This window comes from Leucoraja erinacea, chromosome 9 (assembly GCF_028641065.1).
Source record: "Leucoraja erinacea ecotype New England chromosome 9, Leri_hhj_1, whole genome shotgun sequence".
NCBI classification, from domain to species: Eukaryota; Metazoa; Chordata; class Chondrichthyes; order Rajiformes; family Rajidae; genus Leucoraja; species Leucoraja erinaceus.
The window spans coordinates 44,161,310-44,292,538 of NC_073385.1; the positions used below are offsets into that span (position 1 = coordinate 44,161,310).

At 41.8% G+C, this 131,229-nt stretch overlaps 2 protein-coding genes across 5 annotated transcripts in view; both read right to left on the bottom strand.

Moving 5' to 3' along the window:
* Window positions 1-1,569, bottom strand: part of LOC129700313 (actin, alpha cardiac muscle 1) — a 6,328-nt gene extending 4,759 nt beyond the window's left edge. The window contains exons 1-2 of the mRNA XM_055640689.1: window positions 1,412-1,569; window positions 327-468 (exon numbers count right to left, since the gene is read on the bottom strand). Of these exons, the coding sequence (XP_055496664.1) occupies window positions 327-455 (129 nt within the window). The 5' untranslated portion in view covers window positions 456-468; window positions 1,412-1,569. The remainder of the gene's footprint in view (window positions 1-326; window positions 469-1,411) is intronic.
* Window positions 1,570-34,479: 32,910 nt separating this feature from the next.
* On the bottom strand, window positions 34,480-104,350 carry aqr (aquarius intron-binding spliceosomal factor). Of its 4 annotated transcripts, none has more exons than XM_055640690.1 (36): window positions 104,254-104,350; window positions 98,343-98,453; window positions 97,101-97,157; window positions 96,000-96,040; window positions 95,315-95,350; window positions 94,510-94,630; window positions 93,347-93,484; window positions 91,627-91,695; window positions 91,033-91,133; window positions 89,416-89,492; window positions 87,866-87,930; window positions 87,207-87,323; window positions 84,916-85,029; window positions 83,870-83,973; window positions 74,484-74,586; window positions 73,644-73,764; window positions 73,393-73,534; window positions 71,366-71,544; window positions 70,475-70,642; window positions 69,418-69,587; window positions 63,173-63,414; window positions 62,783-62,926; window positions 61,450-61,519; window positions 61,225-61,335; window positions 55,696-55,805; window positions 50,104-50,239; window positions 49,263-49,472; window positions 45,954-46,091; window positions 44,410-44,481; window positions 43,877-44,064; window positions 42,779-42,950; window positions 41,854-42,024; window positions 40,676-40,761; window positions 38,584-38,758; window positions 37,716-37,829; window positions 34,480-35,237 (listed from the first exon to the last, which is right to left on the bottom strand). In XM_055640690.1, exons 2-36 carry the CDS (start codon window positions 98,415-98,417, stop codon window positions 34,905-34,907), a joined length of 4,470 nt encoding a protein of 1,489 aa, XP_055496665.1. In that variant the 5' UTR covers window positions 98,418-98,453; window positions 104,254-104,350; the 3' UTR covers window positions 34,480-34,904. The 4 variants fall into 4 exon arrangements, with proteins under 4 accessions (XP_055496665.1, XP_055496666.1, XP_055496667.1 ...); XM_055640691.1 differs by having other exon boundaries at window positions 98,343-98,456; window positions 104,254-104,274; XM_055640692.1 differs by lacking the exon at window positions 104,254-104,350 and adding an exon at window positions 101,549-101,573 and having other exon boundaries at window positions 98,343-98,456.
* Between the last annotated feature and the right edge of the window lie 26,879 nt (window positions 104,351-131,229).

Consider the following 131,229-nt stretch of genomic DNA (forward strand, 5'->3'; position numbering starts at 1 on the left):
GCTTAGTTTGTTGCCACCTGTACCGAGGTACAGTGAAAAGCTTTTGTTGGGTGCTAACTGGTCAGCAGAAAGACTATACATGATTACAGTGTACATTCACAGTGTACAGATACATGATAAAGGGAATAACGTTTAGTGAAGAGAAAGTCCAGTAAAGTCAGTAAAGAGGGTCTCCAATGATGTAAGCAACTTTTCAGGACTGCACCCATTCAATTAATACAATGTCTTCTTCCAATCAATATAATGCACCCACGTTCGGGTGAGTTTTATATTAGTCAGGGAAGTTTCAGAAGGCCAGGGAGTGTGGGGTGGGGAGAGCTCAGTACCTGATGGCGGGGACGGCCAACGATGGAGGGAAAGACGGCGCGGGGGGCATCATCTCCGGCGAATCCAGCCTTCACCAGACCCGAACCGTTGTCGCACACCAGGGCGGTTGTTTCCTCGTCGTCGCACATGGTGATTTGGGATCTAAGAGGAAAGGTAGATGTGATGAGATGCTGTCTCACGAATTGGCAATACTCTACATAATAAAACAGACCGGATCCACATGGAGTCTCAAAATCAACAGCAGCAATTATATACAATTTAGCTTTTCATCTGGATATTACTTATCTTATTGCTAGTTCATTGCTCAGCTAGTTTGGTTTCAAAGCCGTCTTTAAAAAAAAACTATCCGGTGCAATAAAGATGCTATTGAGTGACAATTAGGTTTCATCGACTCGCATGAGGCGTGTAGGAGGTGTATCTACTTGGCCTGGCATTCCTACTATTTAGGGCAGGTAACCGAATACAAACTGAAACAATCCAGAGCAAATATGAAACGTTTCTTAAATGATCATGTGGAACTTCAACTGGTTTAATATCCATACGCGTTAATCAGGCAGCTAAATATATAAACTCCTCAACTGAAATAGTGACCACGGGAATCCAGGCTGTTTTATTGTCATGGGTCCCGAACCGAACATTGACCACAGGTTCATTAAAGATCACATGTCCGTTAGTTGTGGATAACGTTATTGACAACGTCTAGGAAATCTGCCTTCTATGAATTCCCATCGATTTAAAGTTCTAGATATTGAATTTATACTTTATAAAATCTAATCAAATAATGCTAAGTTTTATGAAAAGCTCTGTAAATGGAAACCAAAACCGACATTAGAGGATAAATTGAAAACTTCAATGTTTCTTCTCTGTGGAAAAAAAAGCTCATTTAACGTAACAATCCAAGCGTTCTCTTAATTCATTTTGTTAAACTTCGAGAGTAGCAAAGACTCGTTTTTCTACACTCAAGTTCCGCTCAAGCAGGGTTTAAAGTTGACAGCGTGCTGTAGTAAGTCTGAGTAGATTCCACTTTAAGGAACTTCCCTCCCTCAGCCCAAACCCATGAATTGGATCGATTAGGAAAACTCACCAGATCAGGCACCTTCAACCACAAGGTCCTCTGCGATGCTGGGTCGAGACTAAGTATGAGCGAGGCATGGATTTATATTCCCCGATGTGTTGTTGTAACAGAAAGCCCCCTTGAGGGAGAGCCCGGCACCTTGTCCTTATTTGGTCGTTCTCACGCCACCGAGCGTGTGTGAAACCATTAATGGAGAGAGCACGGCTGCAGACGGGCGGGCAGCAGGCAGGGAGTGCTCGCAAACCCAGCCGCTCCCGGCTTAGCCCATGTAAGGAAACCGTCTTTGGCAGCTTGCAAATCTGAAGCGGCCTAGACAGAATCATCAAAGGGATGGCCAAATAGGGACTTGCAACTGAAAACATTTGTGACCGCCGAAAGGTGGGAATGTAAGGGCAGGGCAGGGCAAGAGACTGGACCGCAAAGACCAGCACCCTGTATGTACGCCCACAGCCCAGATCTCCCAGTCTAGTTATCCTTCTAGATTGTAATCGGATGTTTATCTGCTCTGTGTGTGTGTCTGTGTGTTTGAGTGCCCGTGTGTGCTTGTGTCTGTTTTTGTGTATATATCTATGTGTGTGGACTGTGCGTGTGTGTTTGTGTGTCTATGTGTGTGTGTGTGCGTATTTGTGTGGGTGCATGTGCGTGTTTGTGTCTGTGTGCGTGTGTGTCTGTGTGTGTGTGGCTGTGTCAGACTGTATGTGTGTGTATGAGTGTGTGTGCGTCGGTGTGCGTGTCTGTCTGTGTCTGTTTCTGTGTTTGTGTGTGTGTGAATTTTTGAATGATCCCAGCACGTTTCCGAGTCTGCCTTGGTACAACACCAGTGACAGTAGATCAGAGAGTGCCTGGGCTTACTCGCTCGCTGCCATTACGCCTGTACACATGGCCCCACACACACACACACACACACACACGCGTCTTTGTAAACGCATGAACAATTAGTTCAAATTAGGCAGGAATAATCGTCATTTTCAACCGTTTCGGCTTGATAAAACACTACATGATAGTCTATGGAAAGGGGAGTTGCAGCGGTCACAGGGTAACAGAGAGCCGACCCGAGACAACGCTGGGGTGACGGTATTGTGCTACTGTGGGAAGTGTAGTAAATAGTCATGTCCATGGTATGTCACTGAATAGTGCATTAATGGACTCGATTTATATGTAGTCTTCATGAAAGAAAGGTTGAATGCATGCATTTATGAGTGTGTGTGTGTGTGTGTGTGTGTGTGTGTGTGTGTGTGTGACATATTCTGAAGCGCCTCGATGTGTTGATTGTACTGATTTGATATGGTTACTAAAAATAGACAAAGTATAAGAGGACTTATGTGGGGCCACCGCGCCGCGCCGGCGGTAGGCTGCGAGCAGTTTAGCGAGAACTACTCGGCTTTGTTTAAATTTTCTTCAAGCACTAGACTGATCAATTAAATTATTCTTAATATCTGATTTGGAGTTTTAGTTTAGTTTAGAAATACAGCATGGATCTTCGGCTCACCAAGTCCACGCCGACCATAGATCACACTAGTTCCACCTGACATCAGTTTGAAGGGTCTCCACCCGAAACGTCACCCATTCCTTCTCTGCAAAGATGCTGCCTGTCCCGTTGAGATACTTCAGCATTTTGTGTCTACCTTCGATTTAAACCAGCATCTGCAGTCCTTTCCTACACACTAGTTCTATGTTATCCCACCTTCACATCCACTGTCTCCACAAAGGGCATTTTTTTTTTACAGTGGGCCAATTAACCTACAAACGCGCACGCCTTTGGGATGTGGGAGGAAACTGGAGCACCCGGAGGAAAACCATGCGGTCACTGGGAGAACGTACAAACTCCATACAGACAGCTCCCGTAGTCAGGATCGAACGCTGGTCTCTGGCATCTCGACCAGCTATACCTTGGATACCAGGAACATGCACTAATTGGGATCATTTTGTGCAATAAGGGTACATTTCATCTTTTTTTAGATTGGAAAACCTCCAGGCATGATTCACATAGGCGAACTCAATGTAACCAGGGGCGGAAATTGCTATCAAAACATGGAGGGGGGGGCACAATTTTGTGGTGCCCCCACGCGCATGCGCACACATACACGCGAGGCTTCAGCCATGGGCTGTGTGGACGATAACATCGGGAGCTGACCTGGTTGGTGACCGACTCCGAACACCAGCAACAGCAGCTTCGTCCGCCCTGAATCGTGGCGCTTCAATTGGTCCGTTCGCGGGGCCTTTCATCGCCTGGTGCGGCTTAAAATCGGCTGCGGGATCTTCCATCACCCAGCGGGGGCTTCAACATTGGGAGCCTCGATCGCCTCAATGCAGCAATTTGACCGCGGGCCGGTGGAAGATCCCTCGGCCGATTTTAAGCCTGCGCCAGGCGATGAAAGGCCCCGCGAACAGGCCGATTCTAGCTCCGCTCTATGACCTTTGTTCCACCAGGACGTCTCCTCCAATAACCGCACTCTATCCTCGGTCCCACCCCCTACTTCTGCCTCTGACCGACACCTCCCTCCTCCAATCATCGCGCTGAATCATCATGTCCCGCACTGCCTGCTGACCGACGTGTCTCTCGTCCAATCGGAACCCTCGATCATCAGTCCCACCCCCACTGTCTTGCGGAAAGCGGAGATTTTAATAGATTTTTTTTCACCGAATTAAAAAATCCGGATTACAAAACATGTGGGAGATTGTTCCCCCCAACTCTCAAAACATGTCCCCCTGTCCCCCCCTGAGATTTCCACCCATGAATGTAACATTGGTGCAACCCATCGACAGACTCTGGCCCGATTGATTATTCAATTGGTTATTCTGTTGTGTTAGTCATACAGCGTGGAAACAGGCCCTTCGGTCTAACTTGCCCACAAGGACCAACATGTCCAATCAACAGTACTCCCACCTGCCTGTGTTTGACTCACATCCCTCTAAACATGTCCTATCCATGTACTTATCTAAATGTTTATAAAACACTGCGATAGTCCCTACCTCATCTACCTCCTCCGGCAGCTCATTGCACACACCCACCACTCTTTGTGTAAAAAAGGTTACCCCTCAGGTTCCTATGAAATCTTTCCTCCCTCACCTTAAACCTATGTCTTCTGGTTCTGAACTTCGCTTCTCTGGGCGAGACTCTGTGTTTTTCTATACAAGTTGACTTGAGCATGGGGTCGTAGGAGTTTACAATTGAGTGAGTGGGGATGACAAGGGGATGTCACCCACATACATGGTGCTTTGACAACCAACCGTTTCGAGATGGAGCGAGGAGCCCCAGGGTTGGGGCAACTAGACGGATTAGGAACAATCAACGTGTACATTTCTTCACAGCGGCCACTGGGATTTTCATTATAAAATCATTTGATTAATATTTCGTCTTAATAAAGAAATAAAGTTGTAACCCAATCAAACATTATAAGAAATTTAAGACATCACGTAACTCTTCTTATATTTGAATAAGAGATCTTCACTCAGGTTTTCGAGTCTTTCTGCTGTGGGAGTGAGCTATCAGCTTAGATTGAAACAGAAAAATGCTGCTATTACTCTGCAGGTCAGGCAACATTTGCAGGACTGGGATTTCAGGTCACCGACCTATCACGTGCAGAGTGGATGACAGTACAAATGAAACATTGAATTTGATCCAAGGTGTTGTTTCAGCTGTCCCACGGACAGGCTGTTGAGCAATGTTACAATTTGCATGATTCAGTCTCTTTGGAATGCAGAAGATATTTAGACCTTTGTGTTTGTCCTGTGGAGTTTAATGATAACTGGATGATGCAGTTGGGGCAGACTTTGCTCTAACTTCCATTAAACACGCCTCCACTTGACCACGGACAATCTACAGTGTTTTGCAATGGACCTTTATTGTAACCAGGGAGCAAAACATGCAAACCCAATGGGATGCACGCAATGAGGAAAAACAACGAACCAAACTACTCCTTAATCAGGATTCTGAAGCACAGGATATTTCAAGTCAATGTCATATTAGATGTAGCTCATAAAGTGAAAGAAAGGATTAGTTTAAGTTAAGTTCTTGTCACATGTACCGAGGAACAGTGAAAAGCTTTTGCTGCATGCAAACTAGTCAGCGGAAAGACAATACAAGATTACAATTGAGGCAGGGAAGGGAAAGGTAAAATCTGAAGATATGGTGACTCCACACGTATAAAGGATAATTTTCAGTAACAGATGACCCATTTGGTAATAAGTAGCATTTGCTAGACAATTACTGTGCTGGAATGGAAGAGACCTGATGTTTTCTGGTGAGTTTAGCCCACATCTATCTGCCACATGCAACATCTGCATGGAGATGCATTGTATTCAGGACAACAACTCTTAGTTTTACGCTTTTAACTACACGTATGTGGATAAAGTTAGTCCAAGAGTTAGACTAATGCTGACTGTATTTACAGAAAAATGCTGTAAATACAATTAAGCTGATGTCTTAGAAGAATAAAGAAACAAAGAACTGCAGATGCTGGCTTACAAAAGAAGTCACAAAGTGCTGGAGTAACACAGAGGACCAGGCAGCATTTCAGGAGAACATGGAGAGGTGACGTTTTGTGTCGGGAACCTTCTTCACCACATTAAGCACATTAATCAGTAAGCACCACAGTGTACAGCTATAGGACAAAGGAAACATGCTTAGTGCAAGATAAAGTCCAATTAAAAATAGTCTGAGGGTCTCCAATGAGGTAGATGACAAGTATGGACTGCACACAAGTTGGTCATAGGATGGTTACAACTTGGATGGTCAGGACTGCACACAAGTTGGTTATAGGAGGGTTATAACCTGATAACAACTGGGAAGAAACTGTCCCTTAACTAAACTAAACTAGACTAGACTAGACTAGACTAAACTGCTCTCTGTTACACAGCATTTACAGTGTTAGTGTTATGGACAGGAACTATATATTAAACCCCCCCAACTATCTATGAGCAGTGGAAACACTTGCTGCTGCTAATTTAGGTCTCAAAGGAGCACTGTGATCATGTGAGGCCCAATTGGTGCCCAGACATTATCTTGCAGTCCACACCAGCTGTATTGACCACCTGTTATTGGCCTGGACTGAGGCACAGGCAATTCATTCAAGAAAGCACTTGGTGCAGTTGTTCAACAATTAATCCACCATTTGTTGCATCATCTTTTTGTAACTGAACTAAAACATTCAGACAAGTACATAAATAGGAAAGCTCTCCGACAGGGGATACTGCTTGGAAATTCAAAGATGTTTTTTTATAGGATTTAGACTTTAGAGAAACAGTGTGGAAACAGGCCTTTTGGCACACAAACTAGCTCTATCCCACGCATAAGGGACAATTTACAAAGCCAATTAATCTACAAACCTGCACATCTTTGCGATGTGGGAGGGAATCGGAGCACCCCGAGAAAACCCACGTGGTCACAGGGATAACGTACAATCCCCGTACAGACAGCACCTGTAGCCAGGATCGAACCCCGGTCTTCAACACTGTAAGGCAGCAATTCTACCGCTGCACCACTGTGCCACCATAATATAGTGGTATCTCAGATCTACATATACATCATGGTCCTGTCAGATTTCTAACTTTGAAATTAGTTTGCCAATTCCTCATCAGCTGTGTCCTTGCATAATCTGAGAAAATAATCATTCATTTGGACTTGTATTCCATAAGAATCCACAGGGACCAGACTTTCACTCAAGACCTCGTCTAACCATATGCCACAATTCAGCACATGTACAAGCAAGTGTGTAGGAGTGAACTGCAGATGCCGGTTTATACTGAAGCTAAACACAAAGTGCTAGAGTAACTCATCGAGTCAGGCAGCATCTCTGGAGAAAAAGGATGGGTGATTTTTCTTCTTCAGACTTCTTCAGAGTCCTGAACTATCCCCCACCCTTTTGCTCCAGAGATGCTGCCTGATCCACTGAGTTGCTCCAACACTTTGTGTCTATCACATGTATAACTAAGACATGTTTCCTACACAGTTACTAAATGTATCATTGTGACATTGACTGTTAGAATTCCTAGCACATTTTTCTCTATCTACGTTGAGATTTAACTGTCATGCTTAAAATTCTAATGGTCGGTGGGCTAAATTAATTTTTGAAGGAATATTGAAATTAATAAGTTTGTTGCTCTATGAGATTATGTTTTATAATTTCCTGCTTAATACAAGTTGCAATTTGCTGTCTTTTTTATTTGTTTTGTTGTTAGTTTGTTACCTTTTTCGCATCAACCAAATGGCATAAGTAACAGATAGACTTGATCTCGACCTGAAAAGTCCCCTATCCCTTTTCACCAGAGGTGGTGCCAGACCCACTGAATTACTCCAGCATTTTGTGCCTATCTTCAGCAAAAGTAACAGGCTCCACAAATTTATAGTCAGTTGCAAATAGACTCCACTTACCGTCCTTTAAGCTCCCTGTCAACCTCAGCTGGTCTCCTAGCTCATGATAAACCGTGCTGGCTTCTACAGGGGACAAAGGACCTTTGTGAACAGAGGAAGTAACAACATTTAATTTTTCTCTCAACAATCTGAACCTAGTCTGAGGGGTACAAGTTAAGGGGCTGTCCCACTGCGGCGACCTAATCTGCGAGTTTAGAAGAGTTTGCCCTCAACTCAAACTTGCAGCATGGTCGACACGTGGTCCTAGGAGGTCCTATGAGGTCACTGGAACTCTCCTTCATGCTCGAGGCAAGTTCCCACATACTCATGGCCTCAGTTTGGTCGAGGAAAAAGTTTCACCATGTTGAAAAATATTCCGTGAGAAAAAATTGGTCGGCATGGTTCTTTTGAACTCGTAGTGTAGTGGAGTGGGGTCGCTATGTAATCATAGGCAGATGAGGGCAGTTGAGGCCCGCTAAACATTATTATAAGTTGTCTGGCTTCTTAAAATGTCTCCACTCCTTCTCACCCCCTTCTCTCACCCCTCTCCTCTCTCTCCCCCCCCCCCCCCCCCCCCCCCGCTCTCTAAAGGACTTACCATACACTGTGCAGTCGTCTTTTACCTTCCTGTTCATCGCGGGTGTGAATTTCAGACAGCGCTCCCCCGCTTTCCCTGGCCCCCACCTTTATCATGCATCTGTACACTGTGGACGGCTGGATTGTAATCATGTATAGTCTTTCCGCTGTCTGGATCGCATGCAACAACAAAAAAAGATTATCACTCTTCCTTGATACACGTGACAATACTATAAACTAAACTAAACTAAACATCTCCTAATTAGTTGGTGTGCCCGGATGCTGCCCTTGGACCACTTATGAGCCTGTCCCACTTAGGCGACTTTTTAGGCGACTGCAGGAGACTATGCAGTTGCCACTTAGGCGCCACATGTTCGCGGGTGGTTGCTGGGGAGTCGCCTTCATGGTTGTGAGGGGTTCCCGTATTCTGGGAATTAGTCGCGGCCTCGTTATGGTCGCTGTGAATTTTTCGACATGTTGAAAAATTAGCGGTGACTAGAATGAAGCCGCCATGGAGATTAGCGATAATTCCCGAGCTGTAGGTGGGTCACCAGGAGATCCTAATGGGTTGCCAGGAGGTTCTCGTAGGTTGTAGCTGACTGATGAATTTCATTGGCTCATTGGGAAAAAAAAGTTAAGCAGTAGTTTTCAGAACCAAGTATAACCGACTGGTAACATTAAATGTCCACTGAGCTTCACAGCCGTGTATCTCTGGCTTCTTAAAAGTTGGCTCCATTCCTTGTCCCCCCTCTTTTAAAGGACACCGTACACTGTGCTATAGCCATCTTTTTACAGTGCCAACCATCCTGTTCATCGCAGCGTGTCTGTATCATCTTGGCTTTGCACCGTGTGAATTTTTTAGACAGGGCAAGGGGGGGGAACACTGCCTAAAAAATTCACACAGGCTGGTGAAGTAATAGATATGTTTGCGTATGTGTTCCACTTGACAGTCGCCGGAAGTCCGCTGAAAAATCGCCGAAGTGGGACAGGCCCATTAGTTACAAAGAAAACAACATTAGCCTCTGCAACATTTTCCTCATAGTGAGCATTTCCCTTATAAATCTTCTCTAAATTCACTCCATAGCAAGCACGGCTTTGCTGTAATGTGGTGACGACATTGCATGCAGTACTCAAGCTTTGGGCGGAATGGTGTTGCATCCTTTTCTAGCGTAACCTCTTTGTTCTCATTCTCTATGTCTTGGCTAATAAAGAGAAACAACTGTCTGCCCTTCAACCATCTTATTAACATGTGCTGATAACTTTAATGATTTATTGACATATATTTCAAAGTCCCCCAATCCCTGTACAAACTCTACTTATTGCAAAAAAAGCACAAAGTGCTGGAATAACTCAGCGTGTCAGGCAGCATCTCTGGAGAAAATGGGTAGTTGACGTTTTGGGTCGGGACCTTTCTTCAGACTCATAGGAGACTCAAGTCTACTTATTGCACCTACCTTGCATTTTAGTCCTCCTCGTATCTCTCCCAGCATTCAATTCTTGGACCACATTCTCCCTGTTTCTTTCTGGGCCCTTCATCATGCAACACCTCTCCCATGCTCGCCATCTCTTGCACAGATATCTCCAAGTCAAGAACTATGGAAGAGGAAGCCTTCTTCCAAGGCTAATTTGTCACTGCTGCAGCACTGGTTCCCAAAGCTGCACAATGACTCGATAGCAGAGTTTAGGTTCATCATCAATCAATGCCCAGGGTGTGAGAATTATGAAATTACCCTCCACTATTGTGCTACTTAAACACTGCAGTAATGATTGCAGATTTTGGGTGTGGTTGCACTGGCTTCAATCAGCATTGACCCTTCACTCATTGCTGTTCTTATACGTATTTTCCAAACTTACTTTCTAAAAGTTACTTAACTGTCGTCTTTCCCATGTTATTTTGGCCCTTTATTAGTCAAACTGTCCAGTGGCACAGCAGTAGAGTTGCTGCCTTACAGCGCCAGGGTTCAATCTTGACTCTGGGTGCTGTCTGTATGGAGATGGGCCGTGTAGGTTTTCTCCAGGTGCTCTGGCCCCCCCCACCCCCACCCACACACACACACACACACACACCAAAAATGAGCAGGTTTGTAGGATAATTGGCTTCTGTAAATTGTAACCCTAGTGTGTAGGATAACTAGTGTATGGGTGATCGCTGGTCAGTGCGGACTCGGTGGGGCGAAGGGCATGTTTCCACGCTGTATCTCTAAACTAAACTCAATTTCATCGGAAATTCCTGGCCATTTGTAACTCCTATCAGCTGCCATATATTTTAGTTCTTTCTCTGTCACATCAGGTCCCATTGTCCTCCTCTTGATAAAAGATCAAAGCTTGACCACTCCATCTTGGCAAATAATCACCCTGCCTCCAGCTTGACCTTGACTCCCCTGTGACTTCCCAAACTCACGCCATCGCCTCGGGAATTTCTCACGTAAACATCTCCAATCAGGTTCTCAGATAAACTTTGATGTCATCCAGCTTTGCCTTCTCACCACTTCCGTTCCCTTGATCCCTTCGCTGTCGTTAAATAGTTCAACGTCCAGCAGTGGATGAGCAGAAATTTTGTCTGAAATACTGGAGGAAAAGCAACCATCCTCTTCACTCCCAGTCACAAACTTGACCCCTCAGCCCAAGCCATTCCACAGTTCCCCTTAGCTTTTTAGTTCAGTTTATTTAGTTTAATTTAGAGATACAGCGCAGAAACAGGCCCTTCGGCACACTGGGTCTGCATCGACCAGCGATCCCTGCATGTTAACACCATCCTACACCCACTAGGGACAATTTTAAACAGACTAAACCCAGATGTTTCACACAAGACCAGAAAATGCTGGAGATCAGATGCTGGGGAAAATGGCAGGTCAGGCAGCATCTGTGGAGAGAAAAACAGTTGACATTTCATGTTCAAAATCCTTTGTCACAAGTGGGGGAAAAACAACTTATTTCATTTCATAATTTTCATTCTTGGTTTTGCAGTTCACCCCAGGGTGAGCTTTGAAGGGCAGCACAGTGGCGCAGCAGTAGAGCTACTGCCTCCCAGCACCAGAGACCCAGGTTCGATCCTGACCTTGCGTGTGGTCTGGATGGAGTTTGCACATCCCCCAGTGAATATGTGGGTTTCCTCCGGATGTTCCAGTCACCTCCCAAATCCCAAAGACATGCGGGTTTGTGAATTAAATGGCTTATGTAAATTGTCTCTAGTGTGTAGTGGAATGACTAGTGTGAATGGATGATCAATGGTTGGCATGGACTCAGCAGGCCGAAGGACCTGTTTTCATGCTGTACCTCAAAACAAAACTAAACATATATCCGCCCCATCGCTATTTCCATCTCCTTGACATCACAGACTCCAAACTTGTCTCAATTCATATACTGCTGAAGACCCCATAAAGTCTGTTATCCTTTGGTGATTATTTCTGAACATTGCAGGTCAGACTCTATTGTTACTATCCGTCAGGTCAGCCAAAACCTGGGGTGGAAGATTGCAACCTTCATGTGGTCCGCCCTGTTTCGACAAATACAATCAACTCGGTGTGCACAATCAAATAGAACAACTTGTCCTACAACTTTAGGCTGTGCACGCCATACGCAATATGAAGAAGCCAAAACCTGTGTCCCAATTTACACACAGTCCAATTCACCAAATAACCTGCTGCCTCCTGCCCTGTACTGCGGCGTCACGTGAAGCAACACCTCATTTTTAAATGTTCATCTTTGTTTTCAGATCCCTCCACGGATTGCTTCCCACCCCTTGGCATTATCTAGGTATGTTACAAAACTTACCTTCATCAGCCCTGTAATTCTGCCACTGGCCGTGTGCACGATTTTGGCGCGTTTGAGGGGGGGGGCGGGGTTAAAACGGGTTTTTTTCCCGACCTGGTCCTGAATTATATTTTGTTGGAGTGCAAGATTTTGCTAAAGAATCGTTCCTACGGCCGTTCTGTGTGTTTTTAAAAAAAATTCGCCCGACAAGTTAATCGCTGGAATGATTTTAAAAGCAGCTTCTGAAGCCGTCAATGCCGACAACTGGGTCGGATTTTATGGAGGACCAGGTAAAAAAAAGTAGTTTATTGTTATGTATAAAAGTGTTTCTTAAGATGTATTTAATTGACATTTTAAGTTGCGAAACGGTGATTCCCCCCCCCGAAGAACCGGCAGTATTTTAGCTGCAGATATGGGGGTTTAAATTCACCGCATCTGAACGTTCTAAATGGTCCCGTTCCAGAAAATCCCACTCGCAAGCTGATTTAAATGGCCATTAATTTACAGGTATTAAACATCAAATTCCTTCCATTTGGCCTATAAACCCATGACAATGAGATTTAAAAATGATGTTATATTCTGAATTCTTGTGTGAATGTTATTTGGACACTTAGGCTATTAAAAAATGTTAATCTATTCTTAAGAAATGGATAGATGTTTAGATCTAGTAATTGAATTTTGTAATTAGCTGCAATTAGGTAACTCACTAATTATATGCTTTAATTTCAAGTCATCTAAGTACGATTGTTTCATATTTGTTTCAGAATGCTTCAATCAATAATAACTGAAAATTTCTTTCAGTTCTCTTAAATTTTAAGAAAGTTATCGGCCTTTAAATGTTCTCGATCACAGCTTTTGTGTTGTCAATGAAAAAGCAATAGGGAACAAGATGCCAATTTCCGAGTATGAAAATGGCCATAACGTTTTTAATACTGAAGATATGAAAGTGAATTAGGTGTCAAATTAAACTTATTTTTATGCTTTATCTGATGGGATAAATTAAAGACTTGATTTTTTAAATCTCAACATTTTGTAACATTTCTACATTATTACCTTCAGTCCCAAAACACAGCCTGTGCCTTCAAATTCTGATTTCTTCTTTTCCCCTGCTCCATTATTAGCAGGCAAGTAATCATTCAACGAGGCACTAAATTCTCCCTAACCCTCTGACTTCTCTACCTCTTTGCCCACCTTATAACATACCTCTTTCACTGTGAACCTACCCTCATGTTGCTTGGCATCACATCTCATTTGATCATGCTTCCTTCCGATGCAAGGAACTGCAGACCAAAAAGTTGCTGGAGTAAGCAGCTCCATAGACCAGGCAGCATCTCTGGTGACGTTTTGTGTTGCGACCCTTCTTCAGACTGATTGCAGTAAAGGGGAGAATGCTGGAAGAGAGGTGGGGGCAGGGCAAGCATTGAATGCAGTAGATGAGGTTAGAGGAGGTGCTCGTGAACCTCTGTCTCACTAGGAAGGACTGCTGGGGTCCCTGGATGAATGTGATATAGGGACAGGTGTTACATCTCTTGCAGTTGCAGGAGAAAGTACCTGGGGAGGGGGTGATTTGGATGGGAAAGGGTGAGTGAACCAAGGAATTGTAGAGGGAGCGGTCTCTTTGGAAGGCGGAGAGTGGTGGGGATGGGAAGATGTGACTGGTGGTGGGATCATGTTGAATGTGGTGGAAATGTCAGAGAATGTTGTTGGATTATGCTATTTGTGTTGCATCTGTATTATATGAATATACATGTTTAAAATAAAATAAATGTTTGGAAGAAACCTCCAAAGGGGACCACAATTTGCAAGTTGTCAATTAATTAGTCCCTGTTGAATAAGGTTTTCAATTTCAATGATACAAAAAAGGAATCCCACGACACAAAAGGCTACATTTTGACAACACATTTTAATATTTATGCATTCACAATAAAGTTTATGATTAAGTCTATCTTTCTTCAGTTGCGATTAAGACTTTGTGACGGCCAGTAGGAGTGGTCGGGTTAACAGGGAGGTTTACTTTCTAATATATTTTTTGCACATTCTTTGCCCAAGTTTGCACCTTTGAGAAGTATATCAGCAAGTTCTTGAAGTCCTAAGCAGACAGTCAGAGGAATGAAATAACCATAGAACCCACCTAAAAAAATACTAAGTGGCCAGGCCCCAAATATCAGCACAATGAGCCATAGTAAGGACCTAAGAAGATCTTTTCCATCAGCCATGTTGATTTGTAGTTGGGAAGAGTTGATGAACTGGATCTGAGTCAATTCCAAATGCTGGAGTGAAAAAGATGGATACAATTAAAAGGATTGCTGCAGCTATTTGGAGCTTGTAAACATTGACAGGAATAAAATGTTCAAACCATAACAATCTAACAGGAATGCCTAGCATCCAGTCTTGACTGTTTGCCACCCCTGAAGCTTTTTGTCATCTATTTTGCTTATCTCCATTCCTAATGTGTTTCAGAGTCTTAGCATGAGGGGAAAGATAAAATACTGCACCTGCTGAAAAGCTGAAATAAAAATAAAAATCTCAAGAAAGATTCAGATAATCAAGCAGCATCCTTGGAGAACGAAGAACAATATCAATATTTCAAGTCAGCGGTTTTCCATTAAACTGATGGAAAGGGATTAACCTGAAAGAACTCTATATCACCTGGCTTTCTAAACTCTGCCAGCATATTGGTTTTTATACTGCAGAGAACCCTTGGAGTTAGTGTTTCTCCAAGATCAAATACAGGGTCAGAACAAGACAGGACTGGATTTGCAGGCCTGGGAATGGGTCTTTCTCCCTTTGGGTGTGGAAAGTGAATTCTGGAACACACATTTGGGAGGTGCAGTTGGAACAGCTGGTTAGGTGTTGGAAATGGAAATGCAAAGTTAACCTGGGCTTCACACTCGAGTTAGAAACAAGAGTTGAGTTGGCAGAACAACATATAACCCTGCATCAGGTACACATTGTCATGCTTCCAAATTAATGATTTTCTATTTAGCCGAGAACAATGGCTTTTAGATAAGGCACATGGAAGTGTACGGAATAGAGGGATATGGATCATGTACAGGCAGATAAGATCGGTTTAACCTGGCATCATTTTCAGTGCAAACATTGTGGGCTGAAGTGCCTGTTCCTGTGGTGTACTGTTGTGTTTGTGTTGTGTCTATGTTCTTGGACTGGAAATCTAGGCTGGAGTAACCTATTGCCTCAGAAATTTGCTCAAATTTAAAGGCACCATGTTTAATGATCTCATTATTGTGCATTGTTGATGTATTCTTCACTAAATGATCTACCTTAGTGGTCTCCGAGTTTAAAAAAAAGATTTAAAGTTTGCAAGGAATATTCAGCTCCGGTGGAATCCAGGATTCTGGAACTTCCCCTTGTGCTCCTTGAGCTGATCAGACTCTTTCAATTTCATGCCTCGAGGCATTAGGAGCTGCTGGATTATTTGATTTAAAGCAGTATTGCCGTCTGTAAAGGCAGTTTGTGGTTGCTATCCCAACCATTCTACCTGCAGGGAAACATCTGCAGTGAGTTGAAGGCACAATAGGATGAGACAGTTTTAAAGTAATTACTTATTTTTGTATCTCCATCCCCAATGGATTTGCCATGTGCCAATTGACTAATTTTCTTCCTTTCTACCAACATCACTGCTCCCTTTTATGGGAATTCACTATATGTCTGGCACCTTTAAATCACAGAGATAAAAGATGCTCTTCCTTTGCTTTCCATTGATGGTGTAGATGTCAGGATGATGGTTTATGCAGAAAATATTCCTACTCTGGAAGGATGGTGGAGAAAGGAAATCGGAATACTACCATTAGGGTGTGGGAATAGTTAACTGACCAATGTCACAGCCCCTTCTTAACACTCCTTTCTGCTACTGCTTGGAGGAATCACAAGTCAGTCAAAACCCTTTGCTGGATGAATTAGATTAGGGATTGATGCCAAATTTCCCAGATCATACAGGGATCATACGGATCCTTGCAAGACTTTTTCTCAGGAACTCTAGGAGGACTTAACACTATAACTATAAAACCAGTATTTTGTCGAACTTAAAATCTGTTCATCAATTCCATAGGACTGTGCATGGGGCACCCATTTATGAGACATCTTGTTAAATTCTTCTTGAAAATCAAGATGCACAATACTACCAATACTTCTGATAGCCTAGTACAGTTTTCAATACGTTACGATAAGGTACAAGAGATAGGATCTCATCTTCCAAAATTCATATTAAAACTTGGTTATTAATCCTATCTGTATCAAGAGTCATTTATTGCAACTTTACTGTATTTTTTCAAACTTATCTATAATCTAGTTTTTTGATTCTCTTTTTAAACATAGGTAGCATCTACATTAAACCTTTCTCCGGTGCAGTGGAGCATTCCATTCTCCTGTGAGCTGTTTGACAGTTCAAATTAACTTCAGCTCAATACACACCATTGGTACTTCAGCTTGCAATTCATTGTTTAAGTACAAAACAGCTGAGGAAAGTAGGCTGTGCTATTCTAAGGTGCACATCCAGAAAATCTAGGATTGGAGTAGGTGTGAGGGGTTAAATTAGGGGAGAGGCAGTAACTAGCGGTCTGGAATAAAGACAGCCTCCATCTTGAGGATTGAAGCGAGATTGAGAATGGGACCTTTGGGCAAGGGCAAGTAGGGCCTTTAAGTCTGGACAAGAGTCGTGGAATCTGGAACAGGGTTGGGGCTAGAATAAGGGTGGGATTGGAAGGCAGGGGAGACAATTAGAGATAGGAATGGGGTTTACATGGGGAGAGCTGCGGTGGCGCGCGGCTGCGACCCGACTCCGGTGGATGGTGACACCGGGAGCCCGCGGGTCCCCGGTGGGAGACCGCTTTGCAGGGCACTGGCAGCGGCGACTTCTCCCGCTCGAATTACGGGGTTGAGAGTGACCTGGAGCGGGGCCTTACATCGCCCGGTGCGTTTTTAAATTGCCGCGGACTTGCTAGCGCACGCCGGGGGCTCCAACATCAAGACCCGGAGCAGGGCCTTACATCGCCCGGCGTGGCTTTAAATGGCCGCGTGTGAGGTTCAAATGACAAATAAATGGTATTGTATTATTGTATTGTACATGTGGAGAATCTATGAAGGAGAGGAAGTAAGTATGGGAACTTCCCTGAAGGGTATTTCCAGTTGTCGGTTGAATGCTGCTCAGTGCCCAATGACAGGCTGCATCAGAAGGGTGGGCAATGATATAATTCCATGTATATTGGTGCAACATCACATTTTCAATGCAAATGTGACTCTTGCCTTGAACTGGTTGCAACTTCCAGAAATGGTGCGCTTCAACTTGGATGTCATGACTACCACATACGTTTGAATTATTTTTCAATCTCAAAAATCGGAACACAAATGCAGCATAATTAAGCATCTCTTGACTGCAGACTCTGCAGGGTACGATCGAACAAACTGTTTGAAGGGTATGAACATTCTTGGTGTACATCATTCGTTCTGTGCCATTAGTTCCTACTTCTGTGCCAGCAAATCTTCTATGGGCTCAAAATGAAAGTGCAATTTCAGTAAACCTTTGTGTGGTTTGCTTTTGAAGATTTATAATCCATAAGAACGGTGCTGAGAGGGTTTGAATTTACTTCATGTAGAATCCATAAGGAAGCAGATAGAAGGCGATTGGTATCAGGCTGCGACTGGCCTTGAGTCTGATAAAGGGTCTCAACCCAAAACATCACCTATTCTTTTTCTCCAGAGATGCTACCCGATCTGCTGAGTTACTCCAGCACTTTGTGTCTATGTATGACTGGCCTTGAATCCCCTGCCCAAAGTAAAATGTGACTGCATTGCCTAATTTAATAAATGCATCAAGCATAAACTGTCGGAAAAACACATATGCTCTTAGCATTTGAAACCACACCTTATTTGGGAAACATGCTCATTGCAGTATATTTGGCAGCACCGCATTGCAAAAGGTAAAGCAACCATTTAATTCATGATCTGCCTTGGGTGAGATTACTTGGTTTATTTGCTGATTAGTCACCATTTTATAGGAAAGATGTGGAAGAGAAATGGAGGACATTTAAAGGTGAAATTTTAAGAGTACAGAATCTTTATGTCCCTGTTCGGTTGAAAGGAAATAGTAAAAATTAGAAAGAGCCATGGTTTTCAAGGGAAATTGGACACTTGGTTCGGAAAAAGAGAGAGATCTACAATAATTATAGGCAGCATGGAGTAAAGGAGGTGCTTGAGCAGTATAAAGAATGTAAAAAGAATCTCGAGAAAGAAATTAGAAAAGCTAAAAGAAGATATGAGGTTGCTTTGGCAAGTAAGGTGAAAGTAAATCCAAAGGGTTTCTACAGCTATATTAATAGCAAAAGGATAACGAGGGATAAAGTTGGTCCATTAGAGAGTCAGAGTGGACAGCTATCTGCAGAGCCAAAAGAGATGGGCGAGATATTGAACAATTTCTTTTCTTTGGTATTCACCAAGGAGAAGGATATTGAATTATGCGAGGTAAGGGAAACAAGTAGAGTAGCTATGGAAACTATGAGGATCAAAGAAGAGGAAGTACTGACACTTTTGAGAAATATAAAAGTGGATAAGTCTCCAGGTCCAGACAGGATATTCCCTAGAACATTGAGGGAAGTTAGTGTAGAAATAGCAGGGGCTATGACAGAAATATTTCAAATGTCATTAGAAACGGGAATAGTGCCGGAGGATTGGCATACTGCGCATGTTATTCCATTGTTTAAAAAGGGGTCTAAGAGTAAATCTAGCAATTATAGACCTGTTAGTTTGACGTCAGTGGTGGGCAAATTAATGGACAGGATACTTAGAGATAATATATATAAGCATCTGGATAAACAGGGTCTGATTAGGAACAGTCAACATGGATTTGTGCCTGGAAGGTCATGTTTGACTATTCTTCTTGAATTTTTTGAAGAGGTTACTCGGGAAATTGATGAGGGTAAAGCAGTGGATGTTGTATACATGGACTTCAGTAAGGCCTTTGACAAGGTTCCTCATGGAAGGTTGGTTAAGAAGGTTCAATGGTTGGGGATTAATGGAGGAGTAGCAAGATGGATTCAACAGTGGCTGAATGGGAGATGCCAGAGAGTAATGGTGGATGGTTGTTTGTCAGGTTGGAGGCCAGTGACTAGTGGGGTGCCACAGGGATCTGTGTTGGGTCCACTGTTGTTTGTCATGTACATCAATGATCTGGATAATGGCGCGGTAAATTGGATTAGTAAGTATGCAGATGATACTAAGATAGGTGGGGTTGTGGATAATGAAGTAGATTTTCAAAGTCTACAGAGAGATTTATGCCAGTTGGAAGAGTGGGCTGAAAGATGGCAGATGGAGTTTAATGCTGATAAGTGTGAGGTGCTACATCTTGGCAGGACAAATCAACATAGGACGTACATGGTAAATGGTAGGGAATTGAAGAATGCAGGTGAACAGAGGGATCTGGGAACAACTGTGCACAGTTCCCTGAAAGTGGAATCTCATGTACATAGGGTGGTAAAGAAAGCTTTTGGTGTGCTGGCCTTTATAAATCAGAGCATTGAGTATAGAAGTTGGGATGTAATGTTAAAATTGTAAAAGGCATTGGTGAGGCCAATTTTGGAGTATGGTGTACAATTTTGGTCGCCTAATTATAGGAAGGATGTCAACAAAATAGAGAGAGTACAGAGGAGATTTACTAGAATGTTGCCTGGGTTTCAGCAACTAAGTTACAGAGAAAGGTTGAACAAGTTAGGGCTTTATTCTTTGGAGCGCAGAATGTTAAGGGGGAACTTGATAGAGGTCTTTAAAATGATGAGAGGGATAGACAGAGTTGACGTGGATAAGCTTTTCCCACTGAGAGTAGGGAAGATTCAAACAAGGGGACATGACTTGAGAATTAAGGGACAGAAGTTTAGGGGTAACATGAGGGGGAACTTCTTTACTCAGAGAGTGGTGGCTGTGTGGAATGAGCTTCTAGTGAAGGTGGTGGAGGCAGGTTCGTTTTTTATCATTTAAAAATAAATTGGATAGTTATATGGACGGGAAAGGTATGGAGGGTTATGGTCTGAACGCAGGTGTATGGGACTAGGGGAGAACACGTGTTCGGCATGGACTAGAAGGGCCGAGATGATTTGTTTCCGTGCTGTAATTGTTATATTTTAGGCTCAATCTTTTGTATATTAAGACCTAGAACGCATGAAGCTTGATCAAGATTTTATACAAACAATAAGATAGGTTAGTTATGAAATTTAGGATTTTAAAAAGTATCCAAGCCACCATTTGGTATATTTGAGAGGTTGGCCATTTATTGTAATATCAATTACAAGTACTTTTATTTATGCTTTATTCTGCTTCAAGCCAAAAAAGTAATAAAAACAAATTTGCTGCCACAGTTGAGGTCAGAAGCGTAAGGGAGAGTTCTGTGACTGCATTTTACATTGGCTGATCCATAGTAATCTGGGTGGAGAAGGGGGCAGCTCACAGACGAGGTGCAATTTCTTTTTCGCTCCGAGAGCAGCGGGACATTACATTTAGCAGAGAGGTTTGCTTGCCATCATGTTCTCGGCACAGACTTTGCCCAGGTTTGCACCTTGTAGAAGGACGTCCGTGACCTGATCCAGTCCAATACACGTAGTCAGTGGTGACAAGAACCCATAAAGGCCCCCAAAGAATATACCGATTGGCCAGCCTATAAAGAACAGCACAATGAGCCAGAAAAGGGACCACATAAGGTCCCCGCAGCTAGGCATGTTGGTCCGAAGGTTGGTAGACTGGATCTGGTTGTATTCCTAGTACTGGAGTGAGGGAAAACAAAAATTATTTAAAGAGTATATTTCAATCCCTGGAAATCCATTCAATCCCTGGAAATACTGACAGGAATATCAAATCATTAGCTTTAGTTTTATTTGTTGATTAGTCACCATTTTAGGGTGCAATTGGTGAAGTATATTAGGACCTAGAACACGTGAAACCTTGATCAAGATTTCATGGCAAAAATAGGATGGGTTATTTATATAAAATAGGATTTCAAAAACTATTCAAGCCACCATTTGGCACATTTGAGAGGTTGGCCATTTATTGCAATATCAATTACAAGTACTTTCATTCATGCTTTATTCCACTTCAAGTCTAAAAAGGTAATAAAAACAAATCTGCTGCCACAGTTGAGGTCAGAGGCGTAAGGGAGTTTTTTGACAGCATTTTAGATTGGCTGATCCGTAGTAATTTGGGTGAAAAAGGGGGCGGCTCAGACGAGGTGCAATTTCTTTTTCGCTCCGAGAGCAGCGGGACATTATATTTAGCAGAGAGGTTTGCTTGCCATCATGTTCTCGGCACAGACTTTGCCCAGGTTTGCACCTTGTAGAAGGACGTCCGTGACCTGGTCCAGTCCAATACACGTAGTCAGTGGTGAGAAGAACCCATAAAAGCCCCCAAAGAATATACCGATTGGCCAGCCGATAAAGAACAGCACAACGAGCCAGAAAAGGGACCACATAAGCTCCCCGCAGCTAGGCATGTTGGTCTGAAGGTTGGTAGACTGGATCTGGCCGTAATCGTAATACTGGAGTGAGGAAAACAAAAATTATTTGAAGAGTATACTTCAATCCCTGGAAATGTACTTGCCTTCAAATACAGACATGAATATCAAATTAGTTTTAGTTTTAAGACAATAGGTGTAGGAGTAGGCCATTTGGCCCTTCGTCAGTGTGGGTACAAGCCCTTTGGCCAACCAGCGATCATCCATCCGTACACTAGTTCTATTCTACACACTAGGGGCAATTTTATCAAAGCCAATTAACCTACAATCCCACACGTCTTTGGAGTGTGCACAGGGAGAACGGACAAAATCTGCACAGACTGCACCCGAGGTGTGGCGCTGTGAGGCAGCAGCTCTACTGCTGCGCCATCATATACAAATGCTATTATTTTTAATGCAGGCTATCTTCTTAAAGGTCATGGAAGACACTATTCTTATAGATCCTATCTCCTACAATTATTCACTCCCAATAGAGTAAAATGATTTCATTTTTCAGCAGTATGCCATCATATTGTACATCAACAAATCTGTCCTTGTGGAAGTTAAAATTTATTCCTGATACATTGATGTATACTCTGACAGGGAATCATGCAGGCATTAATTCTGATACATTTTCAATTACCATCAGTTACTTTTTCCATGTTTTGTATTCAAAGCAAATTGGTTTGAAAACTTGCATAGACAAGTTCTGTGATCTCACATGACATCATAGAGCAAGATAAATGTACTACTTCCCACAAGTCACTACATGTAACCTGTGTGCTACTTTTAAAACAATTTGAAATTTCAATTTACAAACTGAAAAGCATTATGATTTATTTTTAATGTAATTAATGCAGTCGCGCATAAATATGCATTTTTTAGTTAAAACCCCAATAAAATAAAAATAAAAATGCTTAGCTGATCTCCTACAATCACACGTTTAAGGAATTTTTTTTTTTAATTTGTGGAAAATGTTTCAGGTTCTTGACCCACTCTTATCTCCATTTTGAAGTTTGTTTGTTCTCCAGTTCAGATCAATTATATCTAACCATTCAGTGCTGCTTGCTGAATGATTTTATCTCCATCAAGCATGCGGCTATTAATCTGCACCCACACCTCTTCGGGTGTGCTGGAGGGTTTTATATACAATTCAATTCAACTGAGTGTAACAGGAGTACAATATAACCTTAAATTATTGGTATAGAATAATAAAATCAGCATTGATACTTTTTATGGTAAAATATCCATATTAGCACAGATCGAAGAGTAAGGTGCAAGAATTTACCTTTGACTGGATAAAAGGTCAAAAGATTCCAAGCTCAGAACACCCACAGGGTTCCTTTAATTTTGATGTCACTTCCTTGCCAATAATTGAACGGCAGAAAGTGAAATGCTATAGCGAGATCAACTAAAACAGAAGCTCCAACAAAGACCACTCAAAGAGTTAATTAATATACTGCTAACACCCATGAGGCAATTTACAACTGGGTTAAATAAATAGTTATACTTGAGGCAGGGTGTCACAGTGACAAAGTGACATGACTATGTGACATCACAAAGCAACTCAATAATAGTTTTTTGAAAACTTCAAGCATACCCATGTATACCCATGTGAGCTCACTCACATCAACTATAAGTTGGCATTCATATAGCAGCTTATAAACTCACCAAAATTCTTGATCGGCTGTAAATGGCTTCTAAGTTACAGGCAACAACTGAGAAGGCGTAGGCAAACATGTGATTTTGAAAGAGGATGTAAAGAAGGAGAAGGAAATGACATTTGGCAAGCAAGTCAGTGCATGACATGACATGCAAAAATGTTGGGGGCGGGTGTGAGGGGCAGAGAGTGTGAGAGGCAGAGAGTGTGAGAGACACGGAGGGGAGGGAGACACGGAGGGGAGGAGGGTGACACAGGGGGGGGTGACACAGGGGGGGGGTGACACAGAGGGGGGGGTGACACAGAGACAGAGGGGAGGGCACAGAGGGGGGGGACACACAGAGGGGGGTGACACAGAGGGGGGGGGAGACACAGAGGGGGGAGACACAGGGGGGGGGGAGACACAGGGGGGAGACACAGAGGGGGGGGGACACACACAGAGGGGGGGACACACAGAGGGGGGGGACACAGAGGGGGGGGGAGGGGGGGGCACAGAGGGGGGGGGGGGTGGCACAGAGGGGGGGGACACAGAGGTGGGGGGGGGGGACACAGAGGGGGGGGACACAGAGGGGGGGGGCAGAGGGTGGGGGGGACAGAGGGACAGAGGGGGGGGAGGGGGCACAGAGAGAGAAAATACATGTTTTCCAATAATCCACAAACCCCCAATAAAATAGGCTCCAAATAGTCATACTGACAAAATCGTTTCAGAATCATCCTTCAAGGTGTACAAAAAGAGGCCAGCACAGGTAGGCCACAAGGTGTGTAACAAGAGGTCAGAACATAATCGTAAAGAGAAAGAAGGTTTCTCAGAAGCATTTACTTTGTTTGAAAGTAAAAGAATAATAAAAAAATTGAAGAGCACTGTGGGATGAAAGCAGGTCTGAATGAAGTCGAGTCTCCACCTGAAACGTCACCTATCCATGCTCTCCAGAGATGCTGCCTGACCCTCTTAGTTACTCCGGCATTTTGTGTCCTTGTGAGTCTGAATGAAGTGCTGACTTAATATTGAATATGAATATTTTCTTGCATTTTACAAATGCTGCCTGAAGCAAGATTATTGGGATATGTTTTGTTTTTTAAAAAGGATGTGGAAAATAGATGCAAATGTAGAAAGTGAGTTGGTCCTGAAAAAATTAACAATGGATGAGCTATGAGTCCTGCTGGCATGAATCCAAGCTTGTTTAAATCAAAGATGAAAGAAGAGACAATAGCCTCAATCCAATCCTTCTCAGATTAACAAAGTATGCCATACACAAGAGGATAATAGCTCTATTTAAGAAGGTCATTCTAGGTAACAAAACCACAGTCAATTGAAGACAAACTCTCAGAAAGCTCAAATTAATTGGCACTAGATTGTAAATTTGCTTGCTATAAAGGCAAATAATATTTGACGGATTTGTTTTCTTTTTGGCACAGTTATTAAAGCAATATGTAGAGATAAAGTGATTTAGCTTTTGCTACCACATTGATTTACAAACATTCAATTTATGACAATTTCCTTGAATAACATAGTCACTTTAGAAGTGCGTGACCTGATTTACCTCAGTAAAATACAGTGTGCCACGCTCGACCCCGAAGAGTCCATGGTGCATTTTGCTCAGAATTCTCCATTTACAACACGTCGTTTAACAGAACATTTTCCGAGGATATAATCCTTACATAAATCGAGGACGACCTGTAAATGAATTGTCATGAGGAACTTAGTTTACAGCATATAAATTAAATGCATGGATATTTGCAGTAAGATAAATTATATAATGGATAACGAAAATCACAGCAATTGGGGCACTTAACCCTTCGAGTCCTTTCTGTTATTTCATAACATCATGGCTGATCTGATTGTAACATAATTTCTGCATTCCAGTCAATCTACGATGACCTTTCAATCTCTTGCTCATTCAGAAACTATCTACCACTGCCTTAAACATTTTCCTTAGACTCTGTTTCCTGAGATCTTAAATGTAGCTAGTAAAACAAATGCTGCATTCAGTCTAGTAAACATTGTAACTGCAATGCATTAATGTCCTTCGTGAAATAGGACCGATACTGTGCACTGTTCACCAGATCAAGTCTCGCCTCTGTCTTATATAATTGAAATACAATCGCCCGACATTTGTTTCAATTATCCTTGCAATAAAAAAAACATATGCATAATTCTCTTACCTTTCCTAATTATTTTCTTTCCCTCTCATTAGCTTTTTTTGTGAATGATGCACTTGATTTCTCTGCATATCAGAAGCCTGCATATTATCGCCGTTTAGATCATTAAAAAAAATTTCCTAACAAAATGCAGTTTCACATTTCTTCTCATTTTCCTGCATGTGACAGAACTTTCCCCCTTCACGAATTATCTACACTCCTCTATAACCTCTTACGTCCTCCTCAATTTATTTTTGTACAAGTCTTTGTGTCATCAGTAAATATAACTCCCAGTGTCTTCATTTGGGGCATCTGTATAAATTGTAAAAATCTGCAATGCGTCCTGTGGTATCTCACCGATTACTTCATACCAAACAGAAAATGGCCCATTTAAGCCCAGTCTGTCCCATGTTGGACAAACGATCTTCCATCCACATCACTATGTCACTTGCTGTATCACAAGCTTCTATTTTCAACAAGTCTCTTCTGTGGCACCATTCAAAAACAATCTGGAAATCTAAGTATGGTACATCCGCCTGTTCCCCTTTAAAAACATTAGGTTTAGTTTAGAGATAGTTTAGAGAAATACAGTACGGCCCACCGAGTCCATGCCGGCCATCGATCACCCGTGCAAACCATGTTATCCCGCTTTCATATTTACTTCCTCCACACTAGGGGCAATTTTGCAGAGGGCAAATAACCTACAAACCTGCACATCCTGGGGGTGTGGGAGAAAACCAGAGCATCTGGGAGAAACCCATATGGTCACAGGGAGAATGTGCAAACTCCACACAAATAGCGAACCTGGGTCTCTGGTGCTGTGAGGCAGCGGCTCTACCAGCTGTGCCACTGTGCTGTCCCTCCCTGTTACTTCTGAAAATAACTTAATGTTGATCAAACATATTTCATATATTTTATTATATAGGATGCCATTCGGCTCATCAAGTCCTTGCTTACTTTTAGACCATTTCCATCAACCCCATTCACCAACCTATTTCCCTCAAACCTATCCTCCCTCACATGCTCATCGATTTTCCACTATCCGTTCCACCCACTTCACTCACCACCCCCCCCATGCATTTTTTGCTGCCATCCACTTACCCCAGAGGCAATTTACAGTGATCAGTTAATCTAACAACCAGCATATCTTTGAGATGTGGAAAGAAACCAAAGTGGTCACAGGAAAAATTGCAAACACCGTTTAGACAGATTGGCATGGGGATTTCACCTAATCTCTCCCATGACCCAGTAATCTATAGTCGAAAATCATTTTTCTTAATCTTTTCAATTCGTGAGATTCCCATGAAAATGAAATCTTTAATGAAACTATAAGCTCCGTATTTGTGATTTCTGTTAATCTCAGTATTCTGTAAAAAATCCTTATGGCGTATAAAATCGCAAGGCATCATTATGAATTTGAAAATGCTTTCCAGTTTTTTACTAAAATTGTTATCAGAGTAAGCCCAATTCTGATGATTTGAGTGTTTTTGTAATGGCCTGGAATTGCAAGGATATTAAGGATAAGGCTACCAGTGCTCAATATTAAAACAAGGGAAATCTGACAGAAATCTCGAGTCCACACATAAATAGAAGTTGCATCTGTGATTTTCTCCTTTACAAAGTTCATTGTTTTGAGTTCTTCCCTTTTGGTTTTGAGAAATCAGTGCACTACGGAGAACAAAGTGAGGAGATCAAACAGGATTGCACACAAAAGTGTGTGTAAGAGTGTGTGTGCGTGTGTGATTACACGAGGGAGTGTGAGAGAGCGAGTGCGTGAAAGAGACCTAGTAAGAAAGAGAGCGAATAAGAGAGAGTGCAAGAGAGAAGGAGAGGTGGGGGGTGAGAGAGAATAATGATTTAAAATTAACCTACACTCATTTGAGCCAGAGCCCAACCTCGTGCAGTTTGCTTATTTTAAAGATTTCTGCATCTATGTGGTGCTCACCATAGGATTCGTCACCTTATCACATGGGGTCATGTTTTGCAAGTGGATGGCATAAATACAAGCTGTATTGCAGAATTTAAACCAGGCTGTGCTTCTCAGAAGGGAAGTGCATTGTGGCCACACCTTGGTGGTAGAGTAAATTCAGGAAGTGAATTAAAAACTAAAATATCATAATCTTTAAAATGGAAAAGATATTTGTTTTAAGCACGTCAATTTTGAAATAATTTCCATCAGACATAGGAGCAGTATTAGGCCATTCTGCCCATTGAGTCTGTACTGCCATTCGAGCATGGCTGATCTATTTTCCCCTCTCAACCCCATTCTCCTGCCTTCACACCATAACATTTGACACCCTTACTAATCTCCGTTTTAAAAATACACAATGACATGGCCTCCAATGCCGTCTTTGGCAATGAACTCCACAGATTCACCACCCCCTGGCTAAAGAAATTCCTCCTCATCGCCATTCTAGTTCAGTTTAGCTAAGGGTATGTCCATTTTATTCTGAAGCTGTGACCTCTGGTCCTAGACTGGAAGCATCTTCTCTACATCCACTATATCCAGGCCTTTCAATATTTGGTATATTTAAATTCATTTAGTGCATTATTTGTTCTTTAAGGCCAGAATGGTGGATATGTCGTGCTGCAAAATCATAATTGGGTCACAAAGACATTCCACTGGGCAGCAGGCAAGCCCTTTCCAGGAAGTTGGTACTGATGAATGCACAAAAGGCAACAAAAGTTTGCATTTGTTAACAGAAGAGTGCAGGCAACTCACCACTGGCGCTAAATTCCAGGTCATTGAATTATTTTTCAGATTCATTCTCAGTCCGCTCGCTATCCACCTTTCTGAAAACACATTTAAACATTTAGAAACAATTAAGGGACAGAAGTTTAGGGGTAATATGAGGGGGAACTTCTTTACTCAGAGAGTGGTAACGGTGTGGAATGAGCTTCCAGTGGAAGTGGTGGAGGCAGGTTAATTGGTATCATTTAAAAATAAATTGGATAGGCATATGGATGAGAAGGGAATGGAGGGTTATGGTATGAGTGCAGGCAGGTGGGACTAAGGGGAAAAAAAAATTGTTCGGCACGGACTTGTAGGGCCGAGATGGCCTGTTTCCGTGCTGTAATTGTTATATGGTTATATGGTTAAACAAGGAACTGCAGATGCTGGTTTACAAAAGAACAGATACAAAGTCCTGGAGTAACTCAGCAGGTCAGGCAGCAGGAGAGCGGCAGGAATCAAACAGAGGGGGAGAAGTGAGAGAGGGTCTCACAAAATTCCCCATAATAGGCACTTGAGATTTCACAGTGGATCTGTAAAATACAGCAATAAGGAATCGCAGATGACGGTTTACAAAAAAAGACAGTGCTGGAGTAACTCAGGAACATGGGACTCCAGAGATGCGTTCTGACTCGATGAGTTACTCCAGCACTTTGTGACATATAGGCATATAATCTGTAGCTCTTTACTGTCCCTCCATTCTTATTCTCAATGCTGATTTCTTGCAATTCACACCGGATGTATTGACCTTGGCTCTACTTTCAAAATACAAATTGGATGTATAAAATCTATAAAGGTTGCCACAATGGCTATTGGCAGTAACTTGGATTGGAACTGCCAATACTCAGCCATTGGAATGGTTGTGATCCCATCTGCTTCTAAATCCACGATTCAAGTTTTACTGTGATGGATGGTATTGCATCAGTCACTCTACTGTGCTTTGCTGCTGGAGTCCAGCACCAGGCTCAAGTCTTGCTGAGATTAAGCAGCAATTAGTACAGGATTCATTAATTTGTGGCATGGATTAAGATGCAAAAGGTACAATGGGGGCAATTTATAGTGGTCAACAGATCTGTACATTTGGGGATGTTAAAGAAAACTGGGGCACCCAGAGGAAACCTATGTGGTCCCTGGCAGGTCATGCAAACTTCACACCGGCAGCACCCGAGGTCAGGATTGAACCCATGTTGCCTGCGCTGTGGCAGCAGCGCTACTGGCAGTGTCACTGTGCCACTCTAATCACAATGTTCAGTCCAAATCTTGACAGTCGCATAGGGAAATATTGGCTATTGTTTGCATAATTTTGGTCAGTAATTTTAGTGAAACAAACTCAGCAGTCACTTCTCATTCAGTGACCTCTTTCATCCTCTGGGAAGTTAGCATTAAACAGCCTCTTTATCTGATGTAACTGAAGTTTAATTTATAGCACTGTAATATTCTAAAACATCAATTCTGTAGTTTAAATTAACTTTTAGAGATTGCTATTTTAATAAACTCACAACAGAAAGTTGCACTGGTCCACATACCTTGATTTGAAATGTTCTTACTGAATGCCACCAATCTCCACATGCATCAGATTTTCAGCACAATTTGCTTACAGAAATTTAGATTGTGGTTGTCAACTGATGTATTCATATTTCTGTTAAAGTGGGCACATTCTCTGAAAACCTAAAAATACAATTAGCAACTGGTAATAGCGTTCTTTAAAGCGTTGTCGGATATGATTATTTTCCCATTCATATCTGTGCATTGGCGTTATTCACCTGAAACGGAGAGAATTTTTAATAATGACATGTCAAAACCTAGTAATTTGTGCAGCATTGGGCATTGACAATCTGCTTCACTGCTTCAACCTTTAGATTATTCACATTGCTCCAATCATGCCATCCAGAATACCACCAGTTTTGAGAAGAATCTTTCAGCACTTTCTCCTTTCAGACCTGGATAAAAGTAATGCAGCTATTCCAATGCTTATTAGAGCCAGGATGTTTAGGCACTAAAAAACTGTGAAAGGCAGGCAAAAAGGCAAAATAAAATTACAAAAAAGGAACGAAAAGGCATTAATTTGACAAAAAAAGGCATAAAAAGGCATTTATTTCCACCACCAAAATATGGTTAAAAATAATAATAATAATATAAAGGGCCTGTTCCACTTATGCACCTTTTTCGGCGACTGTCGGCACCCGTCATAGGTCGTTGCTGGTCGCCGAAAATTTTCAACATGTTGAAAATCCAGCAGCGACCAGAACGAGGTACTACTCTTTGGGCGACTACTCATGACCATATAGAGGTCACCCGGGTGTCGCCTGTATGGTCGTGAGTAGTCTCCTCAGTCACCCAAAGAGTCAATAGACAATAGGTGCAGGAGTAGGCCATTGGGCCCTTCGAGCCAGCACCGCCATTTAATGTGATCATCTCCAAACAGTATCCCCATTCCTGCCTTCTCCCCATATCGCCTGACTCCGCTATTTTTAAGAGCCCTATCTAGCTCTCTCTTGAAAGCATCCAGAGAACCTGCCTCCATTGCCCTCTGAGGCAGAGAATTCCACAGACTCACAACTCTCTGTGAGTCTGTGTTTCTTCTGCAGTTGTATAGGGCTCTGGTGAGACCACATCTGGAGTATTGTGTACAGTTTTGGTCTCCTAATTTGAGGAAGGACATCCTTGTGATTGAAGCAGTGCAGTGTAGGTTCACGAGATTGATCCCTGGGATGGCGGGACTGTCATATGAGGAAAGATTGAAAAGACTGGGCTTGTATTCACTGGAGTTTAGAAGGATGAGGGAGATCTTATAGAAACATATAAAATTATCAAAGGACTGGACAAGCTAGATGCAGGAAAAATGTTCCCAATGTTGGGTGAGTCCAGAACCAGGGGCCACAGTCTTAGAATAAAGGGGAAGTCATTTAAGATTGAGGTGAGAAAAAAACTTTTTCACCCAGAGAGTTGTGAATTTATGGAATTCCCTGCCACAGAGAGCAGTGGAGGCCAAGTCACTGGATGGATTTAAGAGAGCGTTAGAGCTCTAGGGGCTAGTGGTGTCAAGGGATATGGGGAGAAGGCAGGCACGGGTTATTGATAGGGGATGATCAGCCATGATCACAATGAATGGCGGTGCTGGCTCGAAGGGCCGGATGGCCTCCTCCTGCACCTATTTTCTATGTTTCTATGTGAGAAAAAGTGTTTCCTCATCTCTGTTCTAAATGGCTTACTCCTTATTCTTAAACTGTAGCCCCTGGTTCTGGACTCCCCCAACATCGGTAACATGTTTCCTGCCTCTAGCGTGTCCAAACCCTTAACAATCTTATACGTTTCAATGAGATGCCCTCTCATCCTTCTAAACTCTAGAGTGTACAAGCCCAGCCGCTCCATTCTCTCAGCATATGACAGTCCCGCCATCCCAGGAATTAACCTTATAAACCTACGCTGCACTCCCTCAATAGCAACTTACGGGTGTCGGCAGTCGCCGAAAAAGTTGCGTAAGTGGGACAGGCCCTTAAAGGGATACATTAAATGACCAAAGTTGCCTGGTTGCACAAAATTACTAGCATTTTTTTCAAATTATCTTGTGGTAAACTATGCCGTCTGTCAGACAGAATATGCTTCAGTTGTGAAAAACTTCTTTTTACCCCAGCTGAGATCACTGGTGCATACCCGAAACAAGCTACAGACTATATTCATGTTGATATCTTGTGCATTACAACTACCTTTGAGAACTTTAGCTATGTTTTCTATTTCTTCAAGATCTTTGTTAGCTAAAATCACTGTCTCACATTTTCCTTGCATGTCTTTACCTACAGCGCCAAGAACTTTATGAATATCGTCAACTACTTTGTTGAAAACCTGCAAGTTATTCACCAATGTTTCGCCACGTTTCTCAAGGGAAGTGATAGCTTGTGGGAAGTTTGCAAAATTGGAAGCAATAAACACAAGATCGTGGTGGAGGGACTTTTTTTTTTTTGCATGATTTCACTGATGCAACTGACTGCAGCACATTCTTCTTCTTCAAAACAGTTGACGATTTATTTTATATTTTCAAAATTTACAGCATAGCAGAGTGCAGCAGAGAGCCATGTACCCTATCTAGTCAAAACAGACTGAGGAGATAGTGGAATCTCGGGTGCTATTTCCTTGAACAACTGCACACGTGACGGTACTTTGAGGAAGATTTTCTTGACATTGCCTGGGCGATCGACATTTGGAAAAAAGCTACGTCTCTGTGCTTGGCAATTCTATGAAGTCCTTGAGCTAAGCTTGTCAAATGCACATTTTGTGGAATAAAACTTTAAGTCACAAACAGAAGTACATTCTCGTGTTTTATACCTTCTGGCCAAAGTACAGCAAGTGAATATGTAAACAACTGAGCAATAGTTGAGCTGTTTGACTTCTCCAATACTTTCGATGTCAACAAATACTCCTTTGATGGTTGACCTTCCTCCAGTGTACAGATGACCACATTGGCAACATATCTCCCAACAGCATCGGTTGTCTTGCCTATTGGGATCCATATTTTGTTGCATGCAACTTCATCTCTAATTTTCTGCACAACAATGTTAAAGTTGTTGTCAACATAATTTTTCCATAATGATGACTCGCTTGGTATATGTTCCTCTGTGTATTTCTCTAAAACGCCTCTGAGAGATTTGTTTTCCAATTTCCACAGTGGAATTCCAGCATCAATGAATGCCTTACACAGATCACTCAAACTCAGATTTGCTACTGGAGCCAGCAGTAAATGTAGTGAGGATACAAGCTTGGGTATTTTGCTTGGGTAGTCTGCACCCGTGGTATCAACATTGACTTCTCTAATTTTCCTTGTCTTCTCCCTCCTCCCCTCCCCATCCCAGCTCTCCTTCTAGTCCTACTGTCTCCGCCTCTTCCTTTCTTTTTCCCGCCCCCCCCCCCCCACATCAGTCTGAAGAAGTCTCGACCTGAAACGTTGCCTGTTCCTTCTCTCTGCAGATGCTGCCTCACCCACTGTTTCTCCAGTATTTTTTGTCTACCTTTGATTTTTTCCAACATCTACAGTTCTTTCTTAAATAGACCTTGGAGAAAATTTAACCAACGGGCAGCAGCACGAACGAATGAACGACCGACGGTGGCACCCCCAGTTTTGTCCCAGTGGTGGAAGTTTTCTTGTAAGTTATACTATGTTATACTATGTTAACAATAACATGAATATTAACGTGTTAACATAGATAACGTCATTGTAATCACGGTACAACTAGAGAAAATAGCACGATCTTTTAACAAAATGGCAAAAAAAGGCGGATTTAGGCACTCGATCGTGAAAAGGGCATTCCTAGTGAAATCATCAAAAAAGGCATAAAAAGGCATTTATGGCAAAATCCTGGCTCTACTTATTATTATGGTCCCCTTGGTAATAGACCAATGGAGCTAATAGGTTGACTTACCTGGTAACTTTGGGCTTGATATGGAGTCTCTTGCATGAATATTAGCAGGTTTCCAGAGTTTGCCAAACTTTGGATCACTTGTGCTCAGACCTTGCAGAGCACAGGCTCCACATTGCAAGTGGTGCAGCTTCAGTGCTTCTTCCTTACAGCGCCAGAGATACCGGTTCGATTCTGAGTGCGGGTGCTGTCTGTACGGAGTTTGTACATTCTCCCTGTGACCGTGTGGGTTTTCTCTGGGTGCTCCGGTTTTTTCCCCCCAACCTCCAAAGACCGCAGGTTTGTAGGTTAAATGGCTTCTGTAAATTGTCCCTAGTGTGTAGGAAAGAACTCGCTGGTTTGTGTGGACTCGGTGGGCTGAAGGGCCTGTTTCCAGGCTGTATCGCTGAACTAAACTAAACACAGGGCTTTGTTTTCACTGCTACACCAACTCATCTACCCATTTTCAAATCCCCCCCATTGGATTCAAGTCTTTCACATGGGCTCTACATATGACCTCTAATGATATTCTTTTATTGCTCTTCATGTACCTTCTCCTCTTCCTTCAATACTATCGACTTGTGAACACATGGGAAAAAAAGAGTTGTATTCACAACCCTCCTTGCGGAGGCTCTCACAATTGCACGTTAAAACTCTGACCGTCTCTTGCCAATTCATCACAATGCAGCTATTGATGTGCACATTGACAAGCTTGCATCAATTATGCGATATATCTTTGAGTCAATTAAATTCATTGCTCATTCCTTCCATTCTAGGGCTTTTGTGAATGCAGATTGGAACATTTATTCATTCACAGTCCTATATGGCAGGACCACAAAACAAATAGTGTGCCTTCATCAAAACTTCTCACTGGTTCACAATTATTTTGGAATTTAGCAAAGCCAAGTTTAAACTGAAGTTTCAGCATTTTAATGGAAAATTTAAAAAAGCAGCATAATTCTCTTCTTCAGAAGGGAAGATTAGAAGGCTCCATTCCAGACACTTTATTTAAATGTACTGAGTTTGTTTTCTTAAAACATTTAAAATCTGGGAATGCACGGTGGGTCAGTGAGCAGTGAAGAGAAAGAATAAAGAGAAGTTGTCATATTGATTGGATACAATCCAGAAATCTATTTTTTAGCAAAATTCACTCCAGTCTAGTTTTGAACCCATACTAGATTTCATTCATGACATTTTCATTCTGAAAATCTTGTGGATTATAACATTTGGTATGGCGTTCTATAAAATTAATTTACATGCAACTGGCAATACAAGATAGAATGTTAAATCCCACATTACTAGAAAATAAAACAGGTAGTCACAGGATTATTGTGAATGATGACTGATATTCTAAGCACGTATACTGGCTACTTGCACAGAAATGTCAGAACTAAGGTCCAATATTTGAACTAAATTAGCTTTCTTTTTCTTTTTCTTCTTTATCTTTTTCTTCTTTATCTTTTTCTTTTTCTTTTTCATCTTTTTCTTTTTCTTCTTTATCTTTTTCTCCTCCTTCTTCTTTCTCTTCTTTCTCTTTTTCTTCTTGTTTTTCTTCTTCTTCTTCATCATCGTTGCCCTCACTATCACTGTCTCTGCCAGGATGCTCAGGCATCTGTCGATGTTCTTCCACAGGTGTCTCTTCATCTTTACTTTCGGGAACAGATTCTTCAACCTCTTCCACATTCTCAATGACTGGAGCTGGATCAGGCTCTTTTATTGACTTGGGGGCTGGTGGAAGAAGTACCGGCTGCAAATGTAAAAGCAATTATATTTAGTGAATGTTTGTACTCTTATGACAACTCTTGAACGGGGTACTGCTTTCCTTCCCTCAGCACGGTTGCTGGGAATTCTGAGGATTGGTTGTTTTTACTTAATTTCCAATATCAATAACATTTAACTTTATTTTAACAATCGTATATTAAACTTCTTTGGGGTGGCACAGAGGCAGCACAGTGGCATAGCGGTAGAGTTGCTGTCATAGAGCTCCAGAGACCTGGGTTTGATCCTAACTACTCGTGCAGTCTGTACAGAGTTTGTACGTTCTTCCTGTGACTGCGTGGGTTTTCTCCGGGTGCTCCGGTTTCCTCCCACACTCCAAAGACGTACAGGTTTGTAGGTTAACTGCTTCAGTAAAATTGTAAATCATCCCTAGTGTATAGGATAGTGCTAGTGTATGGGTTGATTGCTGGTTGGCACGGACTCGGAGGGCTGAAGGGCCTGTTTCCGCGTTGTAGCTCTAAAGTTCTACTAAAGTTCTAGTATACAAACTTAAAGCACAAGGCATTGGGGGTTCAGTATTGATGTGGATAGAGAACTGGCTGGCAAACAGGAAGCAAAGAGTAGGAGTAAACGGGTCCTTTTCACAATGGCAGGCAGTGACTAGTGGGGTACCCCAAGGCTCAGTACTGGGACCCCAGCTATTTACAATATATATTAATGATCTGGGTGAGGGAATTGAAGGCAATATCTCCAAGTTTGCGGATGACACTAAGCTGGGGGGCAGTGTTAGCTGTGAGGAGGATGCTAGGAGACTGCAAGGTGACTTGGATAGGCTGGGTGAATGGGCAAATGTTTGGCAGATGCAGTATAATTTGGATAAATGTTAGGTTATCCATTTTGGTGGCAAAAACGGGAAAGCAGACTAATATCTAAATGGTGGCCGATTGGGAAAGGGGGAGATGCAGCGAGACCTGGGTGTCATGGTACACCAGTCATTGAAGGTAGGCATGCAGGTGCAGCAGGCAGTAAAGAAAGTGAATGGTATGTTAGCTTTCATTGCAAAAGGATTTGAGTATAGGAGCAGGGAGGTTCTACTGCAGTTGTACAGGGTCTTGGTGAGACCACACCTGGAGTATTGCGTACAGTTTTGGTCTCCAAATCTGAGGAAGGACATTATTGCCATAGAGGGAGTGCAGAGACGGTTTACGAGACTGATTCCTGGGATGTCAGGACTGTCTTATGAAGAAAGACTGGATAGACTTGGTTTATACTCTCTAGAATTTAGAAGATTGAGAGGGGATCTTATAGAAACTTACAAAATTCTTAAGGGGTTGGACAGGCTAGATGCAGGAAGATTGTTCCCGATGTTAGGGAAGTCCAGGACAAGGGGTCACAGCTTAAGGATAAGGGGGAAATCCTTTAAAACCGAGATGAGAAGAACTTTTTTCACACAGAGTGGTGAATCTCTGGAACTCTCTGCCACAGAGGGTAGTTGAGGCCAGTTCATTGGCTATATTTAAGAGGGAGTTAGATGTGGCCCTTGTGGCTAAGGGGATCAGGGGGTATGGAGAGAAGGCAGGTACGGGATACTGAGTTGGATGATCAGTCATGATCATATTGAATGGTGGTGCAGGCTCGAAGGGCCGAATGGCCTACTCTTGCACCTAATTTCTATGTTTCTATGTTTCTATTCTTAGGCAGCATCCAAAACAATAATCGCAAATGCATTTTCTGATAAAATTATTTCCCATAAATTAATATTTATATTTAGAAGAAAAATGTGAAAGGTTTGATAATGTGCCACTTGTAAGGTCAAATGTGCCACAGTGATTTGTCATTCTAGACTAACAGTGCTATCTGAATAATTTAATTATATGCAAATTTGATTGGAAAATCTTGCTCAGAAATAATTTTTAATCAAACAGGGAAATTATTAGTATAAAGCACAAAATTACACTTTGCTAAGTTTGCTAAATTACACTTTGCTCACTTAATTTGCTGGAAATTTGATTTCAACTTCATAAGACGAATATTGAAGTAAACAACGTTTTATGAAACAATGTTATTTTAACCTTGCACTCTCATGATTAATACATTCCATCATCTGTTACCAATGGCAGTGTATCAAAGCTGCTTCGAGCCAGATGACATAACATATTTTATTTATGTTGTACCTTCAGCATACTAAAGTAACCCAAGGCTCCACAGGACTATACCAAGCACAATTACCAGGTCTTTATCCAGCAAGATGCCTCAATGCAATTATTGTCTTATACAAAGCACGCAATAAATCAACAATTAACGTAGTTTTAATGTTTTCTACACTTCAAGAACATGATCGAGCATGCCCAAATCAGATAGCAGTTAATAAAAAGGTCGTACAAATATTAACACAAAACTTCGAAAAAGGCTTTGAAGATTTGAGTCTATTTGAGGAAAGTGGACATACAAAAGGAAATGAATGGGCAAATTTGGGTGCCAAGAACAAAATAAAGCAGCTGCTTACCTGTCTGTATTGGTGCATCCTCTGAATTATGTGCATGTACATATTGTAGACAAAGTTTGCCATCTCCGGCATGTTTTTGATAACTCGCATCAAATGGGTTGGTATATGGCCATTCTAAAAAAAACATTACCAACCATTGTAAAAGTACTGTTAAAACATACCAGAATCATTGTAAAAACACTGTTATAAGCCAAAGCACAAAAGAGGGGTGGCACAGTGGCACGGCTGATGCCTTACAGTGTCAGAGGCCTGGGTTCAATCCTGGCTACGGGTGCTGTCTGTAAGGAGTTTTGTACGTTCTTGCTGTGACTGCATGGGTTTTCTCCAGGTGCTCCGGTTTCTTTCCACAGTCTTAATATGTACATGTTTGTAGGTTAATTGGCTTCTGTAAATTGTTCCCCGTGTATAGGATAATGCCAAAGGGCCCGTTTCTGAGCTGTATCTCTAAAGTCTAGTGTGTACTTGTTAAACTGCAAAAGAATATCCACATTCTTTGAGACAACAAAGCCTTAATGAGCTGGATGTCATTTGTTCATTTCATATTTAGCAACTTTTTCCTTGCAAAATTGTAGTTTTTAGGTATTTGTTGAGATTAATGGGGAATATCTCCCTTTGCATGGCCTTCACAGGCCTCAAACCAGTGCCATTCTTAGCAAGGCATCAAGGGAACACTCTCACATTGAGATACCTTTCATGATTCCTCAGTTGGCCACTCCACTCAATGCTTAGTCATAGAATACACATAGCATGGAAACAGGCCTTTGGTCCCAACTTTCCCATACAAACCACGGAACCCCATCTATGTTAGTCCCACCTGCCTGCGTTTGGTTCTGAGCATCTGAGAATCTAAAGTCTAAAGAAAAGTTACCCTTCTGTCCGTGGGGAGGTACTCGGATGGTACGATGTGCAGTTGGAGGGGCCGAGCTGTAAGCTGATTAAAGGCTGGAGTAAGCTCAAAGCAGTTCCGGAAGAGCGAGGCTCTTGCAAAGATGTACAGTCCGAGCCTGGCTCTCGACATGGCAACAACTAATCGCCGAACATCCCTAAATAAGAAAAAAGACCATGGTTAATATGTACACTATTGCAACAAAGCCCTTTTTGCTATAGATTAAAAAAAAATCTTCAATAAGTAATATCACCAAGTAATAATTATGTCATTTCAGCACTCATTTATTTCCCATTAATAAGCCTAAAATTATAAGCTGGCAAGTATCGATCAGGCAGCAATGTTTATTCACAAACTCAACCAGAAATCTATGACACAGCATTATCGTTGACCATACAAGGATTAATATTTGGGAGTTGATGATGATTTAGTAGTTAATTTAATTAGCTAAACGTCATGACTAAACAACTCTCTAAACAAACTTTGTGCTTCTGAAATTACATTCAAATAGGATATTACCAATTGAATGCATCAGAACACTGTTTAGTTTAGAGGCACTGCATGGGAAAAAAGGCCCTTCTGCCCACCAAGTGCACGCTGACCATTGATTACCCATTCATACTAGTTATACCACTTTTCATACTAGTTTACACACTAAAGTCTTCACGGGAGTAGGAAAGATATGGAATGGGAGTGGCTGTACAAGTTTGAGAACTTGGACCACAGTTTTCTGGATGCAGTTTATTAGGTGGAAGTGAGGAGTGGCGAGGAGAATACGGAGGAGCAGCAAAGATATTGATCAGAATTTTAGTGGTAGGAGAAAGAATTTTAGTAGCAGAGGCAGTAAATGGCAGGGAGGTCATAATTAGTTTTAGTTTAGTTTATTGTCATGTGAACAGAGGTACCCGGTACAGTGAAAAGCTTTCGTTGTGTGCTAAACAATCAGCGGAAAGACGATACATGAATTTTGCAGTCCCCAGTGTACAGATACAGGATAAAGGGAATAATGTTTAGTGCTAGATAAGGTCCAGTAAAGTTCGATTAGTTAATCCGAGGGTCTCCAGTGAGGTAGATAGTGGCTCAGGACCGCATTCTATTTGTTGATAGGATGGTTCAGTTGCCTGATAACAGCTGGGAAGATACTGTTTTTGAATCTGGAGGTGCGCATTTTCACACTTCTGTACTCTTACCTGATGGGAGACAGGAGGGAGGGACCAGGGTGAGATGAAGAAGTTGAAATTGAGTTGAGCAAGAATCTGGACCACAAATTTAATCTGATGTGACAGCTGAGGAGGTTGACCGTGTTGAGTTACACCATTGTTTCCGGCAACCCCAGGGTTTCGGCCCGAAACGTCGCCTATTTCCTTCACTCCATAGATGCTGCTGCACCCGCTGAGTTTCTCCAGCATTTTTGTGTACCTTCCAGCTGAGGAATCTTTGGCTCACCCATATGTTGATATGACAAAGACAACTTGAGCATGTGTGGGAGAGACCAAGAGACTAACCAAGAGAAGTGATCAAAAATTGTACACTTCTTGTGTCACATGTCAATATATTTTTGTGTCTAAATCAACAAGACGATTCCCAAATTTCCTTCTGAATATGACACCAGGACTCTTCTACAATGTGGTGGGAGAGTATGTGTAATTATGATTTTACAACTAGTACTGTATTCTGCTACTATGTACATATATCTATTCTAAACAAATATAGTCTATTCTCATTTACATAGGTTACTGGCAGATACACCAATAGCTGTGGCACTTTTAGTATTTCCTGTTGATCTACAGCTTCTGTTTTAAGATTAACTGCTATCGGAAAACTAGTTTCCAAGTATTCTAAGCGGCGCACAAGCAGATTAAATGAAAAAAAACCCCAAAATATGCAGAAAGGATCAGCAACTGAAAGTAACAGTTAAGAGATTTTTTATTCCACTCCAAATCGTTAGTGTTTATGTGTATTCTTATTTGCCACATGTGTACTATATGCAAAAATAATTTCACTGTGCAGTTGCATATGAGACAAATAAGGCACCATTGACCCATTCGTATAAAGATAATGCCATAAACCATACCTCAGATGTCCAACAGCTTTAGTTCGTACTAATGAGAGGATAATATAATCGTTCTGTTGCCCCTGGAATCTGTCCACTGTGGTCACCTTGAAGTACAAAGAAACCTTGCTCACTTCTGAGATAACAACTTGGGGGGCAGGATTGAGAGTCAACAATTTTCAATGTCATTTTAAGGTTTTCTATTTCGATTAGAAAACATAAACATTTCAGAATCCTTTGACATTTAAATGAACTCTCAGGAAAGGCAGAGGTCCGTATTTGCAAAAATAACATGATAAAAAGCTCTGTGCAGCTCGAGGGAAACACAGAGGTGCAGCGGTAGAGTTGCTGCCTCGCAGCGCCAGAGACTCAGGTTCGATCATGACTATGGGTGCTGTCTGTAGGGAATTTGTATGTTCTCCCTGTGTCCGCGTGGGCTTTCTCCAGGTACTCCGCTTTCCTCCCATACCCCAAAGAAATACAGGTTTGTAGGTTAATTGGCTTCAGTAAAAATTGTAAATTATCACTAGTGTGTAGGATAATGCTAGTGTACTCGCTGTTTGGTGTGGACTCAGTGGGCCAAAGGGCACTGTATCTCTAAAGTCTAAAGATTTTGGATCACTATTGCTAAACAGCAAACTAAAAATCCAGATTCCTTGAGAAAATGAAGTCTTAATGTGCTAAATGCATTTGTTCATTCCACATTTAGCAACTTTTTATTTGCAAAACTGTACAGTTTTTAGGTAAATAATTTGCTGAGATTAATGTGGAATATCTCCCAATGCTTGACCTTCATAGGCCCCGACGCAGCATCATTCTTAGCAAAGCATCAAGGAGACACCCTCGCAATGAGATACTTTCCAGAATTCTTTTGTTGGCCTTTCCACTCAATGCTTAGTCATAGTCAGTCAAATAACATGGAAACAGGCCCTTCGGCCCAACGTGCCTATGCCAACCAAGGGGCCCCATCCACACTAATCCCACCAGCCCGCGTTTAGTTCTGTGGAACTGGGGCTTCAACTGGGATGATTGAAATTGGGAATTAACAGTCAAGGAAAATTGAACCAATGTGTGTTTTTTTACATTCTGTGTCAGACAGCTTCCATCTAATCAATTGTTCAACATCTTGTTGAAAATTATCACATGTTACTGCATCGTTGTAAATCTGCTGTATAACAATGTTCGAAGAGGGCTCTTACCTTGCTTGGACGACCTATAAGAGGATTACTACCGCAACGCTGATTGATGGCATCACGAATCAAATGCTTCTGACCGTTGTACGTTGTCAAGATGCTAATTCTCTCTGCAGGATATCCCAAGAGGCGCATGTACATGAAAAGGGCTACTGCATATTCAGCCTCGGCTAGATTCTGTCAAATGTGAGCAACAATTTAAATTCCAGAAAAGCAGGCTATGGATTTTTCATGTTCATTAATTATAGGAGCAGAATTAGGCCATTCGGCCCATTAAGCCTACTCCGCCATTCAATCATGGCTGATCTCTTTCCCATTTCCTGCCTTCTCCCCACAACCTCTGACGCCCTTACTTACTAATCAAGAATTGTTAACCACTGCCTTAAAAATATCAATTGACTTGGCATCCACAGCTGTCTGTGGCAATGAATTCTACAGATTCACAACCCTCTGGCTACAGAAATCCCTTCTCATCTCCTTTTGAAGGTACACCCTTTTATTCTGAGGTTATGGGCGCTTGGCCTTTGACTCTCTCACTAATGGAAACATCCTCTCTACATTCACTCTATCCAAGCCTTTCACTATTTAGTAAGTTTCAATGAGGTTCCGCCTCGACCGTGTAAACTTCTGCAAGTAGAGACCCAGTGCCGTCAAACGCTCATCATATGTTAACCCAATCATTCCTGGAATCATTTTCATAAACGTCCTCTGGACCCAATCCAACGCCAGCACATCCTTCCTCATATATGGGGCCCACACTGCTCACAATACCTAAACCTTAGACGATTACATGAATGCTCAAGTGCACACATAAAATATTTTTCAAATTCTTGCATATTACTTCATTATATGGAGACGATTTGGGGATGAAAAGTCAATAGAATATAAAAATCGATCATCAATATTTGTTATTATTAAGCCGACCATTTACCTGGTAGAAGTATGGATTTGGTTCTGATTCACCGATACCATTGAAATCCTCCACATTGATCAACTGGAAGTCATATACTAAGCCGGCATTAGCAGCACAAAACTCAGGTAGGTTCTGGACGTGAGGCAGATTACCGAGTTTCTTATAACGCCAGTTATAGAGGTTGCACAAACTGAATGGAGGATAAAATGGAGAAAGCTGTCAAAGCAGATACTATAATTATCTGACATGTTTGAATAAATAGACATCTTTAAATGCAATGCTTTTTCCCACTCTTCCAAAAATCTTTTGGTTTTGGTTCAGTGAAAAACAGTTGAGGTGGATATCATTCTGTAGATATTCCAATACGTAATCTAGACATCCACTCTGAGAGACTAATGCAGTGTTAAAGATACCATTTTTCAGGCTGGCCATTTAATTATAGCCCGAGCTGTCATTTCAGGTAAGCGTACATAATCCGGTGACACTATTCAAAGAACACTGGCTCAGCTCTCAGTGCCTTGGCAAAACCAGGAAAGAAAGGTCTTATGAAGGATCCCATCCCAAAATTTCACCTATCTGTGTTGCCCAGGGATGCTGCCCGACCTGATGAGTTACTCCAGCATGTTGTGCCTTTCCTTGGCAAACCAGCATCTGTAGTTCCTTGTTTCTACAAGAGAGCTTATCTGTTATTAATCGAAATACAGGTCGACCACCCATTTTCTGGCAACTGATGGTCCGGCACCACCTTATTAGAGCACACTTATATAAATCATAAGAGCACACTTGAAATCTCCCCATTTCGTTGGAGGTCACCCCAAAAAAGTGGCGCCTAGGCCAGGTGAGACGGCTGATCTCGGCCTCATCAGACAGCCACGCAGATCGACGGGTCAGTTTTGCTGCCTGCGACTGGGGCTCTGGAAATCTGGTCCTGCCAGAGCTGGCAGATCCGTTCCCACAGCCGACTTTTGAGGCCGACTTTGCGGGCTGGTATCTCGGCTCCTTGGTGATCGGTTCCATCTTGGAGGCCGTGACCTCTGTTGTTTCGGCAAGACTGATAATCCAGAAAAGCTCTGGAACCATGGACGCCAGACAACAGAGTTTAAAAAAAGGTTTTACCTTGCTCTCGCTCTGCCTTGTGCATCAAGATCCACGGTTGGAACTCCCAAACGAACAAAACGTGTGAATAGGGATTGCTCCATGTTGGAATACTTTTGGAAAGCCATGTTCTTAATGACTGGTGGAAGCTGATGGTGGTCACCTATCATAATCCAACGCTTCAGTCTACTGAAACCGTCTTCAGGGTTCTACGGAGAATAAAAATATACCAATAACTTCTAAGTCAACGAACTTCCCATACCTTCAGTTACTACTTCAAAATAATCAATGTCCATGTTTTTCCCCCAGTCATTAAGTAATCGGTCAATTAATATCTTTCTTATCCACATCACCAATCCATCTTCTCCAGAAATGCTGACTGACCTGCTGACGTCTTCCAGCACTTTTTTTGTAAATGAGCATCAGTAGTTCTTTATGTCTAACAACTCACTAAATTGAATTTGAGGACTACATGCAAGGTTTTTGCATGGTGACCAATGTCAATTCCAACACTAAATCTCTGATGTGGTTAATCTTTCACTCATAGACATTACCTGTAGTAGTAGTGGAATAAATGTTTCAATCTCAAGAATCTGTGCTGCTTCCTCCATCAGGATGTTGTCATACTGTCAAAAGAAGAGTTTTTTTTTTCAAATAGCGTCTTAAATCACATAAAGCTACCTCGTCACCACACCAAATAAGTAATTCATTGGAATGTATAAGTATGTTTTAGCGATTGTAAGTCCTATCAATAAGGAACAGTGATCTGGCACTTAGAAGATGGAAATCCCAAGAACCCAATTTTCTTGGCAATTCTGAGGAAGTAATATCACAAGCGAACTGCGGAACCCCACAAAACATAGTTCACCAAGACTTCCAAATTACATTTGACAATGCAAAGTATCATTTGGGAAACCAATGCCATGGCCATAAATCCTGACAGGAAACTGGTTAGGGAGAGATGGGGAGTGGAAGGAAGGACTCAGCAACATGCCTGAACGTTTGCAATTGCAACCAGGTTATTTACCCGACAGAAATATGATAGAAAATGGTCATATCTACTAATAAGCCAAACTAATACAGGCACGTGTATTGTGGAAAAGTGCCCAGAATGTACAGACCAAATTAGATAACATTTATTTGGAAGAATGTTTAATGCAGATACTTGCAGAAAGTACTGCAGATAGAATAAAACGTTAACAAAAAACACCAAGTTCTTTACGAAGAGTTGGCCCACTTTATGCACTGTAATCAAGAGTGACAATCCTTTGATTATCTGTCTTCAGAAGCTGTCAAATTTAATCCCCCTTACCCTAGAACTAACTTTGGTAGATTCAATTGAATTTAATTTGGGAGATTTAATTGAATCTGGTCGATTGTACTGCTGAAATACAGTAATGTGTTAGAACAACTATATTGCATTTAATCAGATGTTATAAATACACAATCCTCGAATTCTAATTACACAAAGACAAGCATTATGCCGCTTTAAAAATACTCAGATAATTGCTCGTTATTGTGTTATTAATGATTTTAAATAATGCTTCTCTTGCAAGGGGTAAGATTTAATGGGCAAAGCTGGCCCACATCATATCTTGGACAAACTCCTTAACATCTGTCAAGTCTATCATATTACACATGTCATGCGGCATTAGAGTTATTCCACATTATGTATAATATTATTTGGATAACTCATGAAATGTGGGAAATAAATCCAATTAGTTCACAGAATGAATCTTTCCAGGCGATCCTTTGCTTATGCCAAACAAATCCAAATTTAGTTTAGCATTTATAAGTAAAAATACTGCAACATCTTGGCATCACTTATTTGAGATTGAATAGCATGTGATAACAGACTAAAAATAAATTAAATACCATTCTTCACTGCCTGCTTTGTATTTAAAGTATAATTGTGAACCAATTTAAACTAAATAAGTGAGTACAGCATTCATTTTTGTTTTTTTAAGTGCACAAATTATTTTGTACAAAGGAACAGCTTTAAAATTCAGCATGGTTCGTGTATCAAGAGATAAGCAGCTCTGAAATATTTGAGCCTCTTCCACGAATTACTGTATTAAAAGATTCAATTATGCTTTACCTTGAAGCCCAGCTCTACCAGGTCATGTCGTTTTAAGGCAGCGTGAGTACATGTCATGGCAATGATCTTTGCTTCTTTCACCAATAAATATTTTGATCTATCCAGCCCACTCCTCAGCAGTTCAAAAGCCCGAAACTCCTGCAAAAATGACCAAGAAAGCAAATTAAAAAGTAAAACTTGGCACAAAGTATTCCAAAGCAAAGCAATGGCTCGGTTTGCAAAAACAGAAAAGACTGCAGACTTATGAAGCTTTTTTTTTTTTTAGTTGAGTTCAGTTTAATTTAGAGATACAGCGCGGAAACATGCCCTTCGGCCCCCCGAGTGCGCCAATCAGTGATCCCCGCACACTAACATTACCCTGCACGCTCGGGACAATGTCCAATTTTACCAAGCCAATTAAACTTCAAACCTGTACATGTTTGGAGTACGGGAGGAAACCAGAACACCTGGAGAAAACCCACATGGTTTCTTGGAGAATTAACAAGCTCTGTATAGACAGCACCCGTAGTCAGGATCGAACCCGGGTCTCTGGTGCTGTAAGGCAGCAACTCTACCGTTGCATCACCATACCGGCATTATCCTCTGGCTTCTCAATGCCATCCATGTACAGAAAGTGTACTACTTGCAGAGGATAGAAAATAATATAATTCTTCCAACTTCTAAAATATTTTAAATTAAGCAGATTCAGGTCACTAATGAATCATTATATGTCCCCTGTGATGGGAGATCCATTACTCAAGAAAATAGAATAGGAAGGACTAATGTTTTATCCTGTTTTTGGAGGCATTGGTACCTTCTGACCAGGTCAAGTAAAACCTTTCTGACATCCATTCTGAGGTCATGAAATTCCACTGAAATTGCAACCTAGAAGGGCAGGTGAGCTGAATCAATTGTAACCGCATTCTTGTCATTTTTATATACTTATATCCATATAATTATGTTATTCCTCTTCAGAAAATATTCTAATTGCCCTCAAGAACAGCCTGAGACATAGTATACCATATTACATTAAGTTTAACTGGTTCAATGCTGCTGTACTGTCACGTGTGCATTGCAGTGAAATTGTTTTTGCATAGATCACCAACCCGCTGTTCTCATACGTCTTTGCTATTTTACTTAATACAAATTATTTTCCATTCACAATTCACTCCCTTAATCTGCCTGTTTGCACCCATTACATATTCTATGTTTCTTATGCTCCTTGTTTATTAAATCATCTTTTCTGCCAACATTCAAGGGTTTTTTTTAAAACAACTTTTTTTGAAGAAGTAGTTCAGATTACTACACACTCCAGTGTTGCGTCTTTGGAGTTCTCGGCATTTGGACGGAATGTTAAATTGATCTCTGTGGGATCAGTGAAATGCTCAGGATACTGGTGCTTTATTTGGTATCGAACCCAGCATTCAGATGTGGACTTGGAAGATAATTTCTATTTTAAGCTATAGCATTACTGCGAGCCAGCATAAAGGGACAAGAGAAGGAGACCCAGTGAAGAGTAGAAACAAGGAACTGCAGACGCAGGTCAGGCAGCATCCCTGGAAAACCCGGATAGGTGACGTTTCGGGTCGGGACACAGTGAATATTAGGACATGGGTGTCAGAACTTTTTTTGTATTTCTCAGTGAACAATAAAGTGCATTCCCAGGATTTCACCTGACATCACATTTGCGCTAGTTAAGTTCAGATTTAGGTATATATATCAGGGGGAGGGATGGAGTTGGTGGTTAAGGAATGCAGTTTGTGAAGGGAAACAAAGCACCTCATATTTCGCTTGGGCAGCTTTCAGCCCAGACGCATGAAATTGATTTATCTAATTTCAAGTAAACCTCTCTCTGCATTTCCTTGTCTTCGCCCCTCCCCCATGCTAGCTGTCCTGCCGGTTCCACTGTTTGCATCCATATATCCGTTCATTATCATCTCTTCCACAGCCAACAATGAACCATCTTAGGCTCCACCTTTCCTTGATCATCAGTGCCGGCTCTGAGTTGTATTAAAGCTTTTCATACCTATAGATTCCCTCTCCCCTGACCCTCAGTCTAAGAAGGGTTTTGATCCGAAATGTCATCTATTCATTTTCTCCAGAAATGCTGCTTGGCCCGCTGAGTTATTCTAGCACTTTGCGTCTATCTTGGGTATAAACCAGCATCTGCAGTTCCAGATGTGTTACAAATCTCAGCAAATATGGGCCTAAAAGTGAGCTTGAATGGTCAGCCATTTAGAGCTAATCGTCATGATTGCAGGTCGCAAATCTCATGGACAAAGTGTTCCCAAGGCGACCACGAGGGGAAAAAGGAAAAATAAAAGTAAACACTGCCAGCTTGGGCATAAGAATTGAACTATTTAAGTTTAAAGTTTGTGTGGTGAGCTGCGGAAAGAAAGGATAGAAGCAATGGAAATTAATGAGATTATCCTGGTGTCAATGACAAAAAATGTTCATGAATTTCTTGCCTTTATTCCAGAGGCTGAGAATGTAGGATTTAAAACAGTGATTTCAGTAAAGTTGAAAAGAGGTGATTGATTTTACTTTCTGGGAATTCTACAAAGCATAGCCTGTATATGTTTAAAAACAAGGAAGTGCAGATGCTGGTTCATAAAAAAAAGACACAACGTGCTGGAGTAACTCAGCCGGTCAGGCAGCATCCCTGGAGAACATGAATAGGTGATGTTTAGGGTCTGGACTCCCCTTCAGACTAATTGTCCGAATGCAAATTGTCGCCTCTCCATGTTCTCCAGGGATGCTGCCTGAACTGCTGAGTTACCCGATTGCTTGGCCAATATACTAATGTGTCGCACTAGCATTTGTTGGGTATAGAGCTATTGAACAATTGAAATTTCAAAATGCTCCCTGAATTCTTTGGTCAAAGTAAAACCATTTTAGCATCAAAGAGCAATGCTGGGTACTTCTTCTCTTCACGCTTGTTCATCATTGCCAATGGCACTTCTTTGCTGTAGTTTTCATATTTTAATCTGCTCAAGATTTCCAACAGTTTGCAATTATTTAATTAAGCCAAGGCTCAACGAATTAAGAAAATTAATAACTGGAACATGGTCGTAAATTCATGCACTAAAATGACTGTCGGCAAATAAAAATAATCAACATCAGCGCATCGTAAAAAACAAATCTGACATTTAATAGAGATGTAATTTCAGAATGCATGATTGTTTTGTGCATTAATTAAAGCTGATTTTTAGTTTACCAACACTAAAACAAATTATTATGTCCATTCATTATGCGACCACAGAAAATCTAGGCAGCATATTTAGCTACTGAAAATTACAAGTTATTGCTATTCTTAAATGTATGGCCTACCTCCAACTGTGTAAATATTTTATTAATGTGCCTGAAACACCCTTCAGCTATTTCCATATCTTCTTCGTATGATTGGCCTTTAAAAATAGGCTGGGGAGCATTTGCGAAGCATTTATGGAATGGGAAATGCTCAGACACTGTTGTAACATCCCCAGACTTTCCACTTTTGGCCTTTACTTTACTGAGATATTCTTCCCAACGTGACATCACCTGAATATAAACAAAGGAAACAGATGTCATAGTCAAACAGCACGCAAACAGCCAAACCTGCCCACTCCAACCAAGATGTCCCATCCACACTAGTCCCACCTGCCCGCATTGGACCTAGAAATCTCTAAACCTTTCCTATCTGTCCAAATGTCTTATAAATGTAGTTATAGTACCCACCTCATCTACCTTCTCTGGCAGCTCGTTCCATATACCCACAACCCAATTGTGGAAAAGGTTGTCCCTCAGATTATTATTAAAGCTTTCCCCTCTCAGCTTAAACCTATGTCCTCCGGTTCTTGATTCTCTGGGTAAAATACTGTGCACCAGCCTTCCACCATCATCCTCTGCTTCCTTCTACCAAGCCAATTCTGTGTCCAGTCAGCTAGCTTTCCATGGATCCTATACAACCTAACCTTCCAGAGCATCCTACCATGCAGAACCTTATCAAATCTGATGTACTGATATTCATGGCCAAAACAATAATTGAAAATAAACCTGTGCCACGTGTTCCAAATCGTTGGTGTTAAAATTAAACTCTTAATTAAAATTCTGGCCGAGCTGGGCAGTGCGCTGAGATCTGGATTAAGGACTGGAGGACAAGGTCTTTCTTTAGGATACAGTTATACCTTACCTGATACAGGTAAAAATGTCCAGCTGTTTCACAGGTGTACGAGACATCACCAGGAACTCCCAGACTCTCCTGTAATCGCCCAACTTCACGCAACAACTCGAGTCTCCGAGCCAGCACATAATTTACCCGACCGTATCTGTTATAAATAAGCAAGACTGTAGCGGCTGGGCATGTAGTTCACACACAATTAAAACTACACCTCTGGATTATAATCAAGTACAAATACGACATAGTTTATGTACCATTGCGATTCAAGATCAAATGGTGAATCAGGTAAACATTATCACTGTTTTAATCCGTAAATTTAAAACCTAAAGTAGGAAATACAAAATCTCAAATTCCAAAAAGTGAGAATACAGAAAAATCTGAGCTATTATCATGCAAAATAATACAGAAGGTGAACTGAGACAGCTGTATGCTTTACTTTACAGAGGGCTTCATCACTACTTCATCTGACTGCGCCATAAAATCTGAGGGCTTCTCAATTCGCTGGTTGCACCGTACGATGTTCTCGGGCAAGGTTAGGGGCAGACAGGTCTGTTTCCTAACCAGCCCCTCCCTCTTGGTCCTTGGACATGGCGGCCCCGGAGAGTTCCTGTTCCCCAGACCTGGAAGATTCAATAATGAAGTGCTGTCTCTAGTACCTGCTGCAGGGATTTATTCTGACTATTCTGACAGCAGTGTCATTCCACCCCATGTAGATGTGAAGCTTGCACTGGATGAACCAATAACCTTGAAAAGTGCCCCGAGGCCCTGGTTTTCATCGCCACGGACTTCAACCAGGCCAACCTCAATAGAGTGCTACTAAAGTACCATCAACATGCCTCCTTTTCCCTCCAGTGGCCCAAATATATTTGACCATTGCTCAATGGCTGATAAAAATGAATACACCACCGTTGTCACAGACCCATTAGAAGTGTGCAGAGGACTGCGGACCAAAGAAGCCACTTTGCGTATTCCCAAACCAAAGAAGATGGATCAACTGTGAGACCCACTCCCCTGTGAAGACTAAAGGGGGTGTCCCACTGCGGCGACCTAATCCGCGAGTTCAGAATAGTGTCTCCGACCTTCAAGCTCGAGGGCACTTGCCTGAAAAACCTCGAGCTGGATCAACCGTCTGCAAAAAAACTGCGAGCTGGATCGACCGACCGCACATACATACATACACACACACACACACACACACAAACATATAGGTGGGGGCCCAGGGAAAACGGGGGAGCGTGTCTGAAATTCACACCCGCGATGAAGAGGAAGGTAAAAGACGGCCTCACAGTAACGGTAAGTCCTTTCGAGAGCGAGGAGGGGAGGGAGAGAAGGGGGGAGGGGAAGGGGGAGAAGGGCGGGGGAGGAGGGCAGGGCAAGGGGAGGAGGGAGGAGTGGACCAATGGGGGGCTGGAGGAGAAAGGGTCGGGAGGGGGAGGAGGGCGGGAGGGGGGAGAAGGGCGGGGGGAGAAGGCGGGGGGAGAAGGGCGGAGGAGACGGCGGGAGAAGGTGGTTTTGATGGGAAGAAGGTGGATAAAGATTAAAATAATCCGGCTATAAAGAAAGCTCTGTAAACTTTTAAGAAGTATAATAAAGTTTAGCGGGCATTTAACCTACCGCTCGGTTTCCCTTGGTCCTGAAAACTCCAACGAGCCAATCAAAATGCCCGGTCAGCGATGGAGATTGCCTACGGCTGCCCTCGACTACCGGTAACTACACAGCGACCCCACTCCACTGCACTGCGAGATCAAAAGAACCATGCCGACCAATTTTTACTCGCGGAAAATTTTTCAACATTTTCCGTGACCTAGCTGAGGCAGCGAGTATGCAGGAACTTCCCTCAAGCATGAAGGGGAGTTCAGTGACCTCGTAGGACCTCCTAGGACCACATGTCCTCCCACACTCCAAGACAGATTTGTAGGTTAATTGGATTGGCATGAAATGTAAAACTGACCCTAATGCGCGTTGGGTAGTGTTACTGTACTGGGATCGCTGGTCGGTGCAGACTCGGCGGGCTGAAGGGCCTGTTTCTGTACTGTATCTCTAAACTAAACTAAACTCTTACCCATTTCTAGAGATGCATCAGAGAAAGAAATCTATCCAATGGCACTGCAGTTTGTTTGATTACTGCTTGGCCCAATGCCGCAAGAGATTACAGAGTTGTGAACAACCCAGTTCATCATGCAAACTGGCCTCACCCCATTGACTCCAACTTTACTTTCTGCTATCTTGGGAAAGCAGGGAACATAATCAAGGGCCACATGCATTTAGGTCATTCTCTCTACTCTTCTCTCTCATCACGCACGAGTTACAAAAGTTTGAAAGTATCTACCATCAGATTCAAGATGAGCTTCTCCCTACTCTTGATCGTATACAAAGGATGATTCCCAATCTTCCACTATAACTCATTGTGGCCTTCACAGTTTATTTTATTTGCACCATCTCTGTAGCTGTAGCACCTGATGTACTCTTGTATGGTATGATTTGCCTTGACAGGACTCAAATTAAACTTGTTCACTGTATCTCAGTGCATGACAATAATGAACTAAAACCAATACTAAGTAGTTATTTCGAAGTAATCAGCTTGGCTCAATTAATCTTATTCTTAACTTAGATTCAAACTTCATTCCATTGTATCTAATCTCAGCTGACCTTCCACTATGCATGATTGAGAGAATGCTGCATTGTTGCAGGCATAATCCTTCAAGTAGGAAATTAAGCTAGTTGTAGAAAGGAAAGATAAAGAACCAAGCTTTTTACAGCAAAACAATGGCTTCCATGTGCCTTGACCAATGTTCTATTCTCAACCATTATCATCAGAAATGGAATACAAAGAATCGCTGGTGCTGGTTTAGAATAAAGAGAAAGTTCGGGAGTAGCTCAGCGGGTCATGCAACGTCTCAGGAGAACATGGATAGGTGACATCTTCCTCAGTGATTTTGGGGGGGGGGGGGGTGAAGAAAGCTGGAAGAGAGGTGGGGCAGCACTGAGCCTGGTCAGAAATAGGTTGTTACAGGTGAGGTGGTTTTGATGGGAAGAAGGTGGATAAAGAAAAATAAGGCAATAATTTCTCCCTCAGGATCAGTTAAACAAAGGTACTGGTCGTGATCTCCAGGAAGCAGGACGGAGTCCAATCCCGTCTGTAATCCATCAGAAATAGATTAGGCAAATAATTCATCTCCGGACTACTCATAGAATACAACAAAATGCAAAATGGATGCCATGTTTGCTCTTGTAATCACAATTTTGAATAATTCACTGAATGTAATATTATAGAATGATTACAGCACTAAACAAAGCCATTTGCATAACCAGTGTGGACTGGTTCTCGATAAGATAAATTTATCAGCTACTCCTCTGAGTTCCATCTCCATAAATTTGCAAATTTTCATAGTCCTACAGAGTGGAAACAGGCCCTTCAGCCCAACTTGCCCATGCCAAACAACATGCCCTATCCACACTACCCATCTGCCCGTATTTGGCCCATAGCCCTCTAAACCTGTCCTGTCCATGTACCTTTCTAAATGTTTCTTAAACGTTGCAATATTACCTGCCTCAACTACCTCCTCTGGCAGCTCCTTCCATATACCTATCACCCTTTGTGTAAAAAATGTTACCCATTAGGCTCCTACTAAATCTTTTCCCCTTCACCTTATACTTATGTTCTCTGGTTCCAGTTTCACCTGTTCTGGGCAAAAGACTCTGTGCATTTACCATTCCTATTCCCCTCATGATCGTGTTCATTTCTGTATGATCACCTGTCATCCTCCAAGGAATAAAATCTTAGACCCTTCCCTTAACATATATTTATCCAATTGCCTCTTGAAGGCCACAATAGAACTCATCTTTCTCAAGCACGCAGGAAGTGCATTCCAGATTTGCACCAAATCACCCCACATTTTTCCACTTAAATTCTGTCTCACCCAATTACTCAGTTTGTTCATATTCCCTGAAACAACATTTCCTGTCAATTTCCCCGTCAAACAAGTCACTACCGAGATATTTACAATGTAAGTATAATTTATCTCTTTAAAATACAGTACACTTACAATGCAAGTATCTTTACTGTATTTTAGAGATAAATTATATCCACCGAGTAAATATTATAAGATGCCTTGTCCCGATTTTGTATGGGACCAGAATAGATTATTTCTCTGACTTGTTTCTCCTCAAGGAACATTTAATGCATAGTTAATTTACATTTCTTCACATGAATAACATGACGGAAATCAATGAAAAGTCTTTTATAACATTATCAAGACAATAACAAAAATAATCTAAGAGTCAATCTGATAGTACTAATTGAACTGAATTTATAGTTTAGTCTAGAGATACTGTGCGGAAACAGGCCGTTCGACCCACCGGGTCCGCGCCGACCAGCGATCCCTGCACATTAACACTATTCTACACACACACTAAGGGTTTTTTACATTTACCAAGCCAATTAACCTGCACGTTGTACGTCTTTGGAGTGTGGGAGCAAACCAAAGTTCTTGGAGAAAACCCATGCGGTCACGGGGAGAACGTACAAACTCCGTATAGACAGCACTCATAGTCGGGATCGAATCCGGGTCTCCTGCGCTGCCAGCGCTGTAAGGCACCAACTCTACCGCTGCACCACCGTGCCGCTCATATATAACATGTTTTTGTAAACTTAGTTTAGTAATATAGCGTGGAAACAGGCCCTTCAGCCCAACAGGGCCATGCTGACCAGCAATCACTGATACACTAGTTCTATCCCACACATTAGGGACAATTTACAGAAGCCAATTAATCTACAAATCTGCACGTCTTTGGAATGTGGGAGAAAACCGAAGCACCCGGTGAAAACCCACGCAAGGACAGGGAGAACATACACACTCCACACAGACAGCACCCACAGTCAGGATCGAACACGGGGCTCTGGCGCTGTAAGGGAGCAACTCTAGCACTGCACCATTGTGCCACCCCTCAATTCTTAAAGGGGCTGTCCCACTTGGGCGACCTAATTCATGAGTTAAGGAGAGTGTCTTCGACCTTGAAGCTCGAGGGCACTCGCCTGGAAAACATCGAGCTGGATCGACCGTCCGCGTTGAAAGCGCGAGCTGGAACGCACACGCACACACGCGCGCGCGCCCTCGACTGCCCGTAACTAAATGGTGACCCCACTCCACTGCACGAGTCAAAAAGAACCATGCCAAACAAATTTTACTCGCGGAAACATTTTCAACATGCTGAGGCCACGAGTATTCGGGAACTTCCCTCGAGCATGAAGCAGAGTTCCAGCGACCTCATAGGACCTCCTAGGACCACGTGTCAACCATGCTGCGAGTTTGAAGGTCGAAGACACTCTTCTAAACTCGCAGATTAGGTCGCCCAAGTGGGACAGCCCTTAACTCTGCTCGATAAGAATATTTTACATTTCACATTTTTGCAAAGTAACTTCAAGGGCCATTTCCTACAGCTTGATATTGATTTTAAGAAGGTGTTATTGCTTGGCTTTAAAGGTATAAACATTGATGTGGTGTTTCAGATCCTTCGAATTGAACTTAGTACTTAAAACTAAAATCAACTTCTGTAAAACAGTTGGTTTCAGATCATTAATCTACATTCTTCCTCCTTTCTCACCTGCTAAAATCCTTCTCGGTCTCTAGTTCCTCTTCACCGTGACCCAGACGAAGAAGATGCCGTTCATCAATGTCCAGTGCCATGATCTTCTCAAACAGCTGGTTCAAAGCCTGCAAATTGACAGCAACAGATGACAAGAGCTTTTTAGAAGTGAGAATAACTTTCAAAAAGACTTAAAACAGCTGCTGCAATGTATGAAAAGGAACTTATTTCTGTAACACTTCTATGCATTGAGAGATATCAGTCTGGCTCAAGAATGGTGTCAATTCTGAATTGTGTATTTTTAGTTATTTGGATAATATGTCAATTCGTTTGCAGTGATTCACTTCCAGCACAAACTCTGAAAACCGTCCACATTATAAGAAGGAAAGATAGACTTTTATTCACACTACTTTTCACAGCAGTGAGTTGTCAAAAAATGCTTTTTAGCCCATTAATTTCCCTACAAGCGTGGACACTATTGAAATACACAGGGCCCTCCTTAATGTTTGGGACAAGGACCCATCATTTATTTATTTGCCTCTGTACTCCACAATTTGAGATTTACAATAGAAAAAAAATCACATGTGGTTAAAGTGCACATTGTCAGATTTTAATAAAGGCCATTTTTATACATTTTGGTTTCACCATGCGGAAATTACAGCAGTGTTTATACATAGTCCCCATGAAAGGGCACCACAATGTTTGGGACACAGCAATGACATGTAAATGAAAGTAGTCATGTTGGTATTTTGTTGCATATCCTTTGCATGCAATGACTGCTTGAAGTCTGCGATTCATGGACATCACCAGTTGCTGGGTGTCTTCTCTGGTGATGCTCTGCCAGGCCTGTGTTGCAGCCATCTTTAGCTTATGCTTGTTTTAGGGGTTAGTCCCCTTCAGTTTTCTCTTCAACATACAAACGGCATGCTCAATTGGGTTCAGATCGGGTGAATGACTTGACCACTCAAGAATTGAGCATTTTTTAGCTTTGAAAAACTCCTTTGTTGCTTTAGCAGTATGTTTGGGATCATTGTCTGGCTGTAGATCAGTGGTTAACATGGATTTGGTGGGCCGAAGGGCTTGTTTCTACGCTGTATCAAAAATAAAATATGATCGGAACCAATACACAACTAAAACTCCTTTATAATTCACAAAACCTCTCACGTTCAATGGAGATTAGGCTGTTACATGAAATTGTAGCAAAAATAAAAAAGGAACAAGCCTTCAGTGAATTATTTGCCAAATGTTTCATAGAGCTCCACCCTATCATGACCTTGACTAAAGTGTTTTTAGTTCCTTCGCTATAACTTTCATGCTTTGTGGACACAGTTTACCAATTGCTTACAATCCCCTTTTTTGTAGCCGGTCATGTTTGCCAAAGTTTAAAGGCGAGTCAAACGGTGACAAGTTTAGGAAAATTTGAGTAATTTTATAGCAGAAACCAAACAGTCAAATGAACTATATTGACACTTAGTTCTTATCTGATTGCATGTGCACGATATGGCTTTGTCTTTCATCCATAATTTATTTGCAAATTTAACAGATGAGCCACGGGGACGGTGGTCTAATTGTGCAAACTCAGCCACACAACATCTATCATCGGTACTTAAACAAATTCATATTGTGTCTGAATAACAATAGAAGGCTACACTTCAGTGCATCAACAGGTGTTGTGCTGAGAAGGTACCATGCATTGTTTCTTGTTCAATGATCCATTCATTTGTAGGTACAAGAGTAGTAACTTTATGGATTTAAAACTCTGTTTTAAATGGGCAACGGTTATTGAGCACATTTGTACATTATTTCCCCCCCAAAATAATACATTCTCCTTAAAAACTTGCTGCAGTTGGAGGTTTGTTTAAAAAGGAGCTCGAATTGCAGGTAAAACATGCAATCCTGTTTGCAGAGTAACAATCTAGGAATTGTGCTTCAAATTAAAATTAGCATTTTCTATAGGAATTTGTTCAATATTGTGATGCAATGGTATATCAAGACTGGGCCTGCTTATACGGACTTTAGTAAGTGGTTCTGATCAGAGATACCAGAATTTTGATAATAGAACTGAAACAAATACTAGGCTTATGTACAGCTTCCATAAAAAAGGGTCCAGGATTTTTCCCAATGGACTGCAAGATTGAATCGGTCAGTTTGCTCTGCTCTTCACATAAAGTTAATTCTGAAGAAGGGTCTCGACCCGAAACATCACCTTTTCCTTCGCTCCATAGATGCTGCCTCACCCGATGAATTTCTCCAGCATTTTTAATCTACCTTTGCTCTTTTTAATGATCACTTGTGTTTTCATGTTTTAAGTAAATAGCACTATTTCATTTATAAATATATTCAATCAATGTTGCTGTTCTTGATTCACCTCCCTGCAACTTGACAATTTAAAATTGGCCTGTGATCAATTAACGTCCAGTGTAGCGATACATTTTAATATAGTCAGATAATCACCCTGATATGATTATTGAATCTTAAATATTATTTAAATAGGTGTCAAATAACAACAGAGCTAAATTAAAGGAAGCCCAACATTATTATTTTTAATTTGGAAGGGTTGTCAAAAGCTGGAGCATTATTAAAAAGAAAAGCAAATTGTGATATCTTTCGAAAGAATATCGGGTGAGCACAACAAATTTTACTCTAATACAGGTTAATAACAGCAGGCATATTTTCTACTTTGTAATTAGTTTTACAAAACAGAAATGCATATTCTATGTATAATAGATTTGCATAATATAAATGAGGCAAACCAATATGATGGATTTTCCCATTTATCAGTATACTTGTGCAGGATTTTAAGCTGTATGAATTAAAATCAGCTTTATATTAACTGGCCATTTACAAACTGCAAGCATTGAAACTATGAAAAAAGCATACTAACAGTACTTAATATTGTTATGACTACTTGCAATCTATTTTTGAACCCAGTTGAGACCCAAGGACAAGCTTTTTCACTGTTCGCCCTTGAGGTCATGTAGAAATGGAACCTTAATTTGTTCCATTGGAATATTTTCAATTGACAAACCTTCAAAGTTAAAAACCGTAAGCTGGCTAACATTTGGAATAAAGTAAAAATGGTACTTAATTAGCTTGAAAACTAATCAGAAATTGTAAGGCATGATTTTTCAGTGGACTAAAGTAAACTTGTTGTCAAAGATAGACACAAGTGCTGGGGTAACTCATCGGGTCAGCCAGTATCTCTGGAGAAAAAGGATGGAGGCGTTTCGGGTCAGGAGTTCAGAGTTCCGACCCAAAATGTCACCCGTCCTTTGTCCCCAGAGATGCTGCCTGACCCGCTGAGTTACTCAAGCACTTCATGTTTATCTTCTGCGTATACCAGCATCTGCAGTTCCTATCTACACATTAAACATTGTCATATTCCTGACGAAAGACGCAAGGTGCTGATAACGAATAGTCAAGATGGGCAATAAAATATATATACTCAAGCACAATCCACCACCATATTTTACCAAAAATTAAAACATTCTCTCATTTAAATAAATCAAAACTGGTAACATTGTTTTAAATATCTTTAAATAAGGCAGAAGTGAAATGTTCTCTTTCTTAAGAACGACTCACCTTTTCTGGGGAATTTAAACAATTAAACAATATATAGGAATTCTATTAGGCCTAATCTATCTATATATCTATATATCTATATCTATCTATGCATCTATATCTATCTATCTATCTATCTATCTATCTATCTATCTATCTCGTGGCCTACCACATGGATTGGCGCGGTCTTTCCTGCCTGAGACTGCCCAGAGCTTTGAGCTGCAGCTGCAGCGCCAGTGCAGCATTGAGGTGCCATTGCGGAGCAGGGCGATGCCTTACCAGGGTCGCCATGTGGAGCTCCGGAGTGCTGGGACTGCCGACTTTAACATCGTGGAGCTGTGGTCTGTGGAGGTTCCAGCCGCAGCAGCGCTGACTTTAAACATCGTGGAGCCTGGGATCTTTCGCCGAGATCGCCAGTGTTGGAGCTCCGACCAGCGCAGCCTGTGGACTTCGGGAGCCGCGGTCTCTGGTCGCAAGCGGCCGTTTCGGAACTCCAAGCTGCTGAGGGCGTTCTTCCGACGCCAGAATTCCATTATCCCGACTAGAGGGCCTGAAACATTGGGCTGTCGTAGAGGCAACTGCGGAGCCCTCAATAGGCCCCGACCACGAGTGAACATAGAGGAAGTGGACTGAACTTTGCTGCCTTCCCTCAGTGGAAAACGTTGATTCCGCTGTGGGGGGATGTTTTTATGTTTAAATGTTAAATTCTATGATGTTGTGTTTATTTTATTGGTGTGCTGCAATGGCAACTCAAATTTCACTACACCAATTGGTGTATGTGACAATAAACATCCTATGTCCTTTTGTCATGCCCTGAATTACACCAAAATGGTACATGATAGCGCTACAATTTTTGGACCACCTTACTCACCATTGTCCTGTGGTGTGTTATCTCAAATTTCATTCAGATTGATGGTATATTTTACAAGTTATTCACATTTTCAATTTTACAATATCCAGTTTGAGAAGATACAGTTCAAGTTGCAGTGGCAGTTAGCAGCTATGATGTCACAATGGGATCTAATTTACATAGAGTGCCCACTTTTCAATGTAAAAAATCCAATTGCACTTGCTGGCCCTGCCCGTTACAACGTCACAGGACACCGAGTCATGGCAGAAAGTGCAATTTGATGTTTTAAAGTTATGTCAATTTATTAAAGTTTAAAAAGAGGGAGGGTGAAGAGGAGGGGGAGGGAGAGCTGGGGGATAAGGGAAAATGAGCCGCCCCAGTGCAGTTGGGAGCTATGGGTGAGTGGTGGAATATTGCGATAGGGGAACAGGTTGCATCGGGGGAACGGGTGAGTGGTGGAATAGGTGCAGGAGTAGGCCATTCGGCCCTTCGAGCCAGGATCGCCATTCAATGTGATCATGGCTGATCATCCCCAATCAGTACCCCATTCCTGCCTTCTCCCCATATCCCCCGACTCCGCTATCTTTAAGAGCCCTATCTAGCTCTCCCATGAAAGTATCCAGAGAACCGGCCTCCACCGCCCTCTGAGGCAGATAATTCCACAGACAGGAATATTAACTTGGGGAATTGGTTGTATTGGAGGATCAGGCCTCTCGTGGGAGCTATGGGTGAGTGGTGGAATATTGCGTTGGGGGAATGGGTTGCGTTGGGGTCTAGGCCTCCCATGTGACAGGGACCCAACTGGTGCTTCGATTTCCTCCCACGTTCCAAATACGTATCAGGGGTTATGGGGAGAACGCAGAGGAGTGGGGTTGAGAGGGAAGGATAGATCAGCCATGATTGAAAGGTGGAGTAGACTTGATGGGCTGAGCAGCCTAACTTTGCTCCTGTAATTTATGAATGTGCGGGTTTGTAGGTTAATTGGCATCTGTAAATTGCCCGTAGTGTGTCGGATGGGAAAGTGGAATAACATAAAAGTAGTGTACGGGTGATCGTTGGTCGGTGTGGACTCGGTGGGCTGAAGGGCCACAAAAAAATTATGATCGGAACCAATACATAAATTATTGTGAAAGTACCTGGTTGGAATGGGTCACAATGAGAGTCCTTTGCTCTGGAAAGTTATGGTACAGGTTAGATATTATCTGCACGGCCACGTCAGTTTTTCCTGTTCCTGGTGGGCCTACCACCTGAAAGAAAGAAAGAAAGAAATAAAGAAAAGGAGCCACAATGGCACCAATAATTTGGCCCACCAAAACATATTAACATTAGAGATATTTGAATAAGTAATAGCAAAATGATACCATTGTAAGGCCTGGTTGCATGCCAGCTCGAATTGCTTCTATCTGTGTGGGTGTAAATTGAATTGTGTTTCTGCAATTAAAAAAACAAGTTTAAATATGGATGAAAATACAAGTATGAGCAACAGAAACAAACACTTAATTTGATTCACTGGCTTGCTCGCCCTGTATGCAGGGGTCACAGCACCCTTGAATCCAATATCTCCATTCCTGGACCTGTGGACCTTAAAACATAGTGTTGTCTGCCTCCCACAGCCCTTCCTTGGCTATCGTGTTTCTTAGTTAATGCTAATGCTATCACTGTTGCTAACAAAACCTATTTTTAAACCCAACTGTCCAAAATGCTTCCTTCCACCCCCTGATAGTTTAGACTTTTTAAATACAGTTGAGTGCTGATAAGGTGAATTCCACGTCCAAAGCAGAAGCTGACCTTAAGCAGGGATGTGACCCTGTTCCCAGAGGGCTGGCCTGGTATTCACTGGTTTTCCAGCTTCTGACTCTCTTTAACCATGTTTATTTATTAAAGATATATTACTTTCCCCCATTTGATTGTAGCTGACAAAGAAACAGTTACAAAAAAACCCTTTAAAAAAATTCAAGAAAACATTCAGCAGGGATGATACATTTAAAACAACATGACACATGTGATTATTGGAAACTCAATTTTAAGCAATTCTCTTCAAAATCTTGAATAACGTATAAAATCATGAGGGGAATAGATAGGGTGAATGCACAGTTTATTTTACTTAGAGCCACGGGATGTAGGTTTAAAGTGAGAGGGAAAAGATTTAGTAGGAACCTGAGGGATAACATTTTCTCCCCCCACACAGTATAGGTAAGTATATGAAATGAGCTACCAGAGAAGATAGTTGAGGGAGGTAATATAAAAACATTTAAGACATTTGGACAGGGACATGGATATGAAAGGTTAGAGAAATATGGGACAAACTAGGGCAGGTGGGACTACCATGGATGGGGAATCGTAATTTGCATGGGCCGAAAGGCCTGTTTCCATGCTGTATGCTTGTTTGAAATAATCAGACTTTTTCACCAATGATTCATTATAATAAAGGAAAAACGATTTCACATTTAATGTTGCTATCACTTGTAATCTTCCATTTAGAGGCCCATGATAGATCCAGCATCTGCAACAACACTTTAAATCAAACGGAAAAGCAGGCGTTGGGAAATAGCTTCCATTTGTGTAAATCAATAGGAAAATTAATGAACCAGTCCAGTAGTAAATATACATGATTAGGAATCAAAGGAGCTCAACTGAGCCAACACATAAATTAATTAGCTACATGAAGTTAAAATGGAAATGAATGGCCCTTACCTCTTCGGCTGATTGTAGGGGTAAGGTCCTCTATTTGGAATCACATGAGGTTCAATAGTCAATGTCTGACTCTCTTCTGCCTCCTCACCATCACTTCCTCCTTTCCGTTTTTTCCCCTTGCAGCACTGTACTGAGAATGTGATCCTGGGGTTCAGAAGAGAAAAGTGCTCGTACTTCTCCTGACAAGATTATATCAACTTTTTCACTGACATGATAATTATGACTTTTATAATTATGGTTATATAATAATATGGTTTTATAATTCATGCAAATTGATAGGGCAAAACTGCACAAATAGAGAAAATTCAGAATATATTAATATCTACATTCGTGGAACAACTTTATACATATGCAAACATTGCTCATTTAAAAATATGTCTGCATTATCACCTGAAGGGAGGTTTCTGCAAAGTGGAGCTTTCAACAGTGGATTTAATCGTACAGCCAGGAAAACTAGCTTTCAAGTGATCAATTGAGAGGAAGGTGTCATTAAAGTCCAGTGTGGCAATCTGATTTGGCATTTTAGAATAATGAGCACTTCCTGGATCTCCATAACCAAGGATAATATCATGAAGCCAGTCAGGAACGACACACTCCGTGTTCATTAGGTTCCGGATAGTCTCCAACACTGCCTGGAAGTGAAATTAAGTTTTACAAAGTCATTCCAAATGAAAGATACCACAGTGAAATAAAACAAAAGAGAATATTTGCTTAAAGGCGAGTCCTAGCCATCAAAGAAGTGGGAGCCGTTAATAAGTTCAGGCCTCGTGTTTTACGTGTTTGATTTATGCGATTTTAAAATAACGCGCTTGTTCTTTTAATAAGCTTCCTTTAGTAGCTTGATTAGTAACGTTATTTTGGAATAATGCACTCAAATTTACTCCTTGACACTTTACTTGTGTATGTGTTTAATTTACACGTTTTTTAAATTACGTGCTGCTTGTCAAGCAGGTAAACTCTGCGTAAAATGCAAAGTGCCCGTATACTGAGACATTTATAACATTGGAGGGATAATGAAGTAATTCATATCGTTACTTAATAAGGAACACTCAGTTTTATTTAAATTTAAAAGTTTTGGAGGCTAATTATTCGCAGAGGAGGAAAAGATAGGTAGTATCATAGACAGTGAAGATGGGTATCATGAATTACAGCAGTATCCCAATCAGCTGGGAAAGTGGTACGAGGAACGGCTAATGCAGTTTAATTGAGATAAGTGTGAGGTGTTGCATTGTGGAAAGTCAAACCAGGGCAGAAATTTCACGGCCAGATAGGCTGCATCCCAGAGTACTTAAGGAAGTAGCCCCAGAAATAGTGGATGCATTAGTGATAATTTTTCAAAACTCTTTAGATTCGGGAGTAGTTCCTGAGGACTGGAGGGTAGCTAATGTTACACCACTTTTTTTAAAAGGGAGGGAGAGAGAAAACGAGGAATTACAGACCAGTTAGTCTAACGTCGGTAGTGGGGAAACTGCTAGAATCAGTTATTAAAGATGGGATAGCAGCACATTTGGAAAGTAGTGAAATCAATGGACAAAGTCAGCATGGATTTATGAAGGGTAAATCATGTCTGACGAATCTTATAGAATTTTTCGAGGATGTAACTAGTAGAGTGGATAAGGGAGAACCAGTGGATAATAATATAATAATAATCTTATTTATATAGCACATTTTTAGTCAACTTGCATTGACCCCAAAGTGCTTCACATAATTACATTGCATTTACACACAGGCAAAGGTGGGTGAAGTGTCTTGCCCCAAGGACACAACGACAGTATGCACTCCAAGCGGGATTCGAACCGGCTACCTTCCAGTCGCCAGTCGAACACTTAGCCCATTGTGCCATCTGTCGATGTGTTATATCTGGACTTTCAGAAAGCTTTCAAAAAGGTCCCAAGTAAGAGATTAGTATACAAACTTAAAGCACACGGTATTGGGGGTTCAGTATTGATGTGGATAGAGAACTGGCTGGCAGACAGGAAGCAAACAGTAGGAGTAAACGGGTCCTTTTCACAATGGCAGGCAGTGACTAGTGGGGTACCGCAAGGCTCAGTTCTGGGACCCCAGCTATTTATGATATATATTAATGATTTGGGCGAGGGAATTGAATGCAACATCTCTAAGTTTGCGGATGACACGAAGCTGGGGGGCAGTGTTAGCTGTGAGGAGGATGCTAGGAGGCTGCGAGGTGACTTGGATTGGCTGGGTGAGTGGGCAAATGCATGGCAGATGCAGTATAATGTGGATAAATGTGAGGTTATCCACTTTGGTGGCAAAAACAGGAAAGTAGACTTTTATCTGAATGGTGGCCGATTAGGAAAGGGGGAGATGTAACAAGACCTGGGTGTCATGATACACCAGTCATTAAAAGTAGGCATGCAGGTGCAGCAGGCAGTGAAGAAGGCGCATGGTATGTTAGCATTCATAGCAAAAGGATTTGAGTATAGGAGCAGGGAGGTTCTACTGCAGTTGTACAGGGTCTTGGTGAGACCACACCTGGAGTATTGCGTGCATTTTTGGTCTCCTAATCTGAGGAAAGACATTCTTGCTATAGAGGGAGTACAGAGAAGGTTCACCAGACTGATTCCTGGGATGTCAGGACTTTCATATGAAGAAAGACTGGATGGACTCGGTTTGCACTCGCTAGAATTTAGAAGATTGAGGGGGGATCTTATAGAAACTTACAAAATTCTTAAGGGGTTGGACAGGCTAGTTGCAGGAAGATTGTTCCCGATGTTGGGGAAGTCCAGAACAAAGGGTCACAGTTTAAGGATAAGGGGGAAATCTTTTAGGACCGAGATGAGGAAAACTTTTTTCACACAGAGTGGTGAATCTCTGGAATTCTCTGCCGCAGAAGGTAGTTGAGGCTAGTTCATTGGCTATATTTAAGAGGGAGTTAGATGTGGCCCCTAAAGGGATCAGGGGGTATGGAGAGAAGGCAGGTACAGGATACCGAGTTGGATGATCAGCCATGATCATATTGAATGGCGGTGCAGGCTCGAAGGGCCGAATGGCCTACTCCTGCACCTATTTTCTATGTTTCTATGAGCAGTCAGGCCCTGGGGGTATTATAGAGCAGAGGGATCAAGTCCATAGTGTCCTGCAAGTGGCAGGGCAGGTAAATATGGTGAAGATGGCATCTGGTTCACAGGTCTTCATCAGTCAAGGAACTGAGTATAGAAGTTGGGACATTGTGTTACAGTTGTGCAAGATGTTGATGAGGTCACACCTGGACCTATTGTGTTCAGCTTTGATCACCCTGCTATAGAAATATGCCATTAAGCTGTAAAGAGTGCACAGACGAATAATGAAGATGTTATCAGAACTTGAGGGCCTGAACTGTCGGGAGTTGTTGAACAGGCTAGGACTTTATTCCTTGCAGAACAGGAGCTAAGTGGTGAACTTATATAAATGTATGAAATCATGGGGGGAATAGATAGGGTGAATGCAGAGTCTTTTCCCCCCAAAGTAAGGGAATCAAGAACTTGAGGGCGTAAGCTTTTGGTGAGAAGGGAAAGATTTAATAAGAACCCGAGGGGAAAAAGCTGCCAGAGGAAATAGTTAAGGCGGATATAGTATCTTCCGCGTGTCTCCCAGTTCTTAAGTATTTCTAGCTAACTGGGAGAGTTAACTAAATGGGAGACACTCATAGAGGAGAGAAAAGCAAAGATAAATCGAGTTAAACAAAATGTTTTACTTTCAATTGTTTCTAGTGTGCAACCTTTAACAATACTGTACACCCTTGTTATTACAGACCTCTTTATAACAGATTTTGGTTATACCAGACTGTCTCTTTAAGAACACAGGCTGCTAGTTACATTGTGGAGGCCATTGAAATTAACAGGGCATTAGAATTGACAAGGATCACACGGATGGACACTTAACTATTAAACAAAGTAACAAACAGCCTTTAGTATTTTTAGCTTGCAAACATACATTTGTAGCTGTTACAAAGAACTTTGTATTTGAAAACAATTCTTTGTTTCACGGAGTGATTGCTAGGTGGTTAGAGCGAATCCCTTACTCGGTTATATAAGGTATGTTACAAAACTTACCTTCAGCGGCAGTTCTGTCACTGCCCGTGTGCGCGACTTTGGCTATAGGTTATCCATTTTGGTGGCAAAAACGGGAAAGCAGACTATTATCTAAATGGTGGCCGATTGGGAAAGGGGGAGATGCAGCGAGACCTGGGTGTCATGATACACCAGTCATTGAAGGTAGGCATGCAGGTGCAGCAGGCAGTAAAGAAAGCGAATGGTATGTTAGCTTTCATTGCAAAAGGATTTGAGTATAGGAGCAGGGAGGTTCTACTGCAGTTGTACAGGGTCTTGGTGAGACCACACCTGGAGTATTGCGTACAGTTTTGGTCTCCAAATCTGAGGAAGGACATTATTGCCATAGAGGGAGTGCAGAGAAGGTTCACCAGACTGATTCCTGGGATGTCAGGACTGTCTTATGAAGAAAGACTGGATAGACTTGGTTTATACTCTCTAGAATTTAGGAGATTGAGAGGGGATCTTATAGAAACTTACAAAATTCTTAAGGGGTTGGGCAGGCTAGATGCAGGAAGATTGTTCCCGATGTTAGGGAAGTCCAGGACAAGGGGTCACAGCTTAAGGATAAGGGGGAAATCCTTTAAAACCGAGATGAGAAGATCTTTTTTCACACAGAGAGTGGTGAATCTCTGGAACTCTCTGCCACAGAAGGTAGTTGAGGCCAGTTCATTGGCTATATTTAAGAGGGAGTTAGATGTGGCCCTTGTGGCTAAGGGGATCAGGGGGTATGGAGAGAAGGCAGGTAGGGGATACTGAGTTGGATGATCAGCCATGATCATATTGAATGGCGGTGCAGGCTCGAAGGGCCGAATGGCCTACTCCTGCACCTAATTTCTATGTTTCTATGGTGCCTTTGAGAGGCGGACGGGATTAATATGCCGTTTTTTTCCCAGCCTGTTCAAATCGATTTTTGTCAGGTTTTATTAAGTTTTTTTTTAAACTGCACTGGATATTTTAATAGCAGGAGTACTTTAAAAATCAACTTCAAAGCCGTCAACACCGACAACGGGGACGGATTTCACGTACGGGACAGGTAAAGAAAAGCCGTTTATTTTACATATAAACGTGCTTCTTAGGATGACTTTAATCAAAATTTTACGTTGCGAAAAGGTGACTTAGGTCCCATACGAACCGGCAGTATTTTTCCTGCCGATATAGGTTTTAAATTCACTGCAACGTTCCAAACGATCGTGTTCCACAAAATCCCACTCGCAAGATGATTAAAATGGCCATTAATTTACGGGAATTAAACACAAAATTCCTTCCATTGGCCTATAAATTCATGACAATGAGATTTAAAAATCATGTTATATTGTGAATTCTTGTGTGAACGTTATTTGGACACTTAGGCTATTTAAAAATGTTAACCTTTTCTTAAGAAATTGATAGATGTTTAGATGTTGTAATTGAATTTTGTAATTAGCTACAATTAGGTAACTAACTAATTATATGCTTTAATTTCAGGTCATCCAAGTAAGATTGGTTCATATTTGTTTCAGAATGCTTCAATCTATAATAACTGAAAATTTCATTCAGTTCTCTTAATTTTTAAGAAAGTTATGGGCTTTTGACTGTCCTTGATCACAGCTTTTGAGTTAAGTCAATGGAAAAGCAATAGGGAACAAGATGCTAATTTCTGAGTATGAAAATGGCCTTTTTTGAAAATAACTTTTTTAATACTGAAGATATGAAATTGAATTAGGTGTCAAATTAAACTTCTTTTTAATGCTTTATCTGATGGGATAAATTGCAGACTTGATTTTTAAAATTTTGTAACATTGCTAGTTATAGCGGACAATCGGCTTTAATATACACCATTCACCAAGTATGGTTCGTTAAAATGAGGTTTTGGGTGGCTTCGGACCAGCCACCAAAGACCTAACTGGGAGTTACAGTCAAGGCAGAAGATTGCACTTAGGCCATGCTGGAATAATCAGTGGCCCAGGGCAGGTGGCTAAGTAGCCAACTCAGGGGTGACAGATTTACCCCAACATCTATAAGCACACAATACATACATTTACAGTTAAACATTATGAATATTAGTTTTGTCTCAGGCTTAAAAGTAGTTAACCAAATTAAACAGGAAGATCTAGATTTTGAACTCTGAACAAATACATCTTAGCTTTAAGTTGTTGCTCAATGAATGGAACTTATATCATGCTTACAGCCAGCCATTGGACTTGTTTAGTCTGGAGTACACAGTGCTTTCCATTTTTAAATGAAGAGGCTTTGAATGACACCATATATGTGACTTTTGTTGAGTTTTTCCAATGCCCAATTATTTTGAATCTCATTTTTGTTTTTTAATCTGTCCTAGTAAGTAAATCAAACTTTTATTTTATTTTCGAGTGATGAGGAGCACAGCCACCAAATAATTTCATTTTTCTGCTTAGATTTTTAAAACTGCATTCAACAGTCCAACCTGCAAAGGAAATAATGAATTGTAATGCTCTCAATTACACTTCCTGCATATTCTTCCTTCTAAAAAAGTACATTTGAAAAATATTCTTTCATATAACCTTGAGAAGAACTTTCATCACAATATACAGAATACAATTTTCCTACAGCTTTAATTAAACTCACCTTAAAATTATTTTCTTTAGGTTTTCTTCTCATGATTATGTTGAAGGTCTCGTAGACATCTTCTGCCCCATTTTGAATTGAGAAGCTCATATCCTGCTGATATTGGTTGGGATCTAGCCATACTCTATATGTTCGTGAATCTCCTTTCAGCTTTGGTTTAGGTTCAGGACCTGTGACAAGTAATAATAATAAAGTAAGTTAATAATAATGGAACATAAACATACACTTGAAGCAGTAAAAATACATTTGACCATCCAACTGGATAATGACCAATTCAACATAAATTTTCACAACCTCAGGACAATTTCACACGTTTATTTCACAATTAATATTGTCCTGTCACGGTTTAGTCACTGTTTTATTTTTAAAATGCGTATGTCTGCCACTTTCGTAGAAACACGGAACTTCAGATGTTGGTTTATACCAAGGATAGACATGAAGTGCTGGAGTAACTCAGCTGGTCAGGCAGCATCTCTGGAGAAAAAAGGACAGTGATGTTTCGGGTCAGGACCCTTCTTCAGACATGGTCTTCTTCAGGGTCTGAAGAAGGGTCCAGACCCAAAATGTCACCCATTTTTTCCCCCCAGAGTTGCTGCCTGACCAGCTTAATTACTCCAGCACTGTGTGTCAATCTTTGACTGCCACTTTATGTGAAACAAACTTCAACAAACAGGATAGATGACAAGGTGATCCTTCAGTTTCAAAGGAAAAGTTATTTTTGGCCAGCGCACAGGGAAAAATAGTCTGACCTTGCTTTAAATAATGCAATGGGAACCTTCATGTCACTTGAACTGAAATAATGCACTGAAATAGCATCTGATCAGAAAGACAGAACCTCTAACACAGCAGTATTCCCTCAGAATTGCACCAAAAAAAAACCAGGTTGAATTCTATTGCAGTCCAAAAGAATTTTGAACTCTGATCTCTTGCATCGTAGGTAATGGAACTGCCAAATGAACTGACATTAAACTACATGAAGTATGCTCTGCAAGATACACGAATGCTCATGTAAAAAGTAGCCTATAGCTAGTCTGCAAACAGGAACACTAAACCATACCTTCTTCAATGACCCGTCCTTTCTCATCCAGCATGCCTTGAATTTCACATCCACGCACAAACATGAGTCCCGATTGCTCTACAAATCGTTGCTTTCGGTCAAACTTTGTGCCATAAGGCAAGACTGGTCGAACAGTTACAAGGAAACAGACATCGTGTTTGCGAAGAGCTACAGGATTGAAAATGTAACACATCAACCCAGAAATAAAGAAAATGTGTATTACAAAGCTCCCTTAGACAAATGCACACGCTGCGGCTACCTGAAGATTGATTTAGTTCATCAAAGATTGCTTTATTCATATACATAATCCCAAAATTAAAACAAAATCACCAATTTATCAATATACATACAAGCAATTAGTTGCAGCTAATCTTCGTGCGGCACGGTGGCGCATTGGTAGAGTTGGGTCTTACAGCACCATAGACCCGGGTTCAATTTGGACTATGGGTGCAATCTGTATGGAGTTTGTACGTTCTCCCCGTGACTACATAGGTTTTCCCCAGATGATCCAGTTTTATCCCACACGCCAAAGATATACAGGTGTGTAGATTAATTGGCTTCTGCACACATTGTAAATTGGCTCTAGTGTGTAGAATAGTGCTAGTGGACAGGGCGACCATTGGTCGGTGCGGATACGGTGGGCCGAAGGGCCTGTTTTTGCTTTGTAACTCTAAACTAAACTTTGCTGCATTCAGCATAACCCAGTTTTACATTCATTCATTCTTTTAATGTTCTGTGAGTAACTTTTTTTTTTAAAGTGTCTGGAATTGCCTTCCAATTCTATTCCATTATAAGCATGAAAAGCTACAGTATGTTGTTTTACTTATCATCTGCAAAAAGGAAACAATATCCAGCACATCTAATGTAAAATCATTTGAGCACTCGAGTTACCTTCCCATTCTCCCTTGATTTGATATCGAACGTTTAAGTTGATGGATACGTCAGCACGGACTCTTGCCGGCCAGTTATCACCAATGTTGGGTTTTGCTACTTCCACAATCGTGAAAGTGACGATAGGTTGCGCCATTCGAGCCCAACCACCAAAGACAACGCCTCCGTACTCTCCTTGCCTGCAGCGTTAATAAATAAGTAAGCTAAGTCCTGGACCTGGCTTGAAATATACACATAAAATACATTCCAAAGTTTAAAATACATGTTGAAATTGCTTTTAATCCAATTTGCTGGTAACAAATGGAGGTAAAGAAATTATTTTAATCCAAATATTAATTTTGAATTTAAAAAATGACACAAGTGTTGGAGTAATCAGCAGGTCAGGCAGCATCACTGGAGAACATGAGTAACAGTTCAGTTCGGGACCCTTCTTCAGACTAATTGTGATGGGGGATGGAGGAGGGAGAAAGCTGGAAGAGAGGCGAGGATGGGTCAAAGGCGGGCAAGTGAGAAGTGTTTACAGGTGATGGGGGGGTTGATTAGCTGATGATTTGGCAAAGGCTCTAAAGAAAGGTTCCTATCCGAAATATAGCCTAACCATGTTCTCCAGAGACGCTGCCTGACCTGCTGAGTTACTCCAGCACTTTGTGTCTTTTTTTGTAACCTGGCACCTGGAGTTCTTCGTACCTCCCTTAATTTCAAATATCTGTGTAAAGATGTATTTTTGAAAATAATGTAATTTCCGATAATTTCTCAATATTGAGATGCAGGTGTCAAAGCTGCCAGTTTAGAACATCCATAAATACTGGAATAGTTGTGGTAGGAAAGAAAAATGTGCATTTATCATGTGTTTATTGTTCATAATAGTAAAATACATTAATTCAATGAATTTCACTCAAGTCTCGTGAGTACAGAGCAAATACAAGCTTCAGAATGGTTAAAATTGTTCAAAAGTGAATCAGCTCTGGTTTTGACTCTGGGGTAAACTGTACAGTCCAATCCCACCCACTGCAAAGCAGATTGGGCAATGTGGTTCCTTTCCATTGTGGGCAGTCGACCTTCTCTGACCATGTCATTGTGATTTACACCAGACAGTGCCACTTGCACACAGTGCTGTCCTAGACACTCAACTTTGGCTCCGCAAAGGAGCATTGTTATTCTCACCCATCACCGTGAATGATGGTGACTGTAAAGATCACCATGGAAGGGATTGAGCAGTGCACCTACCATTAAAATACAGCAGTGATGTGATCCCCACTCACTGTGGATCAGTCCTGTCAGGGTAACCCCACAATCTTTGTGAACTGAATGAGTAGAGTACTACATACCATTTGGACTTTTGGCTGGACATGTGGATATGCAGGGAATGGAGGGATATGGGTTACATGCAGGTAGATAAGTGATGGTGGTGGCATCATGTTCGGCACAGAACATAATACATAGGAGCAGACTTATACAATTTGGCACAGCAAGTCTGCTCAGCCATTTGATCATGGCTGATTTGTTTTCCCTTCTCAACCCCATTTTCTTGCTTTCTTCCTGTAACCTTTAACACCCTTACTAATCAAGCCACCTTTAATCAAATCACACTTACACATCAAACTCTGCTTAAAAAATACCCAATTACTTGACCTCCACAGCTGTCTGTGGCAATGAATTCCAGATTCACCACCCACTGGCTAAAGAAATTCCTCCTCAACTCTCTTCTAAAAGTATGTTATTTTATTGTCGACTGATGGGCCTGTTATTGTGCTATGTTGCATGTCCTAGTAACATGAACAGTATGGCTTGGAATTAATAATGCAACACTCTGGGGGAACCATTCCTCCGTGTAAGTTAGCTACTTTTAAATTGACATTTTGGACAGATGTACAAGCATAATTAAAAGTGGAAACAATCCAAAGATTTTAGATGAGAAGTTTTAAAACAACTTCAAAATATTCTTTAATAATGCACAAATCCAATAATTTACTGAACGAAAATGTACTTAAAAACAGAATGGTTGAATTATGCATACTAATACCCACCATGGTTTAAGTCTGCTGATTACATCCTCCACATCCTGTCTGATTTCATATGTTGACTCCAGCCGAAAGAGATTAAAATTCCTCAGCAGATAGTCATGAAGAGTCAAGAACTGCAAATTCAGCTTTGGCAATGCAAGGCAGCCTGGCATAATAAAGGAAAAAAACCTCACCATGGTACAAAATTTCAACCTAAACAGAATTCAGCAATGAATAAGAAACAAAACTTCCCACATGCCTGATGGTTCACATACCTTCACCAGAGTAATATTCCGTCGGTACAATGTTTTCATCCCAGATGATTTTCTCTGTGGGATAAAGGGGCATCTCATTTAATTGCTGAATTTGAGATGTTCGCCGTTCATGTCGGGACACCTGTTACAAATAAAGAGCATTAAATGAACAAATTCCACCTTTCAATCATGTTCCAATTTTGTATTTGTTAGTATTTAGTTAATTTAGAGATACAGCACGAAAACAGGCCCTTTAGCCCACTGAGTCCATGCCGACCAGCGATCCCCATACACTATCATAGTTTATATGGGTCATAGTTTAAGGATAAGGGGGAAATCTTTTAGGACCGAGATGAGGAAAACTTCTTTCACACAGAGAGTGGAGAATCTCTGGAATTCTCTGCCGCAGAAGATAGTTGAGGCCAGTTCATTGGCTATATTTAAGAGGGAGTTAGATGTGGCCCTTGTGGCTAAAGGGATCAGGGGGTATGGAGAGAAGGCAGGAACAGGATACTGAGTTGGATGATCAGCCATGATCATATTGAATGGCGGTGCAGGCTCGAAGGGGCGAATGGCCTACTCCTGCACCTATTTTCTATGTTTCTATGTTTCTACTAGCACTATCCTACAAACTAGGGAAAAGTTACAATCTTTACTGAAGCCACACAACCCACAAACCTGCACTTCTTTGGACTGTGGAAGGAAATCGGAGCACCCGGAGAAAACCCACACGGTCACGGGGAGAATGTACATACTCTGTAGACAAGGACCCGTGGTCAGGATTGAACCCGGGTCTCTGGTGCTGTAAGGCAGCAACTATACCACTGTGCCACCCCAAATTCTTATAATTTAAATACCTACCAACATTTCCAAGAGAAATTCCTTTTCATAACATGTATTCTCTCCTTCTGGCAGGGTTGGCAAAAGACAAAGGTATGACGCCACTTTGTGGAGTGTGTTGGGACTGTAATCACAAAAGAAAACAAATTCAGCATTTTACTCTCGTGTAGAAATCTTCAAGTTTTCAGATATTTTCAAAAAATAATTCAAAAAACAGAATAAATTTGAAACTTGTTCATTATTGTTCATTAATCATCAGCTGAAATAGGCATAGGCTGTGGGCCGAGGAGCTTTATTCTGCAGTTTCGTGACCCAAGTCACCAAACTACATGAAATTTTCACATATTGTGTAATAAAATTATATAAATCACCCCTGAAACTCGTCATGAACAAGACTTGCACATTTTTTTTATTAAATTAGAGAAAAACTAGAAATATTTCGGGTAATTTTTAGTCCAATCAAAGCACGTTTAACATTGAGATGTCTGCCAGTTGGCCAATCACGCGCTTTGCTTCAGGCTAGCACACAAAATAGCTGAGGGTGCCTCTACAGATGCCTGCTTTACTGGAGATTGCGATTTGTTGTTCTGTGGAATAAATGTCGTGGAAACTTGCAGCACGGTAATTGAATTTTGTGAGAAAAGCATTAAAAAGGCTGAATAAAGTGCTGATGTGGAAGAAAGCCTTGAAAGCAAAGTCGCTGCTGAGGTGCTCCAACACAAAGAAGCCAGCCAGGAATCAACTCTAACTGAAAGGTAGTCTAAAGTCTGAATTTATGAAAATCTATCTGTATGGACTTTAATTAATTTAATTGCATCCTTTTATAATGTGAATAAATTCACTCATTCACTTCATTCATGCATGCATTCATTCATTATACATTCATACATTCATTCATTCATTCAATCATGATGTTGAGGGCCTAAACTATATGTATCCATAACACAGTCAATTTTACTTTGGAGTCATGTGAGTGACTACGTGAAGAACCCGCTCAGTGCGCAGGCGCGGCATTACGCCAGCAGCGCAACAGCGGCGGCAGCTGGAGTCAGGCTCTCCAGCTGCAGTATATAACGCGACCGTTTCAGGTAAGTGTTTTGAATAGGAGAACAGGAAAATTGCGAGAATGGCTACAAGGCAAAAGCGACTCGCTAAGAAAACTGCCCCTTGCCCGACTCCTCCAGAGGAGGGTTCTATATCAGGGTGGCAGCCACAGGCGGCGGGACCGCTCTTTGAGCGCTCCCTAACTCCCGAAACCGAGCCAATCCCTGTGCCGCCGATTTCAGCACCTCGGACAGGGAGGAAGTCCACCAAAAAGACGAATCGGCCGGTTATCTCCGACTCATCGTCGGAGGAGGAAATGTCTCCACCTAAAAAGAGGAGAGACAGCCGCCTGAGCTGTATAAAACAGCTCCTGGAGCAAATGCTCAACCAAGAGATGCAGCAAAAGCGATCTCATGGAGGAAGGGCATATGCCTCCTCCACAGTATCTACAGCACCCCCCTCTGCTCCCTCTTTATTCGAGGCTAGCAAGGGTGACCAGGGCTGGGCTGGTCTACAACAAGGGCAGGCGGACGAGTGCAGGAGTATGCCAGGGGAGCAGGAACATGAAGAGCTGCTGGGTGTCGTGGGCCGCTATGCGGCACCTCCACGCGCAGGAAGACTACTGGAACCCAAGATGGCAGCCAGTATCAACCAGCTTTCTAACAAAGCCCTGCAGGAGAAGGTCCTTCAAGAAGCTTTAGAAGAGTACACAGCGCCAGAGAATTGTGAGGCACTAAAAGTAAAGAGCGTCAACGGTCAAATCTGGAGGCAGCTGGGTCAGCAGATTCGCAGTCAAGAGCTTAAAATGCAGCGAATTCTGAAGCTCCTAACATCGGCAATCACCGCCTTTGCTCGTTCCACGGAAAATACTGACATGACCACCTGCCAACAGGATGTGTTAGCACTAATGTGCAATACACAATATGAGATCAACAATCTGAGGCGGGACAATACAAGACCTGCCCTCAACCCCAAATATGCGGGGCTATGCAAAACCCCTGCAGCGGAAACAGAGGCATTGCTGTTTGGGAATGACCTGACAAAAAGGTTAAAAGACATAGAAGAGGCAGCTAAACCTGTGGGCCTCATGAGGGCAGGCCCGGGAACGAGCAGGACATCTCATCCGACACCCAGCTGGCAGCACCCCTCGGCATCCACCAGTAAACACCCACATCCAAGGACTGGTGAAAGCTCGGGGACTGCTGCTTATTACCCCCAAAGGTCTTTTTTAGACATGGGCCCAGAGCGGACCCCATGGAAAATGCGCCGCCCCCCGACAGCACCAGCATACCAGCAAAACCGAGCCTACAAGAAAAAACAATAGAAGAAACGACAACAAACATGGAGGTAGGTGGGTCTGGTTCCTGCCAGCATACACAGAATAAGGGTGCTCTACTAACTGGGGGGCGATTACACTTGTTTAAAAAAGCATGGGGTACTGTCACAAATAACAGATATATACTCAACAGTATTAGTGGATACAAAATTGAATTTAAATTGGGCATATTACCGCCAGTTCAGCATACACCCCAAAGGGTATTTTCTCCCTCTGAGAAAGAGAAGCGAGAAGGACAAGCTGAACTAGAAAGGCTCATTGCAAAAGGGATCATTGAAAAGACCAAACATGAACCATTGGAATTTGTATCGAATATATTTACTAAAACTAAAAAAGATGGTGGATGTCGCATCATCATTGACCTAACATCACTAAATAAATCTGTTAAGTATATACACTTCAAAATGGAGACTTTTGTCACTGCCAGACAACTGATCTCCAAAGGATACTTTATGGCAAGCATTGATATTAAAGATGCTTACTATCTAATACCCATACACAAGGATCATTGTAGATACCTAAAATTTATCTGGATGGGGCAACTATGGCAGTATAGAACATTGCCCAATGGCCTAACCCCAGCCCCCAGACTATTTACAAAAATACTAAAAGTAGCCATGAAAATATTAAGAAAACAAAAGCATATAGTCATGACATATTTGGATGATATCCTCATATTAGGAAAAACCAAGGAATTAGCTGTGGCAGCAGTTCTAGCTACAAAACAGCTCCTTGAAACACTGGGGTTCGTCCTACACCCAGATAAATCCAAATTGAAGCCATTAACTACCATGGATTACCTGGGCTTCAATATCAATTCAATTCATATGACTGTTACTTTGCCAAGGGAAAAAATGGTTGCATTAGCACAATCATGCAACAATTTAATGGTCACCAAACGACCAACAATTCGACAAGTGGCCAGAGTAATTGGGATGATCATAGCAGCAATTCCAGCTACACAATTCGGACCTTTGCACTATCAAAATCTACAAAGAGCAAAGGTACATGCACTACAACGATGCTCGGGTCACTATGACCGAATCATGAATTTACCCACTGAAGCTATATCAGAACTACAGTGGTGGGCAGACAATGTTTGGCACAGTTTCAGCCCTATTATCATCACCAACCCTAATTTAGTTATTAAAACAGATGCCAGTGCTTTAGGCTGGGGAGCAACTAACTCCATATCCAGCACAGGTGGCAGATGGACTAATTCAGAATCATCGTTACTACACACACTGGGCATCAACTATTTGGAAATGTTGGCCGCCTATTGTGGGTTAAAAGCATATGCATCTAAAATGCAGCACGTGCATGTTAGGTTACAGATTGACAATACTACGGTGGTGGCTTACGTTAACCACATGGGTGGCATAAAATCATTATCATGCGACAAATTGGTCAATGCATTCTGGCAATGGTGTGTCAAAAGACATATTTGGTTATCAGCTGCCTATCTACCAGGTAAGCTAAATACAGTGGCAGACACCAGGTCACGAAAATTCAATGATAACATCGAATGGATGTTAGACCCAACAATCTTTGCTAAAATTATTAAGCGATGTGGAACGCCAGATATCGATTTGTTTGCATCAAGACTGAATCACCAGTTACCTATGTATGTGGCTTGGGAACCAGACCCAGAGGCAGCAGCGGTAGATGCTTTCACGCTGGATTGGGGAAATTTCTTCTTCTATGCTTTCCCTCCCTTCTGCCTCATCAGTCGGGTACTTCGGAAAATTCAGAGTGACTCTGCTTCTGGAATTTTGATCGTGCCCGACTGGCCTACCCAACCATGGTTCCCAGTCCTTCACGACATGGTGGTCGAGTCACCAATGGTTTTCCTTAGTGACCCACGGTTGTTGACTCACCCAGTATCCGGCATGAGCCACCCATGCCATGAACATATTAAACTCCTGGGTTGTAGGTTCTAAACAGACCTTACCAGGGACTGGCATTATCAGAAAGAACCATCACCACCATGTCGGCAGCTCTGCGAACATCCACCAAGAAGCAGTACCTGACGTACATCAAAAAATGGGAAAAATACTGCCTGGACGCAGGGACAACATACGAAACTACCACAATCACCGACGTGTTGGAGTTCCTGGCCCAACTACACCATGATGAGAAGATGAGCTACAGTGCCGTAAATGCAGCACGAAGCGCCCTGTCTGCTTATCTAAAACCAGCAGGACAGCAGAGCATAGGATCCGATCCACTGGTGATAAAACGTATGAAGGGCATTTACAATAACAAGCCCCCAAAACCCAGGTATACCCATGTATGGGATATCAGTGTGGTATTATCATATCTCAGAGGATGGCCACCAGCTAGATCCCTCAGTCTTGAGGAGTCTACGTTAAAAACACTCATGCTCATGGCTCTCATATCCGCTCAAAGGGTCCAGTCACTACACAAACTACGACTGGACAACATGGTGATCACCCCAGACTGCATCACGTTCATTATTTTAGGTCTGGTGAAACAAAGCAGGCCAGGAACTCCCAATTCATCGATGATATTCCGGGCCTACCCACCAGAACCAAGGTTGTGTGTCGTGACCCATCTTCAGCAATATTTAGACACAACCCACAAACTTAGAGGGAGTGAAAAAGCCTTATGGGTCAGCCACAAAAAACCACATGGACGGGTAACAAGCCAAACCATTTCACGGTGGCTAAAACAGGTGCTGAAAGCTGCCGGAATAGATACTAACATTTTTAAATCACATTCCACCAGGGCAGCATCGACATCAGCGGCTGAGCGAATGGACGTTCTGATTGACCACATCCTAAATACGGCAGGATGGTCGAGGGAATCGACATTCCGAAACTTTTATAACAAACCGCTGATGAAGCCAGACCTGTTTGCAGATAGAATTTTACAAACTGCAAATCTTTAATTTAAGCCCGGGGGAGCATTTAATTTTTGTTATTGTTAATAAACACCTTTCTGTTTTTTGAACAAACAGATTCTTTGGTTAATTATGATAACACTTCCTCCCTCAAGAACTTCGGCAGTGAGTGAAATAAAACTGTTACACGGTTTGAAATCACAGACCTTTGAAGTCTTCACGTAGTCACTCACGTGACTCCAAAGTAAAATAGTAAGATTAAACGAGAACTTACCAGTTCGAAGTTTGATCTGTATTTTATGAGGAGTTACGATGAGGGATTACGTGCCCTCCGCTCCCACCCTCATTATATAGATCAACCTAGTAAACTGATGTCTCCTTAATCTTTACTATGTTTACTTCATATTGTGTCTATCTGTGATTCCACACCGCTGCTTGGAAGTATGCCGCGCCTGCGCACTGAGCGGGTTTCTTCACGTAATCCCTCATCGTAACTCCTCATAAAATACAGATCAAACTTCGAACTGGTAAGTTCTCGTTTAATCTTACTATTAAACATTGTCACTAATGCCAGCGTGTTGTAGTCTACTAAGTATTTAACAGCTATTCTCGGAGCTGCCTGCGATAACTTACCTTGAAAAAGTGCTCCGACCGCGGGGCCTAGGTACTCGCGGTATAGTGAAGCCGCGGTCTCAATTAATAAGCGGCCGATTCGTGAACGCGGAGCCGCGGATTATCTCCGCGGGCGGGTGGCTGTACATAGTGCCGTCTGTAGCGGCCGTTTTCAGGCCCCGACTACGGGAGAAAAACGGAGGGATATCGATCGCAATTTATAGGCTTCCATTGCAGTGAGAAATGGTCAAAAATGGTTGATGTTTCTGTAGAAATGAATTGGTGATATGTGAACTTGAACTAGTTTTTCTATGGTCGTAACCTATTGTTATTCTCATTAACATTCTTCTTGGTTTCTTGGTCCTCCAAAATATTCCAAATGGAATTGAAACTGGAGGGGGAATTTTATTAAGATTAATTAACATTATTTATTAACTATTAATTAACAACATTTATTAACATTAAGAAGTTGAAATTTTATGAATTGAAGTCCATGCAGACTTAATGACTGAAAATGTTTTTTTGTAGCCTCTACTTAAACTTGAAATAAGTTATCAAGTGTAGTAAATTACAGTGTAAGTCTCATTGACATTAAATAGTGGTTGACACTTTATGAATGGAAGTCCATGCAGATCTAGGTACTATGAGATGTTTCTTTCTTTAGCTATCCTGCACTTGAACTTGAAGTCTTATCTATGGCAGTAAATTACAGTACAGTGTCAGTCTCATTGAAATTAAGAAGAGATTGACATTTTATGAATTGAAGTCCATGCAAACCTAAGTAATATGAGATTTTTTTTTCTGCAGCTTCTGCCCCTCCACTCTTCAGAGCCTGTCCACACAAAAGTGTTTTGTGTGGACATTCACTGTGCTTTAATGAACACTAATTTGATCATTTGCAGACTTGCCATCCCATCTACCTGGACATGCATACATGTTTAATTTCCTCATTGGTATGTCGTTATTGTCTTACATAATATAAACCATGAAAAGATGTACAATACACCCCGACACATATTATCTTCTATTATTAGGAGGCAGCAGTGTATTCCGGGTTACCATGCAGAGTGCTATAGTCACTTCTGCAACATAACAACAATAAATCGAGCGATAGCTAGAAGGAAGAAAGGTAATGATAGGACTCAAACAACAAATCTTTTTACTTATGGTCATATGATGTTACTTTGAAAAATGATAAGATATATTTTTGAGGATGTTGATTTATTTTACTTTTCATTCCTTTTCTGTTTTCTTTTTCCTCTTTCAATTGAGTTCAAGACGCTGAAAAGCCTGAAGCAGGTGAATCACCTCAAGAGGCAGTTCCTGATGGTGAAGCAGATGAGCCGACCCCAAAGAGACTGCTTCGGTCCATGACAAGTCATAGTCAACAAACAGCAACTGTCGAGCACACTGACCTACCAGCATGTCCTACCAGCGCATTGCATCATTTGTAAAGGTTCAAAGTACACAAAATAAATAAATTGTGGAAAAAAATTATGATATAAAGTTTTATTTTAATGTGGATCGTTTCACTGTTTATTTGGTCAAATTATTTAAACAATGAGTGAATTACTTATGATAATGGCGTGCCGGTGAATGACTGCGACAATCCACTCACCGATCCACACATACATACATACGCACATCCACACACACACATCCATCCATACGCACACTTCCATGCATGCAAACACACATACATGCACACATAAATCCGCACACACATCCATTCACACGCACATACATGTACACATCCAAACATACATGCACACATACATCCATCCACACGTACACACACACTTACATCCACAGATACACGTTTGAAAGGGATACACAGACACACACACACAAACTAGAGATAAACAATGCACACTTTTAGGGTTCTTGTAGGTTAAAGGTAATAGCCCTCATTTGCAAAGGCACCATCGGGGTGGGGGGGGGTCTATAACATAAATATGCTCATTGTAGCTTAAAATGAATATTCATCGAGTAAACATCAGAGCATTTGATTCTTGGCCAGGATGTGACATTTACATCAGAAATAAGACAGGTCTCTTACACTGCCCCAGTCCCACTAGGGCCGTCACCCCCACTCTCCCCACTTTGGCAGTCAGCGGGGTTTAGTAAATGGGGAAACCTAGAGGATTTGTCCTGACCCTTTAATTAGGCAGGTTCATGAGCCCTTAAAACCTGGGACATCTGCTGCAGTCTCATTTAATTTCCTATTAAAGCGACTGTAACATGCCTGCCTGGCACTGCCCCGGTCCCACTATTGCCGACACCCCCACTCTGCACACTGGCAGTCAGTGGGGTTCAGTAAAGGGAGGAACCCACAAGAACTACCCTAACCCATTAATTAGGCTGGTTCAGGAGCAGGACCTCTGCGACAGTGTCATTAAAAAAACACACTCACAATTATATTCATCATACTATTTTTATATAATATAATTATACTTAATTATATGTGATTACATTCATATTTACAGGTTACACATATATATACATATTGGTATAATAATATAGTTTAAATGGACTGCAACACAGGAATAGGCTGTCCATGGTGTAATACGGGCATTGGCCACTAGATGGTGCTTATTTTCCCGATCTCATTTTCTAATTAGTTTAATTAATTAATGTGCAATGTTTGGCACTGACGAGTTATGACTTCCTTCTCAATTATATTTTATCTAAATCTGTGGAAAATGTCATGTAGTTTGGTGACTTGGGTCACGAAAACTGATTTCTAGACACATTTTTGATGCTCGGCCCACAGCCTAGCAGCGGTTACAATGAGGAACTTTGCTATCAGGTTGAGCAGTTAAGAGAGAGAGCATGGGTGCACTAAAGTAAAAGTTGCTTATGCAAGAAAGAATGTGAGCATACTTAAAAAGGAAGATGAAATAAAGCAAGGGGTAGTTTGAATGGATCGTAGTAATAGTACCTGAAAATCAAAAACCTGAAATCAAAATAGAATATACTGTAAAATCTGTGGCAACATTTGTAGAAAACAAAACACCGGAATAAATATTTCAGGTTGAAGACCCTGGGTTAGAACTGGAAAAAGGAGAAAACATGTTGGTGCTGAGTGGGGAAAAATATGAAAAAAGACACAGCATCCCTGGAGAACATGGATAGCTGATGTTTCGGGTTGGGATCCTTCATGAGTGGCATAATCAGTGTGAAGAAGACTCCTGACCTAAAACATCAAAGTGGCTGATCTAACAGTAGAAACAAGGAACTGCAGATGCTGGTTTGCACAAAAGCGCTGGAGTAGCTCAGCGGGTCAGCAAGCATATGTGAACATAGATAGGCGATATTTCAGGTCGGGACCCTTCTTCAGACTAAAAAGACCATGTTCTCCAGACATGGTGCCTAACCCACTGAGTTAGTCCAGCACTTTGTATCTTTTTTTGTAAACCAGTATCTGCAGTTCTTTGTTTTAACACAGAATAATTAAGACTATCTTTGTAAAACAACATCACGCTATATCATTTGAACTCAAAGTTAGGCAGAAGCCGTTCCAGACACTTGAAGGATTTAAAAATCACTTACCTAAGTGATCCAAAATGCTTCACCAGTGATTCCCGAGTATCAACTGCTGCCACATTAGACAAAGCAAAATCATGCAGTTCTGGAAAGTGAGCAAATGCTGCCCTCTGAAATGTAAATCATTATATTCCTTCAGACCTAATCCGAATATCTACTGAATTTCTCATATTCCAATGATCATGTAGCAATAAAAACGACAAATTCTTCACACAGAGTTTTAAGGTTTTTACATGTGTTATATACAGGCTTCATTTCAAATGCCCTTCGGGGCTAATCTGAACATGTTGACATTTCAGTGTGGAGAAAATATCCAACACTCAATTGAAGACGAGCGCTTTTTGAAATTATCCAGAAATGTGTAACTCTTAGCTTCAGTTAATTTCCAGATAATTTAAAAAACTGCTCATCATCAATGCCACAGCGAAAGCTAATAACTATCAAAAATTAACTTTAAATTCAACATCAAGTGCCAACATTTAATACATATAAAATAAAACTGCCTGAAAAATCAAATGTACACCACACAGAAGGCCACAGAAGGCATACTATAAATTTAAAATATTAGCTATCAAAAACAAAAATAAATCGTTTTTTTTAACGTGTTTATGCGACCGTATTGAGGCTGGCACATCACTGATTTGGTCCTGAGAGTTCTTGTCCAAGTAGAGTCACTCATCCCCCAAGTTTCCCTCCTCTGTAAATCACCCCCCCCCCCCCCATGCCCATGGGCAGGAGAATTGAGGCATGATAAGTTTGTATGAGAGAACAGGATTCAGGGGAAAATGTGGAGGAATTGGAACTGCTCCGAGAGCCAGCACAGCAATGGCCTCCCTCTGTTTCATGTAAAAATACGAGAAATATGAAGAAATAATTCATGTATTTTTCTTGCCAGCAAATTTGAAAACCTGATATGCAGTCTATTTTATTCTCTGGATAAAAGCATCAATTGATGTTAGCATCTTACCATTCACTTTGCGCATTGGAAAAAGGAGTGAAAACGTTACCTTCTGAAACGAAGACCTCACAAAAAAAACATTGCTGCTTCTTACCTGAAGCGAAGTTATGCGATCATAATGTATCGTAGTCATCTCATTCTCAGTAAGAGCGTTTCCCGTCTGATCGTTTATTTCAAAGCCAGTATAGAACTTCAACATATCTAATAACTGCAAACAAGCAAATTAATTCTTGTTAAGTCAAAGTTCTGACAACTCCCCAAATGTTCAACTGCAATGGAGATAAAATGCAAAGTAAAATATATGTAAAAATTTAAATTAGATCTCAAAGCAGAAGTCAAATCTATGAAGAATGCCAATGCAGGGTGACTTGAACAAAATCAACACATTAGAAATCTCTTGTGTGTAGACATCTGGAATTTATGCTTTGAATATTTTATAAAATTGGCAGCAAATACATAAATAGAATAACAATTCTGCAAGTTACTGTCAGTTGTATCCTGCTCTGCAATTTGGGTTTTTCGGAAGTATTTAATTCACTTCAATTTTTAATGTCAACTTGAATGATTTCAGTTGTTAAAAAATGGTGAGCTTAATTTCATGACACGCGACTCGAGATTTTAATGTACCAAGTCATAAATCTTTATAAATGAATGTCCAGGCCGAAGGAAGCTAAGTTTACACTCCTGTCATTTCATTTCCTCAGAAACGTTCTAAAAAATATATGAAAATGAATGTAGAAACAAGCAACTGCAATGCTGGTTTACCAAGAAAAAACTAAGTGCTGGAGTAATTCAGCAAGTAAGACAGCATCCCTGGCAAACTTGGATAGGTGACATTTCTGGTCGGAACCTTTCTTCAGATTGGAAAGAGGAAAGTCAGGTGGGGGATAGTAAAAATACAACAGGGGTGTGGGACTGGAGTCAGAGAGGTGGAGGGAGGCTTGCATTATAAAGAGGGTCAGGGACAAAAATGAATGCTTTAAGTTTGTCTCCAATAATTACATTTATCCCTTAATTCTTAGCTTGTTTTCAGTATAATGATCAGTGATTCCCTTCTTATTATCTAGTCTGCTGTGTAAATTCTTTATTGTGAATAGCTGATCACCCTGACTATCTTGTTGCTGATTGTCTCACGTCCTGTATTGAGGGGTTCCTTCACTACTGTGGTGAATTGTCTGCCCAGATTCATATTGATCGTCAACACATGGCAATTCTCCACTCAGGCCATCATCACACTGTACACTTGCCCTGATGAAGCTGCCCTAGATTTTATGGGTTACAGGCAGCAACAATTTTTGCCACAGATTTGATGATTCCATGCAGGTTACGGGGAAAGCTAATAGTTAGGAAAAAATCCCTGCGAATCAGAGTGCATTATCATTTTTGTAGCTATATTAAGCTTATTTTTTTAACAATGATTAAAATTTTGTTGAGAGCCGAGAAAACACCAGGATAGAAACTCACCATGCTGCCAGCATCACACTGTCATCAGATTCAACATTTGCTGTGATCCCAAGAGGCCCTAAGCTGTATTATATTTTATTTTATCATTCATATTACAGTCATATTAAGTGCCAAGATCATTGGGTATTTTTACTCAGGGGAGATTGCATGGAAAAGTGACATTTCGGGTCGGGATTCGGTTGGGTTTTAGTAAGGTTACGGCAGAATGTGTCTTGAACGAACGGGTTGATGAAGTGTCCCAAAATTTCAAAGGGCATTTACGAGAATTAGCCACGATCGAATGGCAGAGTAGACGGCAAACTATATGAGCTGAATGGTCTTATTCTGCTCCTATTATATATCCCACAACCTCTCTTACTGTAGCACTACCAACTAAAGCGTGACTTCCTTAGTTTTAGTTTAGAGATGCAGCCTGGAAACAGGCCCCTGGGCATTCCAAGTTCACGCCGACCATTGATCACCCGCTCATACCAGTTTTATATTATTCCACTTTCTCATCCACTTCCTGCACTCTAGGGAAACTTTACAGAGGCCAATTAATCTACAAACCCACACGTCTTTGGGATGTGGGAAGAAACCGGGGCACGGGTTTGCAGGTACTATCCTAAAATTTAGTAGGTACTATCATAACATTTAAGAGGCATTTGGACGTGCATGGATAGGATAGGTTTAGAGGGTTATGGGCCCAGTGCGAGTAGGTGGGACAAGTGTAGATGGGACATGTTGGTAAGTGTGGGCAAGTTGGGCTGAAGGGCCTGTTTCCACGCTGTATAACTCTATGACTCGGGAAACCCAAGTACACACAAGGAGAATGTTTACTTTACTGCCAGGATGTCAAGAGGCTTGTTGGGAAATTATCACCATACAGTCCTCTCCCATCACAAGTGACAGTGAGCACTTTTGCTTGTTGTGATGTCTCACCTGACTGAAGAGTCGTCCTTCCTTTTCCTTCTCGACAAGATTTGATAGATAACAGTGGGTGACTAAATGGGAATCATCCAAAACTGTACTGAACCAACGTCGTGTTGGGAGGAGAGCCTTTTAAAATAAAATTTAAAATGTTACAAATTAGACGCACCTTACATCAATTAATCACCTTTCCTATTTTGCAATTCCAAATTGAAAAATCCATTTCTAAGCAGAGTTAACCTAATATTCAGATCAATGGCACCTTTATTTTTTAGATGCTTTTGGTCATGAAAGTAGAAATTGCTGGCAAAGCCAACACTTATTGTGCATCCCCAATTGGTACTGAACTAAGGAGGCAGATAAAAGTCATGTGATGGCCAGACTGGGTAACGTTTGTAGAGTTTGCCGGAGGACATTATTACAGAGACTATTTTCTGTAAATGTAGTTAATTTAGTTTTAGAGCGGAGATTGATAAGTTCTTGATTAGTAAGGGAGTCAAAGGTTACGGATAGAAGGTGGGAGAATGGAGTTCAGATGGAAGTATATCACACTGCCAGTTCAGCAACTTAACTGCTAGGTTTTTATACCATGTCAAACAATAGTATTAGATTTGATAACCAAATAATTAGAATTTATTTGTACATCCATTATGCAAACAGAATTGACTCACCTCCAAATCTATCATAAGTTCAACAAATCTCTCACAATAATGAACCACATCCATGCTGGCTGACCCTAAGTACAAGTAAAAAACATACAAATGTAATAAGGCAAAATATTGATCGGCATCAATCACTTCATAGAACAGGAACAGGATTTTCGACTCACAATGTTCGTGCTGAACATAATGCTAAAGTAAACTAATCTACTCTGCCAACATGTGATCCATGTCCATACATTCTCTGTACATTCAATAATTTAACTAAAAGCATCTTAAATGCCGCTAGTGTATCTGCTTCCAACATCACCCTCGGCAACACATTCAGGCACCCAGCACTCTGTTACAAATTTGCTCTGCACATCACCTTCCAACTTTCCTTCACTGACTGTAAAGCTATGCCCTCTAGTCTTTACATTTCCAGCTAGGAAAAAAGGTTCTGACTGTCTACCCCATCCATGCCTCTCATTATTTTGTTCAAGAAGGAACTGCAGATGCTGGAAGATGGAAGGTACACAAAAATGCTGGAGAAACTCAGCGGGTGCAGCAGCATCTAATGGAGCGAAGGAAATAGGTGACGTTTCGGGCCAAAACCCTTCTTCAGACTGATGGGGGGGTGGGGGGGAGAAGGAAGGAAAAAGGGAGGAGGAGGAGTCCGAGGGCGGGGGGATGGGAGGAGACAGCTCGAGGGTTAAGGAAGGGGAGGAGACAGCAAGGGCTAGCAAAACTGGGAGAATTCAACGTTCATGCCATCCGGACGCAAGCAACCCATGCGGAATATGAGGTGCTGTTTTTTTGTGTTTTTTTTCTACAAATCTCAAATTGTGGAGTACAGAGGCAAATAAATAAATGATGGGTCTTTGTTCCAAGCAGTACGGAGGGCACTGTAGCCAATACCCTCTAATCCAGGCAGCATTCTGGTAAAGCTCCTCACAATAGCCTCCACATCCTTCCTGTAATAGGGCTGAACTGTTCCAGCCGATGAAAGCAGCATACCATACCATAGTTTACCACTCCTTCTACTAGTGTTGCCAGAGAGACCCCATGATCCCTTTGTATCAATGCTTTTGGAGTCTTGTCACTAACTATACACTTTCCCCTTACAAGTGCAACGCTTCACACTGGCTAGGATTAAACCTAACCTGCCATTTTTTCTCTGCCAGATCTGAAATTGATCTTTATCCTTTAACAACCTTCCTCACTGTCTGCAAGTTCACTAATTTTGGTGTCCTCTGTAAAATTACTAACCAACCCATCTACGTTTCTGTCCACGTTATTTATATCAGAAATTGTAATGATCCCTGCAATTCCTCCCTAACACATGATCCCACCCTTGGTAGACATGCACCCTTTTGGGGTCAAGCACTTTTTCTACAAGAATCCAATTTCACCACAATTTATTGTCCGTATTAATTGTGCCCCAAATTTCACTCTTCTGACACGAGAATACAACTGCAACACGTCTTCAACAAAAAAACATTGGCATTTGTGCAAGTGGTCATTATTTTTTTCAGACAGAAAGAATACAAACAGAGTAACAACAAAAGCTCATGAACAATTACCTGCAGGAGGAATGCATTTCAAAACGTGAAGGAATTTGCTGATCAGACAAGAGAGGAATTGTTTTTCTTGATCTGCCCTTATAAAAAACAAGGATATCAGTATACTTCAAGAGTCAAGAGTCAATTTAATTGTCATTTGGACCCCTGGAGGTCCAAACGAAATGCCGTTTCTGCAGCCATACATTACACACAAATAGACCCCAGACACAACATAATTACATTTAACATAAACATCCATCACATAACTGTGATGGAAGGCCAAAAAAAACTTATCTCTCCACTGCACTCTCCCCCCCCGATGTCAGAGTCAACCTCAAAGCCCCCGGCTGGCGATGGCGAATGCCCGTGGCCATTCCACGCCGGGTGGTGCGAAACGGCGAAGGAATTTGCTGATCGGTCTCCCTCCAGGGAGCCGCGGACAAGAGAGCAGAATTGTCTTTTTCGGCGGTCCAGCTCCGCGCAACGGGCGGGGTGAGTCGCCGTTCGAGCCCCGAAAAGAGGCCAGCCTTCGCATCAGCAGCAGGCATCGGCAGCAGCAGCAGCAGCACCTGCCCTCAACGACACCTAGTCGGGTCTCCAGTGCAGAGGGAGAGATTCAAAAGTTTCCCCCCCCCCTTCCCCCAAAAACACCCCAACAAAAATAACAAAAACTACATAAAAACACAGACAAAAAATAATCAGGCTGCAGAGGCCGCTGCTGGCCAGAGCCGCGCCGCCTATGCAAATGCTGACTTCACAAAGCTGCATGTTCTAAAAACAAACTTTCCTGCTTTAAACATCTTGAAAGTGAGCTCAGAGAGGTAAATAGAGCCATGGAGCTGTATGAAAACAGACCCTTCACCCCGCCTTGTCCATGCCACCCAACTTGGTGAATAGGTCGAGATACAAATACAAATTCCAAATACAAATATAAATCTGAGTGCTAAATTTGCACCCGTAAGGTCCCTCTCAAGTCTCTTCCCTCTACTTTAAGCGTAAGCCGTCTAATTTTTGATTCCTCTACCCTGGAAAAAGATTGTGAGTGTTCACTTTATCTGTGCCTATCATGATCTTATAAACATAAGTAAGGCCATCCCTCGGTATCATATGCTCCCCAAGAAAAAATTCCCAGCCTATCTAACTTCTCCTTATAACTGAAGCTCACAAGCCCGGGCAATATTCTGGTGAATATCTTTTGCATCTTTGCCACCTTAATAATATCTTTCCTATAGCTAGGCAAGCAGGACTGCATAAGTACTCCAAGTGTGACTTCACCAACAACACCAACAGCTGCATCGTGATGTCCCGACTTTTGTACTCAATACTCCGCCATTCACAGCCATGATCACAATGAATGGCTCGAAGGGCCGAATGGCCTCCTCCTACACCTATTTTCTATGTTTCTTCACAATATTCTTCACCACATTGTCCACCTGACGCAAGACTTTTATGGAGCAGAATGCAACTGTACTCCCAGATCTCGCTGTTATACAGCTTTCTCCAGGGCTCTACCATTTACTGTATAAATCCTGCCCTGATTTGACATCCCAAAGTGCAACACTTGCAGTGACTGTCAACCCAAAAAGTTGCGAATTGGAAAACATAAACAACAAAATAGCCATTGATTACAATACATACTGTTCTTTGTTTTTTTCATCCATTTTCTCTTCCTTTTTCTTGATCATATTCCAGAATTTCCTCAACTTTGGTGTCTTTTTCAGTTCATGTTCAAGGCGTGACTGATTACAAAATAGAGAAAAAGTTAAAAGGCAGCATAGTGTTACCCTGGTCTTAGATCCATATTTTATAAGAAACATTATTCACAGCACAATGGCGCAGTGGTAGTGTTGCTGCCTTACAGCGCCACAGATTCCAGTGCGATCCTGACCAAGGGTGTTGTCTATGCGGAGTTTGCGTGTTCTCCCTGTGACTGCGTGAGTTTTCTCCCACATTCCAAATACATGCAGGTTTGTTGTAAATTGCCCCTAGTGTGTAGGGTAGAGCTAGTGTATGGGTGGGTGATCATTGGTCGGAGCGGACTTGGTGGACTGGGGAGGCCTGCTTCCACACTGTATCGCTAAACTAAGATATCAATATCTAACCATGTTTAAAAGTGTCAAGGAGTATTTACTGAAAGATAATGTGAAGCTCTGTTTGATATCTCAACAAAAATGTTTGTTACCAACATGCATTAATACCTTTAAGGAAATTTTGAATGGTCACAGTACTTACCGAGACCAAACATATCCACATTGGAAGAGAAATAAGCCGCTGCACCTGCTCTCGAATTAGATCCACTTCCTGTTGGAAGATACCAAGATAATTCACAGGCTAAAATCATGCTCACAATGAAACTGACATTGCTGGAAACAATGCTGTATAGATAAGTAAGTATTAAATATGCAACATAAATATTAAGTTTCAACAAAATTATTATTCTTATTATAGAAAATATTAAGAACAGAAATAGTTTGTCCAATTTTATCAACCCAAAGTTTCTTTTAAAAATTGTTCTACAATGAGTTTTCCCACAAAAAAATGCTTGATATTAGAGAAAAGAATATCTTCACAAAATACTTCCTCTAAATCTTTTTATGTCATTTATCTATAGTGAAGGTGATTCTCAATTCTTATCTCTGAGGAGAAGACCTGCCGTGAAAAGTACACGTCTGAAGTGAACTAACATGCTCAGCTGAGGCCCCCTTCTGGCGTAGTACAGTATCACCTAGATCCCAAAACTATATACGGAACTTTTGTTCTTACGATCTTTACAAATTCAATACTTACAGTTTTTACAGATATTTTTAAAAATCCTTCTTACAGAATTCAAATGACAAAAAGACAAGTGAAATCCATATTTACGCACTGGCTGCTTAAACCACAATGCACAAAGAGCAAGGTGAAAAAAAACCTTGAAGTTGGAGACCCTAGATAAAAATGTCGTTGCTCTCCCATCATTTTCATCAAGTTCTAATCAAATGGTGGGAGAGCACCTGCATTTTATCTCCAGTCTCTAACTTCAAAACCCAACTCAAATTCCAAAGGAAAACGTTGCAAAGTTGCATATTGGACAGCGTGATAATTTAAGAGTTAATCAACTTGTGCAACTTGTAGAGCAGTTGCTCAACTACTCTACAACTTGAACAATCATTTCTAAGATGAAAAGAACAGGTAAAATTATTAAAACTCGGCCTCCACTCTGAAAAATAGTTTCTCAAGGAAATATGTGGCAGGAATGAAGCCAGTTATGTACAGTTTGAATGCTCTGGAGTGGTCTCATTGTGCCATTAATAATTTCAGTTAAAGATTCTGTTAATCACATTTGCGTCTCCTTTTAATCCTTCACATGCTCCATTGCATTTGCTTTTCGCCAACATATAATCTCAACTGTTTTCCATTGCATCACAGATCTTCCCTTTTGTTCTTTGCTCCACTGCTTCTGCTGCATCTTAAAATTTCTTTATCTTTGATTATTTTCCAGCTCCGCTAAATGATCATGACATGATGCCTGACCTGAAAACATCCACAATTCCTGTTTTCATACAAATGACAAAAGTGCACATTTCTGAGCTAGGCCAGAAAGCATAGATAGAATTATTTATTTGCTCAAAGCGAGATTACAGTTCAAACAGCCTGGTCTTCAAAAGAGATTAGAAACAGGTCAAAAGGTCTAGTTGGATGGAAGTGGCTATAAAGTACACTTCAGCTTTAGGTAAAAGGAATGTGTCGTTTTTGCTGTGCACAATTTTTTTTTATATAACTTAAAGTACAATAACCAAAATCTGCATTCTGTTTACAAGCTCTATGAAGTAAATGAATAAAATCTCTTCCATATCAGAGTGCCCATGCTCACTTAAAAACGATGTTACTGGAACTCAAAGGAGCAAGTGTTAAGACAAAGAATAAGGAACTGATAACCTAAATCACTTCAATGTTTCATATTTAAACTTACCAAGCTGTTAAAGCAATGATCAAGAAAGACCAGTAGAACAGTTTGCTCACGTAATGTAAGATTACTTTCTTTTGCAAGAGACGCATTCAAAATACACTTGAAGAAGTAGGGAAAGTGTTCGGGCTTCTGTGTAAATGTCTAAAGTTAAAAAGTAGCAGACAATTCCTTAGTCAACGTTGAAAAACGGAATGAACCACATAAACAATACCGACTGAATGTAAATAGAACATTAGAGTGCAAAACTTTGTCAAACTTTTAGATTAAAATAAAATAACAGAGCAACTATTATCCAAGGTATCATTGCCATGAACATTGCAATAATCCTCAGTGCACCTTTGAGAGACACCTTTTCTGATTTTTGCTAAAATTGTCACTTTCTAAACTTTATTTTTTAATCTAAAATTACAGACAATGCAGTTGTAACTTTTATGTCTTTGTTTATGCTGCAATAATTCAGTTCATACGTACTGTCTTCGTGATTCAGGTGAAAATACAGTAAATGCAAAGACATTAAGTACAAGATCAGAAGTCATCAAAAATTCTGAAAGTTGAGGCCAGATGTTGTGAGGAACGTATTAAAATGAATGCTCTCTACAATACATTGTTCCAGTAATAATTCCAAGAGTTTTGATTTTGTCTTTCTGTAAAAAGTCAAAAGGCAGGCACCTGAGAAAACAATCCAACTTTGTATGACTACCGTTCAGGCATTTCCCCTTCACTACTTTCTTTTGAACATTTGCTCCGTACACTGTGGACGGCTTGATCGTAATCATGTACTGTCTTTCTGCTGACCGGAAAGCGCAACAAAAAAAGCTTTTCGCTGTTCCTTGGTATATGTGTCAATAAAAAAAATGTCAAGTGAACTGGGAATCAGTGAAGTCCCCACTTTACCTTGTTCTCAGATAAAGGTGAAGGATCTTCCAACAATTGATAAGATGCTATTAACTCCAAACTCTCCTGTAGTTTTATTTGTTTTTAATATGAGAGAGTGTTTGAAGAAGTGTTTGCCAGCAACTGTTCACAAGGAGACCAGTTATTTCCTTACTGTAAAATCACACTGTCACTCCTTGGTGCTCTAGCCAGCAATACAGACCATTGGCATTTGAACAAAAGGGTAGTCATCAACACTGATTGCTGCAAACAGATAATAAAATGCTTCTTACCTCCCAAGCAGGAACGTTTTCACGAAACTTTTCATTTATCATACAGCAAATGGACATGAGGTAGGCATTGCTGGATACTGCGGAGGAGTAATTTGGCCAGAGATAATTCTCGAGATACTGACTGTCAGATGGAAGAGAAGAAAAACACAAGGTAAATTGGAAGATTGTCGTGAAATAAAAAAGTTTAAAAAATGCATAAATGTTAACTGGTATATGTCAGATAAGTGTGAGATTTAGTTTAGTTTGGAGATACAACATGGAAATAGGCCCTCCAGCCCATGCAGACCATCGATTGGTCAGTTTGCTATAGGAAAGGAGCCAGTAAGGTAGAAAGAGTGCAGAGAAGATTTACCAGGATTTTGTAAGGACATGAGGAACTATTTTACAGGGAGCAATGGCAGAATAGCACTTTATTCATTGCACAGGAGGTCGGGGAAGATCTTGTAGAGGTGCATAAAATCATGAGGGGAATTGATAGGGTAAATGCACAGCATCTTATTCTCAGGGTAGGGGAATCAAGAACTAGAGAATGTGGACTTAAGGTGAGAGGGGAAAGATTTAATAGGGACCTGATGGGCAACTTTTTCACACGAACTGCCAGAGGGAGTAGCTGAGGCAGGTACAGTAGCAACATTCAAGAGACATTTGGAGAGGTACATGGATAGGAAAGGTTTTGATGGATATGGGCAAGGCAGGAGCAAATGGGATGAGCTTGGATGGGGCAACTTAGTTGATGTGGTCACAGGCTTGATTCCATGTGGTGTGACTCTACTTCAAAGATAAAAACTTCATACAAAAAAATTACCTGAATTCAAGCAGCATAATCTTTCTAATTGCAAATCTGTAAAAAAAAACACGAAACAACGTTTTGATTTGAATTAAAATTGGAGAACTCTATCTTTCGCTTTGCTATACCTATTTTAATTGAGTTTGGTTTGATTGTAGTTATGTATATAGTATTTTCTGATTTTTTTTAATGAATAGCACACAAAAAAGCTTTTCTCTGTACTTCAAAACATGTGACAATAAACCTAAATTTAATATACAAAAACAAGCTGCTCTCACCACATTATCAAGATTAATGAGATGATTTACAAAGCCTCAGATCCAAATTCTCAGAGAATACAAATCCATTGGCTTTCTTTGATATAGAAAAGCTAACTGGTTAAGAATAAAGTTAACAAAAAACCTTTCTTTTCTCTTCAATTTCAAATAAATAATAATAGAACTGAAGATTTTTTAATTTTTTTTTATTTTTTATTAGTAAGTACGTTGAAGATTAACATCTTAAGACGTGCTGAATGTCCATGGACAAGCCAGCGAAATTCAGCCCTTCACTTTCCTACTCATACCAACAATTTGGCCATCATGAAATATGGTTTTGCGACATTATGAAATGTCCTTGGGAGATTTTGATGTATTTTAAATTAAAATAATATACAAAATGCACAAGGAAAAAACAATTTGCTCAAAAAAATAGGATAACTTACTTGGTCCTTAGAATTTCTTTCTGATACACATCTTCAATGACCTTTGGCAACAGAGGAAAAAAGGAAAAAAAACACAACAATGTAAGATCATTGTAAAAACTTAATTGAGTGAAACTAGATCAATTTTAATGAAAGGTTTAGTTGACGCACCATCAAGACAGATTTAGAATGCATGTAGAAGGATGGTTGTATTTCTGTTGGACTGCTTAATATAGTAAAACTCTTGATTATTTGTAAAGCTTTACAATCCAGCATCTGGCTCACTAATTAATGCAGAATATGAGCAGATTGAAAACGAGGTGAGCAGCCAGTGCTGGTGTATGGATCGTAGGCCAAGTGTGCGGCCACAGCTAGGGTTGGGGCTCGGAACACAAGGAATCAGGTTTGCAGCCAGACTTGGGGTCTAGCCTAGTTTAGTTTAGAAATACAGGCTCTCCGTCCCAGAGTCCTCACCAACCAGCGATGACCCTTTACACTTGAACTATCCCACAGGCTAGGGACAATTTATAAAAGCCAATTAACCTACAAACCAGTAAGTCTTTGGAGTGTGGGCAGAAACCGGAGCACCTGGAAAAAACCCACACGGTCACAGGGAGAAAGTACAAACTCCGTGCAGACGGCACCTGTAGTCAGGATCGAACCTGGGCAGCAACTCTACCACTGGGCTACTGTGCCGCCCTTTGTATACTATACAATTATTTCTATAATAATTGTATATTTACTTTTCCCTATAAACCTACAGTGTTCATGCGGAAAAAAAAATATTACTGTGTAACATGAAAAAAATGAAATCTATCTGTGTTTGTGAATTAGGAAGAATAACCTACTATGATTTGGGAATTAGGAAGAGTAACTTCCATGGACATGGAAAATGTATGTTACCACCGAAATCGCAAGTGTGATATTAGTGAAGATTTACTGTAACTATCTATGTTTATACAACAATCTATAATTAACTAATATCGCACAAATATAAACCTGAGTTTTTATCATTCTGTCGGTCATGAATCAGCGGCAACAATTGTTATATTTTGTCGGTATCATCCCATTTCAAAATATTTTGATGCATGCGGTAAAATTTAAGCAATAAAATGGATTTACCTTTGAATCAAACGTCATTTTTTTCTTCACGTGCGGTGCCCAATATCTATTTGATAACTGAAAATATGAAGGTATGAAATATTATACACACATCCAAACCATTGCTCACTGCAAACCGGTTTGATAGAAATATACAAATTCATCCTTTTCACCGTAAAGTCAGCAAATGTACTAAACTACTTGCAACTCCAGCAGTCAAATACAAAGTTCTCCAAAGTTACAACAAAAACAGACTTAAGTTTGGCATGATTAACGTTAATATATACGATTACTTCACACAAAGAGGTCATGCAAGGCAAAATCGGCTGCAGACTTATTATAGATGAAGAAATCTATGGTGCCTGGAATGAAGGAGTAAGAACAGAACCGGCCCAACACGTTGACTATTCATTTCCCTTCACACATGCTGCCTGACCCACGGTGTTCTTCCAGTACTTTGTTTATTGCACAGTATCTCTATGCCAACAGTCCCCATAAACCCATGTTGCTTCTTCCACTTGAACCAACCTTTGGGATCTTGAGACCTGTACTCCAAACACCAACTGCAGAACACTCAATACAAAGGGTGTTTGGTGATCAAAATGTTGTAAGGACTTGGGGTTTGAGCATTGTAGCAGTTTGTGGCTCTGTGCCGTGATCAGGTATTTGATGACCCATCGTGCAGCATTGAATTAACCCATAATTCCAGGCATCTGAGGTTTCTATGTCTATAGCAAGTTTGCAATGGATACGTCAGGATATCAGCTTCAATAATCAATGAATTCATATGGAATTCTTGATTTTTCATTATATTTGTTTTCTATTTTAAAACAGTATGTGCAACACACATAAATGTTGCTCTACACCAAGGGTTCCCAGCGGGGTAAATTTCACCTACCCAGGGGGTAAATTTCACCTACCCAGGGGGTAAATTTGTTGATTCTGGATTTGTATTGTATTTTTTCTCATTGACTGATTGTGTTTGGTTCTGGTACAGCAGTATCTGTTCATCATTAGTTGTTCATAAATAAGTGAAATAACATTGTTATGTGCTATTAAAGTTGCCAGGGGTAAACGGGACGAAAAAGGTTGGGAACCTCTGCTCTACACTATAATTCCAGGCCACAATCGACAACATGTTAAAAAAGACCAACATCACAAACATTATTTAGAACATCCGCGATGAAAGATCAAATTGGCTTTGATCAATGAAAATGCTGACATGATCTGAACTATGTATTTTGCATACTTCACGTTCTTTACCTGTGTAACGTATTCAGCATTTATCTGAGATACAGTGGGTGCAACCATTTTCTTTCCTTGGGGTACAGCTTCCATCTTATTAGTTATCAGTTCACTTGTCCCAATTTAGAACTGCTAAAACAAAGTTGCAAGATATTAACATTTGTTTAATATTTGTAAGAATAAAAAAAATCACCACCCTTGGTATAGCAACAACTTAGCGAACAAAATATTTTCCCACATTTGCTTTCAGAAAATAGAGTCATCACTTCAATGTATTAAACTGTTTATAAATTAGTTTTTAACTTAATGGCAATTTTACAATGTTTGGATTAAATAGGCAATAGACAATAGGTGCAGGAGTAGGCCATTTGGCCCTTCGAGTCAGTACCACCCATTCAATGTGATCATGGCTGATCATCCCCAATCAGTACCATATCCATAGACTCACAACTCTCTGTGAGAAAAAGCATTTCCTCATCTCCGTTCTAAATGGCTTACCCCTTATTCTTAAACTGTGGCCCCTGGTTCTGGACTCCCCCAACATCGGGAACCATATAACCATATAACAATTACACCACGAAAACAGGCCATCTCGGCCCTTCTAGTCCGTGCCAAACACGTATTCTCCCCTAGTCCCATCTACCTGCACTCAGTCCATAACCCTCCATTCCTTTCCCGTCCATATAACTATCCAATTTATTTTTAAATGATAAAATTGAACCTGCCTCCGCCACCTTCACTGGAAGCTCATTCCACACAGCGACCACTCTCTTAGTAAAGAAGTTCCCCTTCATGTTACCCCTAAACTTCTGTCCCTTAATTCTCAAGTCATGTCCTCTTGTTTGAATCTTCCCTACTCTCAGTGGGAAAAGCTTATCCACATCAACTCTGTCTATCCCTCTCATCATTTTAAACTCTATCAAGTCCCCCCTTAACCTTCTGCGCTCCAAAGAATAAAGACCTAACTTGTTCAACCTTTCTCTGTAACTTAGTTGCTGAAACCCAGGCAACATTCTAGTAAATCTCCTCTGTAATCTCTCTATTTTGTTGACATCCTTCCTATATTTAGGTGACCAAAATTGTACACCATACTCCAGAATTGGCCTCACCAATGCCTTGTACAATTTTAACATTACATCCCAACTTCTATACTCAATGCTCTGATTTATAAAGGCCAGCACACCAAAAGCTTTCTTTACCACCCTATCTACATGAGATTCCACCTTCAGGGAACTGTGCACAGTTATTCCTAGATCCCTCTGTTCAACTGCATTCCTCAATTCCCTATCATTTACCATGAACGTCCTATTTTGATTTGTCCTGCCAAGATGTAGCACCTCACACTTATCAGCATTAAACTCCATCTGCCATCTTTCAGCCCACTCTTCCAACTGGCATAAATCTCTCTGTAGACTTTGAAAATCTACTTCATTATCCACAGCACCACCTATCTTAGTATCATCTGCATACTTACTAATCCAATTTACCACACCATCATCCAGATCATTGATGTACATGACAAACAACAGTGGACCCAACACAGATCCCTGTGGCACCCCACTAGTCACTGGCCTCCAACCTGACAAACAGCCATCCACCATTACTCTCTGGCATCTCCCATTCAGCCACTGTTAAATCCATCTTGCTACTCCACCATTAATACCCAACAATTGAACCTTCTTAACCAACCTTCCATGAGGAACCTTGTCAAAGGCCTTACTGAAGTCCATATATACAACATCCACTGCTTTACCCTCATCAATTTCCCGAGTAACCTCTTCAAAAAATTCAAGATGATTAGTCAAACATGACGTTCCAGGCACAAATCTATGTTGTCTGTTCCTAATCAGACACTGTTTATCCAGATGCATATATATATATATTATCTCTAACTATCCTTTCCATTAATTTGCCCACCACTGACGTCAAACTAACAGGTCTATAATTGCTAGGTTTACTCTTTGAACCGTTTATAAACAATAGAACAACATGCGCAGTACGTCAATCCTCCGGCACTATTCCCTTTTCTAATGACATTTGAAATATTTCTGTCATAGCCCCTGCTATTTCTACACTAACTTCCCTCAATGTCCTAGGGAATATCCTGTACGGACCTGGGGACTTATACACTTTTATATTTTTCAAAAGTGTCAGTACTTCCTCTTCTTTGAATCTCATAGTTGCCATAGCTACTGTACTCTACTTGTTTCCCTTACCTCACATAATTCAATATCCTTCTCCTTGGTGAATACCGAAGAAAATAAATTGTTCAACATGGGAACATGTTTCCTGACTCTAGCATGTCCAAACCCTTAACAATCTTATATGTTTCAATAAGATACCCTTTCATCCTTCTAAACTCCAGTTACAAGCCCAGCCGCTCCATTCTCTCAGCATATGAGTCCCGCAATCCTGGGAATTAACCTTGTAAACCTACGCTGCACTCCCTCAATAGCAAGAATGTCCTTCCTCAAATTAAGGGACCAAAACTGCACACAATACTCCAGGTGTGGTCTCACTCGGGCCCTGTACAACTGCAGAAGGACCTTTTTGCTCCTATACTCGACTCGTCTTGTTATAAAGGCCAATTTGCCATTCGCTTTCTTCACTGCCTGCTGTACCTGCATGCTTACTTCCATAGACTGATGAACAAGGACCCCCAGATCCCGTTGTACTTCCCCTTTTCCCATCTTGACGCCATTTAGATAGTAAGCTGCCTTTCTGTTTTTGATACCAATATTTGGAAATTTACAGTAAACAATTGGAAGTATCCTTCAATTTCCCATTAAAAAGACAATAGTACTTGCAGAGTACGTTTGATGTACTACTCATCATTGAAATACTGAAGACAATTGATAACATAGGAAAAAGGTGCATTTAACAGTCAGTACAGGAAATGACCCTTTAGCCCACAATGTCTGTGCTAAACATGATACCAAGACCATCATTCATCTACCTGCACATAATCCATACCCCTCCATTCTTTGCATATTCATGTACACCCAAAAGTATTTTAAATGCCACTAACATATCCACCATTCAATCTGATCATGACTGATCTTCTAATTTAACACCATTTTCTTGCCATATTTCAATATTCCTTGATTCTGAAAATATTCAGAAATGTAGCCTTCTTAGATTTTAAAATGAAATTAATAACTGAGTCTCTGTAGCCCTCTTGGGTAGATGAGGTTCCAGGAAGTGCATGTGAACCTCTATCTCACCCGGAAAGACTGCTGGGATCCTAGGATGGATGCGAGGAAGGAGGCACAGGGACAGATGTTACATCTCCTGTGGTTGTAGGGTAAAATAACAGGGGAGGAGTTGGTTTAGGTGAGGTCTTCTTCTTGCGTATGGCGTGCACAGCCTAAAGTTGTCGGATACCTTGTTCTATTTGATCTTATTTGACTGTGCACAAGGTTGATTGCATTTGTCGAAACAGGGCGGACCACGTGATGGTTACAATCTCCCACCCCTTCGGTGAGGTGAGTGAACCATTGCCCCTCAGATTCCTAATTAATGTCCCCCCCCCCCCCGTCCCCCTCTCCTCACCTTAAATCTATGCCCTCTAGTTCTTGTTTCCCCTACTCTAGGTAAAAGATTGCATCTACTCTGTCTATTCCCCTCATGATTTGATAATTTTCTATATCATCACCACTCATCCTCCTGTACTTCAAGGAGTAAAGTCCTGGACTGCTCAACCTTTCCCTATAGCTTAGGCCCTCAAGCCCCAGCAACATCATCAGAAATCTTATTTGCACTCTTGTGCTAGGGACAAGATTTAATAGGAACCAGAGGGGCAGCATTTCGATGCAGAGTGGTAGGTATATTGAATGTGCTGCCAGAGGAGGTAGTTGAGGCAGGTACTACAACAGTATTTAGTTGTGGAGTCATACAGCATTGGAACAGGCCCTTCAGACTAACTTGCCACACTGACCAACATGCCCCATCTACACTAGTCCCACCTACCTGCATTTGGCCCATATCCCTCTAAACCTTTTGTATCCATGTACCTGCCCAAATATTTAAACGTTGCGATAGTACCTGGGTCGATACTCCTTCGACAGCTCGTTTCATACACCCATCAAACTTTGTGTAAAAAAAGTTACCTCTTGGATTCCTTTTAAATCTTTCCCCCCTCATCTTAAACATATGTCCTCTGGTTCTTGATTCCCCTACTCTGTGCATTTTTTATTTCAGAAATCGTATACACTTGTAATCCGTTTCATCTTAGATAGACACAAAATGCTGGAGAAAATCATGTTGGGATCTTGGGAGAAAATGGGTAGGTGACTTTTCGGATCGGGACCCTTATCCTTTTCATCTTGCCCGGTTTTACTTTGTTCAATAATCCTCGAGTCATAATGGCAGAAAGCTTTATTTATATAATAAATATCTTAATTCGGCTGATTTAAATTCATTATTACCAAGAGGCAAGCTTCTTGATTTTCATCGCCAGCATTGTTAATACATGAAGCATGAACCTGCCACAGTGGACTTCTGCTGTCAGTCACCTAATCTCTGCCTGAGAATGCTTTAGTCATAGAATCATATGACACGGAAAGACCCTTCGGCCCAACTTACCCATTCTGATCAACTTGTCCCATCCACACTAGTCACACCTGCCTGCGTTTGGCCCATATCCCTCTAAACCTATCGTATCCATGTACCTGTCTGTTTCTTAAACGATGAGATAGTCCCATCCTCAACTACCTCCTCTGGCTGCTTGTTCCATACACCCACCATGTGAAAAAGTTACCCCTCGTATTCCTATTAAATCTTTTCCCTCACCTTGAACTAAAGGTCCTCTGGTCCTGATGAAGCCGAATTTTAGTTAAAAATATAAGAAGATATTAAATTGGCTTCTGGGCTAGCTTACAGCTTATATTTAGTCTCAAATTAGGCTTGCCTCAGGTTGCGGTGTGTGTGAGATAACATTGTCTCCCAAGTGAAGGAGCTAGAGATATCTTTGAAGTGGAAATCAAATGACCAATGTTTATGGGGGAGGAGGTGATAGAGAAGAGAGATATAGGTGGTCACATCTTTGAAGCAAGAGGCAATAAAACAGATGGACTATGTTTATGAGGGACCAAGTGACAAAGAAAAAAAACCAGGAAAGTGGAAATAAAATGATAAAGCAGATGGTCAATGTTTTTAGTATATCTTGTACCATGTAAACAAAAGGCCTTTGATGTGATGCAATCTGTGGAAACCTTTTCCTGTACCTCTGACATGATTAATGTCTGTGGAAGGTGTTAAGGGGACAAAAAAACCCTATTTAAGGCAATGTAATTCTGTTGTTCAGGGAAGAGGACCGGGGACAGTTGAGTGTCTACATTGGTCACTTAGCTGGAGTTCTCCCTCCCTTCCATCGGCCGATGTTAAGTAAAGTTTTGAACTGGTCTACCAAACAGTTTGTGTGGTGTCTGTTTATTAAGAAGCGAACCTGGTTTAGTAGTTAAGATAAGTAACTTTTTCAGTCCTCGATGCCCCTACTCTGGGCAAGAGACTGTGCATCTACACGATCTATTACTCTCATGATTTTACACTTTTTCTACACCTCTATAAGATCAGCCCTCGTCTTCTTTACAAGGCATTTAGACAGATACAAGTGAAGGTTTAGAGGGATATGGGCCAAATGCTGGCAGGCGGGCGGGCGGGACTAGAGTAGATGGGACATGGTGGTCGGCATTGACGGGATGGGCCGAAGGGTTTGTTTCCGCGCTGTGAGACCGACGAGGGCGGAAACAACCGAGGGAGGAGCAGCAAAAAGCCGCGGTCCCCGCACTAGCAGCGGCCCCCACACTAGTAGCGACCCTCACCCCGGCCCGGTCCCCGCACTACACTAGCAGCGGCCCTCGGCCCGACCCGGTCCCCGCACTAGTAGCGACCCTCACCCCGGCCCGGTCCCCGCCACCAACTCACTCACCGTCCACAGCCGCCTCCTCCTCCACCACTCCACGCTTCCGCTCCCACTGCTCAATCCGTCCCCCGGACACAACAACCACCCGCCCTCGGTTCCGGGCACAAAGCGAGCCACAATTACAGCTGCAGCCACAGTTACAATCTTTGGTTACAATTATAGCCACAGCTGCAGCCACACCAAAGTTACAGTTACAGCACTTGAGCACTAACAGCACCCAGAGGGCAACTAACCTTGTTGAAGCCATAGATGCAGCTGCAATGTAAATTATCTTGCATTAGGCATCGCTTTACCTTCTGACATATTGATCACCCCAAGAAAAAGACCTTTTCCATAGATGTAAAAATGACTGTTCCAAATGTCAGTTCCACAAATTTGGTGATATTCCTGTTTCTTTTGAAGACCCCTCATTAAGACATTAGTTGTCTTAATGAAAAAGGCTTGTTTGTTCATGTCAGTGACACAGTAACCATTAACCTGGAGCGTTATTACCCATTCCTTCTCTCCGGAGATGCTGAGTTACTTCAGCCTTTTGTGTTTATTTTCCTGTTTCTTTAGCTGGTCTGAGCCTCGCGTTATCTGTAAAGACACATTTCTGTGGACCTCGATCTAACATTGTGTCAATTAAGTAAAAGGTCAGGTAATATTATAGTCGAACAGAATGAAACCCAGGCTTTCACCTCACTTTGTTCCAAGTGACCACCCAGTATTGACACAAAGTGCTGCAGTAACTCAGCGGGACAGGCAGCATCTCTGGAGAAAACGAATATGTGACATTGGTCGGGACCCTTCTTCAGACCCCGAAGAAGGGTCTTGACCCGAAACTTCACCCATTCCTTTTCTCCAGAGATGCTGCCTGTCCCACTGAGTTACTGCAGCATTTTGTGTCAATACTGGATGGTCACTTGGAACAAAGTGAGGTGAAAGCCTGGTTTTCATCAGTTGCTGCAGCTTTTTCTGTCACCCCTTCTTCAGACTCCAATGTTGTTCTATTCCCATTTCGCAGCTCCTTCAATGTCATTGCATTTCCAGGGCTCCTCCAAATGTTTCATAAATGCTGGGCGAATACCTGGTTTCAACAACCCCTCAGGAATGTTTCTAGATTTCACCCCTTGACCACAAGACAAATCAAGACACGGATTCACCCTTCTCCCGTACTGTCTCAGTGAGCGAGGCGTGCGGATATAACCCGCGTAGGTTGGAGAGTATTGTACGTCTGCTGCTGCCTTGGCAACAAATGCACACAGGAGTTCAAGTCAGACGAAGTTCAGTTCCTGGAAACCAGGTACGTTAGAACAAGAACAACCCTTGCAAACAACAGCCTCGAGATGAACACGCCGAGGGGCATCTTGACCGCCACAGGCAAGTTATAAACATCGCTCCGACTCCAACATCCCAAGGCTGCAGCGGCCGGAGGGGAGGGAGCATGGGTTGGGAAATGCGGGTGTAACATTGCACAGATTTATCCTCGCTGCAATTCACCAGCTGCACTGGGCTGTGGTTCTAGGGACAAGAATGGATGCAAGTGTTGAGGGAGACTGGAAGCTGCACGCACGGCTGGGCTGGGAGAGGCTTCAAAACTGCATCAGCGGCGCTAAGCAACACAAGTCTGAAAGCACAGGTAGGACACGCCGAGCGTTTGAAAGTAAGGTCTGATCGCTCTGTAGGGCAGACAGAGCGATCGGAAGAAAAACAATTCTGTTAAACAATAGTGACATCTCATTATTGCAGTTTCACGCACATAGTCACGGGTGCAAAGGATAGACTAAAATATCTACGTGGTTAAAATATAGAACGAAGGAACTGCAGATGCTAGTTTCCTGCATATCCACGTGCCTATCCAAACGCTTCCATCACCACCAAAGATCCTATAGCAGATATAGGATCTTTGACCACCACCACAAGTGTAAAAAAAAAACACAGGCCACGTTCTCCAGAGATCTGCCTGACCCGCTGATTACTCCAGCGCTTTGTGTCTTTTTATGCACCTAATTATCTAGGTAGTGCCTGCTTGCCTTGAACAGTTTTACTTTAGTTTAGGTTGGTTTATTGTTGTCACGTGAACCGAGGTACAGTGAAAATATTTCTTGTTGCATGCTTTGTCAAAGGGGATACCTTTCAGTGCAAGAAGATAGACACAAATTGCTGGAGTAACTCAGCAGGTCAGACAGCTTCTTTGGAGAAAAGAAATAGGTGGTGTTTTGGGTTGGAACCCTTCTACGGTCTGAAAGATAGGGGGGGGGGGGGGGGGAGGGAGGGAGACTGAAGGCGAGAACGTTTCTGCTACGCATCTTCTGCAGGTAGGCTCTCAGTGACCAACTCTCAGTCAGATCAGGGAAACGTGATAGAAGTACACAGGGTTATGAAGGCAGGGCTGCCAACATTGGGTGAGAGTTGAGAATGAGAAATTGTGAGGGAGCGTAGTGACCAAGGGGGAAGGGTGTCCTACCTCCTATTGTGGGGACCTTTTGCATTTGTCTGCTTGAAATTGTGCATTCTGGTGCATACTGTAGCGAGTCTTTTAACTTACAGTTGAATGCAACATTTATGCTTTAAATTGGATTAGGTATGAATAAGGTTAGGCTAAATTACATTCCTAATTACGTTCCACAGTAGAGCCAGGCTCTGGTCAACAGGTGCAGTGCATGAATGACTTTAGTATATTCATGTATGGAAATTATATAGAGACAGATCATCATATATACATATAGAGACAGAGAGAGAAACAAAATAGAAACAAGGCAAGAAGAGTCAGACCCATCACTGTTCTGCACAAATAAATGAATCAACTTTACCCGTTGACTATAGAAACAAGTCAAAAAAATGCCACATATTCAACCAAGTATATGGTTCAATTAAATTAAGATATATATATAAAACAAACATATATAGAAACAGGCCCTTCGGCCCACCAAGTCCACACTGACCAGCAATCTACAAATACACCAGTTCTATCCTACATGACAGGGACAATTTACAGAAGCCAATTAACCTACAAACCTGCACTTCTTTCGGTTGTGGGAGAAACTGGAATATCCAGTGAAAACCCATGTGGTCATAGGGAGAATGTACAAATTTTGTACAGATAGCACCCATAGTCAGGATCAAATCTGGGTCGGTGGTGCTGTAAGGCAGCAACTCTACCGTTGTGCCACCGTGCCACCCCATTTATTTATTTTTTCTGTAATATATTTATTATGGTGTCACGGCAATAAAGATGAACACATGATTCTGATTTCTGGCCTTAGTTGGATAACACACATCTCCAGTCATTGTGTTTTACATCTATTTGGCTGGTTTTCAACCTCTTCAGTCTGAAGGTCTTGACCCAAAACATTATTTCTCTCCAGAGATGCTGCCTGTCCCGCTGAGTTATTCCAGCTTTTTGTGTCTATCTTCAGTTTAAACCAGCACCTGCAGTTCCGTCCTACACTCTTTGTTAAGCAAAACAGGTCCTTGTCTCATAATATTATTCACCTCAACTAAGTATTTTCTTCACCTCCGTTGCTACAGAGAATACAATCCCAGTTATCAAATCTTTCTTTAAAGTGAAAAAAAAATTCCAGCCCTGCCGACATGTTCATAAATCGTCCCTGGATCCTCTCCAGAGCAATTGCACCCTTTCTACCATGTCTCATAGACTTGCAGCATGGAAACAGGCCCTTCATCCCGTTGTCCATGCAGATCAAGATGCTTCATCTAGACTAGTCCATTTATCCGCATTTGGCCCATATCCCTTTCAACCTTTCCTGTCCATGTATCTGTCCAAATGTATTTTAAATACTGTAATTTTACCTGCCTACTTCCCCTGGCAGCTTGTTCCAAATACCCACCATCCTCTGCGTGAAAATGTTGTCCCTCAGGTTCCTATTAAATCGTTCCTCTCTCACTTTAAACCAGGGGTGTCAAACTCATTTTAGGCCACGGGCCGGATCAGTTGTGCACGTGCGAATGCACCCTTTGCATTAATAAACCATTTGAAATTGAGCATTAGCAGACACAAATGTAGACCTAACCAAACAAATTGTAAATGTAGGCTGCACAACTGCACCTCATTTTTATTAGTCTGCTTTCAGCAATCAAACTCAGACAATGAAAACAGTTAGCCTCTTATTTTTATTGAAGTGAGTGTGTTTGTGAATGTGAGTGTGTGTGTGAGAGTGTGTGTGAGGGTGTGTGTCAGTGTGTGTGTCAGTGAGAGTGCGTCAGGGTGTTTGTGTGTCAGTGTGTGTCAGTGAGTGTGTGTGAGAGTGTCTGTGTGTGAGAGTGTGTATCAGTGTGTGAGAAGGTGTGTGTCAGCATGTATGGGAGTGTGTATCAGTGTGTGTGTGTGAGAGAGAATGTGTGAGAGAGAGTGTGAGAGAGAGAGAGTGTGTGGGGGTGCGTGCGATGGTGTGTGCCTGTATGTGTGAGAGACTGTGTGAGAATGTGTGTGCCAGGGTGTGTCAGTGTGTGTGAGAGTGTGTTTCAGTGAAGCGGCGACAACACCCGGGGTGAGCAGATATTCGGAGACTTGGCAATGTCCGGGGAGCATTTCCCTATCCCCCCCCACCCCCCTGGAATGCGGACCCGCCCAGGTGTTCTGTGTTCAGCTGGGGTCTGGGGGAGGTGAGGGTCAGTGACCTGGGGTCGGGCATCGGAGCGGAGCCTTAGCCCGAGATTCATCGCCGCGGCTCTGGAGGCGGCATCGACACCCCCACTCACCCGGTCTCTCCTGGCCCAGGGCCGGGGTTAAAACTCCATGGGGTGTGGACAGAGCGGCCGACGGACACAGAGGTGAGGGTGGGAGGTGTGAGCGGTGCCTCAGGGGTCGGTGCTGAGACCACCACCGTGTCTCACCTATCACACCATCTGCACGGGAATGTGTACTTTAGTTTAGACTCTAAACAAAACTACTTTTTTCCCACCAAATTATCCCATGGGCCGGATTGGACCACTTCGCGGGCTGGTAGTTTGACACTGCTTTAAACCAATGCCCTCTAGTTCTTGAATCACATATCCTGGGAAAAAGACTATGCAATCACCTTATATATTCCCCTCATGGTTTTTATTCACCTTTAAAAACAATATTTTCTTCATTTTGCATTTCCAGCACCTGCAGGTTTCGGTTCCATGAATGTCAAGTGGAATCATAAGTTACACTGCAGTTACATTGCCATCGGGACCCTTCTTTAAATTCTTAAATGAAGTTCTTTTTTTGTAGGGTCACGGATCAACATTGATTAGTCATAGAGTAATACAGCATGGAAGCAGGCCCTTCGGCCCAACTTGCACATGCCGACTAAAATGCCCCATCTACACTAGCCCACCTGCCAGCATTTGGCCCATATCCCTCTACATCTTTCCTATCCATGTACCTCTGCATTCTCTCAGCATTCTATACCTCTTGTGATTTTGTACAGCTCTATAAGATCTGCCCTCATTCTCTTGCACTCCTTGCAATGAAGTCCGAGCTCGCCCAACCTCTCCTTAAAACGCAGGTCCTCATGTCCAGGCAGCATCTTCGTAATTAATTTTTCTGATCTTAATTTTTCTGATGCTGTCGTCAACCGTCCCGGCTGCTCACAACCTCTCAAAAATCTGCTTCCAGCGAGTAAGTCTGTGCCATGAGACTGTTTGAACCACATAGAGGTTAGGTTATTTTAGTCTGATCATACATCAGACACACAGAGCCGACAAAGACTCTTTAAGGACTGAAGGCTTGTTGATTAAGTAACTTAAGACAGACAGTTAACTAATCGACAGTTTAGAATTATCACAAAGGCATTTTTGACAAATTATTCCACTTATTAGATTAATACGCCTGTTATCTCCATTAACTACTAATATTTGATTGAAAAATGTTACATTATTATAGTTTTTATGTGACATGAATCCATTTTAATCTGTCACAGTAAGAAATTTCATCATTTTTAGCAGCTATTAGTGGGTTGGAGCTTCTTGGCAATTTTAATATACACTGAAATCTTAGTGGAAGAAGTGTAACATGAAAGAATATTATCAGGACCAGTAAAGCAAGAGTTAGCTGATCACGGACATTTGAAGTGGAATATTTAGCATTTAGCATAAACACCCAAGTTTATTTATCTACGTTGATTTCCATCTTAATTATATATTTTTCAATTCCTAACCTTTCACCAGATAACAATAAAGTGAACAGTTCGCTGTATGTACAATCTAAATCCGCCCCTGTCGCTCACAGTACAAACAACGGTCAGGTACAAATGAAACGCAGGGCAGTTTGTTTTGTGAAAAAGACACCTAAGTATCATCTTCATAGAAGGCACAACATAAAGTACTGGTATGAAGAACCAACCATTGGCAAGGGTAAGTGACGGGGAATTACTATTTTTGTTAATTTTGGATATAATATTAGTGTCAAATTCCTTGGGATCATAGGGAGAATAACTTTGTCATTGCCCAAAACAAATTGAACTTCACAACTGACCTCTATGTGTAAATACATTTGCCACTTTTCATAAATCCATAAGTTATAAGAGCAGAATTAGGCCAATCAGTCCATCACGTCTACTCTGCCACTCAATCATGGCTGATCTATCTTTCCATCTCAGCCCCATTCTCCTGCCTTCTCCTTATAACCCTGACACCTGTACTAATCAATAATTTCTTGCCTCCTTCCACTTGGACTGTTAAAATGAGTTTGCTTGTGACTCCTGGCAATTAGAATGGTGGGGATATAAGGGGAGGTTACTCCTTCAAATTAAGTTTAAACCAGAATTACAAGGTTGAAAATGTATTTCACATCTGAAAAGTATGTACATCATTTTTGCTGAAAACAACAGTGGTGAGAAAAGGATTACTTATGTGCTTACTTGCTTACTGCCTATTATGCCTCCTGGCATGTAGGGCAGCAACGAAGTTCCCCCACTCAGTAGTGTTGATTCCTTCAGTTGCTGTTTCCATAACATATTTGTTTTACGAGACAGGGTTGTTAGCCCTGTGCTCAACCTCCAACCTGGAGGACCAGTGGATTGCTCTTCGTCTCGCCTCTACCATTCGACCTGTCCAGCATGGGGGACCCTAACAGGAGACGTCTCCCGCTGGCATAGCTCAAGGGGTTACTGAGACACACAAGCTCCCCGACCACGACAAGGTTGCAATCCAACGGAGAGTTACTTATGTGCATGGTACAAATAAAGATGATACCTCTCGCATAAACTAAAAGTGCAAAAGCCTCAGCTATCATACTATGAAACCAGAAAACTAAAAGTCAAAGAAGGATTGTGGTGGGGCTGTTGGCATGGCTGTGGGCAATTAACTTTTGTGTTGCTTCCAAAAAATGGGCAGGTGGAAATTAGACCCATAACATCCAACCTATCTACTGTTTTTGGACTCAATCTCTTTAGATGTCAACAGTACTGCCACTTCCCAACATCTTCATAGTACAAACGCACCCTGATGCACATAAGGGTTACTTCCCACGGACCCTTGCATAAGTCAGGTGTTACGTAAGTCGGAAGACCACGTGGGAGCTCCAACGCAGAGGACACGGGGGAACTCCGACCTGGAGACCACAGGGGGCAGCTCCGACGTGTAGACCATTGGAGGAGCTCCGATGTGGGGACCACGTGGGAGCATCCATGAGAACAGCTGCCAGGCCTGCAGAAACAGCCGCATGCGTTGCCAGTAGCGTACTGCTACTGAGATGCGCAACTGGGAAATAAAGCAGCGGGCTTAGAGAATTGTTTACGTAACAGTGACTTTACAATAAGTCGCCCATTACGCAAGTCGGGATGTGTTTGTACATGAATGTTGCCAAGTGCTAGGTAGCCTCCTTTGGCCAATTGGCTACCATGAATTTATGGCAAGTCAGCGATGGTTTCCATCTAAATACCTGAAGGAGCCCTCCCGTGAAAAGCGGGGGGAGAACCCAGTTTTCTGAATTATGGCTATTAACAGGAAATTCTGGATACTTACCACTTGGGACAGAAAGGGAGTCTTGAAACATTAATTATGTTTCTCCCTCCCTGCAAAGGCTGCCTAACTTGCTTAGTTTTTCCAACATTTCTTGCTTTTATTTCCAATTTCCAGTAATCACATTTTTAAAAACAATTCGTCAACAGATGATCTATTCTTCACATTAGAGCTATTATTATATTTTGGACAATTTAGGTAAATTTACAAAGGACATCACTGGTTGCCGACAACAATTTTTTTCCCCCATAAATCCTGCCAGTTTCTAAGATGTTGCATAAACGTTGTAGTTGTGGGATTGAATTATTAACAACATTGATTAATAATGGGTTTTTCCTCAGGCATTGATATTGAACTATGGCCTACAAAGAGCAATCGCTCTATTTAATTACTCTTTTAACTCTATTCATTTCCTTCAAGGAAAAGGTGTTGCTAAACGAACCCAATCAGTTTCAAGCTATGCTGTTCTTCCTGAAGAAACATTCTTTGCGTAAGCCCATCCCCGACATCCTCTTCTGTAACATTGTCAACAACGTTGGTCTTATCTTTTGTTTAATGCTTAGCTGGTAAATTTTATGCATGTTTCTTTCAATTTTCATCCATTTCGTGGCTTCATGAAGATTCTTCTGCTTCCTTCCTCTAATTATGCAATTTCTAAACACATCTCTACTTATCAAAACTCATTTCCCTCACCTCTATCCCCCTATCACTCGCCCTGCTTTGTCCTGCCCCCAACTCTTTTCCAGCTTTCTCCCCCCCTTCCCCATCCCTGCACCACAATCAGTCTGAAGAGGAGTCCTGACTTGCAACATCACCTTTCATGATCTCCATAGATGCTGCCTAACCTGCTGAGTTACTCCACCATCTGCAGTTCCTTGTTTCTCTATTGTCACATGAGAGATTAATTGCAGGAGTAAGGAAGTCTTTTTTCAAATATATAGTGCCTTGGTAAGTATTACAGTGCTCTGTGTTTGATTTGGTCTCATAACCTAAGAAAATGTACATTTTCCACAGAGGGAGGGTGGTGAAGATTAGGAGACTAGTTTTTAGGGAAGGCAGGTTTGCTGTATTAAGGTAGATGGTGTAGACTGGATCTTTATTCATTTGAGTTTGGAAGAATAAGAGGAGACAAGGGCAGCACAGTGGCATTGCGGTAGAGTTGCTGCCTTACAGAGTTAGAGACAGGCTCGATCCTGACTACAGGTGCTGTTTGTGCGGAGTTTGCACATTCTCCCTGTGACCTCATTGTTTTTTCTCCAGGTTCGTCCCACACACCAAAGATGTACAGGTTTGTAGGTTGACACAAAATGCTGGAGTAACCATGGAGCATCTCTGGAGAGAAGGAATGGGGGTGAAGAAGGGTCTCGACCCGAAACATCACCCATTCCTTCTCTCCAAAGGTGCTGCCTGCTGAGTTACTCCATCTTTTGGGTCTATCTTCGATTTAAACCAGCATCTGCAGATCTTTCCTACAGGTTTGACTTCAGTATAAAATGTAAATTGTCCCCAGTGTGTAGGATAGTGTGTTAGTGTACGGGGTGAGAGCTAAGTTTAATTTGACACCCTAATTCACTTTCATATCTCAAGTAATAAAAAAGTTATGGCAATTTTCATACTCGGAAATTAGCATCTTGTTCCTTATTGATTTTCTATGGACATTTGGTCAAAAGACCCTTAAAAATTAAGAGAAGGGCCAGTTATCATAGATTCCATTCTGCTGCTGAAATCATATATAAAGTACCCAATTGTAAATTCAAACTTCAATTTACAACTAAACATTATCCAGGATGATTTTTTAGCCCAAGTGTCCAAATAATATTCACAAATAATTCACAATAAAACAAATCTCATTTACAATAGGCAAATGGAAAGAAACTTGGTCAATTTAAATTTTCTAGTGGGTTCCTGAATGCGCTGGTTTAGAACGTTCACAAAAAGAAAAATACTGCGGGATATAAAGGCCCAAAACTACTCGAGATTACAGGGAGTAAAAATAAGGTACATACCTTTAATTGTTTTTATAAACTGAGACGAGATGAACTATTTTCTTCACTATACCTTTTGCGACGGGGTATTTCAGCGATTTTCCGTTAATGATTTACTAGGCTGAACATTTTCGATTGCAACAGCCTAGTAAAAATCGCGTTTTAAACCCGCCCCCTCTAAATAGCGCCAAAATCACACACAAGGGGTGGGGCAGATGCTCAGCCACGATTCAGGTAGGTTTTGTAACATACCTACTTTAAGGATTTTTAAGGAGCTTGACAGACAGAATGCAACTTGGAAATTTTCCCTGAAAAGGCAAGGAAACCGAGATTGAGATCTTTATAACTGAGACGAGATGAAATTTCTTCACTAAGAGGACAGTGAAGCTCTGGAATTCTCTACCCTGGTAGGATGTGGCAGGTCAGTCATTATATTCATTTGACAAAGAGATTGATAGGGTTCTGTCGTGTAGTGTATAGAGGAATATAGGAATAACAATAATGCTGTGAGATGATGCTGGGAAGAAAAATCACCCATGACATTGATGAATGGCAGAGTAGCCTCGAAGGGTCAGATGGCCTCTCTTGCTCCTAATTCTTATGCTCTGTTGTTATACTGATCTTCATTTTCCATCTTACAACTTCTGCCATATTGGCCTCTTCTATTGTCTTTACTGACAATGAGATCTGAACACTAAATCCACCTTGGCCTGTGCTCTTCTGAGAGATTGTTTCCAGATTCACTGCACCCAATAACTTTTCAACTACTCTCTCCCTCGCCCTCTCTGGCATTTTTTCATTCAAACAAAAGAGCTGCAATGTCTTCTCCCTTCATGATTCTTGCATGCATAGCCTTAATACTTTATCGGCGCACTGTGGCGGCTTGATTGTAATCAAGTGTAGCCTTTTCTTTGACTGGATAGCATGCAACAAAAGCTTTTCACTATACCTCAGTACATGTGACTATAATAAACTAAACGCTATCTATGAAAGGCAACAACTCATTCCTCTAACCTCATCTACTGTGTCTGCGGTTCCAGGTGTGGACTCCAAAATATCGGCGAGACCAAGCGCAGGCTCGGTGATCGTTTCGCTGACACCTCCCCTCAGTCCGCCTAGACCTACCTGATCTCCCAGTTGCTAAACACTTAAACACCCCCTCCCTTTCTGTTCAAATTGGAGGAACAGCAGCTCATATTTTGCTTAGGTAGCTTACACCCCAGCGGTATGATTATTGACTTCTCGAGCTTTAAGTAACCCTTGCTTTCCCTCTCTCTCTATCCCTCCCCCTTTCTAGTTCTCCAACCAGTCTGACTGTCCCCGATAACATTTTATCCCTGTCTGAAGAAAGGTTTCGGCCCGAAACGTTGCCTATTTCCTCGCTCCATAGATGCTGCTGCACCCGCTGAGTTTCTCCAGCTTTTTTGTGTACCTTCGATTCTCCAGCATCTGCAGTTCCTTCTTAAACATTTTATCTCTGTTCACTTTGTTGCCATCTTCTCCTAGCTGACAATGTAACAATTCTACATATCCCTTGAGCTTCATCTCCTGTCTCCCTTCCCGACTCTCAGTCTGAAGAAGGGTCTCGACCCGAAACATCACCCATTCCTTCTCTCCAGAGATGTTGCCTGTCCCGCTGAGTTACTCCAGCATTTTCTGTCTATCTTCGTTGTAAACCAGCATCAGCAGTTCCTTCCTACACAACTTATTTTCTTCCGTTCTTTTAAGGCACAGTAAATGTCGCTCACAACCTAACCTCTACTATAACATTAAACAGAGGTAAATGAGAACAATATCTCACATCCATCATTAAGTTTGATCCCAACATGATCCCATCATGTTATATTTTGCTTCTATTTCAATTAAGATCCATCTTTATCTGATCTCTTTGATCAATGCTTCCCATGAACAACACCCACACCATTTGCTTCTCAAGCCTCAATCTCACTTTTAAAAAGTATTAGATTTGACAATTACAGACTTTATGAGGATGTTGCCAGGAGTTGAGGGCCTAAGCTATAGGGAGAGATTGGACAGGCTAGGACTTCATTCTTTGAAGCGCAGAAGGATGAGGGGTGATTTTACAGAGGTGAATAAGATCATGCAAGAGTAAATGCAGAGTCTTTTACCCTGTGTATGGGAATCAAGAATAAGGAGACATAGATTTAAGGTGAGAGGGGAAAGATTCAATAGGAATTTGAGGGGCAACTTTTTCACTCAAGGTTGAGTGTGGTGGGTGTATGGAACACACTGTCAGAGGAAGTAGTTGAGGTAGGAACTATAACAACCCTTAAAACAAATTAAGACGAGTACATGGATAGGAAAGATTTAGAGAGATATGGGCAAAACACTGGTAGGTGGGACTCGTGTAGATGGGGCATCTTGGTCGGTGTGGATAAGTTGGGCTGAAGAGCCTGTTTAACTGCTGTATGAGTCTATGACTCTATTCATTTAAGATCTCATATATTTCAGCCTTCAGCCATCTCCTAATGTATCCCAAACTTAGATTAATTTATAATTAACGATCCAAGTTCTCCATTGTTGGAAAATGCTTTGAAATTTTTGCATATTTATTATTCTTTCCTGAGGCACTTTAAGAACAAAAGCTCTACTGTTTGTATGAAACAGGAAAAAAGCCTCAGACAATGGGGACATGTGGAACTTTCCTGGGATTATGTGACTCCTTACAGAAATGAAACCATGCACCGAAGACAAGGAAATAACGCGGCAACAAGGAAGGCCAGAATCATGGGAATATCTGTACAGGACCATTATTACTATTATGATGCACAATTATTCCTCCTATATATTCTTTAAACCATGCTGGAAAATTTTGAATGTGAAAGAATAATGCATACAATTGTAATGTGTACAAGTTATTTAGATTGGCAGAAAATGATATTTAATGGAAGCGGAATACTGATCTACTCATAAGACCATCCTGTTGCAATGTAATGAGCATCCTGTTGAATGTGCCTAATGAACGTGAATCCAAACAGGTGGCTAACAAAATAATATACAAATGGAAACACTTCCACTTCAGAGTTTCCTCCAAATTCCACACTATCTTGACTTGTTCCTCCATTACCTCTGGTTCAGCATCAAAAATGTGCCCGACTGAAGCTAAACGATAAGAAGCTTTTCGACAAGATGGCTGTTTCAATGCACACTGGTGAAGAACGGCAAATAATAACATCATTAACGACTGTCTGGTAATAAATGTCTTGCTAGCAATGACATAACTCATTAATTAATAAGAAGTCCCACTGTTTAAAAGTTGCAAGTAAGAATTGAGAGATATTTGGGGCTAAAACTGTAGGGCATTGTGGTGTACTAAAAATGGAGTTCTTTTTGATGCTTTTGAAATGATGCTTTTTTGACCTTTTCTCTGCTGTTAAGGAGAAACTTAACATAGCAAGAGTCGAAATATTGAGAGCTGACACCAAGAGCAACATTTGAGTGGCACTGTTATTTAGTTTGGGTTTGAACGATAATAATACTGTAGCTAATGTAGTAATACATTTACTGCTTTCTTAAATTCAGAACCTTACATTTTACAAAAGTATACCCATTCACTTTGTGAAATCATATTTGAAAAATATTACTTTACCTCATTTGGTCTCAAGAATTTAAATTTTACAGAAGTGTACCCTTTGGTCTGAAGAAGGGTCTCGACCCAAAACGTCACCCATTCCTTCTCTCCAGAGGTGTTGCCTGTCCGCTGAGTTACTCCAGCATTTTGTGTCTATCTTCAGTTTAAACTAGCATCTGCGGTTCCTTCCTACCCATTCACTTTTTGAAATTATATTTGAAAAATATTTCTTTAACTTTTTTATGTCTCAGGGTCAAGAATTGGCATATATTTTAGATTGGCATATTAGTACAAGCTAAACACACATGAATATTATTTCTGCAGAATAACTTAAACTACAGAGTAAAAAAAGTATTCATCGGGCAGTGGAGCTTACTCCTGTGTCAGCTTGTTGGCTGATTTGTTTAGTTTAGCTTAGTTTAGAGATAAAGCTTGGAAACAGGCCTTGCATCCCATGCCGACTGGTGACCGCCTGTGATTAGTTCTTTCATACACATCAGGGACAATTCACAGAAACCAATTAAGCTACAAACCTGCACATCTTTGGAATGTTGAAGGAAACCAGAGCATCCAGAGGAAGCCCACACAGTCACAGGGAGAACGTACAAACCCCACACAATCAGCACCGTAGTCAAGATCGAACCCAGGTCTTTGGGTAAGGCAGCAACTCTACTACTGCCGCTATTTTAGATTTAATTATAACATGGTTGAATTTGCCTTAATATTCACTTCATGGAGTCAAATTCCCTCGTGAAAATTATTTCAGTGATTCTGTATCCTGATGGAAATGAGACCTTGCAGGAGTGTGTAGTTGGAACAGCAATGGCGTGTGCTTGTGACCAAACAGTTCCAGAGAGCGGCCTGTGGTGGCTCATTCTAGTCATGTATGGCTGTGCACAGTAGCATGGAATCTGCTGAAGGACGCAAATTACTCAGGGTAGGCAGTCAGTCGGCTTTTAAAAAAACCTTAAACTGCGCATGCGCAGATTGTTCTCCTCTCCGTTAAAATAAAAAAGTAAAAATAAAGAAAGTAACAATTCAATTTGCCCAAGGCGTTCAAATCTCCTTCATTCTGAATTACTGAATGGGTAGGGGGAGGAGGGTGACGGCAGGTGGAGAGATGGTGAGAAAACCGGGAGCACACCGGGACAAGTTGAATCAGTTGTGACCTTATTGAATGACAATACTAGTTCAAGGGACCAATTGGGGGGAGATTTCCTTTCACAGCGTGTGGGGAGTCTGGACAGGAGTAAAGTTGCGTGGAGGGCAGGAGCGTTGAGAAGGAGGTGGTCGGGGATCATGCCAGTAACTCACTCACTCACTGCTGCCGTGGAGCCACTTCATTGTGGCCGGGGAGGGAAGTAGCCCAGGTGGCTGAGAGCGGCTGCCGGGACCTCAGCGCATTTTGCCGGCCCTCTCACCTCTGGCAGTGCTCTCCGTCTGAACAGTGAGGGGACCAGCTCAAGAGCAAAGATCATAGAGTGGAGCGGGTCAGCGGGCGATGGATAACAGGACAGTGGGCAGTGGAGCTTACTCCTGTGTCAGCACGAACAAGGGACCAATTGAGGTTACCCGCACCGACACATGGTGTAAGCTCCACCGCCCGCTGTCCCGTTATCCATCACCCCCGCTGACATGCTCTTGAGCTGGTTGCTGGCATGGTCCCCGACCCCCTCTTTCTCAATGCTCCTGCCCTCTTGCAACTTTACCCCTGGCCAGTCTCCCCACCTTTTGCAGCTGCTTCCCACTTTATAGCCACTTCCCATCAGCTGCTAGCAATGAGGGATAGACATGGCTATCCCTCAGTGCAGCAACATCCTTCTTGATGTTGCTGTACTGAGGGATAGCCATGTCTATCTGTCTTGGCTAACCACCTAACCTTTGGCCTCCAAGATGCAGGTACATTTTCGGGCCTTATTTTTGGGTAAAAAAAATAGCGTCTTCATTGCCGGGAAATACGGTATTTAAAAACATATAGCTCAAAGAAATTGGCTTACCACATTATTTGTACACAAACTCCATTATTCTCTCTTTCCTTCTTAAGATACTCTTAAGGGAATGGCAATCCATGTTTGAAAAATCCTTGAAACTTGCGCTGCGCATGCGCAGTAGGCTGCTGTACATGTGCAGTTCGCAGTCCATGGTGCAAAGGCAGAATTTCAGCTGCCTTCAGCTCCCCTTGAAATTGACGGCTTGAAGCAGTTTCGGCGGCACGTCAGCTGCACGGACTTTTGCGTATCAAATGTACTGCGCATGAAAGGCACGGAGGATTATGCCTACCTAAGAGGTCGATCTCTTAGGTAGGCATAATTCTCCCGTGCCTTTATTATTTATATTTAATAATTATCATTTTATAATTTTAGCCAGTGCCTGTATGTAATGTAGCCAAAGATAGACACATGTAATGTAGCCAACCTGTCCTTTCACCGCGATCTCACCGGCAAATCCAGGGGGTTTCCATGGGTTCCTGAGTTGAGGGGCTGAAGGCACTTCATATCTGGCTCCTCACCTTAAAGGCACAGCACCATTCACCTGAATTAAGTTGCTAATCTTTTATGAAAAAAAGCATCTTGTTTTTATATATAATTTAATTAATGTTAATATTTATATATTTTTTTGATTTTGGATTTGAACCTTGCTGCAATTTTTTGTAAATTGGAACACAAATTAAATTCTCACCACAAGGACAAAACAAAATAATTGAGATACAACGCAATATTCCACCACCCACCCATAACCCCCAACAGCGCAGGCGCAGATAACGTTTTTAAAGTTTAAAAATTTTAAATAAAACCTCACGGAGGGGGGGAGGAGCCAGCGTGGGGGACCAGAGGGGTAGTGGTTTTAAAGTTTGGCGGTGTTAATGAAACTCACGTTGCGGGCGCTGGTCAGCTGGTTGTCCACTTCGCCGGGATCGTCCCTCCGCTTTCTGTTTGACTCTCCCGGACTACATCCCTCCACTGGGACAATTCTGGGCTTTGCTGGGTCTCCGACTCTGGGCTGGGTCGGGTCTCCGACGCTGGGATGCTGCTTGGGGCGGGGCTGCTGCTTGGGGCGGGGCTGCTGCTTGGGGCTGGGCTGCTTCAGGTCCCTCCGAAAGTCCGGTTGGAAACCTCCGCCGGCCATCCTCAGCTCCAGTAAAGACCCGATGGCGCAGGAAGGTGCGGACCGTCCCGGGAAGTGACAGGAGAAGAGACAAATCGCGCGGCGCTGACTGGCAGGAGAGATCGATCTGCGCACGCGCGTTTTGTAAGATTTATAAACCTCACTAACTTTTACGATATTCAACCGATCGGAACGAAACTTGGTGCACACGCTGCACAGGAGAACGGTGAGTGAACTGGGAAAAATCGTAGCGCTATCGCAAACCATTTTTGCGCAAATAGAAAGACTGCCAAACCGGAAGATAACAAGATCAGTTTTAGTTGCGTATAGAAATAATAGAATATAGAATAGATAGATAGTTATTATTAATTATAATTAATATTAAAATCTCCAAAGCAAATTAATATTGTGGGTTATTTGAGGTCAGAACAGGCAGAGATCAGGAGAAAGTCTTGATTGGAAAAAGTAAGGACATTGATTTCTCTAACTTCAAGTAACCTCTGCATTTCCCTCTACTCATCCTACTAGTTCCACTGATCGCATCCTTGTATCCCTTCGTTATCATCTCTTCCCCAGCCAACAATGGACTCCTTGGTCATCTATTGCTGGCCCTGATTTCTTCTGGCCTTTTCCTACCTCCAGTTCACCCCCTCCCCAACTTCTACTTTGTCCGAAGAAGAGTTCCCACCCAAAACATCCGTTTTCTCCAGAGGTTCTGCCTGACCCACTTAGTTACTCCAGCAATTTGTGCCTATCTTCAGAAGAAAGTATAATGCAGGTTCGTCCCTTCTCACCACCTAACTATCCCAGTGCATTTCCAATAGGGAGATTTAAAAATATTTATTTTATGAGGAAAATTGGACTGATTCTCCATGTTATTTATTTATTTTATTTTTTTCTTATTTTCTTTTCTTTTATTAGAAGTTAATACAATACAAAACAATACAGTGGTACCGAATTTTAGGTGCCAACTATGTCATAACGTAATACATTCTATGTACAACCTCTAGTTTTATGTTTTTGAAAAGAAAGTAAGAAAGACAAGAAAAAAAATAGAGAGAAGAAAAAGAGGAAAAATAGATAGTACAAAATAGAAAAACGTGAAGTGTGTATATAAGAAAAGAAAAAGTAGAAAGTCGAAATAGGAGAGAAAGACCCTTAAAAAAGAAAATTTCAAATCTTTATTCGGAGATATAAATCTATCCGCGACCTGACCTGAAATCAGTAATCTTTACGGTGCCGCTGCATCATATGATTCCAAAAGGTCGATGAAAGGGGACCAACTCCTTAAGAATTGGTCATATTTATCTATTAGCCGGAGTCTCATTTCTTCAAGGTGTGCTATGTCCATCATGTTGTTTTTTGAATGGTGATTTGAGAACTTCTTCCAGGCACTTACTTCGTTTCAAACATAATTATTTTGTTCCACATTTCACTATTTATTTCTCCAACACATTTATTTCCATCTTGATTCTCCAATGGTCTCCAGTTTCCTGATATCCGAACCTTTAAGTGTGGCTATTGATTTTATTGCTGTTTCCGATCATGGACTATGGAACTCCCTTGGACGTATTCCAGAGATTATCCGGTCATAAAAAATGGAAGCTTAATGAGTAGCTCCCTAAGGATCCTTGCAAGTGAGAAAGATATATAAGGTATTCCAAAAAAAGATTAGATATTAATGACATACATGGGACATTGGCAGCTTTGCTCTGGGAGGCTGGGGATTAATTTTAGACAGAGAAAAGCAATTCATGACAGTCAATCCTCCTTAGAGGACAGCAAAATATAAAATGTTCAGATATAAAGTATGTAAGAATTTTTTCAACCAAAGCTCTCTAAGGAGCCGAGTGACCCAGTTATGGTGCAACTTTGTATAAATCAATTGTGTTAAACTTAAGAGAGTTGCTGAAGTGATGATGCTTGTGGTTATGCGAGAGGCCAAGAGCAACTCAAGGAGTTGGTCTCACACTACTCTGTGGATTCAGAATAGCAACCTATGACAATGAACACTCCTAGATGTTTTTAGATAATTTGCTAGGACGCTTGGCAACTTAAAGTTTTTAATAGTAGAAACTGATAGTCAAATCATTTTTTTTGAGGGGTGGGGGGCTAATGTTAACAATGGAACTACTCAAACAATTCATCTAGCTTCACCCGAGAGCGGAGCTAACAAATGATGCTACTGATAGACACAAAGTGCTGGTGTAACTCAGCAGGGCAGGCAGCATCTCTGGAGAAAAAGGTTGGGTGATGTTTCGGGTCGGGACCCTTCTTCAGACTGAAGGTAGGGTGTGCGCGGGTGGCGAGAAAAGACCAGTTCCAACCAGGGCAGGGCAGTGCCTGTTAGGTCCATTGTTGCCTATGAAAGATGTGATCTCAAGAGAAACAATGGAGAACTGCAAATTAGAGGAACACCACCTCATATTTTGCTTTGGTAGCTGACAACCCAGTAGTATGGACATTAAATTCTCTAAATTTAAGTAACTTCATCTTACACTCCCCTCCCCCCTTGCCCTTTACCTCCACCCTAGTCATTTTATAATTTCCGCAGTTCTCCACATTGTTTGTCTTGAGATCACACCCCGAGAGATGCTGCCTGACCCGCTGTTACTCCAGCACTTTGTGCCTATCTTTGGTGTAAACCAGTGCTGCAGTTCCTTGTTTCTATAATGTGATAGCACTGGCATCTCCCCAACACATTAAACTGTGATCAGACAGAAAGAAAATGCTATTAATGATCCTATTACAATTAGCAAGTAGGCAGGCAGACAGACAGACAGACAGACAGACAGACAGATAGACAGATAGATAGATAATGAAAGAGATGGTAAACACAGGGAAAATATATGAGTGAGAAATTAATGGCTCAATGAAAATAAAATGATTAGCAGTAATATTTACCGATGCAATTCTATCATTTCTTACAGTAGGGAGATTAAAAAAAAATCTAAGCTTTGAAGCGGGCAAAAGCTTGGGAGTGGTGAAATGTCAGTAGAGCATCAAGGGAATATAGATGAAATGGGCAATCCAGAGGAATTGATAGTTTTTAGACCAAGTATGTCCAATACAGAGGCAACATTTGATTTACATTGAAGATAGACACAAAGTGTTGGATCAGTGGGTCATGTAGCATCTCTGGAAAAAAGGAATAGGTGATGTTTCGGGTCGGGACCCCTCTTCAGACTGAGAGTCAGGGGAGTGGGACGCTGGAGTTATGAAAATGTACAGATCAAATCAGAGTCGACAATGATGACCATGGGAATGTGGAGCCCACAATGGTCAAATGTTGGCTGTGGAAGAGGTGATAACGAAAGGATGCGAACAGTGAAACCATGAGGACAACTATGGTAGGGGAGGATTGGAGAGAGTGGGAATGCAAGGGTTACTTGTAATTAGAGAAATCAATATTCATACCGCTGGATTGCAAGCTGCCCAAATAAAACATATCTCTATTTTCAATTATGTGATCAGCGCACAAGGAGTTAAAAGCAGATTAAGCAAAGCAGTGAATGCTTGCACCCGCTCACAAATAGCTTTTATGATAATTGCATGAGGAGAAAGATTGTTCTGGAACAGATAGAAATGCATTCATTCTATTTTGTTCTTTTCAGCTTTGGTATGTTTATTCCCTCTTCCTTGATGAGATAATGGCTGCCCTGATTGTCATCTCCACTCCACATGGCTGTCCAACTGTTGTAACACCTCTCTTCCTCTTTATATCTACCTCTGCTTCAAATATAATCCAATGGCTCTTTTTCCATCACACTCTGAGGAAAAGATTCCTGAGAAAACAAAAGGCTCATCTCTGTCTAAAAAGGGAAATACTTATTTTCAATAAAAGGCACCACAGTGTTGCAGCAGTAGAGTTGCTGCCTTACAGTGCCATAAACTATGGTTTGATCGCGACTACGGGTGCTGCCTGTATGGAGTTTGTACGTTCTCCCTGTGACTGCGTGGGTTTTCCCCAGGTGCTCCGGTTTGCTCCTACACTCCAAAGACGTACAGATTTGTAGGTTAATTGGCTTTAGTAAAATCCTAAATGTTCTCTGGTGTGTAGGATAGTGCTAGAGTACGGGATGATCACCAGTTGGCGCGGACTTGATTGGTCTAAGGGCCTATTTTTATACTGTATCTCTAAAGTAGCCAGGTGGGCTGAAGAATGGTGATGGAATTTAATACAGAGAAATGTGAGGTGTTGCATTTTGGGATGTCTAACAAGGGCAGGACCTACACAGTGAATGGTAGGCCTCTGGGGAGTGTTGAAGAGCAGAGGGATCTTGGAGTGCAGGTGCATGGTTCCTTGAAGGTCGAGTCGTAGGTAGATAAGTCAAGTCAAGTCCAGTCCAGTCAGGTTTTATTCAACACTTGCACATAAAGTGCAGTGAAATGAATTTGCCAGCAGCGGTACAATAAAAAAAGAACACACATTACACAATATAAATTTAACACAAACATCCACCACAGCATTCATCACTGTGATGGAAGGCACAAAATTTGGTTATCCTCCTCCATTTACCCCCGTGGTCGGGACCACAATCCTCCGCAGTCGCTGCTGCTGGCGTCCAGATGTGCAGACAAAGAAAGTCCAGGTAAGTCCTGAATCGGTGCCTCCCCACAGGAGACCGCAGCTTCAAGATGGTGTAGGCCGCAGGCCGGAGGTCGAAGATCTAAAGTCCCCACCGCGCCGCAGCCAGAAGCACCGCAGACCGCAGGGCCAGCGGTCAAAGCTTTTCTTCAGGGATTCCCGGTGAGGGATCCCGCTCCAGATGGTAAGTCCCCGCCGCGCCAGCTGGAAGCACCGCAGTCCGCGGCTTCTAGATGGTGTCGGCCACGGGCCGGCGGTCAAAGCTCTTCTCCAGGGATTCCCGGCGAGGGATCCCGCTCCGGATGGTAAGTCCCCACCGTGTCCGCGGTTAGAAGTAGGCCGCGGGCCGGCGGTCGGAGCTCTTCTCCTCCGGGGTCCCCGACAAGGGATCCCAGGCTCCAGACGTCGCGCCAGCTGGAGCTCCGCAGATCGCGGCTTCAGGGTGCCGCGGGCCAGCGAACGGAGCGCTCCTCTCCAGTAACCCCTGGCGAGGGTTCGCCCACTGCATGATGAAAGAGTCCTTGCTGCGCCCAGGTGCGTCTCCGGGAAATGCTGCACCGATCCTCTGGTTTAGGCCACGAGGGAGGCGACAATGAAAAAGTCGCCTCTCCGTGGAGGAGGCGACCAAAGTGGTTTCCCCCTTACCCCCCCCCCCCCCCCCCCACCACACAAGACACACAGAGAAACATTAAAAACACACATTGAGACACTAAAAAAACTAGAAAAAACGAACACGCTGCTGGCAGGGCAGCCGACTCGCAGCGCCTCCACCAACACCGATAAGGTGATCCACATTGGCCTTCCTTAGTCAGAGTACTGAGTATAGAAGTTGGGAGATCATGTTGCAGTTGTCTAAGACGTTGGTGAGACCACATTTAGAGTATTGTGTTCAGTTCTGGGCACAACGTTATAGGAAAGATATTGTCAAGTTTGAAAGGGTTCAGAGAAGATTTATGCGGATGTTGCCAGGACTAGAGAGACAGAGCTATAGGGATAGGTTGAGTAGGCTGGGTCTCTATTCTTTGGAGCGCAAGAGGATGAGGGGTGATCTTATAGAGGTGTATAAAATCATGAGAGGAATAGATTGAGTAGATGCACAGAATCTCTTGCCCAGAGTAGGGGAATCGAGGACCAGAGGACATATGTTCAAGGTGAAGGGGAAAAGATTTAATAGGAATCTGAGGGGAAACTTTTTCACACAAAGGGTTGTGGATATGTGGAACAAGCTGCTAGAGGAGGTAGTTGAGGCTGGGACTATCCCAACGTTTAAGAAATAGTTAGACAGGTACATGGATATGACAAGTTTGGAGAGATATGGACCAAGCGCAGGCAGGTGGAACTAGTGAAGCTGGGACATTGTTGGCCGGTGTGGGCAAGTTGGGCTGAAGAGCCTGATTCCACACTGTATCACTCTATGACTCTATGAATCTAATATGCAAACACGCACCAAGAACAGATTTGAAACAGGGTTATCGGAGCTGTGATGCAGCAGTGCTACCTGCTGTGCCACTCAATCTAATATTTTGGTCATTCCAGTAAATCGTCTTTGAACTGCTTTCACTGCCGTATTCATGGACATCTTTAACTTGTCCCTACTTCATTCAGAGATCCCCACCTGCTTTAAGAAGACCACTTTCACCCTGGTGCCAAAGAAGAGCAAGGTAGTGGACAATAATGATCTCACCATCCAGTGACTCTGACATCCACCATCATGAAGTGCTTTGAGAAGCTGGTCATGGTATGCATTAAGTCTAGCCTCCCAGACAGCCGTGATCCAGTGCAGTCTACTTACCGTCACAAAAGGTCCAATGTTTGTGGTGAACATGATGCCATCAAGCATTCCTGGAGAACATGGATAGATGATGTTTCAGGTCAGGAAGAAGGATCCCAACCTGAGATGCCACCTACTATGTTCTCCAGGGATGCTGCCTGACCCACTGAGTTACTGCAACATTTTGTGTCTTTTCTTTCTAAACCAGCATTCACAGTTCTTTGTTAGTACAGGTGCTATATAAATAGACGTTTTTCCTTTTTGATAGTTCAGGGATTTATATAAATGTATAATGGTTTGTGAACTTATATCCGTGTTGTATCCCTTGAACGACTGCAAACTATGAAACGCGATTTCTCTAATTTCGAGCAATTCCTACATTCCCTCCCCTTCCTCCTTCCCACACCCTAGTCGTCCTAACAGTTCTACTGTTCGCATCCTTGTATCCCTCTTTGTCACACCTTCCCCAGCCAACAATGGACCATTATGGTCTCCACCGTTACTGAGATCTGTTGCCGGCCTGATTTACAAGATTATAAGGCCAGAAGTGATAGGAGAAGAATTAGGCCATTCGCCCCATCAAGTCTACTCCACCATTCAATCATGATTGATCTATCTCTCCCTCACAATCCCATTCCCCGCCTTCTCCCCAGGACCTCTGACACCCGTAGTAATCAAGAAGGTGGTTTGTTCTGGCCTTTTCTTGCCTGCAGTTTATTTAACCCTCCCTCCCTCCCCATCTTTTTACTTTCAGTTTTGAAGAAGGGTTGCTACCCGAAAAGTCACCTTTTTCCTCCAGAGATGCTGCCTGACCCGCTGAGTTACTCCAGCATTTTGGGTCTATCTTTGGTGCAAACCTCTTTAGATCGCAATTACATTCTCAGCTCAGAAATATGGATAAGTTTAAATAGATCAAGAACATCTAACAGACATTATGCCTGAAGCCGCTGAACAAAGTGGAGTACAGTCTCACCCTTACAACCTGTGAAATCCAATATTCCATTTACATTTCCATCTATCGAGGATTGGCTCAAGTATGAATTGTTGAACACGGATTTTAGAAAGGAGTTAGCAACGTAATATAGATGACAGGAAATGACAGGGCAAGGAATAGGACAGAGTTAAGTTACAACACGGCGATGTTTTGGAGAACAATTGGAATACCGTCATGGCAACGCAAGGTCCCAGTTGGTCCACTGAGATCTGTGGAGAAGTGGCTTTCGTGACCTAGCAAAGTTCAAAGGTCATATGCTATTCCTTGGCTGATGGTAGTTACAGGAATGCATTAGGTGACAGATGATCTTTAAGCAAATATGAAGCTGTCAGTAATTGCACACTGTAGGCTCAAAGATCAAATGAATTAGTAGCAGAAAAGCTGCAATTAGATTACCTTTCAATTGAGATTAAACTTTTGGGAATCCCCGCATTAGCTGAATTACTAAACACATATAAGATTCTCAAGTGCACTGTTAGACTACAAATCTATCCGTAGCCCCGAGCTGTGAACTTTAGTTTCTGTTCTGGCATATTTACAGATCCAAAATCCCCATGATTACAGTCTAAACAAAGTCAGCAAGAACATAATTATGAATTGTTTACCTTCAAAATAAAAAGAAAACATTGACAGTCTTCAGGGCATGGAGAAAATGCTGTCCGTGCAGATATGTTCCACTGTTTTCTATTTTCATTCATATCAAATAAACACTTTTTTTACTTTGATTTCATCTATTTTATGGTTTTATGAAAAAACTGGTACTTTGCAAGACGTATTTTGAAGGCTGCAGTTTGCCTTGTATGATACAGGCCAATTCCATCAAACAATATTTAAATAATTTGAAGCAATCACATTTTATCCTATCACATCTTTTTAAACATGCTTTAAAAGCATTTACAATAAAGTTTAAAATCCGCAATAGACAGTGCTATTTTATTGTGTAGGAAGGAACTGCAGATGCTGGTTTACACTGTAAGCACTAAAGGGGCTGTCCCACGGGCGACCTAATCCGCGAGTTAAGAAGGGTGTCTTCGACCTTCAAGCTCGAGGGCACTTGCCTGGAAAGCCTCGAGCTGGATCGACCGTCCGCGTTGAAATCGCAAGCTGGATCGACCGACCTCTCACACACACACACCGCAAAGGCGGGGGCCAGGGAAAGCGGGGGCGCGCTGGCTGAAATTCACACCAGCGGTGAAGAAGGTAAACGGCTGCCACAGAGTAAGGTAAGTCCTTTAGAGAGCGGGAAGGGGAGGGGGAGAGAAGGCGAGAGAAGGGGGGGGGGGGGGGGGGGGGGGGAGCAAGGGTGGGAGAAGGAGTGGAGACACTTTTAAGAAGTATAATAAAGTTTAGCGGGCATTTTACCTACCGGTAGGTTTTCCTTGGTCCTGAAAACTCCAATGAGCCAATCAAAATGCCCGGTCAGCGAAGGAGATTGCCTACAGCTGCTCTCGACTGTCTGTAACTAAATAGCGACCCCACTCCACTGCACTACGAGTCAAAAAGAACCATGCCGACCAAATTTTACTTACAGAAAAATTTTCAACATGCTGAACAATTTTCCCCGACCTAGCTGAGGCCACGAATATTCGGGAACTTCCCTCGAGCATGAAGGAGAGTTCCAGCGACCTCATAGGACCTCGACCATGCTGCGAGTTTGAAGGTGGAAGACACTCTTCTAAACTCGCAGATTAGGTCGCCCAAGAGGGACAGCCCCTTTACTCAGCGGGTCAGGCAGCATCTCTAGAGAAAAGGAATAGGTGACGTTTTGGATCGAGACCTTTAGACTGAGCTGGAGAAAAGGAATAGGTGATATGTCAGGTCGAGGCCCCTCTTCAGACTGAATTGCTATTTTATACTTTGCTTTAAATATCCTCAACCTTAATGTAACTACTTGGCTTTGCATTCACTTTTCAAAACTGTTTCAATCCATTCTAACAGAACTAAAATCTGCTTGACTTGCTTACATGTTCACACAACAGGCTCAGGAGACTGCAGATGCTGGAATCTGTTGCAAGATTGGGCAGTCGCGGTGGCGCAACGGTAGAGTTGCTGCCTTACAGCAAATGCAGAGCTGGAGACCCGGGTTCGATCCCGACCACGGGTGCTGTCTGCACGTTCTCCCCGTGACCGTGACTTGTGTGGGTTTTCTCCGAGATCTTCGGTTCCCCCCCACATAAGGCCAGTTTCCGCGCTGTATCTCTAAAAACAAATAATAAAAATAAAGCCCAGTAAAGTCTGATTAAAGTTAGTCAGAGGGTCTCCAATGAGGTAGATGGTTGGTCAAATTATGAAAATCAATTTGTAAATTGACAGATAACAGCTGGGGAGGGAAGGGTAGATATTGTGACAGAGGCTGGAAAGTAATAAGTGATCAGGTATACTTGCTTTCATAGATCGGAGGATATTAAGTATAAGAGTCAGTAAAGGGCCTGTCCCACTGTGGCGACCTAATTGGCGAGTTTGCCCTTGACTAATACTCGCAGCAAGGTCGACACGAGATCCTAGAAGATCTTTGTAACTCCTTCATGCTCGAGAGTAGTCCCCGCGTACTCGAGACCTCAGCTAGGTTGCGGCGTATTTTTCAACATGCTGAAAAATGCCCGCGAGTAAAAAAAGATCGCCATGGAAAAAAATCGATATTTGTTTACATATGTTTAGTCGAGGTAGGTTGTAGTAGGTCGTAATGCTATCGTAGGTAGTCGAAGGCAATCAAAGGTAGTCAAAGGTAAAGCTCGTTGAGGAAAAAAAAGGTAAGTAAACCGACCGGTAATGTTAAATGCCCGCTAAACTTTATTAAAAGTTGTCTGGCTTCTTAAAAGTGTCTCCACTCCTTCTCCCCCCCATCCCCCTCCGCGCTCTCTAAAGAACTTACCGTAACTGTGCCAGCCATCTTTTACCTTCCTGTTCATCGCGGGTGTGAATTTCAGACAGCGCTCCCCCGCTTTCCCACACACGAGGGACAATTTATAATGTTTATCAAAGCCAATTAACCTACAAACCTGGATGTCTTTG

Bases quoted from the DNA above. Each gene is read 5' to 3' on its own strand.
- aqr (XM_055640690.1), bottom strand. From the start codon at position 98,417: ATGGAAGCTGTACCCCAAGGAAAGAAAATGGTTGCACCCACTGTATCT. The intron at 93,485-94,509 runs GTAAGAAGCATT...TTTTAACTTTAG, and splicing joins AAAACGTTCCTGCTTGGGAG to ACATTTACACAGAAGCCCGA. The intron at 73,535-73,643 runs GTATGTGAACCA...TTATTATGCCAG, and splicing joins GGAATATTACTCTGGTGAAG to GCTGCCTTGCATTGCCAAAG.